This window comes from Thunnus thynnus, chromosome 17 (genome assembly GCF_963924715.1).
Source record: "Thunnus thynnus chromosome 17, fThuThy2.1, whole genome shotgun sequence".
Classification (NCBI taxonomy): Eukaryota; Metazoa; Chordata; class Actinopteri; order Scombriformes; family Scombridae; genus Thunnus; species Thunnus thynnus.
This window is the reverse complement of record NC_089533.1, coordinates 29,611,328-29,755,506: the sequence shown is the minus strand read 5'-3', so window position 1 is coordinate 29,755,506 and position 144,179 is coordinate 29,611,328. Positions and strand designations below refer to the sequence as shown.

The 144,179-nt window shown below is 39.7% G+C and overlaps 1 protein-coding gene and 2 pseudogenes across 1 annotated transcript; 1 reads left to right on the top strand and 2 right to left on the bottom strand.

Moving 5' to 3' along the window:
- Positions 1-19,550: 19,550 nt before the first annotated feature.
- LOC137200801 (uncharacterized) lies at positions 19,551-24,177 on the bottom strand (annotated as a pseudogene).
- Positions 24,178-72,221: 48,044 nt separating this feature from the next.
- On the top strand, positions 72,222-142,029 carry LOC137168167 (junction plakoglobin-like). Its single transcript, XM_067570671.1, has 12 exons — positions 72,222-72,452; positions 72,554-72,698; positions 72,786-72,889; positions 73,652-73,771; positions 85,977-86,195; positions 102,663-102,815; positions 105,181-105,300; positions 110,938-111,088; positions 117,090-117,211; positions 122,970-123,012; positions 136,521-136,660; positions 140,376-142,029. The coding sequence occupies exons 1-11, from the start codon at positions 72,327-72,329 to the stop codon at positions 136,655-136,657; spliced, it is 1,440 nt and encodes a 479-aa protein (XP_067426772.1). The 5' UTR covers positions 72,222-72,326; the 3' UTR covers positions 136,658-136,660; positions 140,376-142,029.
- LOC137168244 (uncharacterized) lies at positions 74,397-79,611 on the bottom strand (annotated as a pseudogene).
- Positions 142,030-144,179: the final 2,150 nt, after the last annotated feature.

The following is a 144,179-nucleotide window of genomic DNA, read 5'->3' as shown; positions in this document are numbered from 1 at the left end:
CTAATTAGGAGTCTATTAAAACCATAAACACTGAGAAACTGTTCTGCTTCTTCTTACAGATAGTGTGTGTGTGTGTGAGTCTGAATATCATATCTCTTGTCTTGATCATCTAGTATTAAATTACTTTTTTTTCATAGGCTAATTAAATGTTCAGTGAAAGGAGCAACAAGATGGTGACTATTACATACTGGAGCTAAATCTTAAGACTCATTTTATCAGGGTTGGTCAGGCTCCAACAACTTGACCCAGCAAAGTAAAAATAGCTGTCCTCTATCAACATACAGTACATCTACTTCATCTTAAGTTTTCTTTGACCTCTGTAGAATATAAAAATCATTTCACTTTAAAGCTGCAATAATCAATATTATCTGTATGAACAATCCTCTACATGACTGTGTGTAAGATACAGTACAGACATTATTAGGACAGAGGGGTGTAGGGTCAGAAAAGGGGGACGGTTATTTACTTTTTACTTTTCCCAAAGAAACTATTAGGTTTTTCTCAGTTGCTTTGGCTCAGTTCTTGAATGACAGTTGAAGTACTCAAAACAATATGTGAAATTCTTCACAACACTTTGTTACTTGTGCACAACAGAAGCATTTCTCAACAGAGCATTCCTCATTCTTTGTTACCATTTACAAATGTTTTAGAAAATTTAAGCAAATGACTAAGTACAATTGTCTACAATTTGAACAATTATTGGTTATGTACGTCTTTGTGATCAAAATAGATTATGTTTCTTCTCAGTTGAATAGTTTTACTCTCAAAAATATGTTAGAAATCTTTCATTTTGGAACTGAACACATGCAGAATGATCCATCTAACTGTCAAAATCTGCTATGCCAATGTTTCATAAATTGCATTGATAAAGAGTCTACTAAATTGACAAATTGGTTGTCAGGTGAAATTCGAACTTCTTCTCACATCTTAGATCAACCAATGGCACGTGCTGTCCAGTTAGTTTACAGGTGTAAGTCATAAGTTTGGGTATTGTAAAATGGAACATAGTGGCACATTTAGTAGCTAAAGTGCCTGATATTTCCCTCAGGAGTTGGAGATGCGCAAATAGGCAACTGTTTGCTAACAAATTAAAATATGTTGTATTTTCCGCCTGTTTCATGCTGCTAACTGCCCCAAAAAACATGAAACTTTAAAATGTCATGTCTTTGCAAAAAAAAAAAAAGGTCATGCCACGGTGCTCCCTCTGGCTGTGAAAAGATCTGACATCCAACCCCAGCTGTGGTCTCCCTTACATTCATACAATGTGTGTTTGTGTGTGTGTGTGTGCAAGTGCAGAAAACAGAAGAGTGACATTTAGGATCACTCCACCATGTTCAGAGCAGTTTCTTATTTCCCCCTTCACTCAATCACAATATACAATATATGACTAGTATTACACTTGTGATAGCCTCTGTGTGTGTGTGTGTGTGTGTGTGTGTGTGTGTCTGTGTGCATGTGTGTTTGCATGGTAAGTTTAAATGTGTCTTCAATCTCCCCAGCACAGTGGACATACCTTAACCTCCATACCTTAATAACATTATCAATCCACATTAAATCAATGCACTCTCAATTACATCACATTTTTTGTAGATGGGAGACAGCAGCAGCTAACTTGAACAGCACAAACATGGCAGAAAATTAAATGTAGAGTTTCTGCATTGTGTGCCTCCTTGCTGATTAAATTAACATTGACTACCTATCTTGTCTGATGGCTATGCTGGTTAATCAATAAAGACAGACTGCGGGAAGCTAGCTAATCATTAGCAATGATGATGGCTGCAGCCCTTTTGATGACTAATTATATAATATCAACCTTCACCAAGAAAAAAGATTAAGATTTTTTATTTCTCCTGATTTGGGATTACCCAATGATGAGAGAGTTACAACAGCTGGAGGAGCCCACCTGTGACTGCTACAGTAGCTCCATCCTGAGGAGGGAGCTGGTGCTTAGAATTGATAGGCTAATGTACAAAAACTCAGCTAGCAAAAGGAGCGTTAATCTGAGTGGGTAGGAACAGAACTCCTGTCTGAAATATTCTGTCACTTAAAATAAACCTTTTTTACTTTTTGCTCCCTGTCTGTTTTTTACTCTCTAGATATGTAACTACTTTCTTTGTTGTTGTTGCTATCATTTTTCAGTTTTCTGAGTTTACCACAGTATCTGTGCATCTTCTGTCTGCATTTGGCTCCTATACATTATCAACGTGCTGAATGTTATTTTACACTTTTAACATAAAGCTATAATATGTAATTATTCCACATATGTCTAAAAACAACTAGACCTATGTTATATATTTTGTTGAGTTGTGTACTTACATTATCCCAAATGTTTCCAACATTTTTTAAACCCAGAGAAATCTGTAATTTTAATCAAGGTAACGGACCGTTTCATTGGTCGCCTGTCAATGGCGTCAGACCCCTCTACCAAAGAGTATAGTGCACAAGATGCATGCCTTGGCGATGTGTTTGTCCGCTACAATTGCGTCTATCAAAGAGTGACTTTCACACATACAAGATAATACATTGATGTTGTGGTTGTTCAACAGAAACGGTTATAAATTGACTTTTATTCAGTTTTAAGTCACATTTTTATGATAAATGTTGGTCGTTTTTAACTATATCTTTTAGCCGGATGAAGGATTTTAGTCATTGAACGTCTTGTTAAACAATGAAGACAACGACTCCCATGATCCCTTGCTACTTCACACCGTCATCACACTCGGTCTTTTGTTATTGTTTTGATTGAGAGACCCCTAGCGGCTGAAATTACATATTGTGTGTTTAAAGAAAAAATCTGATTGTTGTTGTATGTATTATGTTTAAATAACCAGAAGTTTGCAGTTCACAAAATATTTGAATGAACAAAATTATGTCATATATCATGAAGCAATCAATAAAGTACACCTGCCAATGCAATATGGCAATTATTAACATGGTTTGAATGTATAATTGACCAGCCACAAACTTTAACAAGACAAACATGAGACTGCATTTGATCCCTGCAAAAGCAAATGTACCACTGACTGACTTCTTTGAGGATTTTGAGAAGAACTAATTCCTTAACATGCTTTGCATGTAATTAAAGCTTTAATCCTCCAAAAAAGGATTCACTAGAATATTGTATGCAATCCTGTCTGCAAACCTAATGATTCCTGTGTTTCTCTGCAGGTCAGGGTTCAGTCAAGGCAGTGATATCAGTGGACGGAAATGATGTCCATGCAAAGTAAGTACTCTGTCACCATAGCAGGCAGGTCTAATTTTATATCTGTCTTATATATTTGCTACATTTAAATAAATACTTCATTTCTTCACTCCCAAACTGATCCACTGTATGAAGCAGGGGGGGTTATGATTGAAATGAAATTCCTATCCCCATGAAGTGGCCTGGGGGATTGTTAACTACATATAGGACAATGCACGGTCAATTCTCACATGGCTTTGAGAAACTACACAGTGTTTAAGAAAAAGGAAACAAGATGGGATTGTGTTCATGAGGGCGCACAGGTCAGGCAGTGAGCAATTTTGAACATGCATGATGTAGGGCAGCCAAAGGCATGGAGGGACTGGAAATTGAGAGGAGATTTAGAAAAAACAGTTCATAGGCTAGTTCTTCAGGAGATAGCTACCTCTAATGAAAGACCAGATCTTCTATTGTGGACAGAAACACAGTATGTTGTGTATTGTATGGACCTTGCAGCACCATGGGAGGATGCAATAGAAATGGCCTATGAGAGGAAGCTTCTTAATTATGTTCGATGTCACACAGACATTACATGGTGTCAGAAGGGACATGCAACTCACTAACTGATCGGTATGTCGAAGTTTAATCTGCGAGAGACCAGCCCAGGAGAAAGGCCAGAGTGGAAGCAGAAATTTTTGTGCTTCAGGACAGCCACCATGCTAAACAGAGAGGATAGGGTAGTCCAGGTCTGTCGCCCATTTATGCAATGGGCAGTGCGGCTTTAAAGATATTCAGTTCTTTCTAGTGCAAAGAGGAGGAACAAAAGAAAGGCTAAAATCATTTTGAACCAATTTGACGACTATTTCATCGCATCACAGAGCTTAGTTTCTTGCAATTGGTTACATGTGTGGTTCAATATTGAATTCGCATCTTCAAAACTCATACACAAGAGCAACAATTATAAACCAAACTGACACATTTGCATTGTTTTTATACAAAAAGCATACAGTGACTTTAGCCTTCAAATTTCCTGAATACTTTTCTTACTCAAACACAACACATTTTACACATTTACATCCTCACTTCAAAACTCTTCAGTTTATGTTTAAAAACTAACATACGGACAGCAATCTACCAAATCATAAACACACTGAATCCATCTATATTCAACCAAAAACAAGAAAAAATGTCAAAAATAAAGCCTACTGAAAGCTTTCCTGCTGCATTTCTATGACTCATTCCTGTAGAATACACCGTAGTATATTCTATAGAGAGCTACAAAGTCTTACAGTATTTTGTAATGAAAAGTTTGTTGTACACAATATACACATTTCCTACACTATCAAAAATTAAAAAACAACATAGGATCACAAGTGATTTGTTAATTAAAAAGATGACCGTGTGTTGCCTGTTAGAGTTTTTATCTCAGTGTGTTCTGATTGACACGAGTTGTTGTGTTGTCATTTATCCAAATAAAAACAGTGGCGGTGTGTGGCAAATATTACCAAGGAAGCCAGTCAGCTTGGTATGGAGATCATATTGCCATATCATGGCGATCATATGGAGATCATAGTTACTTGCTTTCACAAACCAGAGTGAACGAGTGCCATTACTGTGGTAATACTTCTCATTCGCACTTATATATTTGATTTTATTTATTGATTGGGACAGTGTGCAGTTTTAAACATTAAAGATGCACTGCACTGGAGTTAGCTCGAAGCTAATTTGCATCTGTAGCCCCCCACAATCAAAACATACAACAGCACAACAACAAACATTACAAAGCAAAAAAAAAAAAAAAGAAAGAAAAAACTAAAAAACTCAGAACAAAACAAAAAACAAAAAAACCCCACACAGAACACACCATACAAAATACACTACACCCACAATGTCAATTAGAAATTAATAATGTGGTCACACAGCTGATTGGTCTTTAGTACATCTTTTAGTTTGACCTTGAATGTATTGATGGAACTACAGTTCTTCATATCATCAGGTAGGGCATTCCGCTGAGTTGTGGCTTTCACAGAGAAAGCTGACTGCCCAAATGGTATGGTACAATCTTGTATAGAGGATATTCTGGAGGATCAAATAGAACTTACTGAGCAAGTGTACACAGAGTCACATAGTGGAGGAGGGGCCAAACCATTTAAAATTTTATAAACTAGGCACAAATTTGAGAATAATCTAAAATTGCCAAAGCTCAGTAAATTGTATTTCTCCAGTACCCCACAGTGATGGAAATGCATTGGCTTTTTGTCCAGAGTTTTTAGAGTTTGTTTGTATAAGGACTCAAGAGGTTTTATGGCTGTTTCTCCAGCCTGCCCCCAACATGTGATGCAATAAGACATATGGGAAAGAATCATAGAAGAAGAATCGAGAAATGTCAGTTGTTTAATGACAACTTTCTCAGTAACCTTTGTGAGTACTGGCAGTATACTTAATGGTCTGTAGTTACTGGCTTCAAGGCAGTCTCCAGATTTAAAGATAGGCATGACAATGGCACATTTCCAGTCATCAGGAAAGGAGCTGTGTTTAAAAGGCAAGTTAATTAAATGAGCAATAGGGGGAGTTAAAATATCTTTGTGTGATTTGACAAACATAGTATCAAATTGGAAAGCATCTCTACTTTTGGAGCTTTATAAGGAGCTGATGATTTTGTTTACTTGTAACTCATTAGTCTCTACGAGCTTGAAAACCTGACCTGTAGCATCTATAGGAACAATATCCAGTTTATTTTTTGTAATTTCTTTTCCTAACTCATATACAGACTCAAGAAAAAAATTATTAAAGACAGAAGCAACAGTAAAATGATCTTCCATTAACTTTCTCTGTACTTTGAGTTTAAAATCTCCTAAAGATTTTGGGTCCCTCCTTGTGAGATTATCGATGTTTGTCCAGATCAATTTGCTGTTGCCTTTTGCCTCACTCAAAATATTGAGATAAAAACGAGATTTAGCTTCTCTTAGCTCTTGGATAACTATGTTCATTAAACCTTTATAAATCAGCATGTCAGTGTCTCTTCTAGTTTTAATTGCCTTCCTTAGTGCAACATCTCTAGATTTCATCAGTTTCCACAAATTTTCATTAAACCACGGTAAATTGTTTTTATTTTTAGATTTTATCTGTATCCTCACATTAAATCTTTCCCTCACAGAGTTGATTCTGTGAGTAAAAGTATCACAGCCATAGTCCAGATCATCAGAGGACAGTACATCATCCCAGTTCAAGCTGTTAATTTCATTGATAAATTCTTCTTGCTTAGCTCTGGGTATGTCTTAGTTGCCGTAGTCTTAAATCTACTTGTAGTCAGTTTTCTTGCACATGGGGTTAGGTTATGATCTGATAAGCCAGTGATTAAATTATAACTTTTAGTTATTCTTTCTGGTTTGTTAGTAAATATCAGTTCAATTTGTATACTGGAGCATTTTGCAATACTAGTTGGACCTTTTACTAGTTGTTCTAGTTGGAATTTCTTTGTGATCATTTTTAGCTTTTTCCTCTCTTTATCCTCCCAGTTCACATTAAAATCACAGATAAGTAATAATTCTTTGTTGAAATTGCACTCTTTCAAGACTTCTGTGAGTTGATCATAGAAAGTGTCATCTGCAGAAGGGGCCTATAGACACCTATGATGTTAAAAGACATTTGTTGGGATAACATTATTTTTATCCCAACATATTCTAACATGTTATCCGCATTATAAACCACACGTTCACATCTGATGTTGTCTCTCACATAAAAAAGCACCCCTCCTCCTCTTCCATCAGGTCTGTCTCCTCTGAAACATTGGTAGGAGTTGTTTGTTTCAACCATGTTTCAACCATATTTCAGTCAGACAGAGAAAGTCCAGATTTGAGATTTAACACAAGATGAGTTAGCCGATTGCTCTTTGCAATAATGCTTCTGATGTTAAAATTACCTCCGAATAACCCCCGTGGTTTCAGCTTCGGGTCCCATAAGACTTTTGCATGATTGACTCTTCAATGCAGGGTTTCGACACACAGTGGTGTCAGCAGCCAGTTTTGTGAGAGAGACACTGGACCTGTCAAGGTTTCCACAGCCCGGTAGCAAAAAGCTATTCATTGAGACATCATGCCTCATGTTAACAAAGTTTAGCCTGTTAAGGGAAAAGCCCGGCTCAGAAAGTTGCTGCTCATTCATCACTGGCACCAGAGGAGTCCCAGACACACTCGGGCACAAATCAGCATTGAAGTTCTGCAGCACTCCAGAGGTCAATGGTCCAGGATTTAGCTAAACATCTCCGGAGAGCAGGATCAGCATGAAGAGGAGACCTGCTATTCTCCAAAATGGGGCTGCAAATGACCGGTCCACTGGATCAGTGATTCGCTCTCTTACCGGGGTTCGTCCATGCCGCAGGACAGAGGAATAGATTGCAAAATATCCTAGTAAGTTATGATGAAGACTCACTGTAGGGGCATCAACTGGCCATGAGCCAGCATTTGTCCCAAGAATACCAACAATAGTCCAAAAAGCACTCCATGAAACACAGCCCAAGTGTTGTTGCTGATGAAACACTGCTTTGAACTTGACGCAGTTTTTGACAGGCATGCTCTGTGGTACAATAAACGGCCTCGGATGACAGTCCTATGTAGCAATCCCATTCAGGATCCCAGTGGCCAGAGGGTAGAAGCTCCTCTTAAGCCCCTCAGCATATATGCAATATAATAAAACTATATTAATATAGTTACCACTAATTCTAGTGATTCCATATTGTGGAGAAGGGGGAAGACTGCAAACCGTTCTGTGTATAGAAGGCACACCGATTTTCTGTGCAAGTCTTTGTGCTGCAACAGACATCTTTTGGCTTTGTCCATGGAGCTCTTGACATAAGCTATGTCAAGGGGCTTGAACTTGCAGGGACTCTCGAATAGGTTGTGTGTGTCATCCTGCTTAATGACATTAGCAACAAGAGTTCCGTTGGATCTTTTCTCCAACACAAAAGGCATAGTTGTCATTGTTTCAGGAGAATACAGCAATCACATGTTTTGGCTGACACATAGCGGGCCATCTGGCTTGGGCACCCTATGGGCCATTTGTGCCTTTCCTTCTCTGCCAACCATTTTGTAAAAACTGAAACAAACAGATGAACAAACTTTCAGCTCATCATCTCTGCGCTTCACCCACGAACACCACACTGACCACGCCGCACTTCATTCAAACGGCACATTTTCACAATTAAATATTAAAACGCAGCACTGTTTCTAAGTGCAGTGTGCTGCCGTGTCTGCATCCAACTTTCATTTTTAGGAATCTATTTTTATATATTATTTTCTTTAAAACCTGGAGGTGATTCTTAAATGGGAAGGATGACACCTCATTCAGTGAACACTTGTGTGAAGTGTGCAACATCTTCATGCAAATGCTGCACACTGTGAACATTGGTCCATATAAGTCTTCACTGTTGTCCACAGAGTGCTTCAGGAGATTGGGGACGTAACCAAGATATGCCTCTCTCTTCTGAGCATCAGATTCTGGAAGGATTGACATGCCCACAGTCATTGACAGAAAGTGTTCATATAAGTTGTCCAACAAGATGTCCCGGAGAACTACTGGCTCCGTGTATAACAGTAGGTGGTAGAACTGTGTTGCTTTCCAGTGATCCACTTCATGCAAAGAATGGTGTTGCCTTGCAAACTCCATTGGCATGGCACCCTGCAGTATTATCATATGATGTGAGATTTCCTGTCTCTGTAGTGGTGCCAGCCTGCCATGAACAGGTCTACACAACAGATTAATCAGCAATCTTTTCACCACCCCAGGACAAATGAGGTGCATGTAGTCCAAGGCAAATAGCTGAACACACAGAACTCCAGCACTGTAAAGGGGTGATTGTTTTTTCTGATGGCCTGTGTAGTGCACTTAATTGAACTCCACATCTGACATGGACTCAAAAGTGTCTTTTGAGGGGTAGATGACCCTTCTCTGGACACAAATGCTAGGTGCCACACACTGCTCGCACTCTTGGAATCCATTATGTCTAATAGTGCACTTTAGGGAAGCTCTTGCAGGGGCATCACAGACAAAAGCATGAAGTGCATTGATGAACTATACCATTTCGCTGAAGAACCTTGATTTCCTAGACCAAGTCTGGACATAGTCCTGGACTGGCTTGGGCCTCTCTGCCCCACAAAATAGTGCAACCAGGAATGGTTCAGAATTTTGGGATGTTGCCAATATAGGCCAAAATTGCAATTTCAATGATTTGATAAGAGGAACACCATTGACCTTCAAAAATAATTCAATAATTCAAATTTGGGCACTGTGTAATGAGTTGCAAGATGCCCGTATCTAGGCCATAATGGATACAAAATAATCGATAGAGGTTAATGACAACAGCTGTTCTGTGTGATCATAGAGATATTCACAGAGAAGTTATCAGTTCCCGTCAGTGTGGGTCATGGTGCATCATCAGCGTATATCAGAGGAAAGCTGGTTGCCAATATAGGCCAAAATTGCAATTTCAATGATTTGATAAGAGGAACACCATCAACATTCAAAAATAATTCAATGTCTCCTCTGAAATTTGGGCATTGTGTAATGAGTTGCAAGATACCCATATCTAGGCCATAATATGAATACTATCTGTTGCGCTTGTCTACACAAGCCACTGAACATGGGGTGGAATAGGGCTGGGTATTGGTATTTGATAACGTTAAGGTATCAACCAAAATAACCCAATACCATGTAGTATCAGAAATTCTCACTTGCTCACAGCCAATCATTGCAAGCATTCTTTGATTTAATGTGATGTGTAATTGGCCCACTACCACAGCAGCTACAACCCATGCTTTGCAGGTGCAGGCATCCTGGTTACCTGTGAGGATCCCACTGATCCTCACAGGTAACCAGGATGCCATTATGCATTCTTCTTACATAAACTGGTTAAATTTTCAGGTCATTTCTGTTAAGATCTAAACTCCCGCATTGCTGACAGACATCCATCAAATCTCTATTTTATGATTATTAAGTTGTCTGACAAAATAATTAATAGAGGTTAATGACAACAGCTGTTCTGTGTGATCATAGAGAAATTCACAGAGAAGTTATCAGTTCCCATCAGCGCATATCAGAGGAAAGCTGGTTCTCTGCTGTAAGAGAGAAGGTATGAGCTCTGGATAAAGTGAAGTCACTTCTCAAACCTTCCCCCAGACCTTCCTTACAGGCAACACTTAACATTTCAAAGACAACAGACAGACTCTTTGTCTCTGATGGTGCTGATGCGCACACAAAGTGAGCTTGTGACCAGAGTGTCACCAGTTCAATCCACCAGACCGGAAGGTTAAATCTGGGTGGGGAAAGTGAAGAAGCAGTGCTTGCCCCTCCCTCATTACCATCACCAAAGTGCCCTTAACTCCATCTGCTCCAGTGGAGCTGCTCAGTGGATGGCAGATCAGACTGTGGTTGTAATGGGCAGCTTCCAGGTATGAATGTGTAGCTGTGAATGTGATAAGGGCGTTCCTGAAAAATAGAGCTTTGCTCTCAGTGAAATTCCCCTGAATAAATAAAGGTTAAAAAAAACAAACAAAAAAAAAAACATGAAGTTTCTCCATGAATAAACAATGTTTAATACATCCCTGACTTTTGCATCAGATTTTTGGGACGCTGAGGTTTTCCTTGCTGTAATTGTTCCTCCTAAACTGAGCGCCCCTACTGATATTATATTGTAATACATGCTATGTTTCTGCACAAGTGTGTTTTATTCGCAACAAAGCTGTGCCATTCTTGTGGCAGAGTAGGACACTTTCAAGTGCTACCACTGTAGTACAAGTAGTAGCAGTAGCAGTAGTAGTATGATACTAGTAGTAGTGAGAGCAGTTGAAGCAGTAATGGTATTAGTAGCAGTGGTAGTAGTAAATGGTAAATGGACTGTACTTGTACAGCGCCTTTCTAGTCTTCCGACCACTCAAAGCGCTTTTTACACTACGAATCACATTCACCCATTCACAAACATTCATACACTGATGGCTGTGCAGTAGTATTTGGGATTAAGTGTCTTGCCCAAGGACACATCAGCATGTGGACTGGAGGAGCCGGGAATCGAACCGCCGATCTTCCGATTAGTGGACAACCCGCTCTACCTCCTGAGCCACAGCCGCAGTGCTAGCAGTTGTAATAGTAATGCTATTAGTATTACCAGTAGAGGTCTTCACTGATCCACCCAAAACCTAGGATCCGAGACCCAACACAGGACCTGTATGGGTTCAGATCCTCGTTTTATATGGTCAGTCAGGTCCGGGTCCGGGTCGGGTCGGGTCGGGTCGGGTCGGGTCTCATTCTATTGCCACAGGTCCCGGGTCTGTTTAACATCATGTGTAATACCCTAGTGGATCTGAGATCAGACAGTGCTGATCAATATGGAAGTGCTGTGTGTTTGTGCAGTGCAGTGCAACAGCAAGCAAACTGCACAGTGCATCTGTGGTATCGGTGGTACCAGATGACCTGTAGCAAGTGCCCCTGCTCAGGTGGTGAAGATCAGACTCATCTCGCAGAGCAAAGACGATAGCAAATTAGCAATGCTAATGATAGCAGCTATGCCAACGAATGAGCATTTATTATAGTTATTACAGTCGATGCAACAAAACTGCAAAGCTGATTCTAAATGAATCGCGTTTGTCATCTGTCACCATGACAGTAAGTGGACTTTTAAACTGAAATAACAAGTGGATTAGCCATGCCATTTCAATCAGCAAGAGAGGAGTAAACAGAAAACCTAGATGTATTTTACATACCTTCTTGGCAAGGAGGATGGATTATATGCATCAAGGCCAGGCACAGGGGAGAAGGCTACTAATGTTACATTAAGTAAGACACAAAGTTTTGTTTTGACAACTTGTAAATTTAACTTGTAAATTTATTTTAACTTGTTAATAGCAATAAGCTGTGAAATTGGTGCCGATTGGGTCTGTGTCTGTGTCTTTGGGTCCAGCATTTCTCAGTTTTACATGTCTCAGTCTCAGCTATCAAATAATAGGGTCTGGTTGGGTTCTGGGTAGTACATCTTTCTGGGCTCTGGCCTGAATTTTTGGACCCCTGAAGACTTCTAATTACTTTTACCTAATGTCAGCCATGTGGTTTTCCCTACAGTGAGTGAGGCGGACAGTGTGGTGAAGGTGGCGGAGTGGCAGCAGACCTACTATGCCTCAGACTCTGGCATCCAATCAGGAGCCACCACAGTGCGGGATGATGAGAGCAGCACTGAGTACAGCAGCAGTAAGAAGTACACTGGCAGTACTACAACTAGTACTACCACTGCTCCTGCTACTGCCACTGCTGGGGGAGGAGGAGACACAGTGGCCGGTGGACTGGAGAGCCCCACAGGTGAGACTTTCCACAGTGCTCTCACTGAGTGATAAAATTATGTTTTTTTTGGTTATTTTCTAACCCTTATTTAACCAGGAAGTCTCTTGAGATATATAGTATTATCTCTTTTACAAGGGAGACCTGGCCAAACTGGCAGTGTACAATAGGTGTAAAACAGTCATTTACATCAATCACATCCAACTATGGTGACTATGATGAACTAACCAAATATGAGAGAGATAGATGTGACCATTTAAAACGATTACATCCCTCATGAAACATTTTTAATGTGATGCTTGAATGCCTGATATGAAGGCAATGTTTCCAGATGAAGTTTATCTATCCATCCATTACACCAAGCCCAGGATAATGCATAATATTTACCAAGTTTTAACATTGTTTATAATTTGTATTTTAGTCATTTGTTTATTTGTTTGCCCATCGATCTGTCCAACACAGGAATATCCCAGATATGACTGAATGAATTTTGATTAAACTTTAAAATTTGATCCATCAATAATATAAAAATATGTTAAATACAGTTTAGTAATAGTAATAATAAAAATGTGATGTAATACTGTGAAAATGTGAAGTTGGTTGTGAGTGTTGTACCACCATGTTTCTACAGTAGTGCAGAATGGACAAACCTAACACTAGCTCTAAGTGAGGGCCTTTCGCATTTTTAAATTTAGTGGGTGGCCACCAGAAATGCAGCAGTTGGAAGACGAAGAAGAAGATGAGAGTGGTTGCTGTTATCCACCCAACATTTTGTATTGTGAAAAGTTTTTGAAACCAAAATCTGATAAATGGAGGACCATACTTATTATTTAGGAAAATCACAGGAGCGTGAATCATCGTCATCAAAGAAACGAAAACATGAAGGAGCTATATGAAATCGGGACACGCGACGGCATAAAATGAGGATAAATATTGGTGTTGCCTTTCCCAGATGGAAATCCCTGATGGGAGAGAAATGTTTGCCGACTGACACTGAAGTTGCCTGTTTTCTGCTGGACAGGTAAGAGTAATGTTAAAGATTACAACCGAATGTAATATATATTTCCCCCCGCTGCTAATGGTTCAAACTCTAGATGATGTAAAATGTTTATTAGCAGTACATTAGTTTCTCTGAAAAGAAAGGTCACCACGTATAACGTTAAATATTAGCACACTGTAGCCTCAGTTTGTGCCTCTCACAGAGCTGGTGGTAACGTAGCATTAGCAAGTCTAGTAAGAGACAGCAGAGAGGCGACGTCGTGCTAATAACCCAAAGATTTATTCATTTTCTGTGGCAGTAAGACAACACACGGACCGATAACTAACTAAGATATTTAGGGCTGGCAATGTACTAAAGACAGTAAGTCAGAGTAATGACTTAGTGTGAACAAGTGAGAAGTCTGCTCATCACCAAGTTAATACATTCTGTGAATATTTTTCACAGTGCTCCATAATTCTTTGTATGCTCGTAATTTGTCATTTAGGAGCACATGTACACACTGGGGGGAAGTTAGCTTGTAGTCCAAAACAAGTAACCTTTTCCCTATTTCAATGTTTAAAAATATATAATTACCAAGCTACCAAGATTTTAATTTTATATTTATCAGTCAAAAGTAGAATTTTTCTGTTATTTATTTTGGTATGTTTATCCCAGTGAGCCAAGGCTCCCAGCATCTTAGGATACAATATAATGTATTACAGGAGTATGTTACTGTGTCACGCAGCACGTATTTTCTTGATGTTGCTATTGTTTCTCCAGCTATGAGAGAGGTCCCGCAGCATCAACTCCCATGAAGGGAAAACCTTTTCATGGCACATCTCAAGCAGCATCTAGTATTGGTCCTTCTAGTGGGATGGACAGGCATGTAATCATATTGAAACATTTGTGCTGTCCAAATATGTCATTACAAACAAAAAGTTGGTGATTGTTTTTTCTAAGTGATGTATAGAACATGCTCTGTTTATTCTTTACAGAGATGAGCTTCTGAATGTGATTGCAGCAGCCACAGAAATGCAGGTCCGTGAACAAAGGTAACAGTTCAGCTGTCATAGCTTCTTTGCACTATATGTCTTGTATTTTTATATATTAATAATTTATATATTTTTAATGATTTTATTACTACAGCTTACAGGACATGAGTATTGTTGAGGAAGACATGGAGGAAAATGTTTTCAGTGACCCCCTGAACAGTAAGTAGTACATCCTAATGACATTTATTACTATTTAGTCTTTTCTTTACAGAAGTAATTGTTTTCTGAATATGTTGTTCTTTACAGAATTGATTAGGCAGATGAAGGTTCCCTTTCCTTTTGTCAAAAAGATGTAGAGAATGCTGACAGATCTGATATGGTGTGTTATCACTCAGTCTTTACTCCACTATTTTTGTGTGGTGTCTGTTTTTTGCAAATTTTACACATATGCCTTTATGTTGTGCCTCAACAGAATGGGTGGAGCATTACAGAAAGTACCATCTATTGATCGACTGGAAGTTATGGGAATTGACAGTGCATGACCAGCCATCACATGAAGACCCTCCAGATCAACATTCTCCCTGTGATCAGGCACCCATTTTCCCAGCCCCACAGTGTGTCCTTTGTGAAGATGACATCATAGGTGTTCAGATAAATGTTCAAGCCTTTTGAAGACTGGTGTGTTGTGCAACTGCGTTGCCCCCTTTTAGATCAAAATCGCTTCCAAGGGCACAGCAATTAGTATCGTATGGGTAAGTCTTGCTCTTCCTCCAGTGCTTCATATCTTCCATGGCCAACATCTACAATGAGGAGATCCTCAAAGAAAGAGACCAACTCACTGAGAGCATCGATGTGGTATTGGTCTGACTCTTGGGCTTGTCAGCCATTATATGTGCAGCTATTTGATTGCTGGAAGGTGATAGGATATGTTCAATCACACTGCCCTTGGTGTTCAAACAGACTAATTTTTATTGTCCAGATTGAAAAGGATGTCCAACAATGTTAGTATTTGATATAGTATTTGATATTTACATTACAAATGTCATTATTCTTACTGTTTTTTACATTTTAAATTTTGTTGTTCAAACTAGTAAATTACAGTTTACATAACCTGAAGTGGTAAAATTATTCCATAACATGTACTTCAATGCCCTGTTCTGAGGCTCATTGGTATTCCAACTTTACCACTGTTTTGTGTTGCTTTATAATCCACACATTTTATTTTATAGTATTTTACACTGAGGCAAAGCACCACTTTCTTTTTCAAACTTGTAAAATACAGCTGTCCCCTATAATGAAAATATAAATTAATATAACTGGAAGTGGTAATGACAATGTACTGACACTGCAGGGATATACTGTCATTGTATAAGTATATGTTAATATGTATATTATTGCAATAATTACAGCACGTACATCGGTACATCTTTTTTTTGGTAAACTTGCAAATTTAAAAATTGACTAAATGTGAATATATAAACAAAAAAGTAATAATTATCCAGAAAATATATAAATATAGAAAATGTATGGAACAAGTGTAATAATAAATAAAATATAAAAAAATCTAACTAATAAATAAGAGATTATTTTTTGATGCCTTGATGATGAACAAGCAGGTGTGTGAGTTCTTGAGGTACTGTGTGAACATTCCAGAGGGCCTGGAAGGAAACCAGTGTACTGTCCTTGGGGATCAGGGAACTTGTCCCTGATCCCCCAAACATAGCAACTGGGGATGACAAGTCGGTTTTCTCACCCTAAAGAGCCATGCTGCCAATAGATGAAATGTCTATAGGCAGCGTAATGGTACTCCCAGTTGTCATCCCCAGGGTCCCTGGTTTGGCCTAATACCGCAATGTCCTCCCGATATTGCCTGTGAATGCGTAAAAAGCCTTCTTCAAGGCAGTACTGGGAGAAGTGCGGTATTAAGGTCACACAGTCTGCAGGGTCCTGGCCACAGCATTTCTTCCCCCGATCCGTAGGCATGTCCCTTAAGTTACCACAAGTACACCATGGTACCTCTGGCACTCCAGCAAAAGGTGGGGCACCATGCCTGCGCTGATGCATCATCAAGGCATCAAAAATTAACCCTGGCTGCCTCTGAAGGAGCTCACTGGTGAGCTGCCTGTGCTCCTCCAAGGTCATCTCTTCAAGAAGTCTCTGAAAAAAAAAAACATAGATAAGGCTTTATAAGTTATAAGTTTCATATTATGTTGGAAATATGGTAATAGCAGTGCAGAATATGGATTGTAGGCTGTCCAGGTTTCCCAAACATGTCTACAACAATAATATGATTTTAAAAAATGTCAAAAGATCGCTGCATGATACTGTTCCTATGTAGTATTTATATAATCATTCAGTAGCGTTGCTGATGTTTTCAATAGCTTCTTTCATACGGAGAACCTACATTATAGTTGTAAAGAGGATCTGCCTTTGAGCAGCCTTTGCTTTTTTACACTGAACCATGCAAAGCCGACATAAAGCCGCCTCCATGTATGGTTTTACAGAGTTCTGGATTCAGAGGCGTGATGGAGATCAGACTGATCAGAGCTTTAAACCCTGCCATTAGGGAGGATAAAGACATTACTAGGACGAGGAGAGGATATTTCTCTTCGTTTGAGAACGTTAAAAGTTGAGTTAGACTTTTCTGTTGGCTTCCCAACTCATTTTAAAAGAGACAAGAGAAAAAGAGAGAGAGAGCTGAGAGCACCAGTGAGAGAGAGACCAGCTGTGGTCAAGTGAGCTAGAGGGTGAATGAAAAGAGGGAGAACTGGTAGTGAGGAAGCCGGTGAATCAGATCAATAAACATTTTCTAATTGTTTCACAGCAGTTAAATTCTAAAGCACAAACACCCCCACACACCCCACAGGTCTGAATAACCAAACAATAAAACAACATAGTTGCTATCTTACTTATGAGTTACAACCTATAAACTATAGTATTATAGACTAAATAACAGCGGTACTCCGGTACTTGACTCTGCAAACGGATAATAGAATATCTAACATTATCCTGCCATCGCTATCTTGCTATCAATAACACCTAACGAATAAAAATGCTAATGTTAGCTTGTATTAACAAAACAATAAAACATTCATTGTTGTTATCTTACTTGTGAGCTATAACCTATAGTATTATAGACTAAATACATCTTCACCTCACTGACTGTGAAGTGCTCGAGAAGTGCTCGAAGCTGTTGTGGACAATGCCATCTTCAGCAAATAGCTTCTTGTCCTTGAAGGCCACCGTAGCTTCTGGAACATCTTCAAAGTTTTAGGAAAGGGAGGGGTGAGTGGCGGAGTGTTTCAATCTAGAACCTCACCGTTAGAGGTCGCTAAATATCACACATACTACACACTGGACCTTTAAGTATGAAATCAACTTCCACAGAGTGAGATAATCCATCACAGTATACATGAAGAAACTTTGGGCCAAATCCACAAAGAGTGGATTGCGCCTGCTAATAGCACCATGAATTGCGCAGCATTTGCACCCACAATCTACCCTATTTTAAAAGGTCCTATTCACAAAAGATTTTGTACTAATGATATGCCAGTGCGAACATGCCCATAAAGTTTGACAGCTGAGTGCAATTTGTCCTTGTTCTGCATCTGAGTGAGTGAGTGGAGTGATTTCCAGTGTTGCAGGCTTTTCTCCACATTTCAGCACACAGAAAACACAAAAGCCTCAAATTGCGCGTCTTTAATTAGCAGAGCTTCTTTTACTTCTTTAGCATTTCGCATCTATAAAATATACTGAAATGTCACATGTCAAAATTACAGCTATGAAATGTGACTCCGGCAGGTCTTAAACGTGTTAGATTAATGTCTGAATCTTACAATAATATTGTTTAGGTATCACTGAATGTATCCGGGATTTTGCAGAAACATCAGTACTGATTTTCTGTTGCCCACAGCTAGCTGTGTGTCACAGCTGGCTGCAGAATCACACAGCGTCTCCAAACTGAGAAAGAGGCTGTGCGCATGTATGCACGCGACCTAGCAGTGGTAACTTTATTAACATTAGATCAGTCAGGATCTGACGGTAATTAATGTTCTGCTACACATCTACACAAGTCAACTGTTACACATAGATTCCAGGTTTATATGGTGGAATTGTCTGTAATAAAGCAGTCCTTATGGGTGAATCCTAAGCTCCATCAGGACATTTTTATTTATTACTAGCTGAAAGTCAGAGTAAAGCCTACCACCCCATACCTACTTGATCGCCCCCAGTGTCTGACTGAACATTTCATCCTTGATATTATTAAATATCGATTTCTGACGATTGGGGGGGAGGGGGAGGTGAGGGGGGTTTAGCACTTGCAAAAGCTGCACAGTCCTTCAAACATTTCATTCTGTTATGCTCTGCTTCCCATTAATCACCTGACAAGTTTCCTCCAGGAAATAATCCCTCAAAAACATGTCACCTAACAAATTTTATTGTAACACCCATGCTGTTAGTTGAGATAGAGTTGTTTCAAGCTTGGTTTGACACCATGACACTAAACAAATACACCTTAAAAATCTAATTACCCATGGTATGCAAAATGTCAACTAAATGACGAATGGTAATGAGTAGGCTATAACCTGGGACTATGGCCCATAAATCACAACATCTTTGCTGGCATTTTTCTTCCCTATAAAAGTCCCACAGTCTTCACATACTAAAGGGAGTTAAAGTGTATGTCTGACAATATTCTCTATTTTACCTGAGTTGATGTATCCAAAGCTTAATATGTCTTATTCCTCTGAGGCTGTTTACACTTGGTTTTAAAATGTGTTTCAGTGATCCAAACACAAGTGGACAGCTGAGGCACATTGCCGTTCACACCTGTGTCTATCATATGTCTCCAAGGTGTCCAGCTGACCACTAATGCTCAGATTTCATTACTGCCTATGTCACTTCAAATCAATCAATCTTTATTTATATAGTGTCAAATCACAACAAAAGTCATCTCAGGGCACTTTTCACATAGAGCAGGTCAAAACCGTGCTCTTTAATTTACAGAGACCTAACAATTCAGTGAATGCACACAGATGGAGATGAGGAGGAGAGAGGAGTTCAGTGCATCATGGGAAGTCCCCCAGCAGTCTAGGCCTATAGCAGCATAACTAAGGGCTGATCCAAGGTGAGCCTGGTCGGCCCTAACTATAAGCTTTATCAAAAAGGAAAATTTAAGCCTACTCTTACACATAGAGAGGGTGTCTGCACCCCGGACTGAATCTGGAAGATGGTTCCACAAGAGAGGAGCCTGATAGCTGAAGGTTCTGCCTCCCATTTTACTTTTAAAGACTGTAGGAACCACCAGTAAGCCTGCATTCAGGGAGCGCAGTGTTCTAGTGGGGTAATACGGTACTATGAGCTCTTCAAGATATGATGGTGCCTGACCATTAAGGGCTATGTAAGTTAGGAGAAGGATTTTAAATTCTATTCTAGATTTTACAGGAAGCCAATGTAGCGAAGCTAAAATGGGAGAAATATGATCTGTTTTTCTAGTTTTAGTCAATACACTGCAGCCGGTCCAGAATGCAGCTGCAGAGTCTTGTTAGGGCAGCCTGATAATAAGGAAATGCAATAATCCAGCCTAGAAGTAACAAATGCAATTTGGAACAGGATGTGCCTGATTTTTGCGATATTACGTAAGTGAAAAAAGGCAGTCCTTGAAATTTGATTTATGTGGGAGTTAAAGGACACATCCTGATCAAAGATAACTCCCAGATTCCTTACAGTGGTGCTAGAGGCCAGGGTAATGCCATCTAGGGTAGTTATATCATTAGATAATGTGTTTTGTTTAGAGCCATGCACAATAACTTCAGTTTTATCTGAGTTTAGTCATAGAAAATTGCAGGTCATCCAGGTCTTCATGTCCTTAGGGCATGCTTGGAGTTTGTTTAACTGATTGGTTTCATCAGGCTTCATTGATAAATATAATTGGGTATCATCTGCATAACAATGAAAATTTATAGAGTGTTTCCTAATAATATTACCTAAGGGAAGCATACACAAGGTGAATAGTATTGGTTCAAGTACAGAACCTCGTGGAACTCCGTGTCTAACTTTTGCCTTCATGGAGGATTCATCATTCACATGTACAAACTTAAATCAGTCTGATAAATAGGACTGAAACCAGCTTAATGCAGTTCCTTTAATTTCAATTAAATGTTCCAGTCTCTGCAAGAGGATTTGATGGTCAACTGTGTCGAATGCAGCACTAAGATCTAACAGGACAAGTATGGAGAGAAATCCTTTGTCCGATACAGTTAGGAGTTCATTTGTGACTTTCACCAGTGCTGTCTCTGTGCTATGATGCGCTATAAATCCTGACTGAAAATCCTCAAATAAACTATTGTTATGTAGAAAGTCACATAACTGATTAGAGACTGCTTTCTCAAGGATCTTAGAGAGAAAGGGAAGATTAGATATAGGTCTATAATTGGCTAAAATGCCTGAATCAAGAGTAGGCTTCTTAAGAAGAGGTTTAATTACAGCTACTTTAAAAGACTGTGGTACATAACCTGTTACTAAAGACAGACTGATCATATCTAGTAAAGAAGCGCTAACTAAGGGTAAGGCTTCCTTAAGCAACCTAGTTGGGATGGGATCTAAGAGACAGGTTGATGGTTTAGCTGAACAAATCATTGAAGTTAGTTCAGAAAAGTCGACTGGAGAAAAACAGTCCAAATATATGTCAGCATTTACAGCTGTTTCTAAGGTGCCTGTGTTGGGGAGAAATCTGTGCCTGTTGAGGGCAGGAGGTGGTGAATTTTGTCTAATAGTTAGAATTTTATCATTAAAGAAGCTCATGAAGTTGTTACTACTGAGAGCTATAGGAATACATGGATCAATAGAGTTATGACTCTTTGTCAGCCTGGCCAAAGTGCTGAAAAGGAACCTATTATTTATTCTCTTCTATTAATGCTGAGTAATAGGCTGTCAGGTGGGGAAACAGGAGTGGACCCCAATGCAGAGGCCGGAATGCAGATATGATGAAAATCTCCTTCAATCATGGATGGTCAAGTACAGGCAAGCAGAGCTGAACAGGACTAGCAGATGAGATAACACAAATGACCCAAACAAAGACTCAACTCAAAATCAGACCTTAAATACAGACTAAACTAATCAGGGAATGGGTTACAGGTGACGAGACACAAGGGAAGGCTGGGAGTGATTGGCTGAGGGAAACACAGGAAGCAGGGCAGGGCTGACGAGACTGATACAGGGCAGGTGTGGGGAAGACACAGAGCAGAGCTGGGCTAACGAGGGTGAAGCAGGGCAGGTGAGGAGGAGAACATGAACACACAAGGGAAACACAGTAACAAAACAAAAACCCCAAAAAAACAATACTCTAAATACAACCCACACCAACCTGTCCAAGGACCATCATGAACCCAAACTAACGTACACAACACACCAGGCTAAACAACAAAAGGCAGTCCAAACCCACCACCCAAGAAAACTCATATGACCTGAAGGACTAAACAGAAGTGCAAACCAGGAGACAACAAAGAACACAAGAACATAAAAAGACTATCTTGCCAGACGAAGCGAGATTCTTCCACTTTGGTGGAACGCCAAGTCCTTTCCAATTTTTGCGATGTTTGCTTTAATTTGCAGGTTTGGGAGTTATACCATGGAGCTAACCTCTTATGTTTTATTATCTTCCTTTTTAAGGGGGCTATGGAGTCGAGTGTTATTCGTAATGAGCCTGCAGCACTATCAACAAGATTTTCAATTTGGGAGGGACTAAAGTTAACATAAGAGTCCTCTGTAGTATTGAGACATGGCATTGAATTCAGTACTGATGGAATCGCGTCCATCCAGTAATAGGAATTCGAAAGTTATTAAAAAATTATCTGATAAAAAAGGATTTTGTGGAAAAATTATTAAATGTTCAATTTCAATCCCATAAATCAGAACAAGGTCGAGGGTGTGAGTGAGTGGGATTATTTACACACTGAGAGAAGCCAATTGAGTCTAATAATGAGATAAACGCAGTGCTGAGACTATCATTATTGACGTCCACATGAATATTAAAATCACCTACTATAAATACTTTATCTGTACTAATGACTAAGTTTGATAAAAACTCTGAGAATTCAGATAGGAATTCAGAGTACGGACCAGGAGGACGGTACACTTCCACTAGAAGGTCAAAGGGCCCTGCACATGTCAGTCTGTTGCCAGTCAAGCGCCAGATTTGTTTCACACAGGCTAGCTAAGAAAACAAAAATGTTTCAAAAACTACTATATAGTTATTGGCTATTCCAATTGTTGAGATTGGCAGGATAAAGTCATTTGGCATTGATGTGCTGTGACCAAAACAACCACCACATCCTGCATTGTTGCATTTTCCTGTTATGTCCCTGTCAGGGATGCATCTGGGGCGGCTGTGGCTCAGGAGGTAGAGCCACAGCCGCTACACTACAGCCACTAATTGGGAGATCGGCGGTTCGATTCCTGGCTCCTCCAGTCCACGTGCCGACGTGTCCTTGGGCAAGACACTTAACCCCAAATTGCGCCTGATGGCTGTGCCATCAGTGTATGAATGTGTGTGAATGGTTAGCTTCCTCTGATGGGCAGGTTGGGATCTTGCATGGTACCCCCTGTACCATTCAGCGTATGAATGTGTGTGAATGGGTGAATGTGATTCGTAGTGTAAAAAGCGCTTTGAGTGGTCGGAAGACTAGAAAGGCGCTATACAAGTACAGTCCATTTATTATTACCATCTGGATGCATTAGTGTTTACACTACAAAAGATACTTTATGTGGTCAAATGTGTCCCAGACCAACTCAGCAAGAGGTTTGAGTGATTGGATCACAATGCATCTTGATGGTCTTTTATAGTTGTATTTAGCACTACCCACTTGTGATCCGATCACCCAAGATGCATTTTAAAACCGAGTGTAAACAGGGTCTCTGTATCATAGAGCTCCATTGTTGTCCAAAAACTATTAAAAACACAACAATAGCCACACTAGTGCACTGGGTGACATGTTCCTTCATTGAGTAACATTTACTAAAAACTTCTTACTAGGTGTAATGAAATGCAACTATACATTTGTGAGCTATTTTTAAAGACTTAGGTCTTCAGTAGGAACCAATGGGCTTGGGGCTGAGAACCACAGACAGAATTAGGGAAATCAGAGAGACAGACTAATACAGTGGTTTTGTTTTTTTGAGGGGATACTATATGTGGACAGTAAGAGTATCACCAGTACCAAATATCACCAGTCTTATTATGCTTTTCCTTATTTTCAGTCATATCTATAATTTTACAATGTCAGATGTTTATATTACATAAGTGCCAAATGATGAGGTAAACATACAGTATGTAGAAGTGATCCCTGTGAAAAATAAGCTCAGGCTTCAGACTGCTCTGAATGCTCGGTCTCCGATGTTTATTTTTACTCTCAGCCTGGGCTAGCCCGTGACAGATTTCTTTACATGGTCATCTGCTCCACACATAGTGTGCAAGTTCACTGCTTTGCTCCCCTAACATCATGGTGTTTTTCCATTGTTTTGGGGGTAATCACGCAGAGCCATGACTTGAGTCAATCTGGCACACTGTGAGTGTTTTTCCATTACACAGCAGGGCATAGTAAAATAAGTAGTTTACCTGTTGGAGGAGTGATGGTCATCTGCAGCTCTTCATCAAACATCATCATCACTGTGGCTGCTTCTGCTTGTACTATTCCTCCCTGCATTAGTCTAATTGATCTGCTCAACAAACAGCTCCAAATATCTCCAGATGTTGTTGTATCGACCAGTTTTTAGCACCGCTAATGAAGCTCTGCTAATTTGGTGAACATGTTTGATTTCCTGTAATTTCTTCATTATAAAGGTCCCCTGTTATTTAGTCACTTATTTTTTATTTTTTTTGAAGCAGTAAAGCAGGAAATGTTGGGTTTGTGTGACATATAGGATATTTATGTGTATCTGCCCACTCAATTGTGACATTATTGTATGCATATGATATTGATTTTGTATCTTTACAGATACCATACAGATACCCCCCATTCAATTTATGGCATAACTGATTTGAGAAAAGGCACAAGAGCGAATCTGGGTGTATAAGCCGTTGCTTGCGCTGCGTTCTTCAGTTGGCAGTTACACCTAGTAAAGAGTAAAGCTACTGAAGACCAGCAAAATCACCATTTGTTTTCATTTATTCTTTCAGGTGGGTAAATGTCACCTAAGCACCCTCAGATTTTGTCAGTAGTCTACCCTTAATGGTTAATTTGTTGTATGGTTGAACTGTAACGTAAGGTAGCTGAATACGAGTGGATGCAACCATCACTATGCTAGCGTAGTTCATCAGAGATTAATACTGTAATTTTGACAATTTAACCTGTGACAACACATTAGCTAAGGTTGTAAGGACTGTAACTGTTGGTAGCTGTTGTTGATTTTGTTTAAATATGTTGAATTATAATTTTATGGGTTATTGTTTGTCGGACGATTGAGCTAAGCTAAATAACGCTAACGTCAGCTGTCACTTGTTGCCATAGCAATGGTAAACATTCCCGTATGGGCTAATGGGATGTGGGAGTGCAGAATCAAGCTTCATTGTAAATATAGTTAAGATACATTGTATTTAACACAGGATGTCGGATTTTAATAGTTAGTAAACTTTTAGAAAAGAGCTTAATACCATTTAATTTATTGTAATCTTTGGGTTCATATATTGTTTTCTATAAAATATACTAGTCATAAGAATTGTAGATCAATGAATGAGTTTTAATACCTTTTTGTGATTTTTATACAATATTGTGATTGTTGCCCTATTTTGTACATTGTTCTAAGCCAGATGGGTTGGCAGTTACACCTTGTAAAGAGTAAAGCCACTGACAACCAGCAAAATCACCGTTTGTTGTAATTTATTCTTTCAGAATAAAACCATCCCTCTTTTTCTAAAAATATGTTCATCCTGAGTCCAGTGTGATTGCAACATTTGCATTGGCTGTAACTTAACATGACTGATACAGCTGCCCCTCAGCAGGCTTCTGGAAAGCTGGTGCCAATCAGGCACCTGATCGGCAACACCTGGGGGTACCAGAAGCTCAAAACAAGAGGCAATAGCAACAGCAAAATAAGCTGTTTGGCATTGGCAGAGAAGATTTGGCAAATTTTTAAAAAGGGAAATAAACAGGCTTTCCAATGGTATAAGATTTATTGCCAAGAAGCATTGTTACAACAAAGAAATAATCTACCAAACACAAATTTCCTTACTTTTTGTGCTAAATGTATTACTAAATAGAACTACTTTCTACTTTCTTCAAACTGATTTCATGGAAGTACATCAAGCACTTTCAGCAGTACTAGGACTGAGTTATAGCTTATCCAAACTAACCATCTCTAACAGGGTAGGTATTTTGTAAGTATGAATGTCCTAAGCAACTGGAATCTGATTGCTGTTACGAGAAGCTGTTGCTGGATCTGATTCGGGCTCAAGGTAGAAGTTGCTGTCCCTGTCCATACGAGCCTCCTGGATGATGCTGCGTTTGTGTTCTGAAGCCCACTTTTTGTTAGACAAACCTCACATGGTGTACAAAATGGTGGCAACATGCATGTTGAAGTTTGTTGTTGTCGAGCAGTGACTAAACAGGGTTGCATGACCTGAAGCATGCAACAGCTGGGCTAACTCACCTTTACTGAAATAATGATGTGTGTTGTCTCGGCAGCAGCTTGTATATTTGCACTTGTTGCTCCCAGCACTTGGCAAATCCTCTGTGGCCTTCCAGATAGTTATGCTGCCAGGATTTTACATGATGTTAGTGTTTGTTCTGTAAGTTACTGAGACAAACCAGCAGCGCTAGCTGGCTAATATTTCCGCCCCGTTTCAGATTATAAGTTGGTGATTGGTGCTAATCATCAATTAGACATATGTTATTTACATACATACAACATAGCTAGCCCACATTGTTAGAGTAAAACCTGAGTATCACTACAAACAATCAAACCACGGACATAATGTGACCACCTGTACTTACGAGACACAACAGAGCTTTTCTTATGAAAACCAGGAGCCGCTTGGGGAGGGATGATGATATCTTTAGGGATGACTGTGGGATGATTACTGATGAATTCCAAGTTGGTGCCCAGGTTCCTGAATCTAATGCAAAATTATAAACAAAAAAAAAAATTATAGGATTGGTGTCAGTGCTGCCCTAAACCCTGCATCCCCTGGAGTCTTACCCTTTTTAAGTTTCTTTACTTGTCTGGATATTTCATCTATTGATATTGCTTTTATGAGAGATGGGTTCTGATGTGAAGAGACTTGTTTTAGTTGAAGTTTTCCAAGGTACATTTCTGTTTTTGTTATTTCCATTTTTCCTAATTCATCATTATATAATTTATCATAACATTTTGCTAATGCCCCTGCTATCTCCTCTTTCTCAGTTGTAATTTTAGTAGTATCATCTTTCAGTTTAGTACTGTAGTTTGCTTAGGTCCTCCATCATAATGTTTTTGTTTTGTAAATGTGAGTGATCTCTCTATTTCTTCTGTCAACAGTTTATCTATTTCTGAACGTTTCTTTTTTTAGTTGTGTGGTAATAGCAGTCTTAGGGTTAAATCTGTGCTTCTCCTCCAGAAGTTTAACTTGCTCCCACTGTCTTTTCTTTGCAGATACATATGCTATTATTTCCCCTCTTTTGCTCCTTCCCATAAGATGATCTCATTGATATCCCCCATGTTGTTTATGAATATCTGCCAGAAAAATATGTAAAGTCTTTAGCTGTTGAATGTAATGTTCTCCAAACATCTATTAGACCTGTCTCTGCACATATTCTCCTTAGTACTGTAGCTGTTTTTTCTGCCTTATGTGTTCCAGCTGTTGAATCTATATTGGGGTTAAGGTCTAAGTTGAAGTCCCCGCCAATAATCACTCCTTTCCCTTGTGTCATTATTAAATCTGTCTTTTTTCTTTCTATCATTGTAGATGTGGTTGAGTCCAAAATGTTTGTAACATTGCACACTGACATCAGGGCTTTAATCACATGAAAATTTCATGCATGCAATATACAAGTGATACAAGTGAATGTTCTCTGTTGCACAATATCAGATAAGCAGCCTAAGTATCCGAATGTGTTGAGTGCAGGTTGGACTCCTCCTTGTTTTCAGGAGGGCTAAAGCTGCAGTAGGTAACCCGTAAATTTATAATTTTTTTGTCATATTTGCTAAAACTGTCACTATGTCCTGACAGTTGTACCTAAGACAGATAATCTGTGGAAAAATCAGGCTCCTCTGGCCTCACCTAGTGCTCCTAATGCCATTTGCCAAAATCCACCACAACCAAATCAAAACAACCAATCAGAGCCAGAAGGAGTGTCTGACAGAGTGCCTGACAGAGTGTCAACATGGATATATTACAAGAGCTGGATCGGGCACTGCCGCTCAGCCTTACAGCCAATTTGTCCCAGTGGTCACTCGCGGTAGCATTTTCCTCAGTGGGGTGCACAACGTGGAAGCAAACCCAGAGGCTAGAAACTTTTTTGGTGTATGCACCAGCCGTGCATTTCTTATAGGACTGAGCGGGTGCCAATTTTAGTCCAGTAACCAGCTCTTATAATACATCTATGAGTGTCAATCACTGCTTCTGCACATGCTGCGGGCAGCCCCCCTCGCCCATAAATGCTGTCACAAGCTCAATAGCTTCAGTGAGTGGCTTCAGGAGCTTTGCAAAAGAAATGGCGGATAAACAACCACCAGCAAAGAGAGAACTGCCCATCCGTCCTTGGCCAAAAACAGATTATACGACAAAAACAAGTAAACAGAAGAAGGCAGAGGAAGAAAAGCAAGCTAAAAATAAAGAATTAGACCAAGCACGAGATAAAACAACTGTAAATATTGGAGTGGCTTCCTCAGAGGTGGAGGGAGCAACGGCACCCAAAAGGATACAAAACTGATGCCGAGTTAACTACATTTCTGCTTGACAGGTAGTTACCCCTGCTTGATTTATGTTTGATTTGATTTTCGAAAAAAAATTACCCACAAGGCTAAGATGGTAATGGTTACAGTATTACACTGTAGTGAATATCTCATGTTTCTGTAATGTTACAGTCGGGCTAATGTTAGCTTGTGTCTGATGCTAAGGCTACTAGTTAGCACGTTTTACAAATATCTTTGTGAAGGCAGTCATATTGGTTTGGTGTTTGTCCTGATAGTTATGTGTGCCTGTGTTCTCACAGCCAAATGTTCTTATAAGTGGTTTTACTGCTTATTTAGCACTTTTCATGACAGTTCGTGTTATCAAGCAAGCATCTAAGCACTGAATTAAGCCTGTGCTCGTTCTTTTACTGAATGCATCTTGTTGTAGATTACTTTTCATGTCAAAAAGATTTACTTCTGCTGCTTTGCTGGCCAGCAGTGTTGACATTTCACAACAGTAATGTCTTGCCTCAGCAGCTGTGGCCATTTTCACAGTGTGAAATGGCAAAATAATGCAGTGAAAATCACTGCTGCTTTTTGGAACTTATGCTGGGTGCAGCTCTTCTGTAAGCCCGCTGTTTATGTGCTGATAATAACCCCCAGCTAGGAGGATATAACGGCCTCAGCTGTATTCATGGTATGTAATTAGATGTAAGGGTTGTCCTTGGGAAGGAGGAGCAGCAGGTATCAAACAGCTGATGACATCAAACATCAGGCTAGGGTCCTGTGCCAAACATTGATCCAACACTTGGTATGCCAGATTTAAATCCAAGTGTTGACTTTGCTCCTAGAAGTTACATAGTACAGACACATAGTAAACAAAATATGTTTGCTGAGGCTCACAACATCCACAGCTAAACAGCTAACAACTATTACATTAGGTGCAATGGGAATTGTTTGTTTAGAAACAGGCATTACAACTGAGGCTACTTACATGTTCATATGAAATCCTCTGCAATCTTACATTTTTGATCTGAGCAATGTTCTCAGCACTGAGGTCCTTGGGTGTTTGGCCCACACGATATCCTCTGCCCTGTCATCTATAGCCCCTGCCTGATGCACCTCATACAAGGCTCCCTTGTCTGCCTGCCTGTCTGCTTGTAGAAGCAGCTGTGGGGATGCATTCAAACAGAGGGATACGTCTTCTTTCTAGGAAATTGCATAATGTCAGTTTTAGGAGTTGCGTAAATATTGTACATGAAAAATATTTCATAATTATCCATTGTATGTGAGTTGGCTGACAGGACTAACATTACTGCCCTTAATTTCTCTCTTCAAATTAAACTCTAAGCAAGAATTATGTATGTCACTGCAGTTTTATTCTGGATAACCACCAGAGACATTATGTAACACAGGATTTGCCACACCTGTGGTGGAAACAGAACTCTCTTTAGTGTGAAGGTACTCATTAACACAAGGGTGTTTTTGTGTCAGTTATTGCAACAGTGGCTTACTTGTAGGATTGACACCCCATTGAGAGGTGTTTTCAACTAATTTCTTGAGGATGTGCTGGAGGATCACTATAAAGCCAAAGAGAGTTCCCTCTCTCTTGAAGTATTGGAAATTTGGAAGTCTAACGCTGTGCCTGAGTGGCACTTTCCTGCTAATCACATGATCATCGTATCTGGGGATCCAGAAGTCTCATCCAAAGGCTGAATGGAGCCATCTGTCAAGCAAGCAATGAAACTGTCAACATTAGTGAATGTGAAAGTGTCTAAGAGGGAATCAAGAATATAATTGTACTTGACTCTGTCTTTGTCCATGGCATCACTAGTTAATGGTAGAAAGTCTCCTAGCCAATACAAACATTCTGATTTTTCACACAGAAGTGCTATCTGTAAATAAAATCACTTGTATTAGACATTATAATGATATTCTTTTATGAAGAGAACATATGTATGGATGATATTAGTGTTTCATCCAATGACCAAATCTGCAATTTCCCATGTTTTAGCCCATTTGCTACAAATAATATTGAACTGCATATCCTTGACCCTTTCCCAAGGTGTGGTGTTGTTTATATGATTCATAACCTTGCAGGCAGCCTTTGGTTTCAGTTCTTTTCAGTATGCTATGAAAATTGAGTTGCAGAGAATTGAAACAGTGAGACAGATAGCTCATCACAGTCAGCAAATTATCAAAGTTTGTTGTTACATCCTTTAATGGAGTGTTCAGACAGAACGTCAGGTGAAAATCTGCCATTTGTGTTTATTAGCACCAAACAGCCAGAATGCATCACTGTACATTAGCTGTAAGCTAGCTAGCAATGGACACACCGACCATGTCTGTGGGAGTGTTTCTGTGTTTAAAACTCAAAACTTACCAGAGACTCTTCTTTCTGTTATTTTCCTACAGTCTCTCTGCTTCTTCCTCTCATTCATGAGTGAGAAGACATTCATGAAACACAAATTTTTAATTCAAGTTGAAATATTTTCAACACACACGGATGCGTATTTGCGTCAATTTGCATTGCCCTGAGCAAATTTGCATCTATTCCCGGCTTTGCGTTGACTTCATATATAATCACCCCACATCTAAAATTCGCTTCACATTCTGTCTGAACACAATCAATCAATCAATCAATCAATCTTTATTTATATAGCGCCATATCACAACAGAAGTCATCTCAAGGCACTTTTCACATAGAGCAGGTCAAGACCGTACTCTTTAAATTACAGAGACCCAACAGTTCCCCCATGAGCAAGCACTTGGCGACAGCGGTAAGGAAAAACTCCCCTTTAACGGGTAGAAACCTCAAGCAGACCCCGGCTCTTGGTGGGCGGCCATCTGCTTTGACCGGTTGGGTTGAGAGAGAGAAAGAGAGAGGGAAAGGGGGAGGGGGGACAGAAGAAAAACAATGACAACAACAAAGAACAACAAGCACAAGCAGCAACAGCCAGGGAAGGATGCCATCAGGACTGTGAAGGACTGCGAAGGTTCGGCCCGGGAGTCAGGTTTTTTTTCTGTGAGATGAGAAAGCACAAAAAACTCCGGGGAAGAAGCAAAGTTAGTGACATGCATTGATGTTACATGAATGCATACAGATGGAGAGGAGGAGGAGGAGAGAGGAGCTCAGTGCATCATGGGAAGTCCCCCAGTAGTCTAGGCCTATAGCAGCATAACTAAGGGCTGATCCAAGGCGAGCCTGGTCGGCCCTAACTATAAAATTTTATCAAAAAGGAAAGTTTTAAGCCTACTCTTAAACATAGAGAGGGTGTCTGCACCCCGGACTGAATCCGGTAGATGGTTCCATAGAAGAGGAGCCTGATAGCTGAAGGCTCTGCCTCCCAGTCTACTTTTAAAGACTGTAGGGACCACCAGTAAGCCTGCATACTGGGAGCGCAGTGTTCTAGTGGGATAATACGGTATTATGAGCTCTTCAAGATATGATGGTGCCTGACCATTAAGGGCTTTGTAAGTTCAGCACACAGTAACACCATTTCCCACAAGCCCCGAACTTTGCAGGTTAAACATCAGTAGCTCAACACAGGGGCAGTCAAGTGGCCACAGCTACACATGGGGATAAAACTTAGATATGTTTTGAGCTAAGCCTAAGCATCTGTGTGAAGCAGATCTAGCATATTTTATCAAATACAGATCCTTTCATTACCGAACTCTACTGTGTTTTGTCCACCTCAGTTTAAAAATTTGAGAGTTTAAATTTGGAAAGGTATTTGGATAAACTGATGGGAGTGACTCTGTGACTGCAATTGACAAAATAGAAATGCTACAACATTAACAAATCTGTTCTGGAATCTGTTATCCCTCCTCTCTCTTCCTTATTCGCAAAGATTAGTGCACAAAACATTCAGCTAGCAGCTTCTCTTGTTTCACCAGCCCTGACTGTCCCTTTCACCAGATAAAATGTCAAACGTCACCACCTGCAAATCATTTCAGCTGTGACTAATTAACATTGAATCTGTGAGAAACTTGATGGCATGCACAAATAAGACGTATCCATTGTCAGTTTGTGTGTCTGTACTCATCAAATTTCATTTGTGAGGGAAGAAGCTCCACTCTGTGACACCACTGTGCAGTATCGAGTGGCCTGCTGTGATTGCGAGTGTTTCAAGTTCAACAATATCAAAACATTTAATTCATCTTCTATAAAACCATAATCTGATCAGTCAAAGCTTTATCCCTATCATATCAGTAATTCAGATGTTCAACTTGATAATTTGCCTGTGGTGGCCAAAAACAACGATATCAGAGGGCTGAGAGTAAACCAAAACAGTAAAGTTGCAGCCAGACAGCTAAACAATGAGCTGAAACTCACTTTATAGCTCTATAAAGCCAAGGGGAGCTGCATACATTATTATGATAAACAAGGCCCACAAATCTTGAAGTTAAAACAACACAAAACAACATCAGAAATTACACCTAAAATTTGTAAATTTGACATGAGAAGAAAGTGTTGGATGGCATTTTGACATTTTCTGTATAAGCTTGTAGGAACTCCATCTAAATTACATTATGTCTTGGAAAATTGTGGAAATATAAGGTCCTCTTGGCTAATAGGCTAAAACCAGCAGCATGGTGCTACAGTATAAGTAAGTCTAAATCCCCCTCCTCCTTCCGTTCCTCATGCTTCTTCATGCCTACAGAGCCAGCATGGTCAATCGCAGTAAACATGACTGTGACTCCCAAAGGAAATAACTGATGTGTCAAATCAGCAGATAATCTCTCAGTGAGACATGATGTCTTTAGACTTTATTATTGCTGGTTTTCTCTTTGTGTTTGACATGTCTTTGTCAACCAACAAGGCAGTTAATTCCAGAATGGTTTGACACTGTAAAGAGATGTATCACTCTCTCATTTTATTATTACACCAAATTGTTCCCCTGAACACTCACATTTTCTCAGAGCTCACTTGTGATTTTTTGAGAAAAGCAAAATAAATAAATAAATAAATAGAAACATCAACAGTGAACAAGTGGAAACGTTTAATGCTATTAGTCACTATAACAACAATTAAGTCAAAAAAAGTTAAGACAAAATTAAGTAAACATTAGAAAAATCTTTTTTTTCATATTGCAGGCAATGAAAATGATCATGACAAGTATAAAACACGTGTAAACATGATTAAATGGGTGACAAGTGACATTTTATATTTTTCAATTACAGGTTTATTTAAAAACATCGATTTCTCCATTGCTGTCTGCAACTGATACAGGATTCTGGTCCCCTTGTGTCACTGTGGACTTTGTAGTTTGAAGCCAAATATCTTCTTTAAGCATGCTGTCAGAAAGACCTAAGTCATGTTTCACTTTATGATTGAATGTCATTCAAATGATTCAGGTTTTATTTTCTTCAGGTGACAAAACCACCAACAGTGAATTTCAAAGAAATGAACTGGAGGAAAATAAATATTCTCTAGTAACTCATATTTGGACACCATGAAACAGAATCACTAATTATTTTAAAAAACAGGTGCCATCATTTGAAGAATTCACACAAATGACTGTTAATGGAAGTCACTGCATTTGTGCTTTTTGCAGAGGAAACCTTTTAAGTTATGAGCTGAAAACACATCATATCATAATCTTTCCCTTATCTTAACTGGGTTGTTAAAGGACAAATGTTTGAGATTTTTGAATATACTCTCCTACATTTCAGACAGATATTGGTGTCTGTTCATTTCTACACAATTAAAAACATCCAGTGCTACAGTCTTAAAACTTGCTTATGTTGTATCATCTGGAGACACCAAAGAGGAGGAAGATTTAGCAGATATATGTGCTTATTTCACTGTTAATTAAACCCAGTGGTGGCAATGCAATACATGTCTGATTTGGAGATTAACAGGAGGGTTAAGTAAAACTATTGCTGGAAGAAATATTTAGATCCTTTACTTAAGTAAAAGTAGCAATACTACATTCTAAAAAAGAATTCTTTATAAATAAAAGTCCTGAATTCAAAACCCTACTGAAGTAAAAGTAAAGAAGTGTTACAGTATCGGGAAAATCAAAAGTACTCATTATGCAGCAGAATGATCTCTGCCAGTGTATATTACTATAAATTACATTATTTCATGACTATTACTAATGCAGCATTTTCGCTGGTTGAGAGGGAGCAAGTTTTAACTAATTTATATACATTTGATTCAATGCATCACATTATAGGTACACAGATGTTTTGTATGTAAAATCTTAATCTGCAAAGTACTGCACCATAAACTAATAAATTTAGGAAAGTGAAAAGGACAAGAATTCCCTCTGAATTTTAGTGGAGAAGTATAGTAGCATAAAATGGAAATACTCTATCCAGTGTGTAAGTTCCTCAAAATTATACATAAATACAGTACTTGAGAATAAGTACTTACATACATTCCAACACTGAGTAAAGCAGCTGGCTGTCACTTACTTTGTGACAGAGATTATTTATTCACACCCCTGTGTAAGAATAAGAAAAATAAAAGTATGTTGCATGCAAACCATATCCTGAACATGATCAAAACCAGTAAGACTTATAACTGAGGTAATGTGTGAGCGCATCCTCAACTTGAATAGTCCAGTCGTTCATGAGCTAAACAAGACATAATGAAATATGACCATTGCCAAGAATGACCTGCTTATGCTCTGTTAAGACACTGACAGCACCATTGTGAGCAAGTGGACGTTTGGTTACGTTGTAACCTTGGTTCTCTGAGTGAAGAAACTATCTCTCCACTCCGTTGCATACTCCATATGTATGGGATAACTCTTCAGACACCCCATGAGAAGATGGTGCAGCCCACAAGACCAAAACACCAATATGTGACAAACAAACTATTTACAAATGCACACTATTTACATATCAACCAGGTCAAGGCCCCACAAGTCGCAAAGGCCAAGCTTGAGAAGCAGAAAGGCCACTTAGATAAGTCCACAAGTCACAAGACTGAACAAACGAAACAGAAAAAGGCCCAAATGAAGAGCTGATCAGTCTGCCTGATGGCCTTCATTTGCCGGATTTACTCCGCCAAGACGTGGAAAGGGCACAGCAAAGACTGGAGCTGCTCAGCCTCCAGGCCTCTGTCAGGAGAGGAGAATGACTGCAGCTTAACTACTGGGACAGGTGGAATTCAAACTGAATCTTAGGAGGGGATGCCGGGTTGGGGCAGAGGACTACCCCTGACCCACCTGACAGGAACCTGCAGAAGTCACCATGAACCAACAATGCGTGGAGCTAATTGATCCTCCTGGCAGAGGCTATAGCCAGCAGAAATGCTGTCTTAAGGGAAAGTCATTTCAGACTAGCAACCTCAAGGGGCTTGAAGGGGGGATATTAAAGTGCACCAAGGACCAAGTCCAAGTCCAAGTCTCATGGAGGGACTGAAGATACAGTCCCATGAACTGTAAACCTCTGGGCACCTCTAAGGCAACAGGAAATCAAGGAGCAGCCATCTGCGGTCACCAGTACCAGTACGAGTAGGTGGCCCTAGTGGATGGTGCCCGGGCCTCCTGCACAGTCCTCACTACAGGTTCTGGCCAGCCTAAAGCCAGGAGCCTGTCCCTCTCAGGGACCAGGCCACCAGTCTGAGCCCCACCAGGAAGGGGTGTAACAGGGTCCCGCTTGCCTGAGACAGCAAGTCCCTCCGAAATGGGGGCTCCCATGGCATGCCATCTAGGAGAGGTGGGATGCCATGTGGGGCCAAAAAGCAGCCACCAGAATCAGTCTCGTCCCATCCACCTGAATCCTCCGGAGAAGGGGCTGGAGAAGAGTGAAAGAAGGGAAGGCATAGAGCAGACCCAGAGGCCACGGGTGTGCTAGAGCCTAGCCCCCCCCCCTGTCTCTTGATATAGGCTGCTGTGACTGTGCTGTTGGCCCTGATAATGACATGGTGAGCCCTCAGCCTCAGCAGCTACTGTCGGAGCACAAGAAGAACAGTCCTCAGTTCCAGGACATTTATGTGTTGAGTCAGTTAATGGCCGCCCTAGACCACTGGTCCCAGAACAATCCCCCTTTGCTGTATTGGCTGAATCCTTCCACCAGGAGAGGGCGCCATGAGGCCTCTGTGAGACCACAGACTCGGTCTGGTGAGACAACTGTGGATGCAGACCCAAGCTCAGCAGGCACCGCTGGAGAGGTCGCATGTGCAGCAGGGCAAGAGGGACCACGTGTACCATGGCAGCCATCAGGCCCATGAGATGAAGGCAGAGCCCCCAGTTGACCCAAAAAAGCAGCTGGAAGTGTCCGAGGCAGGCTGCATAGGCCCGCTGCCTCTCCAGAGTCAGCATGTCCAGAGTCCAGGAACATGCCTAGGAATGTTGTCACCTGGGAAGGCTGGAGTTTGCTCTTCCCACAGTTCAGGCACAGGCCCAGGGCGTGGATTTACTCCAAGAGCAGGGCCACATGACGGTGGCATTGTTCCTCTGAGGCCACACAGACCAGCCAATCATAGAGATAATTGAGGATCCTGAGCCCTCACTGCCTCATGGGTGCAAGGGCTGCATCCATGCAGTGAGTGAATGTACGGGGAGCCAGAGATTTGCGAAAAGGCAAGACCTAAAACTCGAATATCCTGCACTCAAAGCTGAAGCTCAGGAAGCGCCAGTGCCCCCACCAGATGGGTATCTGGAAGCATGCATCCTTGAGGTTGATGGTTGCAAAACAGTCCCTTGCAGTGATGGCCTGCCACACCTTGAGAACTATCAACATCCTTCAACACAGGGGGTGAAGATACTTGTTGATCCTCCTGAGGTCCAGAATCCATCCAGCTTGGGGACCAACAAATAGTGGAGAAAAACCCTGCCTGTTGATTCCTGCGCTCCACCTCCTGTATGGCATTCCACTTCAGTTCTGCTTGCAGGACCTCTACATGTCGAGTACTGGTCACAGTAGTGAAAGTGGCCAACCTTGTGACAGGAGGTCTGTGAGAAAACCGCAAATGATATCCATGGATCATGGTGATCATGACCCACTGGTCCACCCCAAAAGCCAACCAAGCCACCCTGCAGCGATTCTTTAACAGGGGGTGCTGGCTGGCCAGAGTTTGGGAATTGCCCAGGAGGGGGGGGGGTGCTTTGCTGAATAATTTATTTGTATTCAGGCACACCCCTAGTATACACAAACACTACTCTGAAAACAGGTTCACAAAAGAATCCAGTGTGGCCAGTGACACAGCGTCAGCATCATACAGACTTGAAATAGTCTATCTATTTGAACTATCCCAACCAATAAAGGCTGTTCTTTGAAAGTAGGCTGATGAACTCATGTAGTACCTCAGTAATACTTTACCATTATCACTGTTATGCAAAGCTTCCTCTTCTGTGTGGGATGTGATCTGTACAGTAAATGGTCTAAGTTAAACACATGAACACCCCAACCTCCACACCCCTATTTTGCGCTTCACTACATACAGAGCGCACCACCTCCTCTATTAACACTGAGCATACAGTAAAACATGAGGTGTGATTTCATCAATTAAAATGTTATTTCAAAGGAAACTATGCTGGTAAAGCTGTTGTTGGAGTGGAGCTGTTGTTGGTTTCTTAGTAAACAGTGGGCACAGTGTTAGACAGTCAGTTAAGGTGGCATGTAAACAGGGATAATTACTGTACCTGGCCATACATCTTCTCTGGAACCTCTTTCATCCAGCACTTTATCAATCTAGTGTTGAGAGCCTGACTCACTCTCTCTTATTTTATGTGCAGGCTTTAGTGTTTATCACTGTAGGACAGCCACAGCCTGAGCAGCACAGTTAATATCTGATCGCATGTTATTGGAGTGGAACACAAGGACTCAGTGTTTTCTGACCAGGGATTGTTATCTGTATTCAAACCTGAACTGTGCAACTACTTAACTTAATTTTAGGTAGGCTTATTCAACTTATTGGGCTACCTTGATGTTTTTTGTAGATCCCCTATGTCGGAATAAGAGGTTCCAATATATCTAGCCCAAAGAACCACTTACTGATAAAAAAGTGAAATATGTCATTAACAGCAACTTCTTTCCCTGTGTTCCAAGTGAAAAAACAAAAACAAAACAATAATAAAAAAATAAAAAAACATTCATATACACATCACATATAAGAAGTACAACAAGAGCACACCCAGACAACATCTCATTTCTTTTTTTCATTCCCTTGACTCACTTTAAACCTGGAATAATGTCCTCTGCAAAGGCCTTTTATTGTACATACTGGAGATATCTTCCATTGCTTGCAGAGAAACATTCTTCAAACACAAAAGGACACCCAGTAACGCTGACTATTACTTTTGAATTCACAAGTCTGTCATCAGCTCTGAAAATATTAAATCATCTATCAAGCAATTATTGCTCCTCCGGCGTTGCTGCAAAATGTCTTTAATAATGATAGCACCTAAAGCTCAACAGTTAGAGTGTATTATTCAGCAGCAGATGAGTCATATTTCTCTCAGTTAATCTCAGCAATTACTCCACTGCTTCATCTTGTAAAGTTTAAATACGTACTTATCCTAATAAGCTGCATCAAGTCCTGTATTTGAAAGGTTCAAATACTGTTTGGGTCCAAAAAGCATTTTAAAGGCTCAGCTCTAAAGTCATCAAGGGAGTAAGGAGTGGGTTTAAAGATATAATATTTTTTAAGATGTTCCTAACTAAATCACATTTGTTTTGAAATGACCAGTGAAAATACATGCACCTAGCAATATGTCAGGGGCAATGTCTTTCAGTTGAGACTGAAAAATTTCCACAAATATTAAATGGATTGCCACTGTACGACGTACAGTATTAGGGCCACACTAAGAGAAATTTTTTCAAATTAGTTTTTTTAAATTACGAGAATCAAGTCATAATATTAAAAGAATATTGTTGTAATATTTTGAGAATTGAGTCATAATATAATGAGAAAAAACTATTTATTGTATGAGAAAAAGGCTTAATAGTTGATAGAGCTGTCAAGAGTTATTATTAGACTACCAGCTCAACCAAATGTAACAGCCTGAGCCCAGCAGACGTTGTTTGTCTCAGACGACTTGCCATAGAGTCAACAGGTAACGTATTAATCATTTCGTCATTTGATAAATACAGTTTTGCTTGCTGAGCCAACAGAGTTACTGTTTCATTACGTTATTTGACACTACATGAGAGATTATTTCTAACTTTCTTAATGGATTTACACTAGCAAAGACATACAACATCTTTTCATGTACGCCTAACAGAATTACAACACATATGATGTGAGGCATTAACTGGGGCTATAGTCTACATTTGTTGTTACTGCTAGTCCAATCCAGTTCATGATCCACAGTAGGCCTAGGTAACATTATGTGAATTTCATCTTGCCATTCTTGTATGTAACATTAAAATACTTTGTTCAAATTAAGGCTACGGTCTTGCATGACCCACTAAATTTAGGCTGCTGTCTACTTTATCTCTCTAAAGTACCGCACTACTGCGCTAGAAACAGATTTGTTTGTCTTTAGTACCTGAAGCCTAAGCCTCCAGAAGACAGTAGGAAAATAGCAGACCAGATAGACAGAAACTGTTTCATACCCAGTTCTAGGTTTTTGAGACTTAAGTTTAAGCTTAGCTTTGTTTTGAGTAATGTAACGTTTGATAGCCAATGGTAGCTAAGTAAGATGTCTGTTCACGGGACAATAGAATTAAACAAATTAATATTTCACAAGTCATACATCACGATGAACTGAAATAATACCTTTCTTGTCCTGTTTCCAGTGGTGGCAGTATGCACCTTGAACAAAATGGATACCGCTAATAAGTGCGAAAAGAAGAAGAGGAAGACCTGCATTGCAATAGGTACATATTAGGTTAAATATACTGGTTTGATAAACAGAATGTTATATTGGCAATATTTTCCAAATCATTCAGTTCATCATCAAGGTATCTAGTATAGGCCTACTGAAAGTATCATTTTGTTTACATACTGTATACTACATAGGCTGCCATACTTTGGTTGAAAATACTGTACTGATACAGCTTTAGTCAACAATGTTACCACTACAGACTGTGGACATCTTTGGGAAGGCATAGATTATATTGTTTTACACAGCAGCTTCATATTGTTTTACACAGTCAAATACAGTAATTGTAAAAGCCTGTGCTGATCCTGAGCATCTAGTGCAACGCATTTTTTTTTTGTTGCCCAATTTCACCTTTTAATAAGTCAACAGTGCTGTGATCTTTACCTAGGCTTGATATTTTTTTCAAATGCTCTTGGGTGCTGCAATAATGAGAAGATATGTCCAAATACTCAGATTTTTTTCATATTAAAATGAAATCTTCGTAAATTTAGACGGAAATTAAGCTGTCCCATTGTTTAGTTTACTCCACAGGTCCATGATAGCAGAGAAACTATGAGAAATTGTGACTTTCCTGAGAGGTCGAGGTTTCTTAGAGGAAACAATCAATTGGATTGAACAGCAAAAGGTACTGTTATGATATAAGATGAACCAGTCAATTGGCTAGTCTCGTAGTTCCCTTATGTAACTCTGAAAGGAATCTTCAGAATTAAATTTTCATAATGGCCATAATTAGTAACCAAGATATTTGATAGAATACAGGTTACAACAATTTATGCATGTCAGCTTATCCTACTTTTTTAATTTTCAGTTTAGGCCCTCTTTGACAGCTATAATCATGCATGCTTTGTCATGTATTTTTATTGTTTATATTTTTAAGTCAGTCTCCCAAAGCATACAGTTTCTAGCGCAGTAGTGCAGTACTTTATTTTCTGCTTAGCTACTGATGTGTTTGAGTGTTTTATTACTGACTGAACATCTCTGCTTGTTATCTTCTTGTGTATAATTTGTTACTTCAGGTAAAACCATCTGCCTGATATATAGAATATAGAGTAGCACAGAAATGATAGTGGTCATAAATGACCTACTTAGTTTAAACAACAGTGTTTCTTTTGGACTTTTTCTTTAGTCGTCTTGTTTTTACTTTCACACTGATAAGGCACTTATTGTACTCTTATATCTTAAGTTAACAGACATGTGTCCTCCCTATTTGCAGACAGATAGGGATGTCATCCTGCTAATGGAAGATGCTCAACTGGAAAATTATTTTCCATTATTTGGAGACAGGATTGCTTTTTGCAATTTTTGCAAGCGTCAATAACAATCAACAAAGCGGAAGCAGGGTCTTTTTTCAAAAGCTAAGGGAGAAGCTCAGACTTAGAAAGGAAAACCACAAGGGGACAGAGGAGACAGAAACATCCAGCAAAACCAAAAGTAGAGCAATACCGTCCACAAAAACTATTGAAATAGGATGGGTTCACATCAATGACAAATTAACAAAACAAGTCAGAGCAACGCAAGATGGGGGGGACAAGAAAGGTCACAATCAACCTTTAGACAAGTTTTGATAGATACTAAAACAAAGAGCGGCACCATTCTTTCCAGATGGAGAATCTAGCAAAGGTCTCGAATCTTATCTTGAATTTGATGTTTGGGACTTCAAGCAAAATCCTCCTCCAAAGGATGTCTCCATCAAAGTGACTGTTAAACTCTCACCTCTGCGCTTCTACATAGCAACTCAACCAAAACCACCGCTGGGTGAAGAGTCTGATGGTGACCCTGTGACTGTTATGTCTCTGAGCCTGATTTAGTGCCAGATGATGAATGATCAGCAAATGACTTCACAATAGACAGAAATTATCAGCAAGATTGGATAGATGAGCCCCCCATGACTCCCTTCCAGAGGTATTGTTGCTGTCTTCAGTAACCAGAGAAAACCGTGCAAGCTCAAGTCGAGAAGCAAGAACACTTGTCAATGTCATCAGTGATCCCATGGATTTCTCTGTGGATACTAACTATACTATTTTAGAGGATGTGATATATGCAGACACCTCTGACCCTGAGATCATTTTTGGTGCACAACAAACAGTGAATGATGACTTCTCCAGTGACACACTGATCAATCAATTTCATAAGTTCCCTCAAAGCCCTCTTAATATTTTGCCTGAAATAACTTTGGTCTTGCATCACTCAAACAGCTTCAGTGAAATGATAGAGGCATTTTCTTACCCTGAGCTTTTGAACAAAACATTACAGTGAGATGTCTACTTCCTGACAACTTAGTAGAAAAGGGTAGCGGGTCCGATGTAGTCAGAGATGTGTACAGTAGCTTCTTGGCAGAACTTTATGAACGTTGTGCCCTTGGAACAACTTTGCCCATGATTTCTGTGCTGCTACATGGAAAGCAACTGAGAAAATTCTTCTGAAAGAATTTCAAGATTGCCAGTAATTGCCAATCAAGCTTGATCCACCTTTTCTTGAGGAAATGCTTCTTGGGGGAGTGCAGAGTGACCTAAAGCTCCCAAGAGCAAGATGTCCTCAGGCACTTTTTAAATGATTTTCTGTTGATACTGATGACCTTCTAGAAGTGCTTGACAGCTATGAATGTAGGAAGAGGGTCACTGCTACTCCTCTTCCAGAAATATTGGGCAAAATATCTCACAAGGAACCAAATGCCTCACAAAAGCCAATGTTTGTCATTGACTACTTGAGGGAGATTACCTCGAACCAACACCAAAGAAAGTAGGGATATTAAGCTTTCCTACAGGGATGACATCCAAGGAAGCAGAGGTGGCACAGCACCTGAAAAGATAAGTCAGGGAACTTAATAAGGAAAAAGCTTGGGAGATTTTTCAGGTTCTGCGCAGGCTCTGATTTGTTGGTATCTGGTGTTATTAAGGTAAAGTTTACAGTTCAGACCAATTTTAGAAGAAGACCAGTTGGACGCACATGTGGGAAATGTACGTCTGGGTAATGGACATTGTGTAGTGAGGAATTATGATGTCAAGTGTTGCAGTCTGAATACTTTCACTTTTAAATAGGGTGAAACAATTATTTTTATTCCTTTGTACACATTGTGCAAACAAACACGTATTCATTAAACACATTGCCATATGTTTCATATAAGCACACAGATTCAACCACACAAATGCTCATTTAATAGAGAAGGCTGTTCTATGACACTCACTGTTCACTATCTCGATTACAGAGAAACTGAATGAATGTTCAGTTATGATCAACTTGTTATGTTGCTAATAAGTGAAGCAGGTAAATATCATTCATGGTCAAGGATTAGTAAAACATTTCACAGACAAGAGTGTTCTTTGGGTCATTTGCAAATTCCTTGTGTAAGGAAGTTTTGTGATGAATGGCCATTTTTTGTGTACTTCAAAAATTTGTAATAAATATTTTTGATATCATTGTTTTATGGATGACTCATTTCTTAATGATAATAGCATCTGGGAAAGATTTTAAATGTTTGTTCTGCAATAGTGGGCTACATACATTTACACAGTACTAAAGGAAATTTGAGGTGCTAGTACTTTAAATAAGAATTTCCATCCATTCCATTCTACTTTATATTTCAACTCCACATCAATCCAGAGGGAAATATGACATAACTTACAGCAGGCATTTTTCTGCATTATGAGCACTTACATTTGATATTTAAAGTACATTTTTTCTGATTTACTGATGTGATATTTTGAAAGCATTATTTTTACTTGTAATGGAGTATTTTCACAGTTTCTTATTACAACTTTTACAAAAGTAAAGGATGTGAATACTTCTTCCACCTCTTACTCTGGCAGATTGGTTGAGGCATAATAATAAGGTCATTGCTAATGTTACAGCAATTCAATATTGATTTTAAATACAATGGTTAAGAGACCGTTTTAATAATCAAGATTCCATTGTTTTTAGGCTGCATTCACACCAAATCAGGTGGTGCAGCGTTCAGCCACAGGGTCGAGCGGAGGTGTGTTGGTTTGTGGGCGTGTTTATTTGTGCTCTAGAATGTAACCGCTGTGAAACAATCAGAAAATAATGTTTTATTGATCTGATTCACCGGCTTTCTCGCTACTAGTGCTCCCTCTCTTCATTCACTCTCTAGCTCGCTCACCCACAGCTGCTCTCTCTCTTTCGCTCTCTCTCTCTCTCTTTTTCTCTCGTCTTTTTTAAAATGAGTCGGGAAGCCGACCGCAAAGTCTAACTTTAACGTTATCAAGCAAAAAGAAATGTCCTCCCCTTGTCTTAGTAACATCTTTGTCCTCCCTCATGGCAGAATTTACAACTCTTGTCAGTCTGATCTCCAGCTGTGATTGGCCACCGCAGCCTTCAGCCACTGTGACGTCGGGTTGCGTTTCTCCAAAAGTTGACTCTGGCTCAACTTTTGGTGTGAATGCAGCCTTACATTGAGTTTTAGGGAACTTATTGAAAAATATTGATACAGTTGGACTGTTTTACCTGTACAGTAAATGCTTAGCCCTACTCGTTATATCAAACTCCAATTAAATCCAAGTTGCATTATTTTTAGGTCTCTATCCTTTTACCAAATGAAAAATTGTGAAAATATTATGCTTCATCTATAAAAATTATTATTATTATTAATAAATTACATGTGTTCAAACATTATGCAATGTGTGCACCGTATTTATAAAGATAGACCTGCTAAAGTTTCTGTAGGCTATCATGGCAACCTCTCAATGACTTCGTATTGGACTGTATTTTCTATTTGTAATTAAAAAACAATGTGCACATTGTGAGGGCCAATTTAACCATTTTCAAGTATGTAATTTCATACAACAATACAGTTCCGCTGCAGTATATGCATCCACAGGAGCATTCCAACCATTTTCATCCATAAGGAGAATGCAGAGCTCGAAAACAGTTTCATCACAGGCGCACTGCCCTTTTGGGGTGAACTCCTTGCCAACAGCAACCTCCTCTGACAGAACAGGCTGGAGTTTGTCCTCTGCTGCTCCATAGAGTTGTGGAATGCAGAACATGAGAATGGGGCATCCTCCATGCTTCCCATGGGCAGGCCTTGGTCTTATTTGGTGTGTATTCCATGTTCTTACAACCTCATCCAGTTCATCCTGCATGACAATAAACATCCAATTAAAATGCTTGCAGTCAACCATTTTTAATACTGTCACATAAAAAATGGAAAATGTATCTTAACAGTCCCTAGACTGGTATGAAATGAAAAAGCCACTAATGTCACACTGGGTTTTTGGAATTTGTCTGACATCTGCAAAATGTTTGAAGAAACTGCTACTAGGAAGTGATATGGGATTATTTCAACCTTAAAAGTAAAGTAAACTCTGGGTGCACACCTAGACAGTGTGATGCGCCTGTAACTGTGATAGGCAGAGATGATCTGACATGCACTGCTTTGTAATATGTATGTTAAGCAAGCTTAGCCTACGGATTATCTATGATTGCATGAATGTTTGTCATTATTAATGCCATTGTTTCATATACAGTATACCATAAATAATCAAGTATGCCTTTCATTTAGCAATTACTGGATATGGTTAAGGAAGCAGAACTGTATTAGGTTTTTGTTCAAGAAGTCACTTGTGAAATGTCCATCATATCTGAAAGTTTGAAAAATGTTCATCCAAAATTGTACACTCTGTTTACGCAGGACCCCCCACCCCCCACCATGACTCCATCCATTGACCACATAATGGTCTGCATGATTCCTACACAGGAATATGCAGCTTTATTTCTCTGACATGCCCATTTTCCGTAACTGGGTCGGTCAGCCCGCAGCTGTGTGGACAGCCTCCACTATGCGTCACTGTGTTTATGAAGTAGTCCACAATTACCTTGGGGTCACTGTTAGTGTTATATACTTCCATCCATGTTATGTGATGACTAAATCCATCAATGCAGCCATTAATTGCAATGCCATATGGCTTCAGTTTATCATATGAATCCATATGCCACAATGCGTTGGGGTTGTACTGTCAACGACAGAGATGCCATGCTTGCTGGAGTTCCATTCCCTCTGGAACCAAAATCATTCTCATTGTTTCCTGAGAAACTACAAAACCTCTCTGAATAGCACACAGATGTAACCACCGGTAGCCTTGCAGTCAACCACTTCCAGCCATTTCCTCTTCCACAAAAGAGGCAATTTCTTCCAAGTTTGTGTGGTTCTTTCTTCGGAATAGAGACAATGGTTTGCACAACATTTCAAAGTCCTGACACTCATAATAATCTGTGATGATGCGCAAAAAGGTTAAGTATTTTATTATTTATGAAACCGATACTAAAGTAAATCTTCCCAAGATGCTCCACATTCCTCATTTTAATGCAGGCTCCTCTCTTTCTTGTAACAAGAGTTTATTCTCATAAAAATTCTCGTTCTCATAAAATTCTTGTAAAATTCTCATAATATTACAACTTTATTCTCATAATATTATGACTTCTTTTTATATTGTTGTAATTAAAAATCAACAACGAATTCTCTTAGTGTGGCCTTAACACTCTGTCATATCATTGAACCAATATTTTTGATAACCAGACAATGTATTCTAAAAACTTTAGTGATCCCCTGACTATTCATCTAGCACTACCAGCAGGTCAAAGTTTGCTCTTGTCCAATTAAACATCTCAGTATCTTCTCAAAGGACTGGCACAAAATTTGGTACTGATGTTCATGGTTCCGAGACAATGTACCCTAAAAACTTTGGTGATCCACTGATTCTTCATCCAGTGCCACAATGAGGTATGATGGCAGGGAATGGATGAGAAAACAAATGGATCTAGCTCAAGTGTGATCATTTAACATGAATAGGAAACTTTGGTCACATGATAACAGATGTTCGTATATGGGGGTATTGTAACTCCTGTCTTGATTCAAAGATGGCCTTTTTAATTGTTACATGTCTGGAAGGCACCCTGGGCCAACAGTTTAAGGAGTGGAAGACAAGATTCCCATTCTGACTTCAGACCAGGACAGTCGCTGCCAACCGAACAAGGACCAACAGAAGGATCTCAGCAGGGCTCCCTTTCATGGCTGGACTGTCAGACTGTCAGCACTTAACACAAACCAATCAACACCTTCAAGGAAAATACATTTTGGGATATATGCTCATTCACTTTCTTTCTGATAATAAGAGGACAAGATTCATTCCAGTCTCATGTCTGCACAGTACATTTGAAGCCAGCCGCCGGTTAGCAGAGAGAAACAGCTAGCCTGTCTGGTCCATATTAAACCAGATTTAGCCATATTTAGTCAAGTTAGATCACATTTAATGAGACCCATTCCAACCTAATATTTGTCCTTTGGGGAACTGATGCAAAAGAGTTGACTTAAATTGGACACAATAATGCATCCAACACTCATTATCATATTCGCTGAATGTTGAATAGTGAGACACAGAATCAAACTTAATCTCCAAACTTTAATTACATATTTAAGTATCATTTAACCAACTCATTCAACCTTGTTGTAGCAACTCTCTAGATCTCTTATGCTTTCAGACACACACATGCATGCACACACACATTGGTACACACACGTTGTCTGACCCAGGCTTTACCTCTTTTTGTTTTTATTTTCAATGGCCCAAAGGCTTTTGCCTGTGTACACTCACTCATACACACACACACACACACACACACACACACACTAACTGTCTCACGTAGTCCTCTTTCTGTTTCCATCTGACAGATGTAGACGCTCAGTACTCACTAACCCGGGCTCAGCGCGTCAGGGCTGCCATGTTCCCGGAGACCTTGGTGGAGGGGGAGGCGGCCATGCCTGTCCAATCAGATCCCTCGCAGCAGAGCAATGTGCAACGACTGGCTGAGCCCTCCCAGTTGCTAAAGACAGCCATCGTTCACCTGATAAACTACCAGGACGATGCCGAGCTTGCCACCAGAGCGGTGCCAGAGCTCACCAAGCTGCTGGCTGACGAGGATCCGGTACACCACCATCACACTGAATAACTCAGGATTTGCAGTTTGAGCTTTTGAACACACACATGTTCTATTGTACGGTTATTTCCTTCAATCTATAGGTTGTGGTGAACAAGGCAGCCATGATAGTAAACCAGCTGACCCGTAAAGAGGCCAGTCGTCGGGTGCTGGTGCAGTCTCCGGCCATGGTGGGTGCTGTGGTGCGTGCCATGACGACGGCGGTTGACATGGAGACAGCTCGTTGCGCAGCCAGTGTGCTCCACAGCCTGTCGCATCAGAGGGAGGGACTGCTGGCCATATTCAAGTCTGGAGGGATACCAGCACTGGTCCGCATGCTAAGGTACAAAAATTTTGGATTTAGAGTACATAATAATAAAGTACAACAAAAAATATACTGATGATTTTGTATTGCCAGTAGAAGAGCTAAAAATGGTAAAATGGTAAATGGACTGTATTTGTATAGTGCCTTTCTAGTCTTCCGACCACTCAAAGTGCTTTTACACTGCGAGTCACATTCACCTATTCATGCACATTCATATGCTGAATGGGCACAGGGGCTACCATACAAGGTCCCAACCAGCCCATCAGAGGGAACTAACCATTCACACACATGCATACACTGATGGCACAGCCATCACAAGCAATTTGGGGTTCAGTATCTTGCCCAAGGACACTTCGACATGAGGACTGGAGGAGCCAGGAATTGAACCGCTGATCTGCAGATTGGTGGACAACCTGCTCTACCTCTTGAGCCACAGTTGCCCCAAAATAGTGTCATTAAATTGAAAATAGTTGTTCCTGCTAAATGTGAAAAATTAAAAAATGTGAGGAGCATGATGTTGGGTAAGCTCTTAAAATCAGAGCTAAGAGTTTCATGTCTATGGAAATTTGCTCAGGGTACTGACTTGTGTAGAAAAAATCAACTAGCAACTAAGATCAATGGTCCGCAGCATTTTTATTTTAGAAAGTTAACTGCATTAATGAATGAATTAATTAATTTGAAAGCATTGTACAGTCTACCACCTGTATGAGAATAACAAAAATAAGGAGGAGGTGGAGTCAGGCGTGGACTTTACCATTAAGCAAGGTAGGCAACTGCCTTGGGCCCCCAGCTAAAAGCTATAGTTGGCTATAGATTTATTATGATGTTTAGATATGAAAAATATTGAATTATGTTGTTATCTTAATTCACTGTACCCCAAAATAACTTATCCCAGGGCACTTAAAAAATATGCAACTGTATACTTCTACTTCTACTTAAGAGGAAAACATTGTACCACTACATTTACCTGACAGATAAATGTTACTGGTTATGTTACAGATTCAGATTTTACTAAAGAAATATAAAAAAATAAAATATGATGCATAATCATTCATTAAATATCCAGCATTATATAAGAATGAAAAGCCCCACCTTGAAACCAAGTTCAGTACATGTAGGTACATTTTAATAGTTAATAGTTTTGCTTCAGAAAAAAGTTTTGAGTACTTCCTCTACCACTGCCAGTACTGACATTCCCAATTAGAGAGAGGGTGAAAATAAAACAAGGCAAAGTTTGCCTGGGGCCCCCAAATCACTTAATTTGCAATGCAATAATTTCAACAATATTTAAACAATGAACAATATTCCCAATAAGATCAGATTCACTGACTGTACACTCTGTACCCTGCCTAAAATTCATATGGTCATAAACCTAACAGCCCAATATATTTTAAATGTAACTCCGGAAAGCTCAGCATTTATTACCAAAATAAAACTGATATGTGCTAAAACAACAGTGATGTTGATAAATAATATTTCAGTTTAACTTTCCTTTATTGGCAACCACCACACCATTCATATATGCACAAGAGCACTGTGTTGCATGGAATGCTCATTAATGACCAGGGCAATACTTAACTTTATCTTCATGGTCTCTACTGTAAATGTAAATGCATACAGATGAAGAGGGGGAGGAGGAGAGAGGAACTCAGTGCATCATGGGAAGTCCCACGGCAGTTTAGGCCTATAGCAGCATTATTAGGGGCTGGTCCTAGGCAAGCCTGGTTGGCCCTAACTATAAGCTTTATCAAAAAGAAAAGTTTTAAGCCTACTCTTTGACGTAGAGAGGGTGTCTGCCCCCCGGAAAGATAGTTCCACAGGAGTGGAACCACGTGATAGCAGAAGACTGTGCCTCCCATTCTACTTTTGGAGATTCTAGGAACCACAAGTAAGCCTGCATTCTGGGAGCACAGTGTTCTAGTGGGTTAATAGGGTACTATCCCCTCTTCTCATTTCTCAGTTTGTACATCCTCAATTCCTTTCCTCACCTCCTCTTTTCGTGTCTTAGTCCCTCCCACCTGAGATGTGTGCGGAGGAAGCAAGGGAGAGACACGAGAAGAGAGGAGTCGAGCCAACAGGCATTTAACAAAATGAGACATCCTTGCTTCGGAGCTGTCATGTCAATAAATGTTGCGGCAGAGCTGCATCATCTGTCCAATGTTTTGTTACAGCTATGATCTCGGACAGATGAGCATAACAGTGTTCATGACAATGTATATATTTACTTTTAATTCAAATCACAATGTGGCATAATATGACAAGAATGTACGGATGTCATACATTGTTATATTTGGTTTAACACACACGCGCGCACACACATATATCCTTTATATATTTTATTGTGTGAAGCACTACAAATGGTTTGTATATTCCATCTGTGTGTCACGCCTCTTTTATACGTCACAGGTGCCAAAAAGACCTTCGCAAGGGATACACTTGTGTATCCTCGCTCATAGCTCCTCTGGCAAGCCTCCTCTCTCCTCGCTCCTCTCTCCTCCAGATGCATTTTAGGAATTGAGACATCCTTAAACATGACATGCTGAGATCATTTTTCAGGTCACGGGCAGGAGGACAGGGGAGAGAGGAGACAAGTAAACACAAAATAGAGAAATGAGAATGAGCTCTTTAGGATATGATGGTGCCTGACCATTAAGGGCTTTGTAGGTGAGGAGAAGGATTTTAAATTCTATTCTAGATTTTACAGGAAGCCAATGCAGCGAAGCTAAAATGGGAGAAATATGATCTCTTATTCTAGTTTTTTGTCAGTACACGTGCAGCTGCATTTTGGACCAGCTGCACAGTCTCTAGAGACTTGTTAGGGCAGCCTGATAATAAGGAATTGCAATAATACAGCCTAAAAGTAACAAATGTGTGACTAGTTTTTCTGCATCTTTTTGAGAAAGGATGTGCCTGATTTTTGCAATATTATGCAAGTGAAAAAAAGGCAGTCCTTGAAATTTGTTTTATGTGGGAGTTAAAGGACACATCCTGATCAAAGATAACTCCCAGATTCCTTATGGTGGTGCTGGAGGCCTGGGTAATGCCATCTAGAGTAGCGATAATGTGTTTCTAAGGTGTTTAGGGCCAAGCACATTAACTTCAGTTTTGTCTGAAGGTCTAAACACACTGGGAGCGATAATTGAATCAATTGATGCTCCTATGGTGCACTGCAAGCATCAGAGTTGAAATTCCAACACCACAGAACCAACACAAATTTGTCATTTTGTCCTCGTATTAAATGCTAGTTGGATGTAATGAATGAATGAAAAGGAGAAATGCAGAGGAGGAAAATGAAACCGAAACTAAGAGCGTCAGTGTCCACAGTAAATCATTTGTTGACTGTTTGATGGTTATTTATTTGTGCATTAAAACGTGACTGCCGTGAAATAATCAGAACATAACGTTTCACTTCTCTCATTCGGCGGTTTTGTTCTCACTACTGCTGGTTCTCCTTGCTCGACCACTGCCATGCTGTCTCTCTCTCTCGCTCGCCAGTGCTCAGCTGACTTGCGCTATCTCTCACTTTTTCGGCTGCAGAGAAAACAGCTTTGGGCGCTGGGTCCTCATTTGACACTCCAAAAATTGAAACAAGGTCGGAGTAGGCGCGTCAAGGCAGTTTGACGCGCGTCATAACGCTTCTAGTGCGTGTTCGGCCATTGAAAACAATCGGTGTAATTCAAAACGCGCATGTCAGACGCCTCCAGTGCATTTAGGCCTTGAGTTTAGCAGCAGGAAATTGCAGGTCATCCAGGTCTCCAAAGTATCAATGCATGTGTCAGATGCATGACTTACACACCCTCATTTATATGCATGACATGTGAAAAAATATCCCTCAAAGCTTACAATACTATAGTTAGTTTCTAAAATTTATACAACACAGCTTGAAAACAAGTGAATGAAGACATTTTTAGGACCAACCAGCGGACCTTCTGCACAGGCCCCAAACAATCACAAATCACAGACAAGCAGCAGCAACAGGGGTCAATTCCAGCAAACAGGCATAACAAACTCTGAGTCTAACCCTGACTCTGAGTTGATGAACCCCAAGATGGGAAACTCTGAGTTAACAGAAGGACATGCATAGGTTTTATTCTGAGCTGAGGCTCAATTCACTCTGTGTAACATTTGAATGTGAAGGTGAAATCCGCTGTTCAAAGAAATGACGGATGACTGCATAAAAACTTTAAATAGTCCTGAATGACAAACTAATATCCAACCAGGATTTAGATTCTGCCATACAGTAAATTAATTCTACCATTATTATAAATCCGCTTCGATATTGGCTTTGATACAGCCTGAATGAATGAGGACATGAAACTCTGTAAGAGGGAGGAGACAGAGAGAAACTCATGGTTTGTTGAAGAAAACCTGCAGTGAGCAGATTAGCTTCACAGAGTCAGTTACCATGGTAACTGACCCAGAGTTAAATTAGCTCTCTTTCTGGGACTAAAAACCCAAAGTTTCCCTCACCTCAGGGTTAACAAACTCAGATTTTTCACTAGACTCTCTTTCTTGAACACACCCAGGTGATTTAACAACCAGCAAACAACTTATCAAAGCCTCAGCAGGCAACAACACAACAGCTTCAGCGTCCAGACAAACAACAAACAGTGCAAATTAAGATCTACAAGCCATCAATAACAACACAGCAAAGAGTTAAATAATGTTAGCCGTTACACACGGACAGTCACAGCAGGACATTTAACCAGTACCAAAGAAACAGAAGTGAGAGAAGAGACAAAGATACAGACAGACACAAAGAGAGAGTGTATCTGACTCACGTTTTTGAAGTCCATGCTCTGTCTTTCACAGCAATGAAGTAGCATTAACTTACCTGCTCTTGCTCCTGCTCCTTTGCTGGTCTTTTTTTAATATCCATTTTGGCAACTGCCAAAAAAACTTGAGACAGATGCGATGCTTCACAACACTTGAGCATCACAACTAACAGCCTGTCACAGGTCAAAAATTACATCAATCAGGGCAGTGTGTGGCAGCCGTCAGCAACTCAGTGGGCAAGGAGTTCAATGCAGCAATGAGCAGGCACAGCTTACACATCTGTGGCTATGCCGGTGTGTAAGACGTCAAAAGCCAAAAAGGCTCGAAACCACTTGTTTCATTATTAACAATGTGTTGTATTTTAACAGCTTGTTATATTATCCATTGTGTCAAATCTTCATCTGAAAAGTAACTAAGACTGTCAAATAAATGTAGTGGAGTAAAAAGTATAAAGTATAAAGTAAAATAAAATATACAGTATTTGAGTAAATGTACTTAGTTACTTTCCACCACTGGTAGAGATATATCATCAGAGATGCTGAATGATGAAAGACACCCTCTCTTGAAAAATACACTGTGGAACGAAGGCCAGTTGAACAGTTTAGCAGAGGCTAAGGGCCAACACACATAGGCAGAATCATGGAGCATTGCATCAATTGATGTTCATAACTCACATCGGGTGTGTCAATGTACCATAGGCCATAGGGGTGAGGCAGGTACTCAATTTTGCATGGGCATAGATGTGGGTATGGATGGTAGGGACGTGTCCCTACAAATATCAAGGTTTTGCTGGATTGTCCGTACCATTATTTTTACTGTACAAGTACAAGTAGCTGCTTTAACACTGAGTTATGTTAACAGTAAGATCTCTGCGAAGATGCCAGGTTTGTTTTCTGCAAAAAAGTGCGCTATTATGATGGAGAGTGAAAGTGCAGGATATGGAGGATACTCGACCTGATCATCTGGCAACTCTCAACTTCAAGCTGTACACATTGTTGACTAGCAGTAGCCCGGCAGCAGCAGCGGTAGTGGAGTCAGGGAGGTGGAGAATCTGAAGCGGTTAGTATTTATAGTTTAAATGTTTGAAATGTCACAGAATTGAAAACAACTTCACTGGGCAAAACTAAGATTACTTGATATTATATTTTATTTCAGAGCTAAGGTGTTGTTAGCTAATTTGTGATTGTTGCTCAGCCATGTTGTTTAATTAAACAACTTTATTACTGTTGGTGGAAATTCCTCTCAAAAGCAAATTAAGACATCTGGTCCTTTTAAATGAAGAACCAAAGTGTCAGTAACAGTTAAGCTTAGTTAATAAGAATGTTCTGTAATCAATCCAAACATTAGTCTTAGAAATCAGTGGGAGAAATGTTTACTATTTAATACAGTCTCTCCCCTTTTCCATGAGTGGATCAAGAGTAGAGTGCATATGTGTGATTAAGACATGACATTATTTATAAGCTAAATTAGCTGCTTGTCCAGCTGATTTGTTTGTGACCGTCAGGGATCATTTTATGAAAATCCTGTCAGCAGATGCCCGAGCAGCAAGGAGACACACAAACAGGTGAGCTGCAGCCTCTCAGATGAGCTCTGATGTCATAGTAAAAGATCTAGCCATAAGTTCAAGAATTGACTGAAAAATAATACAAACAGAAGTTTTTGAGACAATTAAAGATAGGTTTGAGCATCGCTGTGGCTCTGTCATGAAACTCTTGGGTTTTGTCGCCTAAATTAAGAGATAAATATTAAAAAGACAAATACATCTGATTGACAAGAGCTGTGACACTGTTTACATAAAAGTTGGTAAACTCTTCAAGTAAAGGCGTGGGCTGCCCGTTAAAGGGGAGTTTTTCCTTACCGCGGTTGCCAAGTGCTTGCTCATGGGGGAATTGTTGGGTCTCTCTTTCTGTAAATGAAAGAGTATGGTCTAGATCTGCTCCATGTGAAAAGTGCCCTGAGATGACTTTTGTTGTGATTTGGCGCTATATAAATAAAATTGAATTGAACTGAATTAAATTCACAAACTGAAAGAAGAAGGACAGAATCTCAAGTGAGGTTTGAAAACCTTACAGCAGCAACTGTAGTTACAGAGCAGCACATTACCTACAGGTTTCTTCAAATTTATTATGGCAGTCCATAATGTTATTTTTAAATATGAATTTTGGTCTCAGACTTATAGGTAAGTAGTCTATCAATAAAGTAAAATGTAAAAATAAGAGAAGAAAATCACGACACAAGTCAAGTTTCAGGCAAGTCAGAAAATGTAAAGTAAACATTTTGTCAGGCTCAAGTACAAGTACACATATACAATTACTACTGCCAGGTTGTAAATTTAGAAACCTTTTGACTTTCAACATGGAAACCAGACATCAACTGAAAAGTATCAGTAGCAGATGAGGCTAACAGGCTAGCATTTCCTTTCCAACCCACAGGCAGGGCTGTATAGTTAATCCCTTACACTGAGGCTTAACAGGAAGGATAATTCATACTCATAATTGATTTTGGGGCTTAATTTACACAGAAAATGAAAGGAAATTGAATTTTGAAAAAAACAAACTAAAAGAGCTTCAGCAAGAGTGGCAGGGTTGGTGTGTGTGACTTCCATTGATGCTATCTATATGAAGCTTTTCTCTCTCTGTCTCTCTCCACTTCTGCCTGTTAACATGCACTCTCCCACCTTTGCTCTCTCTCTATCTTTTATTTTTTCAGTAAGCTTGGTTTTGTTCTTTTCCATCATCACCCTCTACAACCTCCTGTATCTCTTTATACTTATTTTGTGTGTGTGTCTGTGTGTAGTCATCTGGTTAGACATAGAAAATAGACAATATCAGAAAAATCCTCTTTCTCCTTCTCCAACAGAATGTTATTCTACAACATTCTCCACTGATGTATGATCTGTGGATAAAAACTCAACATCAAATTCAGAAAGGCTGTGTTGGCAAAATAATACATTTCTGTATCTTGTCTTTGTGGAGGCTGCTTTATGTCTCTTTTTCTTCATATGTTCTTTTTCCCTTCATTCTGTTAACTGTCTTTGTCTGTTATCCATTGCAGCAGGTCTAAAACTTTGTCAGGAGTATATATAAATCACCTTTTCTCGTGTATGTGTGTGCACAAGGCACGCACATCACACACATTTTCAAGTGCACGTGTAGCCCATGTGTCATGTGATATGTGGTTGTGTATGTTATATCATGTGAGGTGGGAAAGGGTACAAGTCAGGTGGAGGAGTGGTGTTATAAAAAAGGGGGTGGAATTTGGTTTTTGCGGATGTTTTTGTCTTTTTACAAGGTGTGACTGAGGCATGATTTTACAATAAAAAAGGGGATGTATTTGAGTTGTTCAAAGAAAAAAGTTTGTGTTTTTAACAACCTTTTTGTTGGTATATAAGTTGAGAATCAGTCTAGTCATATTATCAACCTTTGACAAAAGGTTGATAATAATAGGTGCCTGTGTTTACATGCTGAGACATTACAATGACATGTCCTCATGAGTATTTGAAAGGATTTTTATCTAATGTCTTTAATGTATTTGACAAAGGTGTGACTGAGGGATGACCTAGCAATAAAAAGAGAGACAGACAACACACAGATACAGTATAGACAGTACTTTTCATCCTGGATATCTTGTTGCTGATGACGAACTGATTCTACAAAGCTTTACACTGTGAGAACATTCCTTTCTTTCATGGGAATCATCATGGTGTTGATATATGGTGAGTATTTAACTATTATTTTAATTATACAAAAAATACCCCAAAACTATGCTACTATCCTTAAGATCTGTCTTAATAGGTGCATACACCAATGGAGAGCAAATAATTGAAGGAGCTTCTACTAACAATGGTGAGTTAATGTTATATATGTTCACCAAAATGGTTCTTGAAGTTAAAAAATAATATAAGAATTTTTTTAACATGCAACACATAATTTTTTGTATGTTGTGTAGATTTGTTTGACCTCTAGAGAAAGTTGAAAGAGAAGTACAACCTAAACAGCTGAAACGCTACAACAAGGACAACAACAGTATGCTGTATTTTCTTTCACATCTAGAAAGACCACAGGATGTGTGATTTTGGTATAAACAAATAAAGATTTTTTTCTTGTTTTGCAGGTTTGGTCAATGATCATAAGGCTGTTGAGAATACTTGCAGAGCCGTCGTCAAATATTATAGGCCTCTGAAACAGTACAATAGACAGAATGACAGCAATTAAATTCTAATTAACATCCCACATGTTTTTAATGGTACATATGATCTGATCAGTTTTAGAGAATAATTTTAAGTATTCTGTGTCTTTTTTGTTTAAAATTTTTAGCAGAAAAGCTTATCAAAATAAATTCTGTGGTACAAAAATTAGACTCTGCAAGCCATAGCTGTGAAGGTGCACCACCTGCAAAACAACCCAAACGTAGAGGTATGTCTTCATCAATATGTCACTACTTATGTACTTATATAAATAGTTTTGGGATGTAAGTGACTTTGGGCCCGCAATGACTCTTACACCCCTAAGCGCAATGTAAGTGTCTTTGCTAGTTTAAGACTGACGCAGTTGTCATTTTCCCGTCCACTGCCCACATTGTTTAAATAGCAAATGCACTTACGCCCATCTGAGTGCCTGTGGTCAGGCGCATTGTTGGCACGTTGCTATCTTGAGGAAGCTGAAAGCGATTGCGCGGTTGACCAACTTAAACTTGGTCTTAAGTCAATGGTGCAGTATTTCATTGTTATTTTAAGGGTGCATTATCAAGATAGTAATATGTGTCTACATAGGCGGGTGCACAACACGCGTACACTCTGCTTGTTACACACACGCAAAGCAGTGCACAAACATGCAAAAGATTACACATAAAAGGACTACAACATGAAAGTTTATTATTGTGTAGGCTACATTAACATATTTTAAAAAATACATGTCATAATGGCTAGTGATAATGTTTATCAGAATTAACTAATCTCAGAATGACAGATGAAATTGTCTAATACATAGACAATACACGTAGATATTTAAACAGACCCGTCAGGTTGAGGATGTTTGTCAAGACCCAGCAAATGGATATCAACAACGGATCAGACATGGAACGACTATCCTGCTACATCAATACATGAGGACATGATTAAAATTAATGATTTAATTTTTGAACAATATCTAACAAATATCCTTATATTGAGATTACAGTGATCAGGTTTCCATACTTTTAGCAATTAAAACCCTGCTGATTTTACCTGTTACTCCATGACTGGACAAAATTATTTTAAAGAGAACCAAAGCTGTTATTAAAAAAAAAAAACATTCTCAAAAAACAAACTTTTGCAAATTTGCAACAAATTAATGAACAGGATCTTAAAGCTATATGTAACTATTCCACATTAAAATGTCTTAAAACAACTAGACCTATGATATGTATTTTGTTGAGTTGTGTACTTACATTATCCCAAATGTTTCCAACAATTTTCAAACCCAGAGAAATCTGTAATTTTAATCAAGGTCACAGTACGTTTCATTTGGTCGCCTGTCAATGGTGTCATATCCCCTACACCAAAGAGTATACGTGCGCAAGATGCATTCGTAGGCATTATGTTTGTCCACTACAATTGCGTCTACCTAAGAGTATACGCATACAAGATAATACCTCAGCGTTGTAGCTGTTTACCACAATGGCGTCTACCAAAGAGTATACACATACAAGATAATACATCGGCATTGTGGTTGTTCGACAGAAACACATTTTTATGTTAAAGTTTTTAAATCTTGGTCGTTTTTGCTGAGCAAACATTAGCAGCAGCTTGGCTAGCAGCCCCTCCCAGAAGTCTTGTGCTCACGGAACATTTTCAGAGAAACATTGATTTTTTACGCCAAAGAGCTTTATTCAGTATTTTTACAGTTTTAATCCCTGTGTACATTTGTTTTTGGAGAGGAGACCTCTGCGGATAATCTCGGTAAAAACCTGCTGAATGTCTGGATGTTAAATTATCAGAGCATTGAACAGCATTAGAGAAACACTGATTTTTTTACATGAAACTGTTTTATTTAGTGTTTTCACCTATTTTAATCACGGGCTGTTTGTTCTCGAGAAAAGAAGACCTCTGCAGATAATTCGTCTCCAGATAAAAACCTGCTGAACGTCTGGATCTTAAGTTATCAGAGAAACAAGCTGAGCAAATGTTAGCAGCAGCTTGGCTACCAGCCCCTACTGGATGTCCTGTGCCTGCTGAATAGCGCTGGAGAAACTCTGAGTGCAGATTGTGTGAAACTCTTCGTCAAACAATTCAGATGCAAAAAATATACCAACTACTCATTCATTGTGCACAATGCCTCTGGCTTTGACAGTCATGTTGGACTACTTTACGGAGCAGGGTTTTGTACCTAGCCTAACTATGAGAGGAAGCTTGTATGTCTAATGTATCATTAGACATACAAGCAGAGGTGGATTGATTCCTTTAGCTTTCTCCCTATGCATTTAGCAAAGACCCCTGCAATTCTAGAGTTTGATGATATAGAAAAAGGATATTTCCCTCACAAATTCAACACCAGATCTAATAAGTTTTACAGAGGACCCTACCCTGACCCCTCTTACTATGGGTATGACACAATGACTTATAGTAAAAGGGTCACTTTCATGCAACGGTGTATCGCTGTCTGCCACCAGGTGCTTGACTTCCAGAAAGAGCTGCATCGCTATAGTGTCAATAATGTTGAAGGCATGCACGGTCTACTGCTAAACAATTCTCAAGTGCACTGGCTTAGACCCCTTCCTATGTACAACAATGGCATCATTTTGTGTGGCCATTTACAAAACAAATTTCTTGCCTAGCGACAAATTGGCTTTGACATATGATGGTAGTAACATAGACCAACACAAAACATACTCTAATGCCTCATTACAGTGGCCATGACAACCCGTCAGTAAGATTGCATATAGTGTGTTGTACAGACAGTATAATGAAAAAAATCTCAGCCCTAAAAAGAGACTATGATCCTTGTGTAGTGGTCATGTGGGAATGTGAGTGGGAAAGACAGAAAAAAACCAAACATGTGCAGCATGACGTGTTTTAACAATCGAAATGCCCTGTTTGGCAGTCTTTTTATGTGCAGTGGGAGGTGGTCGTCCTGCTTCTTCCTGAAGTCGATGATTCTTTTGTTTTTTTGGTGTTAAGTGCCATGTTGTTTTCTGCGTACCAGTCTGTCAGCCTCTGTACCTCCACTCTGTAAGCAGACTCATTGCCCTCAGTGATCGGCCCCACCACTGCTGTGTCGTCTGCAAATTTAATGATTGTGTTCATGTTATGAGTTGGTATACAGTCAAAAATGTACAGACAGTAGAGGAGGGGGCTCAGCACACAGCCTTGTGGAGCCCCTGTGGGAGAGTGGTGAGGGCCCATCCTGACTGACTGTGGCCAGTCTGTTAAGAAGTCCTTTAACCGGCAGATGTTGTGTTCAAAGCCTAGGTTGGACAGCTTGGAGAACAATCTGCTGGGTATGACTGTGTTAAATGCAGAACTGTAATCCACAAACAGCAGCTGTGCATATGCGCCTTGTTGTTCTAGGTGAAGCAGTACAGTGTGGAGGGCATTGGAAATGGCGTCATCCATTGACCTGTGGCTCTGTATGCATATTGGTTTGGGTCCAGGGTGGGTGGGAGAGCAGCCTTGATGTGCCTAAGGACCAGTTTCTCCAGACACTTCATGATTACTGGTGTTAATGCCACTAACACAGTCATTGATGTAGGGTTGTAGTCAGCAAATGCTCAGTAAATGTTGAGTACAGTTAGACCTAGCAGTCTCCATTAGATTAGGCGAGTTCAAAGTTATGAAAACAATGGGGGTGTTTTGAATACACCCATAATTTGTTAGTCTGTGGTTAGACTGGCCCAGATGGTAGAGAAGTGATGTCTTGAACACATGTTTGATGTTGCTATAAACATGGTCAAGTGTGTTTTTTCCTCTTGTGGGGCATTGTACATGTTAATAAGGTTTTGGGAGGACAGTCTTTAGGTTTGCTTGGTTGAAATCACCTGCTATCACAAAAACTCCATCTGGGTGGGCACTCTGTTGTTTGCTGTTGGTAATTAGCAAATAGCCGAAGGCTGTTGTAGTATTAGCATCCGGAGGAATGTATACAGCAATGATTATGGCAATTGTGAACTCTTGTGGCATGTAGGAAGGGCGACATTTAATTGAAAAATATTCCAAGTCCGGAGAGCAGTGGTTATCAATAGTCTTTATGTTGGTGCACTAGTTGTTGTTCGTGTATACACAAAGTCCTCCTCCCCTGCTCTTACCAGAGTCTCTATTCCTGTTGGAGTGGTGTGCTGTATGGTCCGGTAGCCCGATAGCCTCCTCTGGGATCATTGGGTTGAGTCATGTTTCCGTTGTGACCATAACACAGCAATCCTGTATGTTTTTCTGCATGGATATAGTAAATTCATTCCATTTTGTTGGCAAGTGACCTTGCATTAGTGATGAAAAGACTTGGCAGCGGAGGTTTGTGCGGGTCTCTTGCTAGCCTAGCATGAACGCCGGCTCGGAGGCCTCGCTTCTGTTTCCTCTCTGTACGCCGCTTTCGTCACTTTCCAGCTGGAACAGTAACCCATGGAGATGCCGGTGGTCTGACGAGCTCTGTCGGGATGTTGTGGCCAGAGTTCTCGTTGTTGAAAACACAGCCACTGTGTGTTGAACTGATGCTTAGTAGTTTGTGTCAGCTGTATTTTATGTTACCGTATGCATATGTGGCGTCAAAAGTAAATAGACTAGAATAATACTGATTAATGAGTGCTGGCTCGTGGAGTGCTGAGCTGCTGCACGTACGTGCGCCACCATCTTGTGTAAGCAGGAGACATCAGGCTACCCAAGCCATGTGACTGGTGAGGATGCACAGCGTGAATACATTGAGAATTACAATGCTAGAGAAGGTATAAGGCTGAATCCCGAAAACATATGTGTCAAAAAAGCAGTCCGAAGCTGTACCAAGCTAATTTTAAACAGCCTGTTGGATAGATTCAGTTTAAGGACCGTTCTTGAAACATGTGACCCTGAAAAATTCAGTTGATGTTTAGTAATGATTATGACATGAGACAGTTTTCCTTCATTTTCACAGGCTTGTAGGACTGTAGGAAGATGTGAATGTTTTCGTGGGTGCCATGACAGCTGCACATGCCAGATTCATGCTGTATGAAGTTAGGTGATTGGGTTTTGTACTGTGATGCATACAGTGTTATATTTCTATTGTGTGACAGCAGTTGGATTCCTCCTCTTGGTCTGTATCTATGTTATTTGACAGATGAGATAAATGATTGAGATCTGTGAGGGACAGAGCATGAGGACTTTATTATAGAATATATGTCTGAAGGTCCTAAATGCTACACATACTTCATATGTAAGAAGAAGACTGCTATTAAATACAAGGGGGTGACTCTGAATGCAAAAAATGCAGCAGTTGTTACATAGGACACCTTAGTAAGACTGGTAAACGGCTTTGTGAATAACCGGTCTATGAATGAGCCAATAACAACAAAGGCAGATACCATTCAGGTGGTGTACAACAAATACAGGTTCTTTCCTGATTTCAAAACACTACCGTATGGACATTGAGCTTTTTGACACCAGACTCCAGAAAAAATAGATAATGTTGTATATATTAACTTGTGTTATATGATGACTTTTTAAAAATAAGGGATATACATTTTGTGGAAGGACTACTGTCTTCTCTATGACGACACTCTTTTCCCACCACATAAAGTCAACCTACTTATCATTGACGATCTAAAGAATGATGCAAGTTGCAATTTAGAAGTTTAGAACATAGTATGTCCACCATAGAAACCTCAGTTGTATATATCTTGTACAGAATTTATTTATTCAGGGTAAGGCCAGTAGAACCATTAATCTGAATACCAATTATCATGGTCTGTATAAAAATCCTAGACACCCATACCAAATCTTTATATTAGCCAGACAGATGTTTCCATACAAGACAAAATATTTCTTAGAATCTTTTAATAATTCAACAGCTGTACCTTACAGGTATTTATTAGTTGACTTTAAAGCCAACATATCAAATAATCTGAGACTCAGAACAGATATGTTGTTAGACCATCCTGCTGTCTATGTACCAAAAAACAAGTGATCTAGTGAAATTTCATCACGTATCCATAGAAATGTGGATCAAGTTATACCACCAAAGATTTTATTCATGTTTTGTGTGAAATAGCCCTGAATGTGTTAAAAGGGAAAATACCTTTGACTACGAGTTCGTACAGACATTTGAAGAAGGAACAGTCTAGGATTAGATTGACTGCAGACAAGAAGATTTGTGTTTCTAAAAAAAGAAAGTGATCAACCAGACTGGATGAGGATTTTTGCTACCACTACTAGGAGCTGCCATACCTTTTATTACCAGTCTTTTCTCACAAGGCTAAAATGTTTTAGTTTGTTTGTTTGTTTGCTTTGTTGTTGTAGTTGTTGTTATTTTTCACAAATGGAACATATGCAGAAAATGTATTTGGTTCGACAGAATCAGCTGGATGCAATAAGACAAACTGGCAGTCGTGAATCTATTAGACAAAAAGTAGAAAGTGAGCTGGATAATGTATAGTAGTATAGATAACAGTACAGTATCGTAGTATTGTAGTATCGTTTTACAACTTTTTTAAATGTCATTAGAAAGGGGGAGGATGAAAAAGGACTTTTGACACTATCACTTCCTGAGGATGGAGGGAATGAATAGAAAGAAAAGCAACAGCTGTACAGTGATGAGGATACAAAAGATGTCATTATTTCTAAGATTATGCAACATATGCCTATTAGAAACAGTATATTATGGATCTGTTGAAAAAATAAAGAGATGTATCTTGGACCGAACAGGGAGAACTTGTAATTAATAATGTCACACATGTATGGTCTGTTTAAGAGTATCACATACCCATACAAGATTGTAGACTCTTCCAGACAAATAGATTGGCATGAGTTTTGGAAGTCTCTTGCTATGTTAAATGTACCATTATTAGCAGTGCAAAGCACTCAGGCAAGAGAACTTATTACTGGTTACAAGAGTTCCACTACATCTATTCGCAATATTGATAAATATTCATTTTCAGATGTGCCTGTAACTAGTGTAAAGAAAAAAGGTAAACGCCTGAAAAGACAGAGGAAGTTTTGATTTTCGTATTATTATATTTATTTAATGTATGTATATATTCTATGTTTTTATGTTTTATTTTTATCTGTTTCATATGTTATTTAACATGTCTATGTTTACAAACTGACTTTTGTTTAAAATGTGTAAAATGTTTGAATTAAACACTTTGAATTGTCTTTTTTGTCTGTGACTTTTATTTGTTGTACAAAAGAAATCATAACACAATATACAAAAACGTGCAGACCTGTGCACACTGCACACAGGTGAAATCAAAACAATGATATAAATCAAGTTGAATTTGATTGACAAACTTACAGACCATTATATCATTACAAACAAGACTATTACCATACTTTTTTAATATACAGTGGTAGAACAGACCTTTTTGAATATTAAATAAAAAAATGTCACAGTGTTGGCCACAAGTGGTTGTAAATTTGTCTTGCAATTGCCTAGTAGAATAAAACACATTTCCACAGTTAATCTCAAGAATAGTGGATATGCTATCAGGGAAATCGGGGTGCCATGGGTCATCTCCAAAAGAGTCAAAAAAACAAACACCTCTGTTTTGTAATATACATTGCCAACGAGTGTGCACCTCCTAAATGAGAGGGATCTGTGTTGACTACAAGCACAGCAGATTCCTGAACATATTCGGGTAGTTGGTCACAAGCAAATACCCTTAGAAAACAAATTTCTTTTGATATGCTGTTAATGACCGAAATTAGCTCTATGGTATTCATTCCTATTTGTGTCAATAGTTGACGAAGTATGTATGCCCTTTCGCATATATAGCTAAAGACTCAGTATCATAGTGCTGGAATCTAAACGGGTTACTGCCATAGGCACCATTTAAAACCTCATTATCAACAAAACACATGCCAATAAACTTTGGGATCTACCCCAAAAATAAATTGTCTTGATTACAGATTTTGTTACCAGCAGAAATGGAAAAATTTATTAGACATACATGATCAATTGGGTATTTTACAGTAGCATGGGTCAAAGCTTTGGCATGAGCCAAGTTGATACTAGGGGCAATAGAAACCTTTTTAACATAAATAATAGCAGATACTATGTTGACATGATAGTTCAGATTTCCTCGAACCATTAGACAAAATTCATCTTTTGCTCGTATTAATTTAATTTTGAGATCCATACCGTTTTTTAGAAATAGATCAGCATAAACAGGAACGATCAATTCTACAAATCAACTTTGAGATGTAAATTGTGCCCTCTGTCTCAATCCTTGATTGTCACCTAAAGTCGAATGTTCATCCATATAACCATTTGTATCCTTGATAAATAGTCCACGTACAAACTGTGTGTCTACTGTGTAAAACTGTGTATCCTTTCCATAGTTTAGTGGGCATTCTATCACACCCCTATATGGGTATGTGTTTGAAGATTGCGAAATCAGTCTGTCTCCCAAGGTTATATCAACTTGAGAAAAAGGTGTACAACCAGGGTAGTTGATCAGACTTACTTCATCCTGTTGTCCCATATTGGATCCATCCAGATTGGTGATTTTAACGCATAAATATAAAAACGTGTTATTAAGGTTGATGTAGTCTACGCAACTGGATGATATGTAAAACTCGCTTTTTACACACTCCTCTGACAGGCTGTGGAGTAGCGTCATTTTATCTCAATAAACCCCTCCTCATATGGTTCCTTGAGGTTGATAGGCTTTGCAAGCTTTGTTCTGTTATTCCATATTTTGTTTTGAGGGTACACAGATAAAGATGCATTGCTAGGCAGTGTCACAAAAAAGCTGTCACTACGTTACCACACAGTTTTTTTCATTTCTCCTCACACCTATCGAGTATGACACAGAATGGTCAATATTCAGTTTAGGTGTTGCATAAAAAGATCCCTGCAATATTTCCCCAGCACAGATTTTTTAATTTATAAACAAGAGGGTTTCGCTGTATACATTCTGTTATTATAAAATGTTTGTCTGTAAAAGTTTGTTGATAACCCTTTCTAAAAATTCCACGAAGCTTTGAGATTCTCACTTTGTCACCAATATTATATTTAAAAAATATAGATGGTTAAGCCTTTGCTTTGTATAAGTTGTTGAAAACTGTCCTCTTGTTTTCCTTATTGACTTGAGCCAGTGTCATATTGATTGATCTGTGGTAGGAGTGATTATAAGCATGTACAATGTGTTGAAATTTATCTGTGTAACAGTGTGAATTGATAGCTATTAGATACCTCCATATACATTTTTTTAGGGTCTTGTTGAAACACTCTACTATATTAGCTTTTGTCTCATTAGATGTTGAAAAATGTTTCACTAGCAAGGACCACACCATCAACAAGATGTGTTTGGATTATTTTAAGGAAAACGATAGATATGCATAGTTCCTCCGGTTGCTGGCTGCGTTGTAGGGAAGCTTTTGGGGAATCCGCTGCAGCACCCGGGCAACAGTGGACCCCCTCAGGACCCTACGAAGGAGAGGAGAATCATGAAGAAACGGAGAGAGAAATAGAGTGGGGGGAAGGGCACAGAATACGAGAGCGGAAGAAGAGGAGAGGATCAGGTGGTATTTATAGGAATGTCAGAATTGGCATGGTTGAGGTGTGGTCCTGCTCCTGAAACTTCTCTGAATAGCTTCAATTCACTGGCAAGGACCACACCATCAACAGGATACGTTTGGATGATTTATTAAGGAAAATTATAGATATGCATAGTTCTTCCGGTTGCTGGCTGCGTTGTGGGGAAGCTTATGGGGAATCCGCTGTAACACCCGGGCAACAGTGGACCCCCAAAAACCTCTAGTTACTTAAGATAAGGTTGAGAAGATCTGAGATCTTGATATCTCAATGCGTGTAGTGATGATACATTTGGGAGGAATGATGGCTTGTGAATTGTACGAAGGCTGAAGCAGTGGCTCTGATCCTGAATGAGTGTCTGGCAAAATGAATTGGAATGGCAAGTATTTGTGTTGGTCTCAAAAGGATTAGCAGAGATTGAACTTTGAAGTAAAATTGGGTATGGCTGACCAGATTGATCTATTTTTAGTTTGTTTTGAGTAGTCAGGTCAATATTTAAATGGCGCCAGATCACAACTAATTTATCTCGTGCCGTGTTTCGTATAGAGCAGGTCAACACAATACTCTTAATTTACGGAGACCCAACATTCCCCCATGAGCAAGCACTTGGCGGCAAGGAAAAACTCCCCTTTAATGGGAAGAAACCTCAAACAGAACCGGGCTCTAGGTGGATGGCCATCTGCTTTGACCAGTTGGGTTGAGAGAGAGGGAGATGGTGTCATCTGAGAAATAAGATAAGTCTGAAAAGCAGGCGTAGCAGCTTGGGTTGGAGTGAAGAGTTGAGGCAGTGAATTCGGAGCATATGAGCAAACCGAAGAATGCAAGTGAGAACGTGACTTGTAAATTGCGAGCAACGTCAGAAATGCAATATCTGGAGCAGATGGTGTGAATGCTGACTGACAGCAAGTCAGCAGTAAGAGGAAGGTGGCGAGGATTTTTAGCTCACGCTTGGCGTAAAAGTTCTATAAGGAGTGAAATTAAAGGAGAATGGTTGGAGAACAGGCCTGGCTGTCAGGAGATTAGAGAAGAAGTTGATGCCACTCGGATGAACATGGATGGTTTGTGTTTTAATGGCCATCGTGGACGGGGCATAGGTAATGAAACTGTCACAGTGACGAGATCGAACGATGGGTAGGTTATGCTGTATTTGTTGTGAAGCAATGACACTGGGTAGATCTCATGGAGATGAACAACTGGAGATGTTTTAAAGAATTTCCTGCAACTGTGTGATCTCGGTTGGCCATTTGGAGGAGAATCATCGTCTATCATGGAAACCCCCAAAAACTGGCAGAAAGAACAGCACCTATTATAGAGGTGGTGTTGTCTGGGCATTTCTGCTGTGGTTGCTGGGATTGGGTGGCAGGGGGCGCTGGTGCCAGATGCCTTGACTAAACTGGCTGCTGAGGTTGCTGGAAGTGAGTGGCAGGGGGTGCTGGCATCCTGGTGCCAGATGCCCTGACTCGAGTTGGCTACTCTATTCTAAGTTCTATTACTAACTTGCAACGTGGTACGTGTAACAGCAGACGATACTGAAGTGATGTCAGATTAGTTGTATTAACTTGTGATCTGGTGCATGCAATGGCAGATGTTACTGAAGTAGTGTTTGAGTTAGTATTAGTAACTTGCAACCCGGTGCACATAATGGCAAACGATACTGAAGTTAGGTTAGATTAGTTGTATTAATTACTTTCAACCCAGTGCACATAACGATGGATATTACTGATATGACGTTATAATAGTTATAATAGTATTTGGCAACCCGGTGCATGTAACAGCAGACGATACTGAAGTGGCATTAGATTAGTTGTATTAGGAATTTGCAACCTGGTGCATGTAACGGCAGACGTTACTGAAGTGACGTTAGATTAGTTGTATTAGTAACTTGCAACCCAGTGCACATAACAGCAGATGTTACTGAGGTGGCATTAGATTAGTTGTATTAGTAACTTGCAAACCGGTGCACTTAACAGCAGACGATACTGAAGTGGTGTTAGATCATTTGTATTAGGAACTTGCCATTACAGATGTTGCCGAAGTGATGTTTGATTTAGTATTAGTAACTTGCCACCCAAAGCACATAACGATAGATGTTACTGATATAATGTTAGAGTAGTTATAGTATTTAGCAACCTGTGCACGTAACAGCAGATGATACTGAAGTGGCGTTAGATTAGTTGTATTAGTAACTTGCAACCCAGTGCACATAACAATGGATGTTAAAGATATGATTTTAGAATAGTTTTAATAGTATTTGGCAACCCGGTGCACGTAACAGCAGTCGTTACTGAAGCGGCATTAGATTAGTTGTAGTAGTAACTTTAAACCAGGTGCATGTAATGGCAGACAACACTGAAGTGATGTTAGATCATTTGTATTAGTAACTTGCCACCTGAAGCACATAACGATAGATGTTACTGATATAATGTTAGAGTAGTTATAGTATTTAGCAACCCATGCACGTGACAGTAGATGATACTGAAGTGGCGATAGATTAGTTGTATTAGGAACTTGCAACCCAGTGCACATAATGATGGATGTTACAGATAGATTAGATGTATTAGGAACTTGCAACCTGGTGCACGTAACGGCAGACGTTACTGAAGTGACATTAGATTAGTTGTATTAGTAGCTTGCGAAGCGGTGCATGTAACAGCAGACGTTACTGAAGTGGCGTTAGATTAGTTGTATTAGTAACTTGCAACCCAGTGCACATAAAGATGGATGTTAAAGATATGATGTTAGAATAGTTTTAATAGTATTTGGCAACCCGGTGCACGTAACAGCAGACGTTACTGAAGCGGCATTAGATTAGTTGTAGTAGTAACTTTAAACCAGGTGCATGTAATGGCAGATGATACTGAAGTGATGTTAGATAATTTGTATTAGTAACTTGCAACCCAAAGCACATAACGATTGATGTTACTGATATAATGTTAGAGTAGTTATAGTATTTGGCAACCTGGTGCACGTAACGGCAGACAATACTAAAGTGATGTTAGATTAGTTGTACTAGTAATTTGCAACCCGGTGCACATAACAGCAGACGATACTGAAGTGATATTAGATTATTTGTATTAGTAACTTGCAACAGGTGCATGCAACAGCAGACAATACTGAAGTAATGTTAGATTATTTGTATTAGTGACTTGCAACCCGGTGCATGTAATAATGGATGTTACCGATATGCTGTTAGAATGGTTATGATAGTATTTGGCATTTGGCCGGTGTACATAACAGCAGACGTTACTGAAGTGACGTTAGATTAATTGCATGGTAACTAGCAATCCAATACACATAACGATAGACCTTACTGAGGTGACATAAATTAGCAACTGACTTCCTGGTGCCGTTAACTATGATGGAACTTGAAGCTTCTAGAAAAGCATTGGCTATGTTTGCTGCACAGGGGGAAATACGACCTGGCTCCCACCGGGGGTGCTGATGATGCAGGCTGTGGCCATGAAGGCAGTGATGGGTCTGTGACGTCACGCTTGCTGACTCTGGCGATGAGTTGCTCTGGCGATGAACCTGGAAGCGCGGGAAGTTTGGTGATTGTTGCTGACACTGAGTAGAGATGAAACAGTCTGACTTTATTGTCGCTGTGGTTGAAGGGAATGCCTACCCTTACGGGAATCATTGGAAGCAAGCGAGAGTTCAGTCTCTGATGTCAGGCTTGTTTGTGGATGTACAAATTGATTTGTTCAAAAATATGGTAAAAATTATACATTGAAATTAAAAACACAAATGATAAACTTTTATCACTGCAATAGTCACCTTTTTCACTTCATCACTGCGTTTTCACTGCTGATGGGAGAACATCTTTTCTTCACACACTAGCCTCACAGCACTCCATAACAAATAGAAGAGCTGGCAGAAAAAGACACTCTGATGGCATCTCAGTATATGGTAGCCTTATATTCTTTGTCATAGTGGACCACCTCTTAAAAAATCCACTGCAACCTTGTGTAGTTACACCACTGAACAATAGCGATGAGCCGAAAACAGCCGTACTGATGGTGTAGACTTGACAACAAATGATTGACAGCCCGATGTAGCAGCATCCATGGATGAAAGGATTTGGAGGTGATGATGAACAAAAGCAGACAATCTTTTGTCAAAAGTTGATAACATGACTAGACTGATTCTAAACTTATATACCTCAAAAAGGTTTTTAAAAACATGCCCCCTTTTTCTTTGAACAATTCAAATAATCCACATTTTTTGTTAGATCATGCCTCAGTCACACCTTATAAAAGGACAAAAACATGCATAAAACCCCCATTTCATCGCCTCTTTTTTATAACACCACTCCTCCACCTGACTTATACCCTTTCCCACCTCAAATGATCCACATGACATACACAACCCCATGTCGCATGACACATGGGCTACATGTGAACATGAAGCACCCTGTGCACATGCATGTGAAAAGCTGACTTAATACTTATTTTGTCTTTTTAAATGATGTTGTTGTGGCAGAAAGAGGCAGACAACAGAGGAATCAAAATGTTCGAGACAAAGGTGTCAGATGGGGGATCTCTTTTATTTCACAACGGCTCACCAACGACATAGACAGAGAAAATTCCAACATAACATAACGTGACATGCCTTTTTATACTGAAGACAGGCTGTGTGTGTGTATGTGTTCGAGTTGCGTGACAAGTCTCATCCTGTTTACCAGACTTTTTGGCTATCCTAAATTCTAAAGAAGAATGGGACATTTCTAAATTTCACTTATCTTTGGACTTTAACCAAATTTGAGTGGGTGTCCCTGCACTATTTGTGTGTGTGGTATTCCGCCTCTTTCCCAATATCTCCAAATGTCTCCTGTTTTGGTTTGGTGGACTGACATGTTTGGCATCGGTACAGGTCACCGTGACCTGGCACTCATTCAAGTCCAAGTCCAAGTCCAAACGCAATCCTGCCTTTTACACAAGTCCTCCATACAGCCCATATGAGTGTATCAATCTTGCAGTGTATGTGCAGTGTATCTAAAATGATAATATTTGGCATTCCTAGTTGTAGTGATGATGCCAATTGCCTGTAGGTAAATGGAGTGAACACCAAGCTGAAAGAAAAGTGTTAAAAGTGCTGACATTTTAATGTTTTTGAACTGAAATGTTTTAGCCACTCACATACATAAGCACACATTCACACAAGCATGCATGCACTCACGTACCCACGCTAGCACACATACCCACACACACACAACTTCCATTTTCAACTGTTTAATGATGGAGGCATCATCACCCATATCCTACAAACTTGTGTAGAATGAGATTTTGGCAGCTGATAGGGGTCAATAAAGCTCATGGATTGCTTAATGCTCCTTGAAATTAGTTAATTTGATGAAATCTCTATATGCTTTCCTTCCTCTCTTTCTATCTCATTCATGCAGTTCTCCGGTGGAATCAGTTTTATTTTATGCCATCACCACCCTCCACAATCTGCTGCTGCACCAAGAGGGGGCCAAGATGGCGGTGCGTCTTGCTGACGGCCTACAGAGGATGGTTCCCTTACTGAAAAAGAGCAACCCCAAATTCCTGGCCATTACCACTGACTGTCTGCAGCTCCTGTCTTACGGCAACCAGGAGAGCAAGGTAAGAAGAGGTGGGGGTGTGTGAACCTTCAACATCGGACAGGAAATCCTAGTTGTATCCACTTATTTATTACAGAATTACACTTACTTGTCTCTTACCAGCTAATCATACTAGCCAATGGGGGCCCAGAGGGTCTGGTATTCATCATGAGGAACTACAACTATGAGAAGCTGCTGTGGACCACCAGCCGTGTGCTCAAAGTGCTGTCTGTGTGTCCCAGCAACAAGCCAGCAATAGTAGAGGCTGGTATGTCAACATCACTGAACATGAATGTAGAACATTGAGTGGTGATGGGTGTATAGTATGTTTACATATTTTTAAACCTCTGTCCAGGTGGTATGCAGGCTTTGGGTCAGCACCTCACAGGTTCCAGTCAGCGTCTGATCCAGAATTGTCTGTGGACTCTCCGCAACCTGTCAGATGCTGCAACCAAACAGGTATGTATTGATTCACGCACTACTACCACTAGTACTACTGCCAATGCTACCACCACTACTACTCCTGTCAGTGCTACTATACAATGGGACTTGCCCCCTGCTGGCCATTAGAGAGAATCCAGGTTTAAGTCAGTTGGCTTCACTTTTCAGACCCAGATCTACCTGCTTGCTACTACTACTGTCAATGCTACTACCACCACTACTATTGTTATAGGACCACTGTGATTTAGTAGATTTACTGGCACCAAGGTTTAAGATTGCAACCAAATGAATAGCCCTGTCCCTTCCCTTCCAAGCGTGTAGGAGAACCTATGGTGGCCACGAAACTTGCAAAAAGCACAAAAGGCCCTCTCTAGACCCAGTGTCTTGTTTATCCATTCTGGGATACTGTAGAAACATGGCAGTGCAACATGGTTGGCTCCATGGAAGAGGACCAGCTCCCCATGTGGATAAAAGGGCTCATTCTAACGAAAACACAATTCTTATTTTTAGGTGATAATACACTAATTAAAACATAATTATGTATATTATATTCCATTTATGCCAAGTCAGTTCCACTAGATGCAACTAAATTCTACACAGTGCACCTTTAATGCTACCAACACTACTATTCCTGCCAGTGTGACTACCACTAACACTGTAAATGCCTCCTACTACTACTGCCAATGCTACTACTACTACTACTACTGTAAGCAGGAGCTATAGCACTGCTATGATTTGTTCATTTGTTCTCTCTCTGTCTCCATTGGTCTCTCTCTCCAGGAGGGGTTAGATGGTCTGCTGCAGATACTGGTCACCCAGTTGGGCTCAGATGATGTCAACATGTTGACCTGTGCCACTGGCATCTTGTCCAACCTCACCTGTAACAACTCACGCAACAAGGTAGCCATGGAAATTATGAAATGATAAACTGCATGGCCAAAAGTATGGGGACATCTGAATGTTTTGGTCACATTATGACAGTTTACCATGTTGTTACAACACTATGGGTTTTAATCTGCTGCAAGATGATGTGCAAGCGGTTGTTCCCGCAAAAGCATTAGTGAAATGAAAAACTGCCCTGGACAAAAAGTAAAAAGTATATAGATGTGCATATCCACATAGAGTGTGTATTTTTATTATTATGACTTTAACAGTGTTAGACTCTTTCAGTAATGATTTTTGAAAATGGTAACTTTGATGTACAACACAGTAATCAGTATGAGACACAATGTGTGTGTGTGTGGGGGGGGGGGCAGAATAACAACAATCATAACAATAACAATAACAGCAGCAATAGCCGGGGAAGGACACTAACAGGACAACCCAAGGTTTCCTGTGAGATGAGAAAACACAAAAAACTCTAGGGAAGAGGCCAAGTTAGTAACATGCATTGATGGTACATGAATGCATACAGATGGAGAGGAGGAGGAAGAAAGAGGAGCTCAGCGCATCATGGGAAGTTCTCCAGCAGTTTAGGCCTATAGCAGCATAACTAAGGGCTGATCCAAGGCAAACCTGGCTGGCCCTAACTATAAGCTTTATCAAAAAGGAAAGTTTTAAGCCTACTCTTAAATGTAGAGAGGGTGTCTGCCCCCTGGACCAAATCTGGAAGATGGTTCCACAGTAGAGGAGCCTGAAAGCTGAAGGCTCTGCCTCCCGTTCTACTTTTGGAGACTGTAGGAACCACCACTAAGCCCGCATTCTGGGAGTGCAGTGGTCCAGTGGGGTAATACGGTACTATGAGCTCTTCAAGACATGATGATGCCTGCCCATTAAGGGCTTTGTAAGTTAGGAGAAGGATTTTAAATTCTATTCTAGATTTTACATGAAGCCAATGTAGCGAAGCTAAAATGGGAGAAATATGATCTCTTTTTCTAGTTTTTGTTAGTACATGTGCAGCTCATTCTGGACCAGCTGGAGAGTCTTTAGAGACTTGTTCGGGCAGCCTGATAATAAGGAATTGCAATAATCCAGCCTAGGAGTAACAACATCTTTTTGGGACAGGATGTGTCTGATTTTTGCAATATTATGTAAGTGAAAAAAGGCATTCCTTGAATTTTGATTTATGTGGGAGTTAAAGGACATATCCTGATAAAAGATAATGCCCAGATTCCTTACAGTGGTGCTGGAGACCATGGTAATGCCACCCAGAGTAGTTATATCATTAGATAATGTGTTTCTAAGGTGTTAAGGGCCAAGCACAATAACTTCAGTTTTATCTGAGTTTAGTAGTAGAAAATTGAAGGTCATCCAGGTCTTCATGTCCTTAGGGCATGCTTGGAGTTTGTTTAACTGATTGGTTTCATCAGGCTTCATTGATAAATATAATTGGGTATCATCTGCATCTGCATGGAGTGTTTCATAATAATATTACCTAAAGGAAGCATATACAATGTGGATAGTATTGGTCCAAGCACAGAACCTTGTGGAACTCCGTGTCTAACTTTTGCCTTCATGGAGGATTCATCATTAACATGTACAAACTGAAATCAGTCTGATAAATAGGACTTAAACCAGCTTAATGCAGTTCCTTTAATGCCAATTAAATGTTCCAGTCTCTGTAATAGGATGTGATGGTCAATTGTGTCGAATGCAGCACTAAGATCTAACAAGACAAGTATGGAGAGAAATCGTTTGTCCGATGCATTTAGGAGATCGTTTGTGACTTTCACCAGTGCTGTCTCTGTGCTATGATGCACTCTGAAAGTCACATAACTGATTAGAGACTGCTTTCTCAAGGATCTTAGAGAGACAGGGAAGGTTAGATATAGGTCTTTAATTGGCTAAAATGCCTGAATCAAGAGTAGGCTTCTTAAGAAGAGGTTTAATTACAGCTACTTTAAAGGACTATGGTACATAGCCTTTTACTAAAGACAGATTGATCATATCTAGTAAAGAAGCATTAACTAAGGGTAAGGCTTCTTTAAGCAACCCAGTTGGGATGGGATCTAAGAGACAGGTTGATGGTTTAGCTGAACAAATCATTGAAGTTAGTTCAGAAAAGTCGACTGGAGAAAAACAGTCCAAATATATGTCAGGATTTACAGCTGTTTCTAAGGTGCCTGTGTTTGAGGAGAAATCGGTGCCTGTTTAGGGCAGAAGGTGGTGAATTTTGTCTCTAATAGTTAGAATTTTATCATTAAAGAAGCTCATAAAGTTGTTACTACTGAGAGGTATAGAAATACATGGATCAATGGAGTTATGACTCTTTGTCAGCCTGGCCAAAGTGCTGAAAAGGAATCTAGGGCTGTTTTTATACTCCTCTATTAATGCTGAGTAATAGGCAGCTCTGGCATTACAGAGGGCCTTCCTATATTTCTTAAGACTATCTTGCCAGACAAAGTGAGATTCTTCCACTTTGGTGGAACGCCAAATCCTTTCAAATTTTTGCAATGTTTGCTTTGATTTGCGGGTTTGGGAGTTATACCATTTTATGTTTTATTATCTTCCTTTTCAAAGGGGCAATGGAGTCGAATGTTATTCACAATGAGCCTGTGGCACTATCAACAAGATTATCAATTTGGGAGGGACTAAAATTAGCACTAAGCAGAGACTAAAAGTCCTCTGTAGTATTGAGACATGGCATTGAATTCAGTATTGATGGAATTGCTTCCTTAAATTTAGCTACAGCACTATCAGATAGACATCTAGTGAAGACATTTTTGTCTAATGGTGTGTAATCCAGTAATAGGAATTCAAAAGTTATTAAGTAATGGTCTGATAAAATAGGATTTTGTGGAAAAATTGTTAAATTTTCAATTTCAATCCCCTAAGTCAGAACAAGGTTGAGGATGTGGTTAAAACAGTGAGTGGGTTTATTTACACACTGAGAGAAGACAATTGAATATAATAATGAGATAAATGCAGTGCCAAGACATCATTATCGACGTCCACATGAATATTAAAATCACCTATTACAATTAATCTGTACTAAGGACTAAGTTTGATAAAAACTCTGATAATTCAGATAGGAATTCAGAGTATGGGCCAGGAGGACGGTAAAGTTTTCCAGGTTGGGTGAAAGAGACTAAGAACAAGGCTTTCAAATGAGTTATGATTAAATTTAAGTCTAGGGTTGATGATTAGGCTTGAGTTGAAAATGGCTGCAACTCCATCTCCTAGGCCAATGTCTTGAGGAATGTGAGTATCCAGTATCTTTTGCCAAGCTCAGAGAGAATGTGGGATCTTCCAGTCCTTTCGTGCATGTGTCTTACAATGAGTGTGGACACATGGGAACTTTTGGAGAGTATGACAGGGAATTTAACCTCTTCTGGCATAGCTGCTCTACTCAGGTGTCCCCCTATTCTGAACACACCGTCCTTTAACACTCAGTCAAGTTTGTAGATGTTATTTGTCTTTTTGACACCATATGTTGCCATTTGCAATGTTGCCATTTCCTCAGGGAAGTGCTGCTTTTTGGTTTGGCGGATGATTGAGTTCTCTAGATCTTCCAGAGTAATGGTCTGTCTACCCAATGTGGCTTTGGCACTTGTCATCTTCTGGTCCAAAACATTGCAGTGCCTCTAGTGACTGTGTTTGAAGCACTTACAGTGGAATGAAACTCTCTTCTTCTGCAAGCCAGCAGTTTCAAAGTTTATTTGAGTTTCAAAATCCATGCTACTGCAACTTTTAGCTTTCTCCAGCTGGAGTAGTACATGAGAAGCTTGTCTGTAGGACTCTCATTGCCCTTGACAATAACTGTACTTACAGTAGGATTTCTTTTGACCTCTGCGTCATCAAAAGAGAGCATGACAAATTCCATGGGAAACTTTGGCCAGTCTTTTTCTGACTCCCAGAGTATGTCTGGGCCATGGATCCAACTCCAGTTCTCCATAAATTTGTCTGCCTTCTTCCCACTAGAGGCAACATCAGCAGGGTTGCTTTTTGTATTCATATATCTCCATTGTGTCGTCTCTGTGGCCTCCCTAATGATGGAAATCCTGTTGGCGACAAATGTGTTGAACCTTGTGTTGATTTGCTATGTACTTAAGTAACAATTGGCTATTGGTCCAAAACACTGAGCTTTCAAGCTGCAGCTGTAACTCTGTTGAGAGTACTTTATCCACACTAGTGGCCAGCACTGCAGCAGCAAGCTCCAACCTGGGAATTGTAATCTTTTTGAGGTGAGCCACTCTTGCCTTCCCCGTCATGAATGCAATGTGAACAGTGTTCTTATCATTCATGTCTCAAATAGCTCACCGTGCAATGTCCTTGTTCACTTGCATCTAAAAAATGGTGAAGTTGTGCCTGTGTGTGTGGCCCAAAGTTGTTGGGCTTGAAGCATCTTATAACCTTGAAGTCAGTGATCTTCTGGAGATCTAACTTCCATTTAACTCACTGGACAGAGAACATCTTGGGTATTTCCTCATCCCAGCCATAGTTTATGCTACATAGCTCTTGCAATAGCAGCTTAGCAGGCAGAGTGAAGGTTGCGAGAAACCCTAAAGAGTCATAGATGGAGCTGACCATAGACAATACCCCTCTCTGTGTGTGTGAGGCTGTGGCTTGATGGTGACACTGAATGTAAAATTGTCATCCTCCATGCACCATTGCACACCAAATGCTCTTTCCGTTGGGAGTCGACCTCTGTCCAGGTTGAGCTCTTTATTTCTGTCTGCTTTAGGAATTGAGGACAGCACCCTGCGGCTGTTGGTTATCCATTTGGAGAGGTGGAAACCTCCCCTCTGGCATACAGCTGTGAGTGCTTTAATGACCAGTATTGCTACATCTCCCATAGAAACAGATTTTAAGCAGTCATCAACATAGATATTGTTCAGGATTGTGTCAATCACTTCAGGTCTGAAGTGTTTCCTATTATCCTCAGCTGTCCTTCTGAGTGCATAGTTTGCGCAGCTTGGTGATGACACAGCATCAAAAATGTGCACAGTCATGTGGTATTCTTGTGGATTAAGACTTATATCACCCCCAGGCCACCACAGGAACCTCAGAAAATCAACATCCTCTTTAGAAAGCTTTACTTGGTGAAACATTGCTTGAATGTCCCCCATTCCAGTGGGCTCCTGGCGAAATCTGATAGGTACCCCTATGAGATGATTAGTTGGGTCTGGATCCTGAAGAAGCTCTGAATTGAGCGAGGTACCAATGAAAGATGCTCCACAGTCAAAAACCACTCTGAGTTTTCCTTTTCTTGGGTGATACACCCCATGGTGAGTTTTGTACCAGACCTTTCCAATTTTTCGTTTCAGTTGCCCCTGTGGCACTACCTCAGTGTAACTTTTGTCATTGACATCACTGAGGAAACCCGTGTACTCCTCATGAAATGATGCATTCTTCAAGAACTTCCTTTTTAAGCTAGAAAGACATTGCTCTGCAACTTCACGGTTGTCAGGCAGTAAAACATTATCCCTCCTGAATAGTAATCTGAGACTGTAGTGTCCATCCACAATGTTGGCTGAGTCTTCGACAATTTTCATGAACTGTTCGTCCTCAGTTGACATTTCTTTTGTGTCCTCATAGGATTTTTCAAGCAACTCATGAAGGTTGACCAATGAAATCCTATTGACAGACACTGCGAGTTTACTGTTGCCCTTTGCACTTCCTCCTCTTAATGGACCCTTGACCACCCAGCCTAGTAAAGTCCTTACTGAATATGGGCCTTCTCCTTGGCTGTTAATGATCTGCCATGGTTCCATCACTTTGGGTACATTAGTGCCGATCAGCAAGCCAATTTCTGCATCTATGCAGGTTGGTCTTAAAATGATAGGTGTGGTCAGGCACATTGTTGGCACATTGCTATCTTGAAGCAGCGGAAACCGATTGCATGATTGACCAACACAAACCTGGTCTGAAGTCAATGGCACAGTATTTCAATGTTATTTTAAGGGCACATTATCAAGACAGTAATATGCGCCTACATAGGTGGGTGCACAACGTGTGTACACTCTGCTTGTTACACACACGGATGCACAGCAGTGCACAAACATGCAAAAGATTACAAATTAAAGGATTACAGTGTGAAAGATTATTATTGTGTACATTATCATATGAAATGTTTTTATTATTTGACCAAATCATGGCAATACATATGGGTATTTAAACAGACCCGTCAGGTTGAGGGTGTCTGTTGAGACCCGGGAAATGGATATCGACAACAAATCAGACATGGATTGACTTTCCTGCTACATCAATACATGAGAACATGAGGAACACATGGGGAAGTAAATGAGGTGAAAACAATGATTGAACTAAAGAAAGGAAGAACTGTGGACAGCTCTTAGCTGCTGCCAGCAGCAGGACTGGCATCTTGGGGGGCTTATCAAGTCCTGTGTATGATGATCTTTTTTACATGATTAAAATTAATTAATTCATGAACAATATTTAACAAGTATTCTGTTGCGTTCAACTTAACATTTGAGATAACAGTGATCAGATTTCCATACTTTCTGCAAATAAAACCCCACTGATTTTACCTGTTTCTTCATGACTGAACCAATGATTTTTAAGAGAACCAAATCTGTATTTAAAAATAATAAACCTTTACAAAAAAAAAATGAAAATTTGCAAACAAAAATTTGCAACAAATTAATGAAGAGTATCTGGTGGTCTGGTGGTCTAGTGGTCAGGCAAGGAGCACCATGAATGGGCTGGCCACAGGAGAGTCCAGGAGCAGCAGGGGCCAGTGTGCTCATAATGGATCATGCACTTTCACTTTGTGCATTAGCAGATCTGTTATCTCTGCAGAGAAGTGTTCCTTCTTACTACTTGGCAAATTTGCCATTATAACAGCAATCCGCCAAGTCGCTAGTGCACCTGGCTTTTAAAGGGAATAGGAGATGAAACTCTGATTGGTTTATTGCATGTTATGCTCAAAACACACCCACGATTAATTAAGGGACTAAGTACAACCCTTTTGAACCATGTGCCTGGCACCACAACCATTTTTTACGCTGTTAAACTAAAAAAAGTGGATTTGCGCGCATTAAAATAGGGTCCATAGTGCCCAAAGCGTCAAGCATAATCAGACACTTGGTTACTAAATACTTGGGCAGCTGTGTATTTTTTCAAAGTTAGTTCAGCACAAAAGAGCTTATACATGACTCAGAGCTGACTGAGAGTTGACAGTTGCTATTTAGATTGAGGTGGAGTTGTCTATCAATATTAGTACTGAGGTGACCATGCAAGTGAAGAAGATAATAATAAGGCTGAAAAAATTTATCTGAGAGATATCAAAGGTAGTTGGTCAAATATAGAGGACCACTTCCCCGAAGACCACTTCTCCAACAATGCCGACCCCCAACACATGCTGCAAGGTACTCAAACCATAACTGACTATAAAAGCTCTAACAGTTGTCCTCCAGACCACAACCCTTCACTCCCCAATGAACTCAACAATTTTTATGCTCGGTTTGACATGGATTACTTCGAGCCAGCTACCAAAACCTCGAATACTCCAGAAGACCAGGTGATTACTCTGTCCATTGCTGAGGTCAGAGGATCACTATGCAGACTGAGCACACGGAAGGCTGCTGGCCCTGATGGCATACCCAGGTTCACTGGGAATGTGCCGACCAGCTGGCTGAGGTCTTCACCATGCTATTTAACCTTTCACTGTCCCAGTCCTTACTCCTCACATATTTCAAAACCTCTATCATCATCCCTGTCCCCAAACACTCCTCAGTTAAGGGTCTAAATAACTACCGGCCCATTGCACTCACCTCCATTGCCATGAAATGCTTCGAAAGACTAGTCATGGCTCACATCAAGGACATTATCTCCCTCACTCAACTAACACCAGTTCACCTATAGACCCAAAAGGTCTACAGAGCCATCTCCACTATCTTATACTCTGCCCTGATCCACCTGGACAATAAAGACACATACATCCGTATGCTGTTTGTGCACTTTAGCTCAGCATTTAAAACAATCATCCCCTCCAAACTAACCACCAAACTCCACTTCCTTGGCCTTAGCCCCTCCCTCTGCAACTGGACAATGGACTTCCTGAACAACAGACCACAATCTGTTTAGTTAGGTAACCACACCTCCTCCTCCCTGATCCTCAGAACAGACACCTCACATGGCTGTGTTCTGAGCCCCCTCCTCTGTTCCCTTTTCACCCATGACTGCCTGCCTATTTATTCATCCAACACCATTGTTAAATTTGCGGATGACACAACAGTTGTGGGCTGAATCACCAGCAATGATGAGACGGCCTACAGGAACAAAGTGGAGCATCTGACATCATGGTGCTCCTCCAACAATCTCATCCTCACTGTCCAAAAGACCAAAGAACTGATCGTGGAGTTCTGGAGGACCAAAAGCTGCAGACTCTCCCCCATCTATACTAACAGGGCCAAGGTGGAGCATGTCTCCAGTTTTAAACTCCTGGGAGTCCACATCTCAGAGGACCTCACCTGGACAATTAACATCCACTCTCTGGTTAGCAAGGCTCAACAATGCCTCTACTTCTTGGGGAGGCTGAGGAGGGCATCTGTCACCCAAGATTCTCATGAACTTTTACAGCAGCGCCACTGAAAGCATCCTAACAATCTGCATCTCAGTGTGGTTTGGCAACTGTACAATAGTTGACTGGAAAGCCCTGCAGCAGGTGATCAAGACTGCCCAGCATATCACTGGCACCCGGCTCCTGGTCATACAGGACATCTATAACAAACACTGCCTGCGCAGAGGTCTGCATCAGCAGGCCCTATCCACCCCAACCATGGACTGTTCTTCCCCCTGTCCTCTGGAAGGCAGTACAGGAGCCTCCAAGCCCAAACCACAAGGCTCAAAAACAGACTTATTTTATGTCTAATTCTTATTTTATGCCTTATTTTATGCCATCTTTTTACTGCTACGGTGCCCCCCAGTCTCCCAACCAATCCCTTTTTGTTTGTCACTGTTTTGGTGACGTCCAAGTAGGACTGAGTGATATGACCAAAATCTCATAATCTCCCAATCTCAGGTCATTTCATATCCCAGTAACGAGACCGATCCTGATATAGCACATTTTAAATCAATGAATAAATAATTGGTCTGAGCAACAGGTATACAGGAGAATTCTGCATGCTCACATTCAGACAAATGCTTTAGAATTCATTGGAGCACATTTAATCATTCGGCAGGACAACCATCCTAAACATACGGCCACAGCAACTAAAAAGCTTTTCAGGGTGAAGAGGTGGAATGTCCATGACAGGCTGAGTCATTCACCTGATCTCAAACTGACTTGCATTCCACCTGCTGAAGACCAGACTAAAGGCAGAGAGAGCCCACAACAAGCAAGCTGAAGGTGTCTGCAGTGAAGGCCTGGAAGTGCATCACCAGGGAAGATACAAAGTGTCTGCTGATGTCTATCAGTCCAAGACTTCAGTTAGTCATTGACCGCAAAGGATTACACACTAAATATTAAATATAATGATTTTGTTTAACTTCATGTGTATCTATCCAATTACGTTTGAAACCCTGAACTTTGGGCAATATGTGTTAATAAGGGCTATATCTCCCACACAGTTCTTTCTATATTGCAGTAAACCTACTCATATTAAAGCTGAGACTTGGCACTTTAATGTACTCTCCAATATTATATTTACAATTGAAAGTGCTGAAACACAGAGCCTGAAGAACAAAAACTGTGCAACTGTCTGAATACTTCCTGTCTGGACTGTAAATTGTTTACTTGACAGTTCATGATCAGAAGATGGATTTAACAGTGGTTTAACTTTCTAGTCATGTTAAAATCACATATCTCTTATCACAAAATCCTGTGGTTGGTCTGCCTTGATTACACACTTTCCAGATTTCCATCAATAGATTTCACACTAGCCTAAACAGATTAAGTGTGACTCCCCTGGGGTCTCTTTTATAAAACAGTGCATAGTGTTGGGTCTCACCAGCCAACCACATGTTTCAAGACTCTAAGAAAGAAAGAGAGTCCTCAAGAAACTCGTTTTTCCCCAGAGTCCTTGGTTGTTTGCAACCAAGTATGAACTCCACCCATGGACCCAGGTTAACAAAACTAGAGGTTCCCCTCTTCTCTGTCTCTTTTCTCCTCATGGTTCAGCCTGCTGCAGAGTTATTGCAGCAGGACTGCAACCCTCCATGCTCTTATCTGCAGGAGCTACTCCTGCAGCCTGTAGTTTTCTGACCCAGTGTGGTCTACTCCAAGCAGACACACACAGAACTCTCCTGAACAAGCCGTGACACGAGAGCCTGCTTAAGATTCAGCAACAAAAGCAGGTTAGCACTGAGTTACTATCTCTGACAAAGGGGCAATCAGTGACCTGGGCCCTCTGACCTGCACCAACTACCCAGCAAAGCCAGCATCACTCAGCCTTGGAGCCAAACTCTTCTCAGACTCATCCACAGATTCGCCAGCTAAGAAGCTAATAATGAACAATTATCTTACTAAAAGTGTATGTGTGCACAAAAGCCGAAAATGTAATGTGCCAAAAAGTAATCACATTTATAAAACTCTGTGTATGCACAAATACATGTATATTTCCCATTATAAATCACAGTCCACCTGGAAATGTGCACATGTGGATCAGCCTCATATCCAGCCCTCTACACGCCCACATTCAATCATAAATGGTCAATGCAAAAGTACTCATGACTATTGATGTACATGTATTTCTTTTGCCGTACCAATCAGTCACTTGATCAATCAGTGTCAATAGTCTGCGTATATGCCCTCTCGCTCATCACTTGCACTCATGCAGCTGCAGATGAAGGACTGCTACAGCCGTGAACTGACTTTTATCATTTTATTTCCACATTTCGGACTTCTTGAAGTTATGTGTTGGACCCAAAACAACCATATACAACTCCAAAATCCAGCACACAGGTGTTTCTCTAATTCACACAGTCCATATATGAGTGCAGGTCGTGAAGATGTGCCGGTGAGATGACTTGAGAAGGCAGAGTGTGGCAGCCACTATGGTGTCTCCAGCATGCTCTGTGTGCCTAACAGCACAGTCGTGTTCACTGAAGTGATTTTACACACAAACTATATGGAAACTAAAATCATACCTGGTGATATATGGATGATATTAGAAAATATTATTAAAAATGTATTAGCACTCTTTTCTGCAATTGTTTTTAAGTTACATTTGTTTTATTTGATGTCATCTTGGATTTCTACAACCGATGATGATAATTTCATCAGTTAGTTAACGTGGTTGAAGTGAAAAGAAATCAGTATATTCAGGATTGATATTGGGGAAAGGAAAGCCAGACTTTCCTGAATCCTGCCATCTGCCACAACCTGACATCATTCATTTCAGCAGCTGCTGTACACTCCACAACTGACCCTCACCTCTGCGTTCTGGGTGACAGTGCTAATGAAATGCTGAATGGACTTTGTTTTAAGATATGAGCTGGCTTATATATTTTCAAATTGAAAGATGCTTATGGAATAGTTATGGCTCACTACAAGCACAAGTACAGATTTTGAATGTTTATGATAACATGGATCTATAATTAATGTTTGATATTAAGTGAAATCAAATGGTTAAGAGGATTATTATGCAATCTGGCTTCAGTTCAGTTTTTGCTGTGTTTTGTAATTATCTTATGAATTCATAATTATGCATGTTGCATTACTCTGCCTATAACCACATCTTAACGAACAGTCACAGAAACTCCTGTAGGCTTTGGGGCGCCGAGTGCCATGCAAAGCTTTTAAAAGCTGGTCACGATCTGAAGTTTTCCTGTGTGTTTTGATGTATGTATGAATTCATAAAGAAAACAATAAAACTGTACATCTTTTGTGTGTGTGTGTGTGTGTGTGTGTGTGTGTGTTCCTGCCCAGGCTCAAAACCAAAGACAAAACAAATGGTCAATATCAATATGATGTATTGCTTATAAATTGATTTTCCTCTGGGGTGAAGATTGTCTAAGGTGAGGAGTGTACACAACAGCAGAGATCTTTCATTAACAAAGCACTGTAGCACAATCACAATCACACACACACACACACACACACACACACACACACACACACTGTACACAGAGGGAACAGGCTACTCCATGTTTTTAAAATGAATTTCTGTCTTACATGTAGAGGCTTTCAGGGAAAGGAAGCTTCACTGCACATCTGCATTACAGATGAGGAATTATTTTTTTTCTACCTGTTATCCCTCAGACTCTGGTAACTCAGTACGGTGGTGTGGAGGCATTGATCCATGCTGTGCTTCGTGCTGGGGAGAAAGAAGACGTTGCTGAGCCAGCAGTCTGCGCCCTGCGTCACCTCACATCCCGCCACCAGGATGCCGAGCTGGCCCAGAATGCTGTGCGGCTGCACTACGGTATCCCTGCTGTCGTCAAGCTGCTAGGGCAGCCGCACTACTGGCCTGTAGTAAAGGTGAGGGGAAGCAGGGCTCTGTATTGGTAGAATATGGGAAGGAGAGAAAAGAAAAGAAGGAAACAAAAAAAGATTAGAAAAAGAAAGAAAGGAAAGGAGATTGATGGCGTTGATGGTGTTGATGTGATGTCAGCTCATCAGAAGTTAGGCGATGATACAGAGGACAGTACTTGTTTTAACGCCACTGCACCAAAGCTGAACACATAAAGAAAGAACCGACTGAACAGCACCCACAGACAAGAAAACACACACACACACACACACACTTAAAGAAACAACGGACCAAACAGCACCCACAGACAATCAAACACACACACACACACACACACACAACATGACATGCATCTCCCATTATGCTTCACTCCCAGAACAATTCAGCTATGACAACACCCACTGGTGTGCTGTGTCCCTGGAGAGACAGACAGATAAAGAGAGAGAGAGAGAGAGAGACTGAGAGCTCCAGAGACAAAGCATGTTGTTTTGTTTCTCAGTGAGGAGAAGGGATTGGGAGAGTGACACACAAAGCCAGTAGCTGGGTTTTAATCCATCTATTAACAAGACAAAAAGTAACATATTGACAAATACAAATAAACTGACCAATTAATCAAAACTATTTTACATTCATTAATTACATTTGAATTATAATGACTGAATGAATGTCTTTATCTCATTTTCCAGCTGTCTGTCTCATGTACATCTGACACAATAGATACAATATCCAATAAGAGCTTCAGTATTAATCAATACAGCTGTCGACACTGGCCACGTAACAGCTCACATTTTTCAACACTTTATGTATCAAACTGCAACCCGAAGTCTATTTAGCCAACAGCAGTACTGTGGCTGAAGGCATTGTGTGTAGACGCTGACAGTGGACTGTATAGAAATGTTCTATAAACGCTGGGATGTCCATTTTCTCTAAATAAAGTTGGTTTTCTCTTTTAGATTTTGTAAAGGTAAGTCCTTTTACACTCACTGTAGATATTATTTGATCATTCTTGTCAATATAATCATCTCACTTTTTCTTCTGTTATTCTCCAGTGTGTTTGTTTTCTGCACATGTATTTCCTATAGTCCAGGTTCACTGTGTTTTTAAGGAGGGCAGACCTTTCTGCATCTTTACTGCTTCTTGCCATCACCTGAATCCACTTGCTTGTTGACTGGTTGCAGGTCTGGACATGATCAGATAGCCAGTGATCAACCTTGTCCTGAAAATTCAAGGTGGGATCAGTGGGCCTCATTTACAAACAGTATGTACGCACAAATCTGTGCTTAAACCGTGCATACGAATGTTTTAAGCACAAATCTGGGATTCATTATGTACTTGTCTGAATTTGTTTTTACTCTGCAAACAAATTTAGAACTACCTTAGACCATGCATTTGCACAAATCATCCTATGTTCTTGAAAATGATATAGTCAATAATTATTCAGTGTGAACAATATATTACAACCACAATTATTTCAAAAATGATTAAGCCTAAATATACAACATTTAAACATGCGAAATTGCTAATAATACACAACTTATTTACTAATTATAAAATTAAAAAAGAGGAAAGAGAAATTTAGATGTTGTAATCCATAAATCATCATTATAAATGTAATGAAATTATGAATATATTAAAAAATTGTCCTGTTCCCACTTTTGGATGACAATAGCTTCTTTATCAGAATTTCCATATTGAACTGTGACAGCGATTAATTTCTCCCATCAGATTTGGCAATGATATATGCAGCTGGTTAACCAGCAGCCTGTTCAGTGTCCTCACAGCCTGACAGCTCAGTAGTGGTACAGGGAGGGGAGCTCTGCTTTCAGTACATCACAGCCTGTTGTGGACAGAGATGAAACATGATGCACACCTGACACTCCAGTAGAGGTTTATTTAGATCACTTCCACAGAGCTACACATTTACCAACTTTTTATTTTGTTATGGACGTAGTGGTGCAACAAGTATGCAGACTGTATTCACAACCAGGCTCCAAACGGTTGTGCCAATGACATTTGACAGTTTACTGGCCAAATCTGCCTTTTCTGGCTTTCACTTCTGAGTGGTGAAGTTTTTCTACATTTTTACCATCCAACAGAGCTTTCCTTATATAGAGAAATGGGGGTATGTTAGTATGCTAATTACCGATAGCAGGCATGTGCCTGTCAATTTAGAATTTGAATTAGAATTCACAAACAGCACACAGTGGTAAGAACAAAATTGGCTGGTGTGCACATGTCAGGAATCTGACACTAATTTTGTGTGCGCATTTATTTTGCGTGCCAGTAAGTATGTAGGTGTGTAACATTTTTTACACACATATTAGCGAATGAGGCCTACTGATCACTGATCATCTGGACTGCAAAGCTGGAATTATGCTCCTGTAAATATATACGTAAACATCTATGTGAACCTATATAGAGAAGGGTGTTATGAAGTAGCTGTTGGTTGCAGAGGTTCACAGAGGAGCGATGTATACACCTCCCAAATCTCAACATCATGTTTTGCATACCTGTGTGTCTTGCAAGCTGAATGGGGGATCCACCTCTTGTCAGGAGGCAGCTTTGAAACTGAGAAGAAAAAAATCGTTCTTCCCAAGTATTGATCCTGAGGAAAAATTTAAACTTGAAAAACCTACAGAATTTCAAGAAATTGTCACACTTACCACTGTCTTACAAACAAGCTACTATAAAACTCCTTTTAATAAAAGATAAAGAATCCACTGATTGTGGGTCTGACCGCCCCATTTCAAGAACCAAAAATTTTAGCCAAAGTTTTAGTGCAACGCCTCAAATCTGTCCTCCCACAGATAATATCAGTAGACCAGACAGAATTTATTAAAGGTCAACATTTGTTCTCCAATATTAGGAAAGTTTTAGACATCATTCATACATTGAACCCACCTCTCCTTCCAGAAGTAGTTTCCTCCATGGATGCGGAGAAGACGTTCAACCAAATAGAGTGGTCTTACTTTTTCCCAGTTTTATGAAGATTTGGTTTTGGAGATACTTTTGTTAGTTTGATTCAACGGCTATATTCAAATCCACTTGCCAGTGTAAATACAAACTCATTGCACTCTTCGTTTTTTCACTTCTACATAGGGACACACCAAGAGGGCCCATTGTCTCATTTGCTATTGCAATCGAACCATTGTCTAGTGCTCTCAAAGCATCATCCAAGATTCCGGGCATTACTCAGCATGGTATAGAGTATAAGGCTTTCCTATACACTGACAACCTTTTGCTTTATATAGAAGATCCAAAGCATTCTATTCCTGCCACCAAAGCTATCTTTTGCTTTGCTGGCAGGAAAGATTTTGGCTCTTTCTCAGGCTATAAGCTGACTTTTAAAAAAAGTGAATGTTTTCCCATCAATACCCCAGCTCTACAGATTCAGCAAAAGGATATTCCCTTTAATTTATCCCGCTCTGGTTTCAAATACTTGGGAATTAAGATTACTGGAAATTATCCTCTTTATGAAGCCAATTTTGTAACATTAGCAATGTGTAAAAATGGCTGTCCTTAATTTTTGTACAAATTCCAGTATCTTTCAAACTTCTTACTCAGTTTTTTTTTCAAAACTATAGACCAACTTATTTCAGGTTTTATTTGGGGTATAAAGTTCCTATAATTAGCAAAACCATTCTACAGAAAAAAAAAAAAAAAAAAAAAGGACTGAAGGAGGTTTTTCTCTTCCTAATTTCCTGTGCTATTATTGGGAAGCTAATATTCATAAAATAGATTACTGGTTACATGCTCCTGATACAAACTGGTCCTTCCTGGAAGCTCAATCTTGTTGATTGTCCTCGCTACTTACCTTAGTTTTCTCTTCCCTTCCTTTCTCCTTCTCGCTACTCATCCAATCCTATAGTGTTCAATCAAATTTTATTTATATAGCACCAAATCACAACAAAAGTCATCTCAGGGCACTTTTCACATAGAGCAGGTCTAGACTGTACTCTTTAATTTACAGAGACCCAACAATTCCCTCACGAGCAAGCACTTGGCAACAGCAGTAAGGAAAAACTCCCCTTAACAGGCAGAAACCTCAAGCAGAACCCGGCTCTTGGTCGGCGGCCATCTGCTTTGTTGTCAACATTAAAAACATCTGGATTCAGTTTTTATGTCATTTTAAATTCTCTTGACCATCCGCACAGACCCCCATTAGAAACAACCACTTGTTTACACCCTCAACCCTAGACTCAACATTTACTAAATGGTACAAAATAGGACTCAAGTGCTTTAAAGATCTCTATGAGGCCAATATATATTTCATAGTTTTTCCTCTCTTTGTGCCAAATTCAGTTTATGCCGCAATAATTTTTTCAGGTATGTCCAAATCTGTCAGTCTGTAAAAAAAACAAACAAACAACGTTTGATTCTTTCCCACATCTCCCTTATGATTTTAAGTGGGAAAAACTTCTTTTGCTGTCTCCAACTGAAAATGGCTTCATTTCAAATATTCATAGATATTATGCATTTGACTGATGACAAAATACATAGAAGTAAGTCTAATTGGGGAGAAGAGCTGAGGATGAAGTTGACAGATGAATGGTGGAAAGATGTTCTAAATGGAGTTAACTCATCTTCCTCATGTGCATGGCTCAGTTTAATCCAGTTGAAAGTGGTACACAGAGTCCACTTTAGTAAGGCCAGATTGGCTGAAATATATCCTGAGTCTGATCCAAAATGTGACCATTGTGGTGAGCCTCAAGCACATCTCGTTGGTCCCGTCCACAACTGCAACGATTCTAGTCTCCAGTGTTTGATACATTATCTACGGTCTTACATATACTACTACAACCATGCCCACTGTTAGTCATATTTGGCATGCCATCAGAACCCTTGCAATGCACAGCCAGAAATGGAGATATAATTGTCTTTACAACACTCTTACTTAGTAGAAGGTTATTACTATCTTGGAAATTTCTAAAAACCACCCTCCTTTTCAATCTGGTATAATGATATGATGTTTTTCTAAGCTTGGACAAACTTAAAATCTCTCAGGTAATCCACTGATGGTTTCTTAAAGTTATGGTGTAACGTCTCAGAACCTCAGAACCCAAAAGCACAACCTCAGAGACAGGAGCAGAGTCCAGTATTCTTTAATCAGTCCAAAAAAACAAGCAGGGGTCACAAACCAGGCAGACAGGCAGATCAGGCAGACAACTCCAAGGGACTAGGCAAATCTCAAGACTGAGAAACAGGCAGGATCTGAGGTAACAGGCAAGCGAACAGGTAGATATAGAAATGCTGGAAAGCTAGGCAAACACACTAGACAATCTGGCAAGGAGCATGTGAATGAGGACCAGTATATATAAGGAATGACTGATGAGCCTAATGGGATCCAGGTGAGGAGATGGGTGGGGAAACTCAGGTGAAGGGAATGAGGTGATTGCAGGGCAGATGGGTGTGGAGAGTTAGAGATCAGGCAGGTGAACAACATGAAAAATAGTCACTAAGACGGTGAACCCGTGACATATGGAGACTATTTATTGAGTATTTCAATAAACTGTCAACCATTCCTTCACACTAGGAATCAAATCTCTGGCCTGTTTACTATAATCTGTTCTTCCTAACTTGATCTATTAAGTATGCTGGTACCTCTGTAATCTGTCAATAATTAATAATAATGCTGAAATCTGTGATGAGTCCGACCATCCCCTTTTCTCTTTTTTTCTCTTATGTTGTTGTTTGGTTTTGGTTTATTTATTTGTTTTTTCTCTTTCTTTTTTTCCTCTTACAACTTCTTTGGTGGTGATTTATAGTTACAGTAAGATATGGTGATATGTAAATGACTATGTTGTACACCAATAAAAATAGTTATCAAAAAAAGAAAGAAAAAAAACGTAACTGGTATACAAGTTATATAACATGCAATTGTAAAATAAACAACCCCCAGGCACGTCTGCCTGTGTGCAGCCTCCAGTCTTTCTTTAGCAAAATCTGTTTGAGCAGTGAAAAGAATGGGATAACTCATTCAGAATTAGCCATGTCAAATGTCATTAGCCAAATGTCATACCAACAATATACATCAGTATACACATATACACATATTATACATTTACACACATGAAAGCATCTGGGTCACATTGACCTGCATCCAGTGTCTGAAATTAACTTTTTAACACTTTTTTTTTTTTTAAATAAACTGCCTTTTTGTGTCACATATACATTTGGTTCACTGCATTTCATAGAGACAATACGGTATTATATTAAATACAATGTGGCCACATAATAGCTTTTAATTTAATTTAATTAATGGTAGCTAGCAGCAGACCGGTGGCAAGTGACAGTTTAGCAGAGAGCTGCAATGTCAAGTAGCTGATTTCCCATACAGTAAACATTGCCACGAAACTAGGAGAAGGTCTGTGGCTGGTGCTCCTTCTCCTAAGACTGTCTCAAGTGCTCCTACAGTTTCACAGCACTGTTTGGATGTGCGTAAAAAACACACATGATGCGTGTGTCTACATTGTATAGGGGCAAACATGAGAAATTTTCTCTGAACCATCATGCCAGATATTTTATTACATGACTATCTTGGTACAAACATTTACCTGCCAGTGTGGCGGACAGCCTTCTGAGATTTACTCACCAAATGGAAAATCTACCTGCATTAGGCACTTGGCAGGTGTTAATTTCATCATCAGTATTGTATACAATTTTACTGAAGACATTCCACAAAACCAGTCTATGGTCATGACCCGAAGTGAGGAAAAGTCAGTTAACCGCAGAAATGGGTTAAACTGAAAAGAATAGCACAACTGTAATTTTGGTATCTATAAGATGTGGTGCTTTGCATTGTGAGATTATACTTTTTTATTGTTTCATTGTAGAATTTTGAGGACACTATATAATGGATACATTTACACACTCATAATTTGGACACAGTGCACTATATAGTAGGCCTACTGTAAATAAGGAGCGATTTTAGAGTCATAACTCAGTCAAATCAGAACATACAAACTTGTGGTTTCCAGTGACCTGTCATTTATCCGATGGCAGTTGAGGATTAACATCCGCACATAAAGTCAATCATAACGCTAGCAGCTCCTAACAACAACCAACTTTCAGGAGGTCACTGATACTAAAAACAGGCAGGAGTCCTTTAACATCACCGACTTCCATTTAATATCATCTTGCTTTGTGCACCTTACTGAGTAATATGACCTGCAGCTGTGGTTGTCATTCAGCAATGTACAAAAACAAATTTGGTGGGCAAATTTGGTACATAATTTATTTGGTGTGTTTGATATTGTTTCATTACACTTTGGAGACTTCTCCGGAATGTAAATCAAAGCTGGCAAATTGCTATTTGATATCTGTTAATGTTGGCCATATTTCACAATGGTGGAAGAGGAAAACAAAGAAATGCTGTTGATGCAAATGGCTTCATAAACACAACAGAAACTAATAAATGGCAGTGACAGCATGTACGATGTTTTTAGAAACCCATGGTGGGCAGATAAACGCATTACCAAGCCGAAAGCCACTTCCAGCTTACTATTTTCAGAGGTGAAACATTCCAATTTGCCACTCCGATAAAACATTTGTAAGGTAATGTGCTGCATTGTGCAAGAAAATTACTGAAAAGCTTGTTTGTGCCTCTCCTGTGTTGTAGTTTGGTTTCCTGTGGTGTGAAGAAGGGCTCATTTTCAGTCCAGGAGTTCAACAAGGCAGAGTGGCCCAGCTCAATTAAACCATTAATTTTACACCGCTCTAAACTAACAAAAACACGTGATACTAAATTGAAAAATAATCTAAAACATTTTAGAAAAAATAACTTAAAATCTTAAATGGACTCAAGAAATTCTTGACAAATAGACTCACATATTAAAAATATGAGGATCGTCACAGTAAGTCACTTCTCTCTGCAACCATTTATCAGTTCATCAGAGTCCAGGGCAGTGATGGGCAAGTTACTTGAAAAATGTAATAATTTGCATATTAAACATTTAAAAAGTAATCACATTACTTTGTAAAACATCAAACAGCATAACTAATAAGTTACGTTATTTGTTACTTTACTGTTGTTACACAGCAGTCAGCTCCGTCAAAAGTTCCTTTAAACAACTTGAAAGCCTCCAAGCCACATGTTCCATCTTCTGTATTAACACAGTTGGTGTTCTGGCTTTGTACAGTATTTATACCTGTATATTATATGCTATATTATATGCAAATACTTCACAGGCAGTTCAAAACCAGTTTGTCTCATATGTTCCAATATCAATCCAATCCTCATATGTTTAGCACATCAGCAGCAGCAGCACGTGAACTGTTGTGTCTACACAAGAGGTGTTCTGTGAACTGTTATGTCTACACAGGAGGCGTTCAGGAACATCGCTGAGCATAGGGCACCCGTGTTTTCGAAGCACTAAGAGCCCAATACTCAATGACTGCAGTTAGGCACGTAAAACAAAACAAATAGTTGAAAGGCAGTTTAAAACCAGTTTGTTTCATATGCTCCAAGACTGTGGCAATTGTGAAGCACCACTACAGACAAAGCACAAATCTTTTGAGCAAACATACCTACACAAATACGAACGGGTGCTGTTTCACAAAAGAGATTTGCGAGCACTGCTCACATGCAGATTTCAAATACTGCCAATCACAAATGATTGTCACTTGCAAATAAATTTTTCTTTTGATTAGTTAAACGTGTTAATATTAACACAAGAGGAAATGATCTCATGCTGCAAGTTGCAGCTTGCAAATATGGTGAAGCAGGCTCTTGTATAACGTTGTGTACTTTGACCTCAATTTTTTTCTCACCTTCTGCTAATAATTCTGATACTTTTGCCATCTCATTGACTTCTTTATTTCCATTCTTCCTCCTGCAGTTTCTCATTAGCCTATTCCACAAAATGATTTGCAGCTCTTTTGACCCCTTTAAAGTCCCTGGGCCCTGTTTAAACGATCTAAGCACACAGTTTGAGGCACATGGCGCAAATGCAGTTAGGGTGTGTCCAAATCCACTTTTGCTAGTATAACGGCGGAAGGAAATGATTGCAGTGCCAGGCACATGGTTCAAAGGGGTTGTCCTTAGTCTCTTAATTAATCATGGGTGTGTTTTGGGTGTAACATGCAATAGTCCAATCAGAGTGTCATCTCCTATTCCCTTTAAAAGCCAGGTGCACTTGCACCTTGGCGGATTGCTATTATAATGGCACATTTGCTAAGGAGTAAGAAGGAGCTCTTCTCTGCAGAGGAAACGGATCTGCTCGTGCATGAAGTGAAAGCGCATGATCCATTATGAGCACACTGGCCCCTGCTACTCCTGGACCCTCCTGTGGCCAGTCCCAGACCACCAGTTTAAGATCCTGTTCATTAATTAGTTGCAAATCTATTTTTGTTTGTTTTTTGAAAGAGTTTATTTTTTTTAATTACAACTTTGTTTCTCTTTAAAATCACTTTTTTCAGTCATATAGTAATAAGTCAAATCAGCAGGGTTTTAATTCCTGAAAGTATGGAAACCTGATCACTGTAATCTCAAAGATGTTAAAGAATATTTGTTGAATATTGTTCAAAGATTAAATCATAAATTTCAATCATGTAAAAAATCAGCCCCCCAAAATGCTGGTCCTGCTGCTGGCAGCAGCTAGGAGCTGTCCACAGTTCCTTCCTTCTTTAGTTCAATCATTGTTTTCACCTAATTTATTTCCCCATGTGTTCCTCATGTCTTCATGTATTGATTTAGCAGGAAAGTCGACCTGTGTCTGATCCCTTGTTGAAATCCATTTGCTCGGTCTTGATAGACACCTTCAACCTGACGGGTCTGTTTAAATACCTCTGTATATTGCCACAATTTGGTCAAATAATTTTTAATAATTTCATCCGTCATTACTGCAATTAGCTAATTTTAATAAATATTGAAAGAAAGTGCCTTTGCTATTTAAACAACGTGGGTGCTGGACGGGAAAATAACAAACTTCACAAACGGTCTTAAACTAGCAAAGACACTTGTGTTGCGGTTGGCCCTTTGCGCCGAGTGTAAGACGGGCCCTCTGACACACTTGTTCAGTTGATCTTCTAGAGCTGTGAGGATATCATCCCACTAGTATACATATTTTGACAAGGGTGATGTGTACTCAAACACATCCTTTAGCTTTGACTCGTAACAGTGAGCTTTTTGGTGTTGTCTTGTTCACTTTTTGCCAGTCAGTCAGGACCAAATCAACAGTCAGAGCATCATCCTTTGCCCACCGTGTTTCTCCCCATTGGACAAAGTTTTCTGTGCTTTCAGCTTGTCTGCACTCATGGCTTCCCATTTTTTCATGCACTTGTGATTGAAAACAGATTCAGATTGTGTGCACAGCACCAATTGTGGATTTAGGTGGAGACTCCCTGAGAGACAAGCCCAAAAACCTTGATATTGTCCCTGCATGTTCGCTACACTGTCTCTCGAGCTGCCTACAAGAACTGATGTCTACGTTGACTTTCTGCAGAATACATTTCTGGATCACCTTGTCATGAATAGCATCTGTTACGTACCTTACAGTCACAGAGCAATGGTCTTTGGATGAGTTATCTTGGGTGGTGGCTGTCTAAAAGCAAACATCCCTGCTTCTTTGACTTCACTTGCAACAGTTTGTTGCTGATGACATTTACAACTTTGTTGGTGTTTTTTCAAAGCAGTGAAACAGTCCCTTCACCCTTCACCCCAGTCTGATGGTTTCACTTGCTCTCAGTCACCAGCCATTTTTTCTTAAGTGGTTCTTGATGCAAGAAAATCTGGTTACCACTCAGTCACTGATATCTCCTTTGCAGGCTTTAATATGCCTCTGCACAGTCTCCTTTTCATGTTCCTCAATCCTCTGATGAAGGTGCGTCTAGGCTTTCATGCCTCATCTGTCACTAACAGTGGGCTTTGCAAATGAAGAGCAAACAGGATGAGGTCAATCAATTATTGTAATCTTCATTCAAAATGAATACTGCACAGTATAGAGAATGTGATGTCATGATGATGTCAACAGTCAAGAAAAAAAAGAAAAAAGAATAAGCAGTTAGCACCACAGTGCATTAAAGTGCATTTAGAGAAAAAAGTACAGTCTCAGTTTTATGTAGACAGCTCTTGCATGTCAACGAGTGACCAGTACTGATGGGGGAGTCATATAATCCATTTTGCTGTCCAGAGAACGAACATTAGTGCAGCATGATTGTTGGAACTGCCGGTTTGTATGGGTTAGCATTCAACAGCTGAGCTTGCGCTCCTCCGCACTTGCACTGCTTCCACGTCCTGTCGCACCACATTCAGTGTCTCCTCTCAGCTTGGAGAGGAAATGGCCTTGTGCTCCAGGCAAGGCCATGGTCTCCTTTGGGCCCACTGGCTGTAGCAGACCAAGTGTGCTCAGCTGATTTAGCTCTCCCAGCCAGTGTTTCTCGTAACAAAAGTCTTTGTTATGAATATAAAAAAAAAAACCCTGGTGATCACAGACATATTTCTCTTCTCTTATTTTACTTACCTAGTACTCCACATGATGACACAGACATAGACGTAGACATAGACAAAGACACTGCATAATTGGAACTAGGAGAGGCCACCGCAAACATCAGTTGTGCCACCATCACACCAGTTGAAGGAGAGATCATAACCTGATCCAGCTAATTCCCACTTTCAGGTTCGCCCTTAAAAGAAGCAAACCTGTCTCAGAGACTGTCAGTGTCTGGCAGGACAGGAATAAGGAGGAGCTAAGTGGTTGCTCCTTGGCCACTGATTGGGATGTTTTCCAACAAGACAATAATATTGACAGTATGGCGGAGGCAATCACAGGGTACATTCATTTCTATGTTGACACTGTAGTACCAAAAAAGACCATCAAGACTACATAGTGCCTGAGATCAAACATTGCATCTGATGGAAGAAACAAGCCTTCCGGAACAACAATATAATGAAACTGAGAGCAGTTCAAAGAGAACTAAAGAGGAAACTAAGGGAAACACGAGAACGAAAAACCATGTCATATACTGGCGTGCAGGTCAGTTACATCAATATCTCAGTCTCTCTCCTCTGCTCCCCTGTTACGTCTATCAGCAGGTCTTATTTTAATATCTTAATTTGGACATCACTTTTATTAGAATACAAATACAAATAATTTTGCTGCCTCAATATAGATATAAATACAAATACTGGGCTCTCTACACATCCCTATTATATACGAGTAATTGTAGAAACTAGTACACAAACAACTACATTATTAAGTTCTCTGATGATACAGCCACACTCAGTTTACTGACAAAAGACTCAGACATTGCCATGTATAAGTCAGAGATAGAGAAGTTTGTGCAGTGGTGTGAGGGGCACAACCTGATTTTAGACATCAAAAAAACTAAAGAAATGGTCTTTGATGCCAGGTCTGTTTGGGGATCACAGCCCAGTTCTAATCAACAAGGAGAGAGTTGAGCAGCTAACCACCATCAGCGTCTGCATTTTCTGCAAAGGCTCAGGGTCCAGGGAGTGGATAGAAGCATTATGATATTGTTCTACAGAGCAGCCATTGAATCTATTATTCATTATGGCATCACATCATGGTTTGATAACCTGTCTGTTAAACTGAAACCACAACTCCAAAACCTGATCAAAGGGGTTGGCAAAATAATTGGCATGCTGCCCACATCTTATCTCTAGGAGATATTTGAGGAGACAGTGAGGAGGAATCATGGTTTTTATTGGGGGGAATGTACAATATTGGTGTAGTAATAATATTGGTGTAGTGCATTTGTGCAATATCTTCTTGGTGGGTATGATTTGGTGTATATGGATCTGTGTGTGATACTGCGTGCTAACTGTAGTTGGATTATATATGTATACAGATATATTGTGTGTATATGGCAATGTGCTGCTATGTTCTCTCAAATGCCCAAAACAGATTTCTTCCAAGGGAGACAATAAAGGCTAATCTAAACCTAATCTACTATAAATTTCCAGGCCTCGCCTTTTCCCAGTCTCCCCTGTTTATCACACCAACCATCACCAATTGGAACAACCTTGACTCTGCATCTCTGTCGGACCTTAGGCCTGTACATAGTTAACAGTTGGTTCAGAGGGGACTCTTCAGGGAGATTCACATACTCCTCAGGTCTTCGATCTAATGTAGTTGACAATGCAATCACTGACATGGACCCCTCCATTATCAGTGCATTCACTGTCAGACTGCAATCACCCCCTTTCGAACCACAACCAAATAAATGTGTTCTTTAAATTCTCAGGTCAACTGAGTGACACAAAAAGGGAACCCAGTAAGCTGCACTGTAAATCTCTGATGTAAATTTACAGTGAAATCTGAACAGTATTCTGCTGTATTAATGTCATAGTGTCACACTGTAAACTTCAATGCAATCTGGGAGAAAAAAATGTGATTACAGCACTTGAAGAGAATGCCATTATTTACAGGAATTCATTGCAAACTGTACTGTAAATGGCTAAGCATCTTGGGAAGTTGGGATTTAAAATTTAACTGACGTAAAAGGATCTTTTCTATTTTTTTGCAAAAGATTGATTTTGCAGCTTGCATTTTATTTTTGTTGATTTCAACTTCAACACATCTGCCAGTCACTCTCTGTCACCACAAAGGGACGCAACCTACAACCTGCTCAGCCTTTTGTCACAGATGTCCAGAGCTGCACTGATAAGCAACCACTGAGTGAGACACCATTTTTATTCTGCCTTAATGCTTCAAAATGTTAGGAAATGGCATACCATTATCGTTGTCTAGGAAGTAAAAAAAATTTAGCTAAAATTAGTGTATGTCAGATTTTTGTCTCAAGTTTACATTAATATTAAAACAACACTTGCTTTTGCTGGAAGATAGTTTAACTTTACTAACTTTACTAATTTGACTTTAGTAGGTAGTAAGTCCAACCTAGTGCTTTGTGTTTTCCACGCTGGCAAAAAGAGCCATACAAGACTGTTTTTTTGAAGACCTTTCTAGAACCTAATCTAATCTATAATCTCTTTATCAGGTCCAATGACACAGACAAACCAGCGATGGATAATGAGCATAGAAAAACAGGTGCTGTGTGAGTGAATGTCCTTTGTGCTTGTGCCTACTGTAGTCTTCTCCTCCTACTATCATTTCAACCTTCAGTATCAACATGATGCAGTGTTCACACTGGAAATCTAGGAGCTTTTACACACATACTGTACCACACAGCTTGACTTGATTGACTTTTGTTCACACATCACCATTATCCAATAACCTAGTGATAACCACTGGTGTCTCTGATGCAAGAACAGCAACTACTATCATTACTGCTGCCTCTACTAATATTGTTAGGGCTGATACTGATTCCTTACCATCACATTCTTCCTTTTAACTTTGATTAACTTGATCATTGGTGTGAATTGATACATACTTAGTGAAATGTGAATCATATGTTTCAATATCCTGCACCACTACTTTGTACTGAAGATGCTCTTTCTTGATATTTCACATTCATAGATTGATGTCACCTGAAAGAAGAATATTTTTGTCATTCTACATCGTTTTTCAGAACCTGCATTGACATTAATCCTGAAAGGGGCACAAAAGCACAGAGCAAGAAGCAAGAAGAGCAGGAAGAGGTTAAAAACAAGGCAACATCAGGGATTCCGCATGTCTGCACACTCATCAAGAAGCTCAGTGACTTCAAGTGAAACTTTGTCTGATCTTTCACACATGCAAACACACACACTCACACACACATGCACAATCACACACACACACACACACACGCACACACACACTCACACACTATCTCACTCAGCCACTCATTCAAACATGCATTCACTTATTTACTCGCTCATTCACTCAGTGACTAAAACTCCAGTATCTTTTCTTATTCAAACTGTTGGAACTCAACTTTTACGTTCAGAAAAACAGAATTATTTTATGTTCACTTTAATGTAATACAATCATGCAAACTAGACTGCTGTTGTTCTGCTGCAGATTAATTAAAACAGTTTGATGTTCCTTTCTCACAAGAACAAAAATTGTCACAGTGAGTTACCAAATAATGTATGCACTGTCATTTAAATGAAAAATTATCAATCTTTCAAAAGAACAAATCAAAGAAAAGTAAAAAGGCCAAGAGTAATGGTTTATTCAGGTCTAGTTTTGCTTGTGTTGCACTGGTGACATGTTTTATTATATAAATATTTGAAAAGGAACTGCATAATGAATATTGTCTCTTTGTCATTTTTTACTATTATTATTATTAGTAGTAGCAGTAGTTTACAAGAATACAATAATGAACTGCACATTTAAGGGTGTTTAGAGGGCTGGATTTAAGGTGATTAAAACATTTGAGTGCTCTCTTTTGAATATCAATTATCAATGGGTATCTGCCTAATTCTGCTGTGCATGCATATGTTGGTGTTTTTCTATGTATGTATAATATGTATCTGCAGAATTCTGCATGTAAAGATTAACCCCACCCCTCCTCCCCACACACACAGATATGAGGTCATGATATTGTATTTATTGAGTTTTCTGTCCCCTGTCTGTCTACATATTCTTGATTTACATATAAATCAGACCTGTTCAACAGCAGAGCTAGATATCTTTTGTAATTTATCAATACCCGTGTCATTGCAACACCTGATTTTTGGTTCAGATACCAAAACAACAGACTAATCTTATGGCTAATTAATGTGTTGTGCTCTCTTGCGACACTACCATTACTGTGGTGACAGAGTCAAACTCGACACATTTTCATTGAGAGCGAGAGCAGAGGTGCTTGGGTTGGTCACAGTCAGCAGTCACTCCTCTGACACATAACCCTTATTGTAATGGCATTTCTGTGACTATTTTTCAACATCGAGCAGTTAAGAAGTAAAATTGCTATTGCGTGGGTCAGATGCCACCATGGTGATGTTTACTCAAGCTCCATTGGAACTGGATTTCTGTCTGTAGGATAGGTGTGGTGATTTTAATATGACCTGCTGGTCAGTGATTTTAATCCAGTCCCTCGCTGTATGTGGGTCTTTTTCAACACCACCCCAGTAATAATTACAGTTTTAATCATTGTAAACAACCTACTGTTTTTCAGTGAGCTCACAATTATGATTGCTGGGGTCATAAGAATTTTGGGACCTAAAACAGCATTATTGGGCCAGAGATTTTCAGAAACCCGCATGTAGGGATTCAAAAGTAAAATTGCGAGCTTTTCTCAGCACTTTGCTGGTGTTACAGTGAGACAGCACTGAGGTGTTGTGGCTGTCCAGATGCTGGAAGTCAGCCCAGCTGTCTACTCAGCAGTGAGTAGGCGCTCCGTCCACAAAAATTTGTTAGATCTTTTGGCTCTCATCCCCGTGGTTTCCTTTGATATGAAGCATCACACACTGGTTAGCATACATGAGCACAGTGTATACAGTTTGCAGAAGTTCCAAACAGTAACTGGCACTGCTATTTGGAGCCTCCACATGTAATGTTGCCGCTAAAATCTGTTGAGAAAGGTTTTTGATGTCCCTGTGCCCCCCACCCTCTCTGTCCTCTCCTCAGGCTACAGTTGGCCTGATCCGGAACCTGGCGCTGTGCCCGGCCAATCAGGCACCACTGAGGGAGGCAAGTGCTATTCCACGATTGGTCAACCTACTGCTGAAGGCTCATCAGGACACACAGAGACACGCCTCCTCTGCTCAGCAGACATACCAGGTGGAGCACACACACACACACACACACACACAGATGCTTGTATCCCTGAATACATATTGTACCAATTGGAGATGTTCTGTACAAACAGATCTTACACACCAAAGCTCAACTGTATTGGGCCTCAACCATGTGTTCAAACAAAGGCAGGCCTACTTGTAAACTCTGAAACCTGACCATGAGGCCACCTTTGTCCTTTAATCCCTGAAACAAAGGAAGGGCGCCAAAAGGCTGCTCACACAGACTGGGAGAAATCTGGGAGAGCCCCAAACTCTCATCTCTCATTGGCAGAGATGCTCTACCACCGCAGGGGTGATGAAGCCGTGATGTCACCTCAGCTTTAACTATCGGCTGCACAGATACACCCATTGCCTTTCCATTGTAACCGTGCCACAGAAAGCTTAGCTTTCCCCGTGAGCCAGTTTGCTAAAGGAGGTAACCACCGTGCACATATATTGCCCCTCAACAAGTTTGAAGATCTGCCCCTCACTGGATGAGCTGAGACTTCTCCCTGTGTTCAACCAAGCACAATTACTGGATCTGAAGAAGAGATCGCTGTTGCAGCCCAGCACTCTCCTGTTGCCTACAGAAGGAAGAAAAGGATCTCTTCTCAAAGACGCCCTGCTGCCTTCCGACCGACCGAGTCGACTCTCCTGTATTCCTTACTGCCCATTGAGAAACCAGCAGCCGCTAACCCTCGAGGAAACAAGGATGGCACTGCCAGAACCACGCATCAGAAGACCCATGCTGAACCCCACTGATGGACTAAAACACCCATCTGATCACTTTCTGAAGTGACCCAAGTAAGAGGCTTACGTCTTGGCAGAGACAGTGTTGTATTGTGTTTTGCTAGCTTTATTGCTTGTTAAGCTTTATTGCTACTGTGTTGTGAATTGATGGACCACCAAGTCCTTTTGTTCTGCTAAGCTCCGAGGAGCATTGATGCTTGATGCTGGTTTAGTTGTGTTCAACACACTAAGCTGGTTTGTGTTGTCCCACTCGGGACTGCTGTGTATTGTGTCACCGCAAGAGAAAGCAGGTAGCTTGTTGGTCAACAGTCCAGACAATGTGACAAATTACTGTGCCTACACACGCTGCCTGTGCAACAACAACTACTACTGCTCTCTCCCCACAGTTGTGGGACTGCTGCAAACCAGTGTTTCTTTTATTTTCCTCTCCTGCTACTAACTCTGATTACATGCACACACACACTACACTCACACCCCTTTGCACATCTGGTGGGTGGATAACATGGAACACAGCGACGCTTTGCCCCTCTCCATCTTACCACCAGACACATGTATTTGATAGTGCACAGACTGAATTGGGTGATTGTCACCGATCTCCAGCCGGCACCATCTTACCTTTTTTCTCCAATCAAAACACTGTGGTCACATCCACTATTTGATTCTCACATGATTCTCTTCCTTCCGTAGTCACTTCTGCCATCCTGACTGTCCTGCAATGTCATCATCCGAGATCACGTCCACCATCTTGTCATCCACACACATACACATACACACACACCCACACACACATATACACACACACATGCACACACATTCACCTGCATGTGTATTTTACTGTGTACTGTGTGATAACAGGCTGGTTGAGAGAGTCAGAGCTCAGACTCAAACCTTCGTTCACCCATGGATGCTGGTATCCCTCAGATATTAGCATTTCTAAGTGAGCTCCTTTTATGAGACTACCTTACTGTTTGGTTATTGGTCCGGGTTTCCGGATGGTGCCCCTTCATTATTAATTTGTATTAAAAATTGTATTGATTTTAATAACCTGTAATTACCTTTGATAATTAGTAGTTATTGCTAATAACCAAAGTTGGTCCTTCCAGCACCGACGACTGAATCATTCCTGAGTCAGTAGCTTTTAGCACTGACATCAAATGACTGATGCACCAACATTCACCTGTCAGCTCAGCTGTGATAAACAGAATGGTACTTCCTCGTTAGCCACAGAAACCAAAAATGATGTATCTCATGATGTGATGTATAGGCCTAGTTTTGTACTGAACTGAACTGTATATGTATCCTTAATCTTTTTATCATCCATGAGGTTTGCAAGTATGAGTGTTACAAGTTGGATTCACAAACTTGTCCTAGATCACTTTTTTTTTTAGCAGCCCCCCCCCACACACCAAAGTGTTTACCTGCTCTTATCCATTTACGAGCAAATTTTATTCACAAAAAAGAAGTACTTCACACTGCTGAGATTCAAGTACTGCTTCTGAAACCAACAGATGAAAACAGAGCATATTTAGCAGTGTCAGTATTCATATTGGGTCCTCTGGTCTATTTCTGTCTTTGACATCTCTCTTTGTTTCTGTCTTTCTGTCTGTATCTGTTATCAGGATGGTGTTCGTATGGAGGAAATAGTTGAGGGCTGCACAGGAGCCCTACACATTCTGGCCAGAGACCCCATAAACAGAGGAGAGATTGCCAGCATGCAGACCATACCACTGTTTGTGCAGGTACACTCACATGCAAGAACATACACTGCATAAAAAAACAGATATTTGGCCTGCAAACGTCACTAATTCCTGGCAGTTAACAGCTGTTTACAGCCGTTGAAGTCCGCGTTCGCCATAAATTGTTGAGAACGAACCTGAGGGGGTTGTGGGTGGACTTCAGAGATCTGCTGGGGTATGGAGGGCATGGCAGAGTTTTGAATGACTCCAATTAGCATCTGAACAGCAGTGAAACTTGGCTTGGCTAACCTTGCTCAGATATTCATTGGATGAAACCACAGACATTTAAAAAGAAAAATCACTTGTGATTGGTTGATAGATGTGTCACTATTGGTCACCCACCCCCATTGACTGTATATAAATATGGACAATGCGTGTCTACTTCCGACCATTATGCAAAAGTGAAGCCAAAATATCTCCTTTCCGGGAGCTGCTATCTTGCTTGTCTAATGTCATTTGGAGCCAGAGTCTGCGCAGTAGAGTCGGACAGCCCGCCGCCTGGCGGAGGTTTGAGATCGGCTGTCACAACGATCAATAATGACGTCACACCCCCTTTTATATATGAAATAACTATTTAAGACAAACTTATCAGAAAAATGAACACTTGGACAAGCATCAGTGTGATAAGAACTACCTAAAATGACAGAAACCATCTTTGGGAAAAATTTGTTTGACGTGCACTTTGATTTTTTTAGTGTGGCTCATGTTCCATCTGCTAACATGGAGGGGGCAGGACTTATGACCTGTACTGCAGCCGGTGAGCAGGGGGCAGTTGTTTTGGCTTCACTTTTGGAGAGCTGCCATAACGTCCATCTTTTATACAGTCAATGGTCACCCCCTAGGCCCTTATAATACAGGCTTGGGTAAACCCCTCCCCTACAATAATAATAATAATAATAATAATTTTAAGTTATCTATATAATTAGTAAGCCTATATCAAAAATACTGCAGTTACTGAAGTCTATATATTCATATTCTTATCTTATGGGCTACACTACAATCAATGACATGAATATAAATTTATTGGGGAAAAAAAAAACATTTGCGAGGAACATGTTGAAAAGTAAAAGCTTTACTGAAAATCACCACTTTTTAAAAAGCAAATGTCAAGAGACATGTAAACACAAAACAAAAAACAGAAGAGGAGATTTTAGTTTGCACTGGGAGTAGTGACTGTGAACAGAGCAGCTCCACACCATCACCCTCACCCCTCTTTCCGTCTCCCTCTCTGGGCCTGCAGACATTATGTCTTTGTCCTTCTGTGCTGCTGTACTGGGTGTGGCAGTGGTGTTAGTTAGCCACTAGCCAGTAGTACATCCACTAATGTAACAGAAAAATGTCACATTGACCAACAATATTATTCATATTTATTCACTATTTACACTACCTATATGTATTATACATAAATTACACTGCACTGCTCTTTACTGCTTCCCTTGCACTTCTGGTTAGGTGCTAAGCGGCATTTTGTTGTCTCAGTACTTTGTGAAACGACAATAAAATTGAATCTAATCTAATGAATCCAATCTAATAAATCTTTCCGTCTTCCTTCTTTGTCGACTTTGGGCTGAAGTCTTCCTGGCTGCCGCCTGAACCGTAAGGTCCGATTGACTGTACCGGAAGTTCCTGTATACTGTCTCACAGTACATCTTACAGGCATTCGGAAAACAATTAAATGAGACCGTCCATACACTCCTGGTCAATGATCTTTGACTTCTTTCTAGCAGATGCTGCAGCTGGGTCTGGTCTGAAGTTCAGACATCTGATGAATTTCCAGAGCTCTTCATGTCTCTTATGCAGAGCTGTAGAAAAAGAAAGAGAAGAAAAATTATCAAGGGATAGCTCAACTTACTGTATGTCTCAATGGGCAAGTTACATACAGGTAGAAGGAAATATATTGCTTTTTCTTTGTCAAGGTTACCTTGTGAATCACATAACACCACCCACTTAGTGCCAGGGCTTAGTGTTATTACCAAAAATACGTTGAAAATGTGTTTAATTACCTCCATAAATATTGCCAAAAACCGAAGAAAGGGTCCATATTGTTAATTTAGTGCTTCCTAAAACTACAAGTCAAAAATCAGGTTTTAAAAATGTTAAAGTCAGTACAACTGAGACAGCAGTTGTGTATTAAGATATTTTAAGTCACTGTATGGTTAGAAAACCGGTGTACGGCACTGCAGGCTCTACTTATGTGCTTCAAGTCAGTAAAAGACCTCTTGTTGTCTTCAAAGCTTGGTTTGAATATGTCATGAGAAATCTGAAAAAGACATCAAGAGTGCATTAGTATAATGATTTATGAAAAACAAAGGAGACATAGTTTATCTCAGCATATGAATTTAGCTTTCAGATGTACACCCCCCCCCCCCCCCCCCCCCCCCAACACACACACACACGTAATCACAGAAAACATGCAGAAAAGCGTAGCAGAGAAAATGACACCATTAACATCTGAATTTCAGCTTTATAAAGAGACAGCCAGTGATAGAGAGGAAGAAAGCAGGTAGGGATAGATATAGATACATGCACAAAATACACAAACAGCTAACATTACAGCTAACAATATTAGCATCATGGACCTGAGGAGTCAGGTTGTTTCTTCTTTCACACACACACACACACACACACACACATACACACACACCAAAACATTAAAGGGGAGATAGTCTGTAGGCATTTGGTCATAAACCAAAATATTAAATAAATAACACTTTTGATTGATGATGATCTCCAAAGTTATTAGCATTCATCCTATTGGAAACATGACTATCTGTACCAAATTTCAATGGCAATCCATCCAATAGATATCGAGACATTTTACACAAAACCACAAATGTGAACCTGTTGGTAATGCTAAAGGAAAAGTCACCAAAATCATTTGGATTCCATCCAATATTTAAGTATAATAATAACTGGATGCAATCCAATTGCTTAGCTGTAAAGTTTCCTCATTGAAGCCAGAGTTCAGACTTTTTGGTTTCACTATGGTTCAACAGTCACCATATCTCATTTGTTCTGGAAATTGCTTGTCCTGTTTTCTCCTTTGAGAGAGAGAGAGAAAAAAGAAACCGAATGGGAGAAGTTTATACTTTGTATTTTTTGGTTTCATGATGGTACCCCATAGTTAAATGGAATACTGTTAGTTCTCCAGCTATGTACAGACGGGTGACAAATTAAAGGAAAACTGGTATAGGCCTGAATGCTTGGCCCCTACAGTGAGGGGATCTGGTGGCTCTGTTATGCTGTGGGGGGCATTTTGCTGGCATGGTTTGGGTCCACTTGTCCCCTTAGAGGGAAGGGTCACTGCAAATCAATACAAAGTTGTTCTGAGTCATCATCTTTATCCTATGATGAAACATTTCTATCCTGATGGGAGTGGTCTTCTCCAGAACCGCACCAACAGGACCGCAAAAGCTCAGCCTGCAACCCAGGGTTTCCTGCGAGATGAGAAAGCACAAAAAACTCGTGATACGTGAATGCATACAGATGGAGAGGAGGAGGAAGAGAGAGGAGCTCATTGCATCATGGGAAGTCCCCCCGCAGTCTAGGCCTATAGCAACATAACTAAAGGCTGATCCAAGGCAAGCCTGGCCGGGCCTAAGCTTTATCAAAAAGGAAAGTTTTAAGCCTACTCTTAAATGTAGAGAGGGAGTCTGCCCCCCAGACCAAATCTGGAAGATGGTTCCACAGGAGAGGAGCCTGATAGCTGAAGGCTCTGCCTCCCATTCTACTTTTAAAGACTGTAGGAACCACCAGTAAGCCTGCATTCTGGGAGTGCAGTGTTCTAGTGGGGTAATACAGTAATATGAGCTCTTCAAGATATGATGGTGCCTGACCCATATTTATATTTGTATTTGTATTTGAAAAAAAGTGGAAATAGGTGTAAAAATCCTGTTTTTGTTTTTATTAAACTTTTAATTTCAGGATATTAGTGTGTTAAAATAAATTTTCATCTTATGAAGGAGGTCCCCACACCAGGTCTCAAACTCAAGTCTCCCGGATCATGGACGACTGCACTGACTACTGAGCTAAAACTCAAAAACTGCTCATTGCAATTATGCAGACAGACCTGTAGGTATTTATACACCCATAACACAAAGACAGCACAGCATGTAACGTGTAGGGAGGAACTTCAAGGGGATTATTTCTTTGCATTTTTCATTTCATTTTTCATTTAATTTTTCATTAATTAAAAATAAAAAATATTTTTTACAACCTGACTTTGTGGAAAGGAGAACGGGAACAACAGGTTGTGGAGAGTCCCTTGAGAGCACTTCGCTGATGTCAGTTGCTCAGCATTATCTCTGGGTAACCCCCCTGACTCTGGGAGTGATGTGCAATTAAGGAAATGTGCGTCATGTAGCAGGTGGATGTGACTCCCCTCATTGAGACCTGCTGATACACACAACAGCGGAGCACAGGAAAGAGACTGAGATAGTGATGTAACCGACCTGCACGCTGGTATGTGACATGTTTTGTTTTTTTTATCTTGAAAACAAATATTTTTTAAAATATTTGTATGACATAAATGTTCGTAAAAACCCACTATTTGTGCTTTGCCGAATAACATATTTGGATTCGGGCCCACCCTTAACTGATGTGTTGGACAAGTTGGTGTTCACCAGAGACTTGTAGAATCAATGCCAAGGCTGAGGAACACCATTCTTCAAAAAGATATTCCCTCATTTGGTGTTATGATGATGGTGGTGGAGAGCACTGTCTAACACGTCAGTACAAAATCTCCCATAGGTGTTCAATTGGGTTGTGATCTGGTGACTGCGAAGGTTATAACATATGATTCACATCATTTTCATACTCATCAAACCATTCAGTGATCCCTCGTGCCCGATGACTTGGGGCATCGTCATCCTGGAAGAGCCCATTCCCATTAGGATAGAAATGTTTCATCGTAGGATAAAGGTGATGACTCAGAACAACTTTGTATCAATTTGTAGTGACCCTTCCCTCTAAGGGGACAAATGGACCCAAACCATGCCAGCAAAATGCCCCCCACGGCATAACAGAGCCACCAGATCCCTTCACTGTAGGGGCCAAGCATTCAGACCTATACAGGTTTTTCCTTTAATTTGTCACCCATCTGTAGATGTAAAGCTTGTTTCCATATAGCAAATAAAATCTTTGCATAAAGCAGCAACATGGCGTTCTATCATAGGCAAAGCAGACAGTCACAATTAGCCTGATAGCATCCAGTTACACAACACAAGAGCCACAGACTCTGAAAGTCTCTTTAAAGTCTCTTTATCTAACTTACAAACATGAACACATATCTTGTCCTGCACTTTAGCTTGTTGAATGAGCCACCAAACAAACATTCATCAGGGAAAAGTGCACCGCAATTCGCTAATTCGCTGCTCAGCTGCACCACAATAAACAGCATGTAAACATACCTGCAAAATTCAAAGCAGAACCTTCTTGCTGCACAGTGCTAACCTGAGCGACCCTGCACTTACTTAAATGAAAAAACAATGGCATTGAGAGTACACCAGACTGACAATTCTTAAAATGAAGATGCAGTTCTTCGTTGAAAGACAAAGATGTTGGTGATATTTTGTGCTGTTAAAGTCTATAACAATCTCTAAGATCACAGGCTTCGTTGTGTATGTGTGCGTGTGTGTCCAGCTGCTGTACTCATATGTGGAGAATGTGAAGCGAGTGTCAGCGGGTGTCCTGTGTGAGCTGGCCCTGGACAAACAGTCTGCAGAACTCATCGATGCAGAAGGAGCATCAGCACCACTCATGGAGCTGCTGCACTCCAACAACGAGGGAATCGGTATGTCTGTTTCCCACTCTCTCTCACCAACCCAATCGCCAGAACAAAATGTTGGCATTGAACATTTCTGCAAACCACAGAAACGTTGAATTTATACATTTCAACACGTGTAATACACATCATTTCAACATTTCTACAAATGTAGCATATTAACATCTCTACCCATTGAATAATGATGTTTTATGGTGTGACAATGCTGTGGTTAAGGTCTGGTTAGGTTTAGGCACAAAGATCATTTGGTTAGGGTTAGGAGAAAAATCATGGTTTGGGTTCAAATAAAATAAAAAATAAAATAAAAACGGCTGATGTCTCGCTGAAAACACCTGGTTTTCTTGGCAGAAAAATGGCTGCAAATGTCCTGACGTCTCGCTAAAAACACCCACTTTTGTCGGTTGAAACGGGAAGTGGGCATTGGTTTCGAGGTGGTCTCGAACCGTGCTCTCTGCTGATTTCCAACTTGCTGCCAAGAAACTTACTAACCATCCACCAACCCCTCCTTCTCCTTCTACGAAAGTCAGCTCATATAGATTGCATGTGAACTGCTTCACTTTAGAAATGTTGAGATGTTACGTATTTTGAAAATGTTGATATAATATGTTTTGTCGAAATGCTGAGATGATACAATTTGTTGACATTTTTATATGATACATATTGTTGAAATGTTAATATGCTACATTTTGTAGAAATGTTGATATGATACATTTTGTTGAAATATTAATATGCTATGTATTACACATGTTGAAATGTAGATATTCAATGTTTCTGTGGTTTGCAGAAATGTATAATGGCAACGTTTTATTCTGGTGACCAGGCTGCTCTCACACTCACACACTCAAACACACACACACACACACACATACACACACACACGCACGCACACACACACACACACACGCATGCAAACACACACACACATGCACACACACACACACACACACACACACACACACACACACACACACAGGTTTACTAAAGTCACTTACATTAATTTCCTGATGACTTACCCTAACCTTGACCATAACCACTACTTGCCTAAACCTAACCTTACCCTAACCCTAACCTTGACCACTGACCAGTGAGCATTTTACCAATTGGAGACATGACTTTTGTCCACAATTGCACAAGCCATCCCCAGTCAACTGTTCTTATGTCTGGTGTGTGTCTCTGAAAATCATAACCCCCCTTCACAAACACACACACACACACACACACACACAATAAGAGCTATTCCTGCTAAAAAGGCACACGTCAACTAACAGCTATGGCCCAATATGTGCTGTTTAATGCAGTGTGGCCATCATTTTGATATTTGATTCTCATGCAATTTCAATAGATTTAAACTCAGTTTCACTTTGAGAAAATATATCAACACACAAGACCTGAAAAGCCTGAAAAAAAAAAAAAAAAGTTTTCACTGTACAATCAACCTGAAAAAAATTACCCTAAAGATGATATTGTATGAAATAATAATTATAATAATAATATAATAATAAATATAATATAATAACAAATTTTAGCAGCAAGCTTTGGGGTAGAATCATGATCTCTGATTATTTGTTCAACACAATTCAGAAAATAAAATGCAAATTTACACAAATTGGAGCTAGGTCAGAAACATCAGCCTTATCACTTCAACATGTGTATTGCTGGCTGGCGTATCATGACTGCCATCTGCTGGAATTCACCATGAGTGAAACTGGTGGGTCCCAAGGACACACCCAGCTCCAACACATTCTGAAAATTCGATCATCAAATGTTACAAGTACAAAGAAATTCATCACATCTGTATTATAAAAAAGCTGCCAAATTTCTACAACATTACATCCTTAACTTTTACAAATTTCTCACAACTTTTGAGCCTTTATTAGCTGGCCTGGTCAAACCTTTTAATATGGCCAATTAATCATATCACATAAGTGTCATCATTCATTCTGCAACGTGGTTTTAGAAGTTTAATAAATAATCTCTGAACACCATATCACAGTTTTCACAGTTTTTACATTCATAAAAAAAATTAAAATTCATAAAAAGAGCTTCCTGAACTAAAGCTGAACTCAGCAAAGCACTCTGAAGTAATGACTGATGATTTGTATTAGGGATAGGCCCGAATCCAAATACGTCATTCGGCAAAGCACAAATAGTAGGTTTTTTGTTAACATTTATTTTGTACAAACATTTTAAAATTTACCTGTTGTTCCCATTCTCCATTCCACAAAGTTAGGTTGTAAAAAATAGGCAATAAATGAAAAGTGCAAAGCTTTTGAAGTTCTTCCACACACCTTACACACTGTCTCTGTGTTATGGGTGTATAAATAAGTAGAGGTCTGTTTGCGCATTTGCGATGCACTACATTTTACCTCAGTAGTCAGCGCAGTCGTCTATGATTTGGGAGACTAGAGTTGGAGACACAGTGTGGGGACCTCCTTCATAAGTTTATTCATGCACACTTATTTTAACATTTTAATATCCTTAAAATTGCACCTGAGGCTGTGTTTCATGGTTGGGCCCCTTGGTTTCAATGAAGGGAAATCTTACTGCTACATTGTTGGAAGAAGTGCATCTCTGTCTCAGCGTCATCTGTCCAACAGTGACCACATACTCTATTTTCTTTTGATTGCCATGATGTTTTTGTCGTCCTTTTTCGATTGCCAATTTGTGGTCACTGTACTGTGTTCGCCTGTACTTGGTTAGGATCTGTCTGTGCTCTATTTCTCTGACAGTAGGAGAGAGGGAGGGAGAGATCAGGAACAGCACATTGATCCAACTGAGCAGCAAAGTCATTTATTCATCCATCCATCCATCCATCCATCCACCCATCCATTTTCTTTACCACTTTTCCTTAGCGTGTCACGGGGGAGCTGGAGCCAATCTCAACTGACATTGGCTGACAGACAGGGTACACCCTGGACAGGTCGCCAGTCAATCACATATAGTATAGAGACAGACAACCATTCACACATTCACACTCACATTCACATCTACGGGATGTAACCTGCATGTTTTATGGTATGTGGGTGGAAGCCAGACTACCTGGAGAGAACCCACGCAAGTTTATTTATATACACATTAAATAAATCTGGACTTAAATTGCAACCCTGAAGAACACCTCTTCTGTGGGTGAAGAATTCAGTTTGTTTGTCTCTGATTTTAATAGCACAGCTATTTTCCAAATACATCGATTTAAATCATATGTTTTTCCCTGTATACCACAATGTAGAAGTCTGTAATAGAACCCGTCATGCCAAATAGAGTCAAAAGCTTTCTTGAAATCAATAAAACAAGTGAATATCTTACCATTGTTTGTTTGGTGTACTTGTTTGTTAATTAAAGTGTGAAGGGTATATACATGGTTGGTGGTATGGTGTTTTGGGAGGAAGCTAATTTAATTTTTACTCAAGATGGAGTGTTCATCAAGGAAATCAAGTGTTCTTTTATGTAGAATACTACAGAATAAGTTACCTAGACAACTGCTAACACAGATGCTACGGTAGTTACCAGGGTCTGATTTGTTCCCACTCTTATGAATGGGGGAAATGAGCCCTTTGCACCAGATGTAAGGAAAACATCCTGACTGTAATATGATATTGAACAACTTCAACACTGCACCCTGCATCTCTGGGCTGCTGTATTTGAGCATTTTATTTTTAATGCTGTCTGGACCATAAGCTTTCCTTTGCCAGAGAGATTTTGTTCGTTTGGTCAGTTCTTCCCAAGTAATTGGGGAATCAAGGGGGGTTTTGGTTGTCTTTGTTTCTACTAATGTTTGGAGCTTTTCTTTCCTAATACATTGATTTGAATTAATTAGATTTATCATTTTGTCTTTGTACAGATTTTCAAAATGTGCACTCCAGTTGTCACCATTTTGGATGGGTAATGCTTGTGGTTGCTTTGTGTTGAAGTTATCCAATTTCTCTTGCTTTCCACATTTGCTGCTGCAGCCTACCCTGCTGTAAATGTAGCACACTGTCACTGTGCGACACATATTAAGAAATCTTCACATATTATTTTTGATGTGAACTCATACACTATTGTGTCGGGGCAGGTGGATGTACCACGCTGCAGTGGTTTATGCTGTCCTACACAGCGTTAACACCTCACAAAAGCAGCATTCTGTTCAGACTATCTCTCTCACTTGGCACTTCCCAACTATTGTACCTTGACTTCTTGTTGAGGCAGAAAAAGGACAACCCCATGATATATGATATATCATGATACACAAGGTATCATGACGGTTATTTGTTATGTTTTGTGCATTACAAAGTTAAAGGATAAGGCTGGTGATTCTTTATATTTATTTATGATAGATGCCATGTGCAGACTAAAAACCAAAGTATTGCATGTGTATCCAAAGCCTGATATATCTTACTCCTCTGTGACGTAGAGCTCCATTGCTGTCCAAAAACTATTAAAAACACGTCAATGAGCCACACCGCTGCACTTGGTGATATGTTCCTTCATTACATGACCACACACACTGTAGTTTATTTTCACTCAATCCAACACACAGTGTCCTGCTGCCAGAAATACCCAGAGCACCAAATGTGGCTTAATCCCCTACTGAAAATAGTCCGTTTGTTAAAAGTAGTGTTCAGTTGTTAAGAAAATTATTCAGCCTTCTTTAAAAACTAAATTTTTGTGAGTCTTTTTGTAAAGCTTTACATCCTCAGTAGGAACCAATAGGCTTGGGACGTGAAGTGCTTCAGACACAGTAGGGAAGTCAGAAAGTATTGAGGGACAGAGTGTTGGTTTTGGCCTTTTTATGAGGTCTGTTGAAAATGCGAAAAATATAGAATGACACCAGTCTTTTTTAAATCCATTATTTTCCATGGCATTACTGTGTTGGCAGAAATCTCATTACTGGTATTTCTGCCTCACTGGATAACTTTCTTTTTTTGCTACTCCAAATGACTGAATTAGCTGCAGGTTTTCTATTCTGACTATTTTTGCGCAATAAAATATTGTGATTGGTTAAGCAGTCACAGCTTGTTTCCATCACAGTATTAAAGGGGGTCCAAAATAATTTAACCTCACTCTCAAGCAAAACATTGGGGAATAGTTGTTCCTGACCTCTAGCCAGTGTAAATATCTAGACAAGTTGAACATGCCCCTGTAATTATATATATTTTTAAATCAATATAATTAACATAAGGAATGATTGGTGCTTCCTGTCCAGCTGTGTAGCACAGTCAAGTCAAGCCAAGCCAATTTTATTTATGTAACGCCAAATTACAACAGAAGTTATCTCAGGGCACTTTTCACTTTTCATAGAGCAGGTCTAGACTGTAATCTTTAATTTACAGAGACCCAACATTATCCCATGAGCAAACACTTTGCGACAGCAGCAGGAAAAAACTCCCCTTCAATGGGAAGAAACCTTGAGCAGAACCAGGCTCTAGGTGGGCGGCCATCTGCCTTGACTGGTTGGGTTGAGAGAGAAGAAGGAGGGGTTAGAGGAGAGAGAGAGAAACAGAAAAGCACAGCAACAATAATAACAATAACAACGATAATAATAATAGAAATATTACTAATAATAATCATAGCAGATGTGGGCGTCAAGCAGGACCACGGCAGCAGGCGGTCTGAAACCACAACCCGTGGAAGCCTGCGATCCATAAGCAGGTGGTCCACGACCATGATCCATAGAAACCTGTGAGACAAGAAAGCACAAAAACTCCAGGGAGTCAGCCAATTCCATAAACATTTATGTATCAAATTAGAAATGTTTTGTTTTGGTATATTTAAATGTGATCAGTTGCAATACAATCATTTGTAGTTCGGAAATGATTTATTTTTATTTAATGCTGGTTCATAAAAGTGGTTGGATTGGTTGTTGGTTAGTTGGGTTGATTTTATTTGCAGCAAACTGTGGTTTGGTTGGTTAAACTGGCAATTGTTTCTCTATGATAATTTTTTTGCAGAACATGGGTGAACTATTCTTTTAATGCTTCAGAAAGGCTTTTCCACTTGAATCTGTTTATGAAGGACTGATGTCTTCCTACAGCCACCTACGCTGCAGCAGTGCTATTCCGAATTTCAGAAGACAAGAGTTCAGACTACAGGAAGAGAGTGTCAGTGGAGCTCACACACTCACTCTTCAAACATGACCCTGCTGCTTGGGAAATGGTAAGAACCCTTTGTGTGTGTTTGTCGTGACACAAAAGCTTGACTTTAACACCACCTTGCTCTGCAAAATAATAAAATGCATTTTTAAAAATAATTATACAAGTGCAACCACTCCTATAATAAGAGTCTGTCCATGCAATGGACTCTTTAAACAAAAAACAATTATTTGAGGAGTTCCAGTCTGGTTTCAGAGCAAGGCGTCACTTTGAAATTGCTCCACTGAATGTTATAATTGATCTGAAAATCTAATGGGACAAAAAAAACAAACATATTCTTGTTCTTCTGGACCTCAATACTGCTGATGAAATTCTCATCGATAGGCTGGAAAATTGTGTAGGGCTCTCAGATGCACTTCTAAACTGGTTGCAGTCCTACCTGTCATATCATAATCATTCTGTCTAAAACTGAAGCTTCAGACGTTCCCTATGAAGTACCACAAGGCTCTGTCCTGAGTCCACTACTTTTTGGTCTTAATATGTTACAACTAGGGGCCAGCATCCATAACTGCAGTATCAATTTTCATTGCTATGTAAATGACACCCAACTCTATATAGCTATTTATTTTGATGAACCAAGCCCTCTTTACTCCTTTTAAAACTGCTCTCTAATATTAGTTTATGGTTGATCCAAAATTTCCTCAAAGTGATTCAAGACTACACAGACATCCTTGTTATTGGCCCAAAAGAGGAAAGAGAGAATACACTATCTCAGTACACTCATCTTGGCTGTAACTGTCAACTCTCATTTAACTTTCCACTTGAGTAATGCTAAGGTCATGTAATAAAATACATTTCCGTAAACCTGTCAAAATGAATTAAAAGTAAAGAGAAATTGACAAAAACTATATTTCAAGTTTCAACTGAGAGACATCACTACCTGCTCCCAGATACCAGCATCTGTACATCTGACAGACTGTTCACGTATAACAAAACAAAAAATGTGATAATATATTTTGTGTATGTTACATGCACCTCACCTCTTCTTCTAACACATCTAACACATACAAATGTTCACATGCACACACACACACACACACACGCACACACACAAACAGTGTTCTCTGTCTCTCAAAACACATCTCATGTGCCTCCCTGTATCTTTTTGTTACTCCCTATACATAGTTTATTTCCCTCTATTTCTCCTCTCTTCAACACACCACCTTACACATCTGTTGAGCATCATGCTTACTACAAGTTTCCTTCCAACTGTAAAGTCAATTCTGTTTGTGCAAGAGATCAGATGTGAATGACCTGACTTGACATAATGTGTTGTGTCCATATTGTCCATATGTAACTGGATTTTCTGACCGACAGGCCTCAGTAAGTTAAGTTAGACAACCACATCTCTTCCACCCTGACTCTGAGCACTGGGATCCCACAGGGCTGTGCCCACTCCTCTACTCCCTCTTCACATATGACTGCAAAGCCCTGCATGACACTAACTCCATCATCAAGTTTGCAGATGACAGATTAGGTAGGCTTAATCACTGACAGCAACGAGTCAGCCTACAGGGAGAAGGTGGATCACCTGGCCAGCTAGTGCAAAGAGAACCACCTGGACCTGAATATCAACAAGACCAAAGAACTGATTGTAGACTACAGAAGGACTAAAGCCTGCATGCACGCTCCATCCACATCCATGAGTCCAAAGTGGGACGTGTTTCCAGCCTCAGGTACTTTGGCATCCACATCTTGAGAGAACTCTCTTGGTCCACCAGTTCATCCAGACTCCTCAAGAAACAGCTGTACTTTCTGAGAACACTTAAGAAAGCACAATTGTCCCCACAGATTTTGATGAACTTCTATCTGTGAGCATACTGACACACAGCATTACTGTGTCGTATGCTCTGTCACCAGTAGCAAAACCCCTCTGGTTGGTGAAAACAGCCCAACACATCACTGGCACCCAGCTGCCCTGCATTGAAGACATCCATCAGAAACAATGTTTGCAGAGGACAAAGAGCATCGTCAAAGACATTTCACAAACCATGGACTGTTTACTCCAATACCATATGGGAGCCAATAGAAAGCCTCCATCCCTGCACCAGCACTGAGGAACAGCTCTTTTCCAATTTGAAATTGCAAATTTAACACCGTCAGAGTTACAATTAACACAGACCCAGTGTTTATATGGGAATCACTGTGAAAGTGTTAAATTAACACTTCTGAACAAGTTAACGTTATAAACACTATGACTATGTGTTTGTTAACAGACTCCTATTATGTAAATTATAAACACCTTAATGGATAACAACACTACTGGTCAGTGTTCAAAGTTCACTCATTAGAGACTGTAAGGTTGGCTGAGTGGCTAAGGCACAAAAACTGAGATGAAATCCCGTTATGCAGTCCAGGTGTATTTGTTTACCAGTAGAAACTGACAATCCTGTGCAGCAGTATGTACAGTGCAAGCTCTCACAGCTCTCTGCACTGGCTTGTCTCTGTTTCGAGGTATGACCACAAATGACAAAAAACAGGAATTCCAGCTTCCTGCTTTATATCAGCTGGGTCCTACTAAGAGACATCGATTAATATTTGATAATCAGTTATGCCACAGGAGATTAACAGCTAGTCCAAAAAATATCCAAACATTTACAATTGAGTTACAAAACATACTAAAACACATTTTAGGCAAGTACATATTCAAACGACAATTAAAATAGCATTGCATGGGCTAACCCCATGACAGTGGCACTCATGGAGTAATTGGTCAACACTGCACCGGTGTCAGCTAACACTTGATGATAGTCATTCAATTTATCACTTAAAATGTACACTAAACTATTGTTAAATAACCTGAGCAAAAGACTACTGTAAGTCAAAAAATACACCAAGGTTTCAGGCTTCTCTTTTCACATAAGTAGATAAGGCACCCAGACTAGATGAGAGACTGTTCATGAAGCTAGTACTTGACCCAGGGGGAGTGATTATTGTTATTTCTTATTTTGAGTCATTCAACTGCAGACAATATTTGGACATCCAGTGCTTAATTTCAGCCAGGTATGACATAATAAAACATGAATGAAGCATCAGTGATGCCAGGCTCAGGACATAGAGTTGCATATCATCCACATAGCAGTAAAAATTAATATTTTGTGTACGCATGATAAGTCCAAGGGATAGCATGTAAATGGTAAATAAAAAGGGACCCAGAATAGACCCTTGGGGGACCCCACAAAAGAGGGGAGCATGAGAGGAGCAAGAATCTCCTAGCATAACCGAGAACGACCTGTTTGACAGATAAACCAGTCCAGAGCCACATCAGTCATTCCAACATAGTTTTTCAGATGGTTGATTAAAGAGGACCTATTATGCTCATTTCAGCTGTAAATTTTTATTTTTGGACTCCACTAGAGTAGCTGTGGATGATTCTAAGTTCAAAAAAAAAAAAAAACTAAGTTCAAAGAATTTACAGGAAGTAAAAAGGTGTTCCTCACTGAATTAGCAGCGGATCAGTTAGAAATAACACAGGGAGGACTAGTACAAGGAGAAACAGCCACAGTAAGATGTTTTATGAAGAGCTACAGACAACCAGCACACCTCCAACAGGTAAACTACTTATTTTACTTTTCTGTGCTGTGTAATGGGGTCGTGGCTTAGCGTAATTACTCCCGGAGTGGCGCAGTGAACTCATGCACTGTGCATGTAGCAGATGTCCATATACAGAAATCCGTCACTAACTGATGTCAGCTCAGGCTGAAAGTAAAAAAAAACGTTGGAAACCGAGCATTCAGAGCAGTCTGAAGCTGTTGCTTTTTTATGGAGATAGATTTGTTTCATAATGATTTGTGTGAACAGACAATCTGTGTGTAAATGTGTAATCTGTAAATATAAACATCTTCCACAAATACAAAAAAAGATTTGTAAACTCACAAAAATATTTTGCAAATATGAAATGGATCTGCAAATACACAAACAAATTTCAGAAATAAAAAAATATATATGTGTGAATACATTAAATTAATTTGCAAATAAATGAAAAGCATTTGTGAATATCTTCACAAACATTTACAACTTTCCAACAGGCATTTGTGAACTCAGTTTTTATTTGTGAATTGAAAAAACAGGAATTTGTACATTGTAAATATGATTAAGATGCACTGTAAATAGACCAGAAGTCACAACAATCCAACCTGTAAAGAGTACTCAAACAGAAATGTATATGAAAGTGTGTGCCAGATAATATACATAGAACAAATAAACACACACTAATACTCACTGTATGGTATTAACATAAAACAATGAATACACATTACTTACCACTGAAAAAACAACAACAACAAAAAACAGCTCCTTCAATTATTTGCAAATTAATTTAATGTATTCACAGATATTTCTTTTTTAACTGTGGAATTTGTTTGGGTATTTGCAGATACGTTTTATATTTGCAAAATATTTTTTGAGTTTACAAATCTTTTTTTGTATTTGTGGAAGGTGTTTATATTTACAGATTACGTGTTTACACACAGATTGTTGATCTGTTCACACAAATCATTATGAAACAAATCTATCTCCATACTTTTTGCTCACAGGGATTACTGCTACATACGTTTACCTTGTTATTTGAGACATTGGCCATTTTTAACATGAACATCTGACATTGTGACATTATATATATATGTCTGAAAATAAGGAAAAGCATAATACGTCCCCTTTATGACATTGTGGTTCACTGTGTCAAAAGCTGAGCTGAGGTCAAGGAGAATTAAAATGGAGTACTGGCCTGCATAATATCACAGACCACCCACCTCACTCTAAATCTAAACCAAAAAAGGTTAATTGGCATGAGGTTACATTGTTGCTATATATATGTTATGAATATGTTACTATATACATAGTAATTCATATTATTGAATAACTGTTTGTTTTTGTATTAAAAAATAAAGATAATCTGAAGAAATCATAGATATGTTATAGCAGCGACCCCCTGCTCTCTCTGTTGCACTAACTTTGTTTTATATTTGGTCTAAATAAGAGGTGCTGATGCCCCCAAAAGAAAAATTATTTGGTTACGATTAGGGCTGGGCAATTAATTGAATTTTATTTTCAAATACAATTTTGGCTTCCAGCGATTATGAAAACAAGGTAATCGAGATAAAACGATCATTGTGCCACGTTCTATTTTGCAATGATGCTCTCGTTTTGTCTTGTTATAAATCCACCCATTTCCTTCAGAGTGGTGTGCTTTTGACCCCCCCCCCCCCCCCCCAAAAGCCAAAAGTCACTTGCCAGGCTGTGGCATGTTTAGTTCAGCTCGAGCCAAGATGATGGAAAGAGAGCCTTTGGTCAACAAGAAAGGTAAAACCAAATCAGCTGTTTGGATATGGTGAGTGGATAGTTCCACGATTACCTACTGAAGGAGACTGTCATATGACATATGCGTGAGAACAGAGGATCTGTGCACTGTCGCCAGTGTAACTTGTAACTGTCTGCATGTTACATGTGTCTGATCTCAATATTGACCAAAATAACTGTGATTGTGATTTTTGCCATAATCAGTGTCCCTAGTTATAATTCATTCATCCACTGGTGTTTTCCTATGTAAGTGGTTCCAGTTGTCCAGCAGACTGCGGCAGACGTTGTATAAGAATGGTTCTCTTTGGTCAGTTGAACTGATTAGAGAGGTTTGCATTTGTGTGTGTCTCTCTCCCCTGTGATAAATACTTTATTCATCTGGCTGCTTTAAACAGAAACAATGTTGCCATTGCAGTGTACAAAATCATTGATCATTCTGTTCATCTCTGTCTCTGTCTCTCCAGGCCCATACTGCAGTTCCTTTGGAGCCCACGTATCTAGCTGATGGTGAGTCTGTTGATTTACAGGAAAATACTCACAAAACTGTTTTACCAAAAAAGTTTAATGTCTCCTCTGAGATGATGACTCTCTTTTATAGATGTTTTATTGAATCAGTTTTAATGTTCTGCATTGTTGCTTGGTATGATAATTTGACTCTGGCCAATAAAAACAGGCTTGGTATCCTTATCAAAGCGGCTAGTAAGATTTCAGGGAGGAGTCAAACCCAGCTTACCTACCTTTATAATTGGTAGGTGTTCAGAAAAGCTAGTCCCCTTCTGGAGTGCCAAGATCACAGAGTTTGAACTGTTACCCTTAAGTCATCGGTTGAGGGTGCCCGTAATGAGGACTAAAAGATATAAGGTTTCCTTTGTCCCTGCTGCCATTCAATTGTTAAATGATATATAGTATTTAACTGTTGTCTGGAGGTGCCTTATTTGCACAGACTGCTTACTTGACTTCTGCACTTTGACCTTGATGCTGATCACTCTGCCTACTATGTCTTGTTGTTGGTTGCTGTCCATCAGTGTTTTGGTGTTTTGTGTGTTTTTGTATGATTTGTGTTCTTTTGTATATCCTGGCTGCAAACCAGTTTTCCCTTTAACGGACAGTAAAGATATTTTGAACTTTGGAAACACTATTTAAATGAAACTATAACACAGCTCCTCATATCACATGGGTGGTTGGGAAACCCTTAAAGAGAACATATTCAGCACATTTCCATGTCTTTATTAATATTCTGGAGCTCTAGTGGAATATCTTTGCATGGTTTACAGTTAAAAAAAACTCCTTATTTATATTATACTGGCTCTTTATGCAGCTCCTCAGTTCAGCCTCTATCTAAAACAGACCATTTGAGCTCCTGTCTCCTGTTTAAGGCTCAGCAGACTTTTGCCGGCTCTGATGGCTACATACAGTACATTCACCCCAGGTTTTAGAACTTTGACCATGTCTAACATGAACATCTGACATCACAACAGTATATAAATAACATAAAATCCCAAAAGCATAATGTTTCCCCTGTTAGTGATGATCATGTTATTCACAAGCTCCCATGATTGTCTAAAACTAATTGTTTTACATTTCAGTTGGCTTTCCTCAGATGACCACTATTACAGCTACTGCTACTTTTGTTTATACTAGAAATAGTCTAAAAGTCAAAACTGCCTTTAACTCAGTATTTCTAGCTTCTATCTCATTTTTAGCCAGCACTGACTGTCACTTTGACAGCTGTTTCTTATAGATTGTCCAATCACTACAACAGAGTAATACATCTGCTCTTTACTGGATGGCTTCTCATCAATTTCAGGGGTCGCATTATCCAATTAAACCATTTATATTATATTAGTAATTTAAGATGATCAGTTTAATAGTTTTGAACCAGGACCTTCAGTATTTGGATCAAGTAGTAGATGTAAAATAAGGTCTGCCAAACTAGTAGCTACAGCTGTTAATTCAGTGTGTCAGATACATATTTCATCAACATTTGGATAAATATCAATCTCTATATCAGCAGATATTCAATATTAAAGGACCCTGATCAGAATCGGGGCCAAAGAAACTTAACCAGAACATCCCAAGTTAATACTATTACTCTTGACATTCTGGCATTCAAACTGAAAACAAAACTGTGTTGGTGTGGGCATAGATACAGGTGAGACAATAAAGCAGGAAGTCCAGTTTAAATAATACAGTAGATGAACAATGTGAAGGCTTACCAGATGCCAAACAGTTTATAATAGTATAGGACAGCTGTGGGAAGTTATTATTATTATGTCATCCTCCATCTTGACAATCATGAAGTAAACATTAGAATTACCTGTTCAAGTAATTTAGGAATATGTGCTTGCATATATTTGATTGGCCATTGCAGTAGGGGTGTGCCCGAATACAAATACATTATTTGGCAAAGCACAAATAGTGGGGTTTTTTTTTACGAATATTTGTTTCATATGATATATCTTAAAAATGATTTGTTTTTGGGAAGAAAAAAAAACAACCAGCGTGCAGGTCAGTTAAATCGCTATCTCAGTCTATCAGCACATCTAAACAAGGGGAGTCACATCCACCTGCTACATGACGCACATTTCCTAATTTGGACATTACTCCCGGAGTTGGGGGTGTTCGCCAGACATAAAGCTGACCTACTGACACATGCGAAGTGCTCCCAAGGACTCTCCATAATCTGTTATTCCCCTTCTCCTTTCCACAGTTAGGTTGTAAAAAGTAGGCAATAAATCAAAAGTGCAAAGCAATAATCGCCTTTGAAGTTCTTCCCTACATGTTACGCAGTGTGCTGTCTCCGTGTTATGGGTGAATAAATAGGTAGAGATCTGTCTGCAATGAGGCGATAAGTAGAGTTTTCGCTCAGTAGTCAGCACAGTCGTGTATGATCTGGGAGACTCTAGTTCGAGACCCAGTGGGGACCTCCTTTGTTAGGTGGTTTATTCATGAACACTTATTGTGACACTTTAATTTTCTAAAATTAAAAACATAATAAAAACAAAAAAATTGATTTTTAAGCCTCTTTCCACTTTTAATCTAATACAAATACAAATAATTTTGCTGCCTCAACAAACACAGATACAAATACAGTTACATATCATACTGGGCCCTCTGCACATCCCTATAATGTAGTACCTTGTCGGATGATGTTGCCTCACAACCTCTGTTGTAACACAGTGGTCTTATTGAAATGAAGAGAATGTCACAGGGAAAAACAGAGTTGTCACCACAGCAACAAAAACTCAAGACACAACAAACACAGCTGGTCACATGCAGAACAATCCCCAATTCCAGCATAAGAATCTTAACCCTTCTGGGAAACATGGTGGTGGTCCTATCATGGTCACCACCACCATGACAGCTTGCAATCATTGAGGGAGCTATGAGTTTTGAGTTGTACCAGCACATTCTATAGGAAAATGTCAAAGTATCTGTCTGTGAACCGAAGCTCAACATAAAGTGGGTCATGCAGTAAGACAACGACCCTAAACACACAAGTCAACCAAAGAATGGTTAGAGCAGAAGACAGATAACGTTTTGGAATGGCCGAGTCATTGTCCAGACCTTAATCCTATTAGAATGCTGTGGAAGCACCTGAAGCAGGCAGTTCATGCAAAGAAGCTCCCCAACATCCCTGAGTTGAGACTGTTCTGTGAGGAGGATTGGGCTAAAATTCCTCCAAGCTGATGTGCAGGGCTGATAAACAGTTACCGGAAACATTTGGTTGAAGTTATTGCTGCAAAAGTGGGTCCCACCCATTACTGAAAGCAAGGGTTCACATACTTTTGCCTCACACAAACATGTAAGATTTAATAATTTTCCTCAATAAATAAATTTAAAAAATTATTCTTTGTCTCATTTGTTTAATTGGGTCCTCTTTATCTAGTTTTAGGACTTGTGTAAATATCTGATCACATTTTAGGTCATAGTTATGCAGAAATACAGAAAATTCTAAAGGTTTCACAAACTTCCAAGCAGCACTGTATGGCAAAATACTGTAAATTCTGATGCTCTTTGGAGCCAAAACGAAGAACACACATTAACAGTAGGCTGCTGTAAGATTTGACAGTAAAATACAGTATTTTCATTTTTGCTGCCTCAGTTAATGGAGGAACAGAAGCCACATGCAACCATTGACATCATATAATCACTGTTCATACTCCTTTGTGGAATCAAACCAAAAGGTCAGTAACATCTAACAGAAAATAGAATTACATTTGTACGTCTGGTCACCCAATTAGTTATTATGATTAATTTTTTCTAACATGGTAACTGAATTACCAGTATTTGTAGATTATTTTCACTGCTGTTTGCAAGTCTAATTTAAAGATTATTTTAGGATGACTGTTTTCTCTTGAATTATACATCAGTGAATGCTAACGTTAGTCTGGCCCAGTCTATACCTACAGCTTGTTTATCCCACTTGCATTTCATAATTAATAGTAGCGTACTATCTAAAGGACATAACAATTGAAGTTTATTCAAATATGTAGCCACGTTGATTAAGATATGTTTACTGCTGAGCTCCAATAGACAGAGTGATTATATTGGTTATCTTAGCTCAACCCAAGTGTGTTTCTAAGCTGTAGCTAGGTTGCTGCAAATATTACTGTAGTTGGTTGCCAAGCTGTACTAAAACCTGGAACATAACAGGTGATTTGTTACATGTTGTTTTCAGGCACTTCACTGTGATTAACCCTGAGAGGGGGAACAGAAGCCAGTTGGGGAAAGTAATGCCTAAGAAGACAGGCGAGCTCACAGAGTTTTTTTTTTGAAAACAAGAAGAAAACTTAGAGGATCCTTGCTAGAGAGCAAGAAGAGACAGACCTGATGGAGGAGGAGGAGGGGTGCTTTTTTATGTGAGAGCTAACATCAAATGTGAATGTCTGGTTTATAATGTGGGTAACATGTTAGATTATGTTGGGATAAAAATAATGTTATCCCAGCAAATGTCTTTTAACATCATAGGTATCTATAGGCCCCTTCTGCAGATGATACTTTCTATGATCAACTCAAAGAAGTCTTGAAAGAGTGCAATCTCAGCAAATTATTACTTGTGATGATGATTTTAATGTGGACTATGAGGATAAAACAAAGAGGGAAAAACTAAAAATGATCACAGAGAAATTCCAACTAGAACAACTATTAAAAGGCCCAACTAGGATTGCAAAATGCTCCTGTACACAAATTGATCTGATATTTACCAACAAACCAGAAAGAATAACTAAAAGTCACTGGCTTATCAGATCATAACCTAACCCTATGTGCGAGAAAACTGACTAAAAGTAGATTTAAGACCACGCCAACTAAGACAATGATCCTTCAATGCATACCCAGAGCTTAGCAAGAAGAATTTATCAATGAAATCAACAGCTTGAACTGGGATAATGTACTGTCCTCTGATGATCTGGACTATGGCTGTGATACTTTTACTCATAGAATCAACTCTGTGAGGGAAAGATTTAATGTGAGGATACAGATAAAATCTAAAAATAAAAACAATTTACCATGGCTTAATGTAAATTTGTGGAAACTAATGAAATCTAGAGATGCTGCACTAAGGAAGGCAATTAAAACTAGACACCGACATGCTGATTTATAAAGGTTTAAGGAACAAAGTTATCCAAGATCTAAGAGAAGCTAAATCTCGTTTTTATCTCAATATTTTGAATGAGGCAAAGCAGTCTGTATATGAGTTAGGAAAAAAAATTACGAAAAATAAACTGGATATTGTTCCTATAGATGCTACAGGTCAGGTTTTCAAGCTCGTAGAGACTAATGAGTTACAAATAAACAAAATCATCAGCTCCTTAAAAAGCTCCAAAAGTAGAGATGCTTTCCAATTTGACACTATGTTTGTCAAATTATTGACAAACATAGTGTCAATAACTCCCCCTATTTCTCATTTAATTGACTTGTCTTTTAAACACAGCTCCTTTCCTGATGACTGGAAATGTGCCATTGTCACGCCTATTTTTAAATCTGGAGACCGCCTTGAAGCCAGTAACTACAGACCAATAAGTATACTGCCAGAACTCTCAACAGTTGCTGAGAAAATTGTCATTAAACAACTGACAACATTTCTTAATACAAGCAATTTTGGTCTACATTGTATGCAATTTGGCTTTAGAGCAAATCATTCCATCGAAACTGCTACCTTGCACTTAATAGGGCAAATTAAATCAAGACTTGACAAAGGAGGAGGAGTTGGTGCTGTATTTTTAGATCTGTGTAAAGCATTCGATATAGTCAATCATGATGTTTTAATATCGAAACTCTCCAAATTTATCTTCTCATCTAGAGCACTGGCATGGATGTCTTCATATTTATCTAATAGGATGTGTAAAAGTTGGTGACACACTGTCCAGTAACATACAGTGCACAATGGGTGTTCCACAAGGGTCAGTGTTAAGTCCCCTATTATTTAGCCTATATATTAATGATCTTCCTCAACAGTGTCATGATGTAGAACTACAAATGTATGCAGATGACACCGTTGTGTACACACATGCAAAAACAGCTGAGTTAGCTGCTGCTAAGCTTACAATTGCATTGGAAAGGATCACACACTGGCTTGATCGATCATGTCTGAGTCTAAATGTAAACAAGACAAAAGGTATGTTTTTCTCTAAAACTATGGTACAACCCCCGAATGCTGATATTTTCATCAAAGGCGAAAAAATTGACAGTTACTGATTTTAAATATCTTAATAGCCGTGACTTTGTGTACACTCACTCAGTAAGTTCTATTAGATCCTCCAGAATATCCTCTACACAAGATTGTACCATACCATTTTGTTGCACTGCATTTGGGCAGTCAGCTCTCTCTGTGAAAGCCACAACTCAGTGGAATGCCCTACCTGATGATATGAAGAACTGTAGTTCTATCAATACATTCAAGGCAAAACTAAAAAATCAACCAAAGATGAATCAGCTGTGTGACCACTGAGTCAAGTTTACGTTATTCATTTTTAATTGACATTGTGGGTGCATGTGATGTGCTGTTGTGTGTAGCTTTGTATTTTGTATGGTGTGTTCTCTGTGGGGTTTTTTTGTTTGTTTGTTTTTTTTGCTTTGTACTGTTTGTTGTTATGCTGTTGTATTTTTTGATTGAGGGGGACTAAGGATGCAAATTAGCTTCGAGCTAACTCCGGTGCAGTGCATCTTTAATGTTTAAAACTGCACACTGTCCCAATCAATAAATCAATCAACTAAAAAAAAAGAATGCTTGTCACCACTCTACTGAAGAACTTGATGTCACTCCTTACAGGTAAGTTAGGTGTCCTTGTTTAAAATGTTACTCTCTTCCATTCAATTGTTTCATTTATCTTTCTTTCACTCTGTGCTCGACTTTCACCCATGTTTCTCTTTGTCACTCAGTGAGCTGTGAGCCTGGAAGCCAACCTTCTACCAATTATAACAGAGGACATTTGAAGGCATTACAAATTGCGTATCCTGCACTCTGTTTATTTGTGCTTTTATATTTTTAAACAGTAGTTTGTAAAGCAGTTGCTGTTTAGACTAATGACTATTTTTTTATTTTACTATTAATATACTATTTTTCAGGATATTATAATTAACAAATTTACATTAACCCCCTTTGAAAGGACATGAACCATAAGAATTATTTTTTCAAACATACTTGAATATGCTTGGCATATTTGAAAGCTTTTGAATAAATGTTAAGTTCCATAAAGCTGTCTTGTCCTCTTTCGTAATAGATTTTAAGGGTTATGCATTTTAAATGTAAAACTGAGCTGATCTCTTTACCAGACCATTAAGATTGAAGACACATTATTTACAGTATATGTCTGCAATTTATAGTTGTTTTTATTAATATGTATAAGAATAACACTTTTCAGTTGTTAACTGTAACATTTACAGTAAGAAACTGTTCATGTAGATTAAGTATAGTACTGCAGGCCTAGCTACAGTATCAAACTGTAAACCTCACATTCTACAGCAGAATACTGTGTTACATCTTACAGCACTTAACTGTTAAAGTAAATTACGGTAGTGACACTGTAAAGAAATGGTAAAATGCTGGAAACTACAGCTGCCAGTAGTTTACTGTAATTTTATAAGGAAATATATTAGTTTCACAATAACAGTTCTAAATTTTTGTGATGCCTACATTTTTTTGGCCTATTAGGCTAAGTCTCCACACTCTTTATCGAGGAAGCTCCAGAGCCTTATGTTACCACTCACAGTCCTGCCACTGATGCCCCTCCTCCTGTCACCATTCCTAATGATTCCTGGATATGGTTTGGGGCTAAGCCTAAAGCCCTTGTAAGCTCCACTCCATCCCATCATGAGCCTTGGTCCCTGTTTAGTGCTTCCAGTGGGAGAGGGAGGCGCTCAACATCTCCTCGACTCCTCTTCTCCTTGACTACACTGATAGTTGGGGATTCCATAATCAGGAACATCCCTGGAGCCACGGTCCCCAACGTCCTGGTAAAGCTCCCATGTCTGCTGCATGCACTGCCAGCTCTATTCAGAGAATAATGGTTCATGTGGGAATAAATTATGCAGCTCTTCAACAGTCTGAGCTGACCAAAATCAATTTTAACCAGCTTTTAAACTTTTTAAACAGCTGTGTGGATACACCCTATTTTAGGGTGTATCCAAATCCACTTTTGCGAGTTTAACGATGGAAAAATGGTCAGACTGCCAGGCGCATGGTTCAAAAGCGTTGTACTTAGTCTCTTATTTAATCATGGGTGTGTTTTGGGTGTAACATGCAATAAGCCAATCAGAGTGTCAACTCCCATTCCCTTTAAAAGCCAGTTGTGCTTGCACCTTGGCAGATTGCTACTATAATGGCGCATTTTCCAGGTAGTAAGAAAGAACACTTCTCTGCAAAGAAAACTGATTTGCTCATGCAAAAGTGAAAGCACACAATCCATTATGAGCACACTGACCCCTGCTGCTCTTGGACCCTCCTGTGGCCAGCCCCAGACCACCAGTTTAAGACCCTGTTCATTAATTTGTTGCAAATTTACTTTTGTTTGTTTTTTGAAAAGGTGTATTTTTTAATTACAGATTTGGTTCTCTTTAAGATTGTTTTGCTCAGTCAAGTAGTAACAATTAAAATCAGCAGGGTTTTAATTGCTGAAAGTATGGAAACCTGATCACTGTAATCTCAAAAATGTTAAAGAATATTTGTTAAATATTGTTGAAAAACACAAATCATCAACACAGTTATCAGGACTTGATCAGCTCTCCAAGGTGCTGATCCTGCTGCTGGCTTTCCTTATTTAGTTGAATCATTGTTTTCACCTCATTTATTTGCCCATGTGTTCCTCATGTCCTCATGTACTGATGTAGCAGGAAAGTCGATCCGTGTCACAACCATTGTATTGTATACAACCATCTATTTCCACTGACTTCAAAAGCTGGCCCACTCCAGGTCTGATAGTACGGGGTATGGAGGAGTGTGGGAGGGGGAAGCTCTTCTTTTAAGGTAGTCCCTTATTGATGCAGCTATGTATGACCATGCCTGCACAGTGGCAGGCTTGGTTTATTGAGTCATGCCGCTGTAGGCTAAAGAGTTGCTATATTCTGGTAGAACATCATCCAGCATTGAATCAAGGGGAGATTGGGATTAAACCAGTCACTGTCAGTGTGGTCTTTTTTTGCTGCTGTAAGGTAGCCTATGCTGATTTAGATTGAGAGACAAACATGAGTCATCATTGAGCAGACAAAGGCAGGGATTAGGTAGTATTGTAGATCCTAATAACTCAACGTTGACATAACATGAGTCCAAAAATCTCTGATCAGTGAGCATTCCCAAAACATGTGTTGTTGTGCCCAGCATCTGAGCCTGGTGGTGGGTACAGTTAGGACTAGCAAGTAATTTCATCTTAAAACATTTGACAGGCGTAGTATATGTTCTGTGAATCATCTTGAAGTGTACGAGTTGATGCACGAGAATTTTAGAGGTGCTATTTAAGTTGGACCATACCGTTTTCCAATCTGGTTCCAGACCAATGCTGTGGAGTTCCCTGTCCCATACGCTTTCAAATGCCAATGTCTTAATAGAACTACCAAACAGAGCCTTATAAATACACCCTTGAGAACCTCGCCCAGGACCAATCCACACCTCCATAGGGTGCTGCCTCAATAGCCGCCAAGGGACCTCAGATTTATGATTTCTCCAAACATGCAATTATCTTATTTGAAAAGGATGATAGTAAAGATTAAGATTCAGGACAGCTAGGCCTCCAGTGAGTTTGTAAATTTTATTTGTGCATGCTTTCCTCCCCAGATGAACTACGATATGAGGGCATACATTTCTGTGATAAATTTAGGTGGTGGTGCTAGGGGGATCATAAAGAACAAAAAATTAATACACTGCAAAATGTTCATTTTGACAGATGAAACTCTGCCTTGTAAAGAAACACAGAGAGAGCCCCATCTCTTCAGGTTGTCCACGATCTTCCTTTTTATGCCCAAAAAATTTTCCTACCTTGTTAAGACCAGGGTGAAGCCAAGGTACGTAAAGGATGTACACATAGGGATGTCAACAGTTAAATTGGTATTTTTTGCAGCTGTATTCAATGGAAGAAGGGCAGATTTAGTCCAATTGATTTTGCATCCTGCCATCTCTTTAAATAAATCAAAGAGTTTTAGGACCTGCGGTAGTGATGTCGGAATATTTTTATAAATTATATTTAAATAATAATAATAATAAGAAGAAGAAGAAGAAGAAGAAGGCAATCATCTGCATATAATGAAAGATAGTGTCTAGATTGGTCTACGATTATAGGAGATATTGTGTCACTTTCTCTAATGGACTGAGCCAGGAGTTCCAGGGATAGGGCAAAGAGCAGGGGGAAAGGGGCCAACGCTGTCTGGTTCTGCGATGTAAAGGAAAGGCTTGTGATTGACATGTTCCCATAAGAACTGATGCTGTCACATGACAGTATAACGGTTGTATCATAGAGATGAAGTTAGGCCCAAATACAAATCTTTCCAATACCCATGTTAGATGACTCCATTCCTGTCTGTAAAAAGCTTTGTGAGCATCGAGTGTGAGAACAGCACAGTCTGGTCAAAATAAATGAATTTCTCAGTGACTGTCTCCATGCAAGTGGCCAGCACCTTGGTATAAAGTTTCACATCTCCACACATCAACGAAATTGGGCAACATTAAAGTGGATCTTTGCCCTTCTTAAGTAGTGAGGAGTGAGTGATTTCTCTGGTCCCTATGAAAGGATCCCTGTTCAATGGTGAAGTTTATAGAGCCTAATATAAGAGGTCCTAACTGATCCCAAAAGGCCAGATACAGTTCTGGAGGCAGGCCATCCAAGCCAGGACTGTTCCCTTTCTTATTTCAAGTTCTCCTAAAGAGATGGGGTCTTCTAATTTTAAGCTCTCTAAGTGGTACAGACTGTGCAAAGATCATTTTTGAAGAAACAAGGTGTACTTCTCCATGTCTACAAGACATCATTGATTGCAATGGGATCTGTAACAATGTCACCCTTTGCTGTGCGAATAGTATTAATCATTGCTTTTTATTAATTTTGTTTTAACCAAAGGGCTACTCAGGCAGTCACCTTCATAAAAATATCTCTGTTTGGTTCTGTGTAAAATAAACTTGGCCTTGTTTATGGATGAACTTATATATTCGCCCTTTAATGCATTGAGGATATTGGTGTTGACTTCAGAAGATATTGTGCCTTCTCCACTCTCTCTGTCTCCTTCTCAATTTCAGAAAACCATTTGTTGTGCTCTGCTTTTCATGTATAGGCAAAGCCAATGCATGTTCCTCTTATGAAGCACTTTGCTGCTTCCCATAATGTCTGGGGATAATCACATTACCCAGCATTGTGTTCTATAAATTCCCTGCCAAAGCTTAAGTCAACAGGTTTAGAGAAGCTGTGGAGCAGGTTAGATCTAGATCAGGAAAAGGCTCTTGACCGTGTTGAGCACCACTTCCTTTTCATGGAGAAATTCATGGAGACGTTTGGATTCAGTGCTGGTTTCATTGACAAGATCAGAGTGTTGTACAGTGATGCTGAGAGTATGCTGAAATTTAATAGTAGTCTGTGTGCTCCTTTTAGAGTGCGTAGAGGCGTCCAGGTGTCTAGTATGCTCTAGGTACTCTCCCTAGAACCTCTGCTGCAGAAAATATGCACAAGCATTGAAGGCCTGATTTTACCTGGTTTTAATGAAAACTTTGTTCTACCTGCTTACGTGGATGATGCCATTGTTTTTCTAAAAACCACAGTGATATTGATATATTAGATAATATTAGAAATTTTTTTTAATGTTGTATCAGCAGCAAGGGTGAACTGGAAAAACAGTGAAGCCCTTGCTGTCAGCGAATGGTGTGGCGGTCTCCTGCTTCTTGCCCAGAACCTGGCTTGAAAAAAAGATGGCCTAAAGTATCTCAGTGTCTTTTTGGGAAATGAGATAATGGATGGGAAGAGCTAGGACAACATCTCAGAAAACACAGAAGGAAAATTAGCTAAATGGAGATGGCTGCTCCCTCAGATGTCTTACAGAGGTAGAGTACTTGTGCTTAATAACCTTGTAGCCTCTCTACTCTGGCATTGTCTAGTATGTGTGGACCCCCCCTCAGGTTTATTAGCCCAGATCCAAGCAAAAATGGTTAACTTCTTCTGGGATCATTTATACTGGGTACCACAAGGTGTGCTGTTTTTATCCAGAGAGAAGGAAGGACAGGGCCTCATCCACTTCACCAGCAGAACAGCCACCTTTAGGTTACAGTTTGTCCAGAGGTTCCTGACAGGTCTGTCATATTTAATGTGGAGAGAAGTGGCAAGTTGTATTCTCAGACGTGCAAATAACCTGGGGTTAGACATTGCTCTGTTGTTAACTGATTCTAAACTTTGTGAAGTGGGTTACCTCCATTTTATCAGGGTGCTTTTAAATCTTGGGCACTTTTTAACTGTAAAAGATGTGAAAACTCTAATTCTCTGCACTGGCTGATCCACGTGGCGAGGCTGGACATCTGTAGCAGTGTCATGCCCGGGCTGATGTTGGCACTGTGCAGAACAAAGACTGCCTGAATCAGCTGGTGGATGCAGTAGAGCCGCTGCTGACTGGTCTGTCGAGGTGGCTCAGAGCGTCCTGGAGCTCTGGAAGCTGAGACTCTCTGGGCAGGAGAAGAGCCTCATCATGGAGTATGGCCAGGGAACCTCTGAACCCAATCACAGAGACCCGTTCCCTGAAATTTACCTGAGCCCGTGTTTGGAGAGTTAAGCGGGCCCCTGCTGCCTGTATGTAACCCTGAAAAACGGAGCCTGCACAGAGCACACAAAAGAACTCTGTACATGAATTGTGTGAACAGCATGAACAGGACGGGACTGAGTTACAGACTACTTACTGTGTGGATGAACAGACAGAGTGGAGACAATGGAACCTCCCCTAAGAAAACAGACAAACGACTGCCAGTGGAGGATTCTACATGGTGTTATCACCTCAAATGCTTTTATCCCTGTTATTAATCCTACTGTAGTTAACAAGTGTCCTTTGATTTACATGAGACAGTTTTCCATGTTTTTACTGAGTGCAGGAGACTCACAGAGTTTGTCACTCTTTTAACTCATGTTTTTAGTCTGGTGAAAAGTTCACTGTGACCAGTTTCATTTTTGGTGCAGGTTATAAAAAGACGAATAGAGTAAAGTGGCAGCCACTAAATTTTCTCTCAGGAGAAGCTCAACTGGCTGTATATGTCAGCCAAAAAAACAAGACAGAGGACAGGGCATGTCAGGAGGCCACATCAATGTGGCTCTGTAACATCAGGTCCAGATTGTGGCTGGAGTTAAATTTTATAAAACAAAACGATGGGGGATTTCGAAACAGGTGGCGTTACGGGGACATTATTTGCACTGTTAGTGCAACATTAAGAATTGCAATTTGTGCATGTTTTTATTGTATGAGTTTATGTATTTATTTTCTGATGAGTATATGCTTAATGCAATAATGTACATAAAATATTTTTTTTTAAATCAAATCTCTCTCTCTCTCTCTCTCTCTCTCAGAGTTAGATGGTTCTTACCCTCCCTATGGTTATGCTGACCTACCTCTGGACACCCTGCCACTAGACCCTGACCTCCATGAGCCCTACATTCCTGACATGACCTATGACCCAAGACAGGCCTACCCTGAACCACTCTAACAGGTAAATACACAGAAAACACAGTCTTGACATTGTGTTCTGTACAAAAAAATGAAGATTATTGAATTTTGTTTATGGTGAAAAAGATTTGGCCTGAAATGTTGCACTTCTGACATTATGAGGAATATTGTTTTCTGTTAAACCCACAGGGGTATAATGTTTGGTTAGATAAAGGATGTTTTTCAGTTCAGTATACCCTGGACAAATAAATCACAGCGTAATGCACTCTAATTAGATCTACATCTTAGCATGTGCAGAGCATCAATTCTGAAGTTCAACCTCATACATCATGCCATTGATATGGTTAACACAATTGAGAAACTGGAGCAGGAATGACCTCCCATATTATTTAGAGCTTTCCTTTGGAACTTTTATGGTTTCCCAGTGAGTGACAGTAATACTGTGTTCCGACACTGTTCATTCAGAAGTGGGTATGCTTCTAGAAACACAATATTACAAAGAACCACTTTCATGTTCGAGCACAAGCTGCAGTTGTCCAGGAATTATCCACAGCTTTGGCTGTTGCTCTCATTGAGGGATTGACTTTGACCACCTTCATTTATCAGACTTAGTAATTGGTCCCGCCTGCCACCTAGCAGATGTTATAGAGTAGTGTGATTCAAACAGTGGCCAATCACTCAAGAATGTTGAATAAATGTTGAATGTTGAATAAAACACATTTATCAAGCAACTTACTCCTACGTACAGTGAAGTGTGGCAATAAACTCCATAACCTTTTATAATAGCAATAAACCAACATTTATTTATTGCTTTTTATTGTCCATTTAACAGTAGTTTTAAAGAAAAAAAATTGTAATTTTTACTCTTTATATCTTTTTTGCTGTCTCCAATCTAAGGCAACCTGTTCTACTCTGTGTGTGAACAAGTTTCATTCACAAAAATGTTCCAAAGAGGAAAAAGAAGAATTTCACAGTGCAGAGGTTTAAGTCCTGCTGTCAGAAAGTACCAGACAGTGCTAAATGAAGTGCAACAACAATATATGAATATATATTGTATTATATATTGATAATATATTAATATAATATATTAATATTACTGCTTTCAACAATGTGTCATCAGAGCAGCTCTGTGCTGTGACAGAAATAAAGAGGGAATACTTTGATATGAAGTTAGATGCCAAAAAATGTTTCCAAAGCAAAATGGTCCATGACTAATCATGTGACAGTCACATTATTACATGACATTTTATAGGCTACAAGTAGATTACCAGGGGCCTCATTTCTAAAACAGTGCATAGGATCCATATCAAAATCATACATGCACACAAAAGCCGAAAATAGCTTGCACCAAAAAATAATCGACACCACGGTGTCTCCAGTGACACTCGTGCTCACTGCAGCAAGTTTACACACAAAAACTATATGGAAACTAAAATCATACTTGGTGATATATGCACAGTATTAGAAGATATTATTAAAAATTTATCAGCGCTCTGTTATGCAATACGTCAAAAGTTATTTGACGTAATCTTGGATTTCTACAACTGATGATGATAATTTCATCAGTTAGTTAATGTGGTTGAGGTGAAAAGGAATCAGTATATTCACATTTAATATTGGAGGAAGACAAGCCAGACTTTCCTGAATCCTGCCATCTGCCACATCCTGACATCATCCTGACATCATCCTGACATTTCAGCAGTGCTGTGCTGTGAGTACCATACCGCCTGACCCTCTCCTCTGCGGTCTGAGGTGGGTAATGTGATGGTGAAACAGCACATTGAGTTCAATGTTTCAATAATAGTTCAGTAATAAATTATAGATGTAACTGGGTGAGATACAAATTGGCTTATATCTTTTAAAGTTGGAAGATGTTTATGGAATAATTATGGCTCACTAGCACATGCAGAAGTAACACTGCTGGCTTGAATATTTATAATAATGTGGATCTATAATGTATCTTAAAACTTGATATTAAGTGAAATTAAATGTATGAGAGGAATCATTACATAATCTGGCTTCAATTCACCACCTCCCCATCTGTGTCGCCAGAGTTTACTACAGGTGCGAACAATCTCCAGTCAAGTTTGTTTTTATAAATCACAACTTTTTCATGGGAAGTGACATATGTATCTTTCCAGCCCCGTTTTGTGTGAATGCAACAGTTATAAATGAAGCCCCAGGTGTGGACCACTGAATGACACAAACTCTCCATGTATGAATGAGTCTGGCCTCTGGCTGAGGAAGCTTTGAGTAATCATCATGTTTCAAAGAATGTTTCCATGATTTTTAATGATGGTCATGGTCAAAAGATGCTAGTGAGAGAAACAGATGGTTACGTGAGAGTGTAGGCTACATATCATAGAACCATCCTCTAGAAATTGGCAGCAGTATAGTGCATTTCCTCTTGTGTCACTATGTTGAGGTTTATCGAAATCAATGGCAACTAGATTTGCAGTAAATTCATAATGATGTTGTGCCTCTCATCTGAAAAGCCCCCTCAGCTCTGATATACTGGTGGGCATTTACCCTCCATATGACTCTGATGTGATTTTAACAGCTGTCACATGACAGCCAAGTGGCCTGATGACCCACATGTGACCTCAACCACTCTAAATGTGTGAACTACCATACAGAGTATCCTGAGACCTGGATCACTGAGAATCTTCACAGACATGTGCCACTACTGCCAGAAGCAAAAATCCCATAATTTTTTCCCCATACATAATCACAGCTGGGTAGAAGTTAACTACAACTCCAAAGGTGCATTTCAGCAAGAAACAGCCAATCACAATATTGTCACTAATGGCGGGTAGAGGGTAAAGACTGTGCTGTTTAGAAAACTGATTTCACAATCTGCATTGTAAATCAATTCAGTTTAAATTTCTGGGTCACTCATGGATGAATTCAAAACATGATTTCTAAGTAGCAATAGGAAGTGGTGGTCATGGCATAAACCTGTCAGATTGTTACATTATCGAGGAGAGTCCTGTATTCCTATGTTAAGCATGTATCCCCCTGAGTTGAAGATGAGTCACCAAACATATGAAAACATTTTATAGGACTTTAACATATTTGGCATCTACTGCATGTTGGTCCATCCTGGGAAAGGAATCCTGTTTTTCCTCCTCAGGTTTCTTCCATTTTTTTTTAGGGAGTTATTCCTTATTCGAATCAAGGGTCTGAGGACAGAGGGTGCTGTATTGCTGTACAGACTCTAAAGCCCCCTGAGGCAAATTTGTGATTTGTGAAATTGTGCTATACAAATAAAATTGACTTGACTTTACATATAACAAGAGACAGGGACACTGCATTAGAACTGAGAAATTGTATTTTGTATTTCACAGTGTCTCAGGGTGTTTTCAATCCTACAGTTAGTTTGCTCTGGTCCGAATCAGTGGATGAGCTGGTGAACGTGTGTTTTAACCTTGGTTTCTTTTCACCCAGAGAAAAATCCAAAATGCATGTTCCCACCAGAAACAAACTGCTACAGAGTTCGTTTGGGACTGGAACAAGACCATGTCCTCTAAATTGTCTCGGTACGGTTGTTTTGGTCCACACCTTAGTATGATTACTGTGACATGACATGCCCAAAAGAATTGCACCGAGGGGGAAACTGACCAGAGTTCGATTCAACCAGACTAAAAAGCATAGCTTTGGAAACACCTTCTGTGCAAATATTTTATATTTTTCTAATCTTTTTGAATCCAGTCCAGTTAATGATCATGCTTTATGATATTTGCTGTTTTTTGTTGCAGGAGCATAAAACAGAAATGCTGGAAGAGAAGCAAACACCGAGCAAATCACAGGAAGAAAATATTGAAGGAATAGATGGAGGAAGAAATAGATTGAAGGTTTTAATCACAAACGGAATCAGCCCTTTCCAACAAGTGGAGAATATCCTATTTGGCAATCAAGAACTATCAGAAGACACTGCTTATTAAAAAGAGGTTTATTGTTGGTGTAAATGAAAAAAAATGTAACTTTGTTATAATGTTTTACTGTGGGGTGGAAATGGTGGGGTTGTCTGAAATTTTGAGGCATTGTTACACGGGTAACTTTTTGAAGCAATCAAATTAGGCAAGAATGCCTTTCTTTCATTGACTGTTGGGAAGACGTGGGACAAACAGGAGGAGCGTAACTGTTCAACAAATCCTGACCAAATGTTTCAACTGTTCATCTGTAAAGGATTTACAAGTTAGAATTTTAATTTGCTGAAATGTTATGATGTCATTTTTTAAAAAGTGTAATGTCCACGGTGCAATGTTTTATTTTCTTAAATTTGGATATCACATGGAAAACAACCATACTAGTTAGTAAGAAGTTCCGTTAATTTATAGTTAAATATGACCCCAAGTTTAACCAAATTCATTACTGACATCACAAAAACCCTCATTGTGAAAACTATCAACAACTCTGAGATCTTTGCTTGCAAAACACCCAATTTCAGAGGAATAGCCTTACTGAGCTCTGAATATTATGTAATCGAAAAATAATATATTCCTTGTTGGCATTACAGGCCAATCTCTGTTGCTACCAAATGCTACCCGTGTATCCCAGCCTTTGGCTGCTGTCTTTTAGATGTCTCCTCTGTGTATTTGAACAGTGCACATGTCCCAGGGTGTCCATATGTGGTCTTTGCATGGTAGTATATTGTGTACTCATTGAACTATTCTTCACCTTTACTTACTGAGAAAAAAATACATCTGGGGCTTACAAACCATTTTGGATTACACTGGCCATTTTGAAAACTTAAGTGTGGAACTGGACTACAAATCCAACCATGTGCCAGCCTCACTCTCACCAAGAGGATATTCTGTTCTAATGTCCATAGGAAATTGACTACAAATCCTTTTGGGCATCTTTGACATCGGACTACAAATCCACCATTTTCAAATAGCACACAGTCAGACTCCCACATCTCCAGTGGAAATGGACCATAGCTCTGTAATCAGCTTGTACACACTTTAATGGAGTACACTGCAGAATGAATTTACAACAGTACTAACATTGTGCATACTCATAATAACAGATTTACCAGGGGTGTGCCGATCACAGAGTTCCGCCTGTTGTGGATAACTATGTCAGTGTCAGTAGAGGAGGGGTGTGCTGCACATTTCGGGACCTAACCATCACATCATAGTATCATCATCATCCACGTGGTCTGCATTTAAGTGCAGCTGCAGCTGGAATGTGGACATGGTGGACAGTTGGGAAAAAGTGCTCTGTGCACCAGCGGCAACTGTGCTTACAAGGCTGCTGTTCTTAGTTGTAATACTCAACCAACAACAGCAGCCTCAGCCTGCACTGTCAAGAAAGCACAACTACAGTGACTTATCAATTGCTGAGCAAACTTATATCAGCCATAATGTTCCTGAATCTGAACTTCATTAAATTATTTTTTTTCAACTGTTTTGGTTTTATATTTCTGCTTGTGTGGAAAAATGTTCAGTATCCTACACATCGCACCTGAAAGGAGAACTACAATTTTTTACAGCTTGGGTTTATTTTAGCTCCTGACATTGGTTCTCTCAGCTCTAAAGTAATTGTGAACTTTAGACTTGGAATGCAGTGACTTTGCTAAAAAAATAGTTGTTGTGGGGCAACAAGCATGAGCAGTCAGTTGATCAGGCAGGTTGAAAACAAAACCCCAGGTTAGTCAAAGTTATTTGGATAACAAAATGAAGAAACACTATAAAATGGTTACCCAAACTGTCTGCTGTAAATAACCATCACAATTTACAGTCCTACTCTCAGCTTCAGTTTTGACCTACCATATGGCTTACTCATGCCCACAAAGTCTGCTTGGGTGAAGAAGATTGGACCCTACTTGTCTGAACATGTAGCACAACTCCTGGTACAGGCTCTGGTAATACAGTGGAAACCGCTTATAGTGATCACGTCTTTCCAGGTCCAATTGATCACTATAAGTGGATGATTATTATGACCACATTTTTTTTCTTTTTCTTTATTTCTCATGCAGATTACCATCTCATTGACATGTGTATATTTATTACATGAATATAAAGTAATGAAACAGTAATAAATACAGTACAGTTGTTTCAAATGCCTGTTGTTTCACTGCCGCATCTCATTGGCTAGTTTTTGGCAGTTTGTAATAAGCTTCTAGGAGACTACGTTTTTCATTGAGACTTTCTCCCATCTGGTTTCAATGTGCACACAGCACCAGCCTCAGGAAGCAGACGGGTTGCGCATTTAGGCTGCAGGGGTAGGAGTTGCAGCAACCCGCAGTGAGAAAGTTGAACCAGAATCAACTTTTGGAGAAAGGCAACCCATAACGCTGCAGTGGCCAATCACAGCCAACAATCAGCCTGATTAGAGCTGTAACCCTGCCATAAGGGAGGACAAAAACATTGCTAGGAAGAGGGGATGACATTTATCTTTGTTTGATAATATTAATGTCAAGTTAGGCTTTACTGAAGGCTTCCCGACTCAAAAAAGACGAGAGAGAGAGAGAAAGCTAGAAAGCGGATGAGGAGAATGAGCAATGGTAGCGGTAAATGAGAGGAATAAAATGTTATTTTCTGATTGTTTCAAGGTGGTTACAAATAAACATGCCCACAACCAAAACCACATGTGCCGCAACACCTGATAATGGTGCCACAGCCGCTAATTGCATATCATACATCTATCATGGGAGTAAAATAGAATTACTGTAGTTTTAAAAAATGTTTCCATATGTTTTAATGTATGAAAAGACCCAAAATGAACACTGCAAGTGGAGTGCTTGATTACTATAAGCAAATTATTTAAACAGCATTTGTATAGGAATGATTCTGTCCTGAGCTTTTTGATCCATATAAGCGGCTGATCACTGTAACCGTGATCACTATAAACGGTTTCCACTGTGTCATGCATTGACTACTGCAAATCCTTACTGGTATGTCTCTGCAGATGATCCAGAACGCGGCAGCATGTCTGGTCTTCAACTAGCCCAAAACAGCACATTACCCTGCTGTTCATATCCCTCCACTGGCTCCCAGTTGCTGCCCAAAAAACTTTGACGCTTGCTTACTATATAGCAACTAAAATGGTTCCTGCCTACCAGAACTCCTTCCTAAGTTGCTAACCAGACTCTTCTCTGTAGTTTCCCGGTGGTGGAATGAGTTACCAAACTCTGTTTGAGCTGCAGAGTCCCTTCCAAACTTATATAAACTTAGCACAAAAAGTAAGGAAATTTGTGTTTGGTAGATTATTTCTTTGTTGTAACAATGCTTCTTGGCAATAAATCTTATATCGTTGGGAAGCCTGTTTTTCCCTTTTAAATGGTGCCACATTTGTAAGGAACATGCATTTGTGGGATGAGCTGCAGAGCTGAGTATGTGGGTTGCGCCCATGAAAAATATGCCATATCTTCTCTACCAATGCCAAACACCTTATTCTGCCATTGACTCTTGTTTGATGTTTGGTGGATTGGATGATTAAGGTTTGAAGAAACAAGACATATTGGCAATTTAACAATTTATTCATTTAACAAACAGGAGCCCCCGTAGCATGTGGAAGAACCATACACAGCCACAACAGCCTGGCAACTCCTCCTC

What these genes read in the sequence shown, in the direction of transcription:
- LOC137168167 (XM_067570671.1), top strand. Translation starts at nt 72,327, where the DNA reads ATGGCGGTGCGTCTTGCTGACGGCCTACAGAGGATGGTTCCCTTACTG. An exon ending in GTAACAACTCACGCAACAAG is followed by an intron (nt 73,772 to 85,976) that starts GTAGCCATGGAA and finishes GTTATCCCTCAG; the next exon opens with ACTCTGGTAACTCAGTACGG. An exon ending in ACCCTGCTGCTTGGGAAATG is followed by an intron (nt 117,212 to 122,969) that starts GTAAGAACCCTT and finishes CTGTCTCTCCAG; the next exon opens with GCCCATACTGCAGTTCCTTT.